At 51.6% G+C, this 118,442-nt stretch overlaps 2 protein-coding genes and 1 long non-coding RNA gene across 12 annotated transcripts; 2 read left to right on the top strand and 1 right to left on the bottom strand.

Moving 5' to 3' along the window:
* Positions 1-34,860: 34,860 nt before the first annotated feature.
* Meak7 (MTOR associated protein MEAK7) lies at positions 34,861-57,577 on the top strand. 5 transcript variants are annotated; one of them, XR_015643392.1, is made up of 10 exons: positions 35,519-35,567; positions 40,529-40,697; positions 43,389-43,619; positions 44,288-44,432; positions 47,403-47,831; positions 52,753-52,871; positions 54,400-54,579; positions 55,888-56,006; positions 56,153-56,247; positions 57,120-57,573. XR_015643392.1 is itself a non-coding variant. In XM_087594686.1 (8 exons), exons 1-8 carry the CDS (start codon positions 35,084-35,086, stop codon positions 56,002-56,004), a joined length of 1,404 nt encoding a protein of 467 aa, XP_087450812.1. In that variant the 5' UTR covers positions 34,861-35,083; the 3' UTR covers positions 56,005-57,573. The 5 variants fall into 5 exon arrangements, 2 of the variants coding, with proteins under 2 accessions (XP_087450812.1, NP_001387899.1); XR_015643390.1 differs by lacking the exon at positions 35,519-35,567 and adding an exon at positions 34,861-35,097 and having other exon boundaries at positions 55,888-56,247; XR_015643391.1 differs by having other exon boundaries at positions 55,888-56,247.
* Positions 57,578-60,106: 2,529 nt separating this feature from the next.
* Positions 60,107-117,375, bottom strand: Atp2c2 (ATPase secretory pathway Ca2+ transporting 2). 3 transcript variants are annotated; one of them, NM_134462.1, is given in 27 exon segments: positions 60,108-60,407; positions 61,903-62,044; positions 62,281-62,379; positions 63,629-63,776; positions 64,431-64,547; positions 64,690-64,758; positions 66,399-66,565; positions 67,666-67,716; positions 67,804-67,901; positions 68,492-68,662; positions 69,401-69,557; positions 69,991-70,092; positions 71,797-71,886; positions 72,893-72,994; positions 74,486-74,583; positions 74,717-74,841; positions 78,802-78,868; positions 81,651-81,726; positions 82,219-82,287; positions 82,363-82,512; positions 86,982-87,090; positions 90,502-90,563; positions 90,667-90,702; positions 92,110-92,199; positions 95,886-96,002; positions 98,135-98,245; positions 117,183-117,375. In NM_134462.1, coding segments are annotated over 27 exon segments (2,835 nt in total). In that variant the 5' UTR covers positions 117,276-117,375; the 3' UTR covers positions 60,108-60,288.
* LOC102549202 (uncharacterized) lies at positions 81,338-99,397 on the top strand. Of its 4 annotated transcripts, XR_015644203.1 has the most exons (5): positions 81,338-81,795; positions 92,724-92,953; positions 94,916-95,060; positions 95,776-96,077; positions 97,493-99,397. It is a non-coding gene; the product is annotated as an uncharacterized LOC102549202 (long non-coding RNA). The 4 variants fall into 4 exon arrangements; XR_015644206.1 differs by lacking the exons at positions 81,338-81,795; positions 97,493-99,397 and adding an exon at positions 92,043-92,348 and having other exon boundaries at positions 93,064-95,060; XR_015644205.1 differs by lacking the exons at positions 81,338-81,795; positions 97,493-99,397 and adding an exon at positions 92,403-92,476 and having other exon boundaries at positions 93,064-95,060.
* Positions 117,376-118,442: the final 1,067 nt, after the last annotated feature.

Raw genomic sequence — 118,442 nt, 5'->3', positions numbered from 1 at the left:
CTCTCAAGTAGTGAAGTTACAGGTGTGTACCGTCTTCTCCTGTCTCAGGAGCATTTTAACCCACCGGTCCCCCTACCCCTCATTGCAGGGGTGCCAGGTTCAGTTCCCAGCACCCACTCTGGGCAGCTCACAACTGCCTGTAACTCTAGCCCAGATGACCCAGGTTATCCCTCAACTCTCTCTGTTGTCATCCTCCTGCCTCCTCCCAGGTAGCTAGGCTCACAGGTCTGAGATGCACAGCCCTTTATATATGTATATAAATAAATATATATATACATATATATGTGTGTATATATACATATACATGTATATGTATATATATTTTATGTATATATACATATATGTGTGTGTATACATATATAAATATATATGTATATATATATATTATAGTGAGACAGGTCCTCATTCATGCCTAGACTGGCCTCGAGTTTGTGGCAATCCCCCTGCCATAGCATCCTGAATATTAGAATTACAGGCATGTGCCACCACTCCTGGCTTAGACTTTTATATTCTTAATCACAGAAGTAGATATTTATCTTCGTTTTAAAAAAAGCAAAACTAGAGACTAATCCCCCTCCCCTGTCACAAGGCCATGACCATGCTGCTGGGTGGCAGGTGCAAAGCCAGAAGTGACCCCCCTACATGGTAAGCTCAACAACCGGCTTGTAATGCCCGCTCTTCTGCTTGTAGCTGTGTCTTCAGGCAGGCTCATCTCTCCGAGCTTTGAATCCCTCACAGCAGAATGGGCAGCACAAACTGGTTATGATGGAAATCCCAGCACTTGAGAGGAGATAGGGGGGGTGGGTCAGAAAGTCAGAGTCATCCTTTGCTACACAGTGAGTTCACAAGGCTAGCCTGGGCTACATGAGACAAACCCCACCCCCTCCTGCCAAAGAGGTGGAGACCTGGTTACCTCTGCAAGCCTTCTCTGCCCTCCACCCTATCCTGCTCTTGCTTATGGGGTGGGTTGGAGTGGGGTGGGAAGGAAGGAGAGCTGAGGGAGGAGGCTAGCCTGTGGCTGTGGTGTATATATTTATTCTGTTGATTGGTCTCTGGGGGACTTATCTGTTTCACAACTTCACCCAGCCCTCCTGGCATTGCTTACACTCCAGGGGTTATCTGGGGCTAGAGGGGTGGGGAGGGGGAGTCCCCACCCTAGGTCCCCAGGCGCCACCCAGACTGGGGAAAAGGCCTCTTCCCTGAAGGCAGATGTCCTGGCTTTAGTCTGACTTAATCTCCTTGTTCCCCATTCCCAGAGAACCGCAGAAGAGATTAAAATGAACCTGAGGGAGGTTAGCTCCGGTGACCAGTTGAGGAGGAAGAGGTCTGGGTAGAATCTCTGGACAAAAGTCTGAGGTAGCCCAGGCTGGCCTTGGATTCAACACATAGCTGAGGATGACCCTAAATTCCTTATCCTCTTGCCTCGATTTCTTGAGTGCTAGGCCACACCACCACACCCAGCATCCTACCAACAGAGCTACTTCCCTAGGCCCATGGTTGGGCCACAATTCTTCTAGAATGTTCCCTGGACCCTGTGAAGTGGGCTAAGAAGGTGCCTGAACAGTAGCTCCCATAAGACATGTTCCAAACCGTCTTTAGAAACCGTCTTTAGTCTTTAGATGTCACTGGAGATAGGCTGGATTAAGGAACATAGTGGTGTCTGAGGAGATTTGAAGCCTAGAGAGAAGACAGGAGGCAGCTACAGTAAGGAGCCCCCGGGGTCTCAGGAGACACCATACACTCTGCTGCTATGGTAAACTTCAGTTTAAACCTTCCTTCCTGTTGCTCACCCGAGCCTCTCCAGGTTGGGACTGCGTCCCTGTGCCTGGACTGTCCTTGCACAAGGCAGGAGTTTGGGGAGTGGTTGGCAGTCTGGCTTGCCTGCCGTGCCCCTGGCTAAAACCGCCGTCCTGCTGGACTACCGGTTCACACAGACACCAGCTCTCAGACCTGGTGGGCGCCATGCCAGGTGGAACCAGGGACTTCCTGGTTGTCTTCTGAGTGCCTCTGCCCAAGTCCCACCTCAGGGAGGGAGCCATCTTGTTCACCTATCTGACCACCAAGCCGGCCCCTCTTCACCAGGGCCCTAAGCCCATCCAACCCCTGACTCCGTCTTAATGGTCCACAGGGAGCTGAGGGAATGTGAGGGAGCCCCGCCCCTGCGGTTTCTGTGCTCGACTCCCAGGTGGCAGATGTTGGCTGCTCTGGGTGGGACAAGAGACATAAATAAAGTTCACGGAGGGTCTGAGGTGAGAGCCCTGAGCCTGCAGAGCCTGAGGAACCCTTCCTGCCCTGTGTCAGGACTGGTCGGGGGTGTTGCCTGCCGGCAGGGGTTGGGGATCAAGAGAGAAAGGAGGTACCTGGGAATGAGGGGAAACAGTCCCTCCAGTTCTGGCAAACCCACTCAAGCAGATGCTAATGTGTTTCTTTGCTCCTTGGCTCATCTCCAGCAGTTCCCATGGCTGATGTCACTCTTGGTGATGTGCCAAGCCATGGTGGCACACATAGGGGAGGCACACAGGGAATCTTCCCAGAAATCCTCAGACACAAAGGTGGGCACCCCAGGAGATCCTCAGTGCCATTCAGGCACAGTAGTAACAAGATCCAGGGGTGTGTGTGTGTGTGTGTGTGTGTGTGTGTGTGTGTGTGTATCTAAGGGGATGAGTGTGCAGTGTATGTGTGTATATGTGTGTGTAAGGAGGTGAGTGTGCAGTATGTGTGTGTTTGTGTGTGTTTGCGTGTGTGTATGTATGTGTGTTATCTAAGGGGATGAGTGTGCAGTGTGTGTATGTGTGTGTGTGTAAGGAAGTGAGTGTGCAGTGTATGTGTGTGTTTGTGTGTGTATGTATGTGTGTGTATCTAAGGAGGTGAGTGTGTAGTGTATGTATATGTGTATATGTGTGTGTGTAAGGGGGTGAGTGTGCAGCATGTACGTGTATGTGTGTGTGTGCGCATGTGTGTATATATGTGTGTGTGTAAGGGGGTGAGTGTGCAGTGTGTGTGTGTGTGTGTGTGTGTGTACAGGTTAGAGGACAATGTTTAGCATCTTCCTCAGCCGATTGCCACGTAATATTTTAAATTAAATCAAACTTAGTTTTATTGTGTATGCGTGGATCATGGGGGTGGGTGATGGGTGTGCACACAGACACCACGGCACTTACATGGAGGTCAGAAGACACTGCTGAGGAGTGTGTTCTTTGACTATGGATTCCAGGCCTCCCACTCAGGTCACCGGACTCATACAAGCACCTCTGCCACGGAGCTCTCTCTCTGGCTCCCCTCCTGACTCTGTGACAGGCTCTCACCGAAACTTGTGCTGTCCAGAGAGTCCCACAAGTCTCCTATCTCTGCCTCCTGAACACTAGGATTTAGACTCGTAACCACAGGCTGGAGTTTTTACACCATGGGCGCAGGCCCTGGGGATCTGAGCTCAACCCTGGGGCAGCAAGTACAGCCAGCACTTAATGAGCAGAGCCATCTCCCCGGCCCCTAATTGTTCTTTTCCAAACAAACGTTCCCACGGGACACCCAGCAGACTGCGGGATTCACGTTGCCTTCAACAGGTGACTTGGTTCAAAGTCCCCCTGGAGGAAACCCCAGCAGGGAGCTGGAGAAGGGGGTGACTTACAGGGGTGCAGTGGGAACGACAGGGGTGGGGTGGGGTGTTTCCCAGGCTGAAGGTGAAGTTCAGTGTCTGAGCTGTTGCCTGGTGTGCACACAGAATGTTTGAAAGCCAGAACTGTTCAGAGACAAAAAAAAAAAAAAAAAAACACCAAACTAAAAGAAATTGTTCCAAATTGAGTCAGAAGCTTCCTGCCATCCCCAAATGAGGCTGGCTCTGTTGTGAGGTAAACTGTTGGTCTGCAGGACCTAAAAAGTTGTTCTCAACCTGTGAGTCCTGACTCCTTGAGGTTGCATATCAGATGCTCACCTTACGATTGGTGACAGTAGCAAAAGTTACAGTTATAAAGTAGCAACAAGATAGCAACAAGATAAGTGTTTGGTTAGCAGGTCTCGCCACAGCATGAGGAACTGTATTAAAGGGTTGCAACATCAGGAAGGCTAGAACCATTGATGTAGATGGCAAGTCTGTATGCAGGAATTTCGAGGACTGCTTAGATGGCCTCCAGGCTCCAGTGCCTCCTCCAGAGCCCTGCGCGTACGTCCTGCTTTGACTCGGGCACTGGGCTTCTTGATGCCCCTGCTTCCTCCAGCCTCCAGCCTCCAGCAACTCAGAGCCCGGTGACCACTGGGGGCCACTGATAACCACTCAGTCCTGTCAAGGAGAAAATACAGCTCTCACCTCAAAGGGAATAAGCGATGTTTATTCTGGAGTGACCACGGCCGGGGAAGCACAGATTTTGTCTACTCCAAATTCCATATTCTAACCTGGAATCAGTTTCATGAAGATTCTACAGCGAGAGAGCAAAGGAAGTCACAAAGCAAAACGGTTGCAATAAAAGGGAAGTTTCGGTGCTAGCCGAGACACCTTGTCGTTTAGTCAGTGGGAACATTATTAGCACACTCTGATTTTATCTGTTAGTTCAGTGTGGTAGCTTTGACAGAGGGAAGAATAGCTGTTTAGGGGGCTAAGGAGAGTCTAGGATAAATTGAAATCAGGCTCTGAACTTCCAACATTTCAGCCTCTCTGCAGGCGTTGAAGTTCACATCAATTATCCGGCCTTGTAGAAGGTTCCACTGAGTGTGTCTTTCTGGAACTTTTGTTCACAGCTCATAGTGGGTGCTACCTAGGTGGGTGAGCACACAGAGGCTGGTGGCTTTCAATTCCACTTACTTTCAGAGTAGTGGACCTGTGGGGACAGACGCCAGCCCTGTAGCCCTCCTGCCCCTGCCAGGTGAGACTCAGGTCCTTTAGTGGTCATTTGCTTAGTGACAGCAACAAGAGCCACACCTGGAGACGGACCTGCAAGGCAGAATCCACGGTCCATCCTACTACTGAGTCTGCCCACTGCCATGGGAGCGGGGGTCGCCTACAATTCCCAATGCAGCCCCCAGGCCCCACTGACCCAGTGTGAAGTCCAGCCTTGACCCATAGCCAGCCTCTCCCACTCCAAGCTGGAGAGGAAACTTGGGCTTTATTTCAGAGACTTTTTTTTTAATGGACTTAAATTTTCTTTAAAAAGTTTTTGGCTTGGCATGCTAAAAAGCATGGAGGTGACCAGGCTTGGTGGCACACACCTTTAATCCCAGTGTTGAGGTAGCCAAGGCAAGTGGATCTCTTTGGAGGTTGGGGTCAGCCTGGTCTACACAATGGGTTCCAGAGAAAAGCAGTGCAACAAATGAAGAAAAAAGTATAAATCCAATAAAAGTCATGCAAAAGTGAAGAAGCAGAACATTCATATGCTGCCTCCCGAGGGTTACCATCATCACATTTAGCGGTACAGCCCTGTAGACTCCTTAATATACTGTGAACACTCATGTCTTCAAATTGTGACCATGTTTGGTTATGTGTGTGTGAGCATGCACCTGTGTGCTTGTGTGTGTGTGTGCTTGTGAATGTGTACACCTGTGTGTGCTTGTGTGTGTGCTGTGTGTATGTGTGCTGTGTGTGTATGTGCTTGTGTGCATGTGTGTGTGTGCTTGTGAGTATACCTGTGTATGTGTGTGCTTGTGTGTGTGCTTGTGTATGTGCATGCTTGTGAGTACACCTGTGTGTGTGCTTGTGTCTGTGTGTGTTTTGTGTATGTGTGTGCATGTGCTTGTAAATGTGTACACCTGTGTGTGTGCTTGTGTATGTGTGTGCTTGTGTGTATGTGCTTGTGTGTGTGTGTGCTTGTGTGCATGTGTGTGTAGACTCTAGAAATCAATATTGAGATGTCTTTCTTTGATTGCTCCCCACCCACATTTTATCTCAGTGTTTGTTGTTTTGAGGGCCGCTGAGATGACTCCACGGGTAAAGGCACCTGCTCTCCAGCCTGGCAAACAGAGGTCGATTCCCCAGGACCCACAGGGTAGAAGGCAGGCACCAAGCCTACACCTGCAGGTTGTCTTCTGACCTCTATCTATGCAAACCCCAACCCTCCCTGCCAGGCACGCGCCACGTGCATGCAATGCTCATGGAGGCCAGAAGAGGGCGTCAGATCCCTCTGGAGCTACAGACACTTGTAAGTTACCATGTGGGTGCTGGGAATTGAACCTGGGTCCTCTGGAAGAGCAGCCAGTGCTATTAACTGCTGAGTCAGGTAGACTGGCTGTCTAATGGGCTTCAGGGGACATCCCTGTCGCTACCACCCCACCACCCACGGATTTTAGGTTACAAGCGTGAGACATGAGACACTGCACCGTTTGTTTTTCTGATGTGGGGGCTGAGAGTCTGAACTCGGGTCCTCTTGCCAAGCAGCAGGGGCTTTGCCACCTGAGCCACACCCCCTGCTCCGTCACTCTGCGAGGGGCTCTTTCCACATGTGTTCTGCAGGATTATTCTCTGAGCCAAACAACAGCCATCTTTATGAGTTCAGCTGTGCCTGCTTGCAAATCCCCACAGCTGCCTTGGTTAGGTATTGGCTTCCGGCGTACAGGGAGGGGCGGGGAGGGTCATGGGACTCTCGCCCAGTGCCCAGTTGCTCCTCCCAGCAAGGGGTATAGCAGGTGGCCTTAAGGAAGGCCTGGGAGGAGGTGGCTCCATCTGTGTGGCCATGAGGGAGTCACCTGCGCTGGGCGTAGACCTTCCAGTGGATGCTTTAAAGAACCCCTCACCCAATGCCCTATAAACCAGGGCAACAAGCTCGCTGTTTCCCCAGGGTGATCTGAAATGGGACGGTTCTTGGGGTGTCTCCCTGGAACTTAGGAGGAAGGTCAGGCGTTGGTTTTCTCCCCCCCCCCCCCGGGAAGGAATTCTATCAATAAATTGCACTACATCGTGAGCACTTTTTCACCACCACAGATACCGATGAGGTGTCACTATGTAGCCCAGGCTGGCCTTGATCTTGCAATCCCCCTGCCTTCCCCTCTCAGATGCTGGATGGCAGACGGGTGTCACTGCACTCGGCTCATGGATTTTCGGTAGCTTATGTTCAATGACGTACTCTGGCTCTATGTCTAGAGCTGGGAGGAGCAAGCCTCAGACCCACAAGTCAGACTCGGTCCCTGGGTGGACACCTCAGCCCACACACATGTAATATTGTACCTGACCCAACACAACCAAGTCCCCAGATTGTGTAGTGCACAGCGTGTAGGACACTACCCAGAAACCCCTCTTCAGAAGGTGAATCGGAGAGATTTCCCTTATCTAGGGCTAAAACTGAGTCAAGACTGCACTGGGTAGTTTTTAGGTTACCTCAACACAGCTGGGACCAGCTGGGAAGAAGGGATTTCTTTTTTCAAGAGAGGGTTTCTCTGTGTAACAGCCTCGCCTGGCTGTCCTGGACTCGCATTGGCCTCAAACTCACAAAGTTCCACCCGCTTCTGCCTCTCGAGTGCTGGGATCAAAGGCGTGTGCACCAGCATACCCAGAAGAAGGAATCTTTACTGAGAAAATGTCTCCATAGGGTTGGCCTGTAGGGAGTCTGAGGGGGCATTTTTCTGGATTGATGCTTGACATGGTGGGTCCAGCCCACTGGGGACAGTGCCACGTCTGGCCAGGTGGTTCTGAGCAATTCGAAACAGCAGACTGAGCGATCAATGAGGAGCAAGCCAGTAAGCAGCACTCCCCTGGGCCTCTGCATCCTCTCCTGCCTCAGGGTTCCTAGGAGTTCTCTAGATGATGGGCTACAGTCTATAAGCCGTAGGGTGTGCTCCCCTCCCCCACCCCATCTCTCTGTCATTCTCTCTTCACCTCCTTTGCCTTAGCCTCTGGGTGGCAGGAGTCTGCCCTGGCTGGCCCTGGCATTGTTGAATGACTGATGGAATCACTTTCTCAAGCCACAATAGTCGGAAGAGTCAGAAAGCAGTTAGTCACACTCGTTGTAAACAGCCCAGATGAGGGTTGCCATGGCAACTCCGGGACTATCTAGTAGACAGCTTCAGGGATGAAGGCAGAACATCCTCCAGGGAGCGGCACCCCTCCCCGGCACAGCCCAGATCCAGCTGGCACGGGGGCCATCGTCATCTTAGGCTGTCTTTATTTCCTCTCTGTGAACCTCGCCATTGTGCAATCACCTTAAATCGCAAACCTCTTTGGACCTCAGTTTCACACCCCTCACCCCTCCCTTTCAAGATTTCACCGTATAGCCCAGGCTAGCCTGGAACTCTCCATGTCCACCAGGCTGGCCTTGAACTCACAGAGATACATCTGCCTCTGCCTCTCTGGTGCTGTGTGTGACACCACGCTTGGTCCTCATGACTTTTTTTTTTTTTTTTTTTTTTTGGTTCTTTTTTTCGGAGCTGGGGACCGAACCCAGGGCCTTGCGCTTCCTAGGTAAGCGCTCTACCACTGAGCTAAATCCCCAGCCCCATGACTTTTAAAATAAGAATATAATGACAGACTTCATCTTATAGATTGCTATAAAACACACAGCGTATGGTCCATGAATGAATGAATGGCTCATCATGGTGCATGGTAAACTGTGGTCACTCAGTGCAGGACAGCCATTAAGGTTGTGATTGGCAAGCTGGCTGACATCAGTCTTTGGGAAGCTGAGGCCGAAGGATCAGGGGTTTAAGAGCAGCCTCTGGTTGGTTCCCGCAGTTATCCAGCAATGATGTGGTCACAATAGAAACGCTTAACCTCATCACGGGCTGTGTAAGGAACAGCAGAGGTTACCCAAGGAACCCGATGGGGGTGCCAAGGTCCTCCTTGTTATTGGGACTAAGAAGGTGTCCTGGGCTCTGGTGGCTCCTGCCCATCCCCCGAGCGTTCATGTCTTCCAGTGGTCTTCCTGATTCCTGACTTTGGTCTCCAGTTTTTGCTCTTTATTCCGTGTGTGTTGTGGTTTGCCTTGAAATTTTCTCTGAATTTGTTAAATAAAGGCAAGAGTGTGAGATTTGGACAGAGGGAAAAGTCAGGAGTGAGAGGGGGATTAGAATTAGAGAATAGGGTGAGAGTTGGCAGTTGGTGACAGTTGAGCCAGTAGAACCTGAGGAAGGGGGAGGGGATTGAAGAGTTGAGGGGAGAGAGAGTTGGGAGAGGAGTAAGGAAGATAGGTGGAAAAGGGACTGTTGAGCACACGATGGGGAACTGAGAAAAGTTAGATGAATCAGGGGAGGAGAAAGAGAAGAAGCGAGGAGAGAGTCGTCGTGGCAGAAGAAGAAGCTGGAGACTTGGCAAATAAAAGGTGCAAGGGATGAGAGATTTGGGAGCTAGGAATAGGACAGTGTGGGGTGGATCTGCCAAATCTAGACGCTGGATTGTTTTCACATTAATTGAGTTGCGTTTTCATTGTACGGGCCGATTCGGGTTGGAGAGGAAACTGCAACACGTGTGGCTCCTTGAGTACCGAGAGATGGCTTGGGCTGGGATGTAGTTCAGTGGGAGAATGCTTGCCTGGTGTCTGCAAAGCTCTGGGCTTGCCTCCAATACCAGGAAACCTAAGCAAAACCACCACCTTCGAGATGGAATCACATAAATGCTCTCAGATCTGGGTACGGCCGGATTTGGTTGCGCCAGGCCCATGCCTTCTTGGGAGCCTGGAAGCCAGGAGGGAGGCAGAAACCCTCACTGCTGTCTGTCAGGATGCTGTGTGGTGCCCCAGATTTGCCGGTGTCTAGGTGTTGAAGCTGGGTGCAGTGTCAGGGTGTGGTGCCAAGCCCCGGACCCCAGTCAGTGCCCGAGGCTGCTTGGTCAGTCCTCATTCCTCCGTTCTGTGCTCTCCGGGGGCCAGGGTGAGGGGTCTTTACACCTCTGAGCCCGGAGATGGCTCCCGTTTTTGTGGCCACCAATACCAGGATCAAACTATCCCATGCTTGAGTACTTACGCAGGGAATGGGGTGCTTTCTTCTTTCTTCTCCTTCAGGGGTCCTTGGCATGCCCCTCAGAGCCATGGAGAGGGGTTTGGGGTGGGAACGAGTGTTTTCACTAATGAAGCGTCTGAGAAGATGCAGATTCGAGAAACGGCTTTGTGTTTTGTGGGGACGGTGTGATGGCTTGTATACGCTTGGCCCAGGGAGTAGCACTATTGGGAGGTGTGGCCTTGTTGGAGTGGGTGTGGCCTTGTTTGGAGTGGGTGTGGTCTTGTTGGAGTGGGTGTGGCCTTGTTGGAGTGGGTGTGGTCTTGTTGGAGTGGGTGTGTCACTGTGGATGTGGGCTTTAAGACCCTCATCCTAGCTGTCTGGGAGCCAGTCTTCTAGCAGCCTTCAGATGAAGATGTAGAACTCTCAGCTCCTCCTGCACCATGCCTGCCTGGATGCTGCCAAGCTCCCACCTTGATGATAATGGACTGAACCTCTGACCTGTAAGCCAGCCCCAAGTAAATGTTGTCCTTATAGGAGTTGCCTTGGTCATGGTGTCTGTTCACAGCAATAAGACCCTAAGACAGGTGGCCATCCAACCCCCTTCTCCCCATTGCACGCTCAAGTGGCTGTGTGCACCTAGGTCTCCTGTCTGTCTGTCTGTCAATCTTTCCTCCCTCCTCCCTCCTCTCTCTCTCTCTCTCTCTCTCTCTCTCTCTCTCTCTCTCTCTTGTCTCCTATCTAGACAGGGTTTCTCTGTGTGGCCCTGGCCTTCTTGGAACTTACTCTGTAGACCAGGCTGTCCTCAAACTCACAGAGACCTGTCTGCCTCTGCCTCTCAAGTGCTGGGATTAAAGGCGCAGACCACCACCACCACCAGGCCTCTCCTAACTTTCAAAATAACCCCCAAACTGGGATATTTAAGTGATTGGCATTTCTCCCAAACACTCCAGGATTGTTTAGGCCAATGGGGAGGGCATGGGGAGCAGGCAACCAGTATTCTCACACTGTCCCATTGGACAGCGGGGCTCCAGGTTGTGGGAGCCCATTAAAGCTGGAGACAGATATGCCCAGCTTTGTCTCTGGGTCCCACATACTCCTGCCAGACCTTTCACAGATTCTAGAACATTCTCTTCAGCTGCCTGATTCCCTGGGCCTGTTTCCATGGCACTCCATGAAAGGGAGCAAGCCTGCATGTTGTTCTCCTCGGAGTGTCTGGAGCCCGCCCCCTTCAGCCCAGCCCCCCATCCCGTCTGACAGAGGAGAGCCCGGGGTTGTTCTTGTGCTTTTTATGAGGTCCTGAGCAGATGCTGCAGGAGGGTCCTGACCGTTCCTGCCTGGGATCTGTGCTGAGAGTGTTGGGGGCTGAGTAAGGCTAAGCCAAGAAGAAGGGAGGGAAGTAAAACGCCCGCCACACACAGAAAGTCCTGGCGGGAGAGGTTGGTGAGCCAGATGTCAGGGCAGCCACAGTGCCAGGGGCCTCAGGTGGAGGGAAGAGCTCACCCTAAGCAGCCTCTGGGGGTTTCAGATCTGGCCTGTGGATGTTGTTCCCAAAGTCAACTTGTCAATGCCATCGAGCACAAAGGTTGACAGCCCTGTGAACTCCAACCGTCGCTGACAGCTTGTAGGTGCCTGCCTCCCGCTGCCTGAGGTTTTCTGTGCCTGTGAGCTGCATCTGAAGAAGCAGATCGTGGCTAGATGAGGACAGCAAAAGCCTCCCCTGTCAGGGCCACCGGGCAATGTGAAGAGGAGGGACTTCCGCTTGATTCCGAGTGTCACGTGACAGCGTTGCCTCATGGGCTTAGTGGCAGAGGAGTCAGAGGGGAAGCATTGTACAGAAGAGGAGCCTGAGGCACGGAGAGGGGGACTTGCTAGTTTGAGGAGGTGGGAGTGGGGTTTGAACATGGATCTGCTGGATCAGCAAGTGTCCTGGTCCATTTCTCATCCCCACCCTTCCCTCTGTCTCCTCCTCCTGTGATTTCTGCAACCATCCATGGAGGCCTTTGGAACATTTCAGGAGGCCCCTTCGACAACTCTTTCAGCTCGACAGGTGGAGACGCTCAGGTCATTGTCATCTCCAGCGTGAGGTGCTTGCTGCCCATGTCAGAGTCCCCGCTTTCTCTGGCCAAGATCCTGTATGACTTCCAGGTGTCCAGTATAGAAAAAAATAAAGGTTCAGAGTGGTGATCTCTGCTCTCACCACCAGGACATCCCTGTCCCACCCCAGTCACCCTGTCACAGACAGGAGCCTTCTCAACAGGCCCTTCCTTGCACAGGGCAGCCCTGCTCTTGACTTCTTCACCTCTCCCTCGCCGCCTGGAGCAAAATGTTTATTATTTAGAGACCGTGTCTCACGTAACACAACTTGCTATGTTACCGAGGCTGACCCTCCTTTCTCTACCTTCCGAGAGCTAGGATTACAGGCATGTACCACCACCATACTTGACTTATGTGGCCTGATGGCCCATTTTGGTTACCTGCTTAATTGCATCTGGAATCAACAAAGGTGCCACCACTGGACACTCCTGTGAGGGATTTTCCTGATCAAATGATTTGAAGTGAGGAGGCCCTGTCCTGAGCGTTATTCCCAGCAGCCCAGATTGAAGGAGGATGGATGAAACTTTCCTTTTTGCCTGTTTGCCGTCACTCTTGCAGGCCAGTTCATCTACTTTATTGCTACTACGACTGCATCTCTACACTGATATTAAAACCAGCTCCTTCCAACATAGGCAGAAGCCCAGCAGTTCTTCAACAACTCCCCAGCCCTCCAGCACCAGATCGGAACTGAAGAGACCAGCACTGTGGACTGAGAAACAACTAGACAGTCGTTCTCTTGTTTCTCTGGTGTGAGACAACTGTTGTCAGAATATAGGACTATATCATGTCAGCCAATCTAATAAATCCCCCTTTCAATATATTGCCATGTTTAAAGGAGAACCCAGCTTTGTTGATTCCAGATGCAGCCCATCAGGTAGCCAAATTAGCCGTCACATCATATAAGCCAGGTGTGGTGGACGCTGCTGTAATTCTAGCACTTGGGAACTAGAGACAGGAGGATCAGCCTTGAGAGCATAGCAAGTTGTGCTGCATGAGACACAGTCTCAAAATAATACACACAGACATACGGACACACAGACATACAGACACGCAGGCAAATGGACACATACAGAGACATACAGACACACAGACATACATGGACACACACAGACAGACACAGTTACACAGACATGAAGTCACACAGACATACACTCACACAGACACACAGACACATACACAGACACAAACATAAGACACATGGACACACACAGATATACAGTTACACACAGACATACACACACAGACGCACAGACATGCAGACACACAGACACATACACAGAAATCACAGACATAGATATACAGACATAGACATAGATACAAACATACACACACAGACATGCAGATACATGGACACACACAGACACACAGTTACACACAGACATACACTCACACAGACACACAGACATGCAGACACACATCGACACATACACAGACATAGACATAGATACTTTCACAGACACACAGACATACAGACACACCACACACAGACACACATAGACACAGACATAGATACACACACAGACACACACACATATTCACACTGTCCGTTTGGCTCCATTAGAGAACCCTGAGTAATGCATGCAGTGCTCAGGTTTCAATCCGGGGCCCTATGCCCTTGAATTGTCAGAGCACCCATTCCCACTGAACACCCTGCTTTCTGCTTGCCAGCTTTTCCTGACACTCAGGCATGGGGTGAGAACTCCATGAAAACTTGTAGAATATGGAGGGATAGCTCTTTGTCTACCTCTCCCCCTTTTCTCTGTCTCTCTTTGCTCACCATATAAAGTGACCCACAGCTAAGGTGATGGCACACGCCCGTGGCCCCAACACTTGGGAAACTGAGGCAGGAAGATGGTGGCTTACGTGTCAGCTTGGGCTACACAGTGAGAACCTATTTTATGGTTCACTAGGTAAAGGTGCCATGTGAGCCTGGTGACCCGAGTTTGATCCCTGGAACCCATGGAAAGGTGGAAGGAGAGGACTGAGTCCACAAAGTAATCCTCTGACCTGTGTGCACGTCCTGAAAGATCCACGTATCCTCACCCAAGTATCATGTGTGCATGCAAATAATAAATAACAAAATGAACCAGGGGTCTGGATGCATTTGTGAGTGTCTGGCACTCCTGGTGTCTGGTGGGCATCTGTAGTGCACAAAGTGACCCCTGTCAGCTGTGCCAGCTCTGTCAACATCCTCTGTGACGGCAGCCCACTGAGTGAGTGTGTCACCTGCTTGCATTACCTGTGGGTGAACCTTCTCATCCTAGCACATTGTGGTCTGAGGAACAACTCTGCATACAGCTATGCCTCAGTGAACAGGGGCAGGGTGGCCCTTCTGACATGGAGAGAGAGCGAGGATCCTGTCAGATCACCCCAGATGGGTCATACCAGAGGCATAGACAAGTACAGGTTTCTCCCACCTGTGCTGGGCCAAGGCTGGGGTGGTCAGTAGGGTAGGGTAACCACCCAAGGAAGCATGGGGGCTTGTATTGAGAACAGCCCATAACCCTCTCCCAAATAACCCAGCCCAGAGGTTTGTGTGAGTTTCAATCCTTCTCTGCCCACCACCTGGTAACTCAGTGCCTGAACAATTAATTCCTTTGCCATCCTGTGCCCGCCTGTCTCCACGTCTCTGTCAGTGTGATAAAATTGACAATATCACTACACCTCAAAGACTCCTGGGAGAGTGGGCGAGCACCTGCCCAGTACTGTGGCCTGGACAAGTGAACACCACATGCCCAGCCCCAAGGCCTGCTGGGTACAGGCATGGGCTACTGCATAATATTTCTTTCCAGAGTCCTTCACTGGTTTATAGTGCTGAAAGCTGGAGCCCCGGGCAATCCTGTGGAGGGAACTTCTGGCTTTCCTCTTCCTCAGGGTGATGTTAACTGACTCCCCCATCTGGATCACTGCTCTGTCATAGGAGATAGGCAGGGAGGGGCGGTGGAGCCTGGAAGATGCTGTGCCAGAAGGACAATTGTCCTCAAGGGACTTGGGAGGCGTTTCCTCCCACCTGGAAAGCAGATGGCCTAGAGTGAAATCAGGTCTCTCTCTCTCCTCTCTCTCTCCTTTCTTTGTTATTTTGTTTCTTCATTTCTTTCTGTCTTCTTTTCTTTGTTTCTTTGTTCCTTCCTTCCTTCCTTCCTTTCTTTTTTCTTCTTCTTCCTTTCTTGTTTTCTTTCTGTGTTGGGAATGGAGTCCAGAACCTCAGGTATTCCAGGATACCATTTTGTGTTTGTCATTGTTTGGTTTTTGAGATGGGGGACAATCCAAGCCACCTGCTGATGAGACTTTTTGACATAAAAGCCAGGGTACCACGAATGGGTTGTGTTGGTTTCTGCAAAGGCTCACCTGATGTCACTCATTATTTATACAACACAAAACCAAAACCTGAAAGGGAAGGTGGTGGCAGGGCCAGCCTGTGAACTCGGGAGGAAACAGTTGCAGATGCTACTTGATTCAAACCATCCCCTTGGTGTGCTGGGTGCTGTCCCAAAGCACTGGCAGTGGGGACACTGGCAGCAGGGAAACAAAGCTCTAGGGACACTTGTAGGAAGTATTCACACCTGAGGGGAACCAGCAATGAGGTGCAGATTTTTTTTTAAAAGACATTTGTTTTTTACTTATATTTTTATTTATTTATTTTTTTAATTTTGGTTTTTCAAGACAGGGCTTCTCTGTTCTAGAGACAGGCTGTTCTTGAGACAGGCTGTTCTCTGACAGCCCTAGTGTTGGCATTCTGTCTAGGCTCCACCCCCACGGTTACCTGGCAACAGCCAGGTATGCTCCGCCCCACAGTTACCTGGCAGCAGCCAAGTATGCCTGACTCACTATAAAAGGGGCTACTTGCCCCCTTGTCTCTCTCTTCTCTTCTCTTGCCTCTTGCTCTTGCCCTCTTGCCCTCTTGCCCTCTTCCCCTTTGTCCCTTCTCTCCCCGTTCCCTCCACGTGCTCATGGCTGGCCTCTATTCCTCTCCTCTTCTACCCTTCTCTCATTAAACCTTTCCACGTGGAACCATGACCCATTGTGGTTTGTCCTGACGCGAGCCAAGATTTCTACCCCAACGCCCAGCTGTCCTTGAACTCACTCTGGAGACCAGGCTAGCCTCAAACTCAAAGGGATCTATCTGCTGTGGCAGCCAGAGTGCTGGGATCAAAGGCGTGCCTACCACTGCCCAGCTGAGGATCCAGCTCTTAAAGATAGTTGCAGGGGAGACCCATGCCTGGTCATCCCATGATATCTGGGGACCACCATAAGGAAGGACAAGATGGTGACTTCACGATTCTTAGTTTTCAAAGTGAGGCTAGTGGCCCAGATGCCTCAGATTTCACTCTGAGCTAAAACATCTGGGCCTGGGCTAGAGTTTCTGGTTTTCACCCTAGAGCTGACTTCATGGCCCCTTGACATTCTGGGTGCCAGGTGTTGGCTTGACCTCACGTTGGTCACTGAGGGATTATTTTTCCCTCAGGGTCACACATTGAGAGTGGCTAGCAGCTGAGGAGGCCACATCACCAATAGAACAGCTCTTGAAAAATGGGCGTGGCTGTAATCCCAGCATGTGGGGTCTCCTGGAAGGAGGATGAGGACTGTTTCTGGCTTCGGCTGCTAGTGAGTTTGAGGTCAGTTTGGGCTGCGTAGTGAGTTGCAGGGTTACAGGCAAAGGGTGTGTCTCAAAACAGAACTAGACCTGAGCAGATGTGGACTCTGACAACAGGGGATGAGTCCTCAGAGCAGCCACATTTGAGAGGGCACGGGAATCTGGGAGAAGCAGGGCTCCCAGCTCCACTAGAGGGACCTTAAAAAGCCTGGCGGTTTGATGACATTAAGGGAAATCTAAATCTGAGCTGGAGTTACCCACAGGCAGTCTGGGCTTTTTAGAAAGAGAGTGGTAAGATGACCAATGGCTCCTTAACCTAATCCCTTAACACAAGGGCTGCTGCATGTGGCCACGGGGGCATTGCAGGATTAGCCTGCTGGGTGCGGTAGCCACAGATGCCAGAGACCTAGGACATTAGGGAAGGGTGTGGGTGGTGGTTCAGCAAGGTCTCAGGAAAGGCATGAGGCTTTTTGTTCTTGTTGTTTTAAATAATTATTTATTTATTTTATTTATATGAGTCTACTGTAGCTGTCAGACACACCAGAAGAGGGCATCGGATCTCATTACAGATGGTTGTGAGCCACCATGTGGTTGCTGGGAATTGAACTCCGGACCTCTGGAAGAGCAGTCAGTGCTCTTAACCGCTGCGCCATCTCTCCAGCCCTGATATATATATATATATATTTGTTTGATGTGTCTGAGTGTTTCTTCTGTGTGTATGTGGTGCACACAGAAGTTAGAAGGAGGCATTGAATCTCTAGGAACTAGAGTTATAGATAGTTGTAAACCACCATTTGAGTGCTGGGACCCAAACCCTGGTCCTCTGCCAAAGCAAAAAAGCTTTAAACCACTGAGCCATTTCTCTAGCCTTCTGTTTCTACATCTACTATCTATCTATCTATCTATCTATCTATCTATCTATCTATCTATCTATCTATCTATCTATCTATCTATCTATCCATCTATCATCTATCTATCCATCCATCCATCATCTATCTATCTATCATCTATCTACCTACCCACCTCTATCTATTTATCTATCTATCTACTTATCTATCTACCTACCTCTATCTATCTATCTATCTATCTATCTATCTATCTATCTATCTATCTATCTATCTATCTATCTATCTATCTACTTATCTATCCATCCATCCATCTAATCTAGCTATCTATCTACTTATCTATCTATCTATCTATCTATCTATCTATCTATCTATCTATCTACTTACCTACCTTGCACACATGCCCCTGTGCGTTTTGGTGACCAAACTCAGGTCCTCGGGCTTGGCAGCAAGCTCCTTTGTACACTGAGCCATCTCACTGGTCCCAATGATTTTTATGAGCTCCAATATGTCAGAGAAGGAGGCTTGCAAGAAGTCTCAGTGTGTAAAGGTGATTGCCGCCAAGACCGTCAGCCTGAGTTTGAACCCTAAGACCCCATGAGAAAACTGACTCCCAGAAGTTTGTCCTCTGACCCCCCTTGCACACAATCATGTGCTTCCCATGCAGAAAATAAGTAAAATATAATAATAATTTGTAAACGGATAGAGAGATGGACTAGCCTGATGTGGACTTGGGGAATCCTGACACTCTCCTCTGGCTATCAACACAATGACAAAGCTTTGTGTTCCACTGAAACCTCTGCACCCTTTAACCAACATCTGAGGTCCCGCTGTGTCTGCTTGGGGACGCACACGCTGCATCCTTATATGTGTGCACCGGGCTCGTTAGCTCCCTGTCTTCGTGGGAGTTTGCTTATGTTACAGTGTAGCTGTAGACCATTTTCCTCCTGTGTGGTGTCTACCAACCACAGCTTTGGATCGATCCACTGTGGGTCCGTATAAATGTTTCCTAGAGGGTAGTGATTGTTCTAGAACTGCTAAGAAGGCTCTAGAACAAGTCCTTACACTTGTACGCGTCTCTGTTAGGAGGCTGGGGTGCTGGTGACAGCTCTTGGGTTCTCATAGGATCAGTGCGGATAACTGATTCCCCAACTTTGGTCAGCACTGACCGCTGGGCACTCTGTAGGATGCTCACTGGATCCTATACTTGGAAGGGCTTTGTTGAGGATTTGGGGCTCTGCTCACTTGCTTGCTAGCTTCCCCCTTCCCACTCACCTACCCACTCTTCTCTTCCTTCCTCCTCCTCCTCTTCCTCTTCTTCTTATGAGGCAGGGTTCATGGAGACCAGGCCAGCCTCAACCTTGTTGTGTAACCATGGAAACCCTTGACCTTCTGACCCTTCTGAGTCTCTCTCTCTCAAGTGCTTGGGTCACAGACATATTCTCCATTCTCCAGTCTGGGGGATTGCCTCCCGCCCAAAATTGCTTCCTAAATTCCATTCCTGGTCATTTAACCCTGGAGACAATAGAACACAGAGCCTGGTCCTTCCATACTTGCCTCGCATCCCTGTGACATCAACAGGAGGCCTGCCTAATGGGTGTTCCTGATGGGAAGCCTGGTGGTTAGTCCCCTGGGTCTGACATGCAGGGCTGGAGTAGAGGGGAGGACAGGGACAGTAGCCAGGAGGCTCGTCTCCGAGTGCCACCAAGGAGCAGGCTGTTCAGAACTGGAGCTTGTGAATTAATCACAAGGTCACCATTCATAACGCATGAGAAGGTCAGCGGGGGGCTGTGGACACAGGGCCTTTGTTTCTCACAAGGAAGACAAGATTTTTTTTTTCTTTGTGTGACGGAGGAAAGGGAGATAAGGATCTACTTTTGGGAGGAGCCTCAGTCTCTCAGATCAGAACTCTCCAAGCCTTAGAGAACGCCTTTCCCACAAGCTGCAAAGGGTCAGGCGAAACATGCAGCTTGCTTGTAGCATTTGAGAAACACCCAGAGGGGCGGCCTGTGTGAGCGAAGCTCAAAGCCCAGCTGTGTGCGGACTGGGCAGTTCTCCCCCTCCTGGCACCTTATGAAGAATTTGAGGTTATTTGCTCCAATTTGTTCTCCAACAGGAAGAGAGAGAGAGAGAGAGAGAGAGAGAGAGAGAGAGAGAGAGAGAGAGAGAGACAGACAGAGAGACAGAGAGAGAGACACAGAGAGAGAGACAGAGAGAGAGACAGAGAGAGAGGAGACAGGGCTACCACTAGCCCGCAGCACAGAGTAGCCCTGCTGGCCACAGTGAGAGGCCAGAGGTCAATCTGTCAGTCAAACCCACTCAGTTCAGCTCAGAGAGGGTGGGCAGCTGGGGGGTGGGTGGGATGGGATGGAGAGACTGGAGTAGGGGGCACTTGCCTGCGTCTGTGAACAGGCTTCCCAGTCGATGGCTGATTGCTTCCTGCTGCTATACAAGGGCCAAGCTTGTGCAGTGGATAACTGGGCCACATCCAACTGGCCAGGCTGAATACGGGCCCGAGCTGGACCAGTCAGATTCTCTGTTGGGTGATATTGCAGTAGAGCTGAGGTTTGGAATATCAGCAATGCAGAGGAAGTCTTGGGCCCATTGAGAGAGGAAGAGACATTAAAACTCAAGGGGTAGAGGTCCAGGAGACAGGAGGGAAGTAGGAGTCAGAGGAGGAAGAGGAGAGGGCTCTGTGAGGAGAGGGGAAAAGGGTTAGGAAGAAGGGAATGAGAGAGAGAGAGAGAGAGAGAGAGAGAGAGAGAGAGAGAGATCCCTTGTCTGCTGAAGTCACTTGCCTGTCCTCACACTTTTCATTTCGAGACAAAATCTCTCCAAGATGTCCAAGTTCACCTTGAACTTCTGGTTTTCATCTCCACATATTGCAGTGATTCTCAACCCGTGAGTCTCGAAGATCCCATGGTGGGGGTCAAATGACCGTTTAACAGGGGCCATCAAAGACCATAGAAAAACCCAGACTGGGGAGATGGCTCAGTGGTTAAGAGCACCAACTGCTCTTCCAAAGGTCCTGAGTTCAATTCCCAGCAACCACATGGTGGCTCACAACCATCTGTAATGGGATCTGATGCCCTCTTCTGCTGTGTCCGAAGACAGCTACAGTGTACTCATATGAATAAAATAAATAAATCTTTTTTTAAAAAAAGAGAAAAACCCAGACATATTACAGTTCATAACGGCCGTAAAGTAGCAACGAGAACCATTTTGTAGTTGGGGGTCACCACAGCATGAGGAAGCATATTAGAGGGTGGCAGCATTAGGAAGGGTGAAAAGCACTGCACTATTGCATTCTGGGATTGCATGTGTGCACTGCCGATTCAGTTCAGTGGATTGAGTCCAGGGTGTCCAGCAAGCGCTCTTATCAACTGAGCCCCGTCCCCAGCTGGTATTGCAGTGTTTTAAATATATAACAAATCCACAGTTCCCAAAGGACAGAATTTTCTTGGAAAATTCTTTAAACCACATCATGGAGTCGCCTGCTGATAACCTGATCCCAGCCGGGGTCAGGAGGCTCCAGCTGCAACCTTGACCTGCCCACCATCCCATACCCATGCTTAGGATTCATACAGGAGCTGTGTGCTGTGGTCAAGTTACTGGAGCCTAGTGAGGCTGATTTTTGCATGAAATGAGCTGTGGTTCCAGGCTGTTGGGGGAGGGGGGAATCCTGGTTCAAATACAAGTACCCGGAGCAGAGTCTTTGTAACCGACTGACCTAGATTCTCCCAAGCAAAGGAAACATCAGGATAGTAACCGTTCTCTGAGCTGAGCCACCTGCCACCTCTGGAAGTCCCAGAAGCCAAGGACCTCATGGTCTCAGAGTTTCAGTCACCTCTTGGGCTGATGACAGCAGGGTCAGGCCATTCTGCAGGGGGACTGGGAGTGGATGTTGTGCACAGATCAGCCAGGGAGTGGTGAGTGTGGCCAGCATTTTGTTGGTGCTAAGGCTGTTTGTTGCTCACACCCACATCTCTGAGGCACCACATTGACTTTCTGAGACAAGGTGTGAATCCCCTGGTCACTAGGGCAGAGCCCGTCTCCTGTGGGTCTGTGCTTCCTAATAGAGCTGTCCAGGATCTGACTGTCTGCTTGGCCCAGCAGAAGACAGAAGAGCAGCCAGTGGGGCTGTAGAGAGGTGAGGGAGAGGCTCAGACCCTTCTCTGAAGTCAAGACCGAGGGTGGCAGCTTGGTAACTCCCTCAGATTCTCAAGTTGGCTTGGGCAGGGTCAGACAGATCAATGCTGATCTCAGTCCACGGTTGACCTTAACGGGGAGCTCCTCAGGTCAGTCCCAAGGTGCACAGGAGGGACTCAAAGCTTAAATACTCCTGAGCTGGGGACAGTGAGTCCCTGACACGTAGCACAGGGCTGTGTCGGCTATGAACTAAACTAACTTTCTGACAGGGACAAAGATATTGACCCAAATGTGAGTCCACCTGTGTCCTCTAAGTCAGACAGACGGTTGGACACCTGGATGGGAAGTTCTAGGGTCCTGGTGGTTATGGACCTGGGTAGTAGTTTTTCGGTTTTGTTCAATGCAGAAAGGGCTCTGTGAAAAGATCAGGGAGAGCCGGCTTTCCCACATACCATAATCCCAGCACCCAGGAGGCTGAGGCAGGAGAATCACACAAACTTCAGGGCCAGCCTGGGCTGGTAGGGAGATCTTGCCTCAGCAAAAATGAGAAAAGATCCAGGAGGCAGGGCAGCTTAAGAGGGGGAAGCAGGTGGCAGAGGCAGAGCGGTCACTGCTTTGGGGGTGGGACTTGGGCTTGTGAAGACGGAAGACCGAAGACGCTGACACATTGTATTCCTTGAGTCTCGTTCTTATATGTGGAGACACAGCACGCAATAAGTCCTGAGTGGAGGACATGCTGCCTTCAGCGCCATTCCTGATCTCTGAGATGTGTGTTTGAATTCCTAGTTGGAGTTAGTGCTAGATGTAATTCCTGGGGTGGGTCAAGGGGAAGGCAGGCGGGAATGGGTGTTGAAGGTTTATAGGGCATCTCTAAGTCACCTAAGAAATCAAAGTGAGGCCAGGCAGTGGTGATGTATGCTTTTAATCCCAGCACTCTCCAGGCAGAGGCAGGCAGATCTCTGAGGTGGAGATCAGCCTGGTATATAGAGGGAGTTTCAGGACAGCGGGGCTACACAGAGAAACCCTGTCTGGACAAAAACAAGACAAAAATCAGAATGGGGATAGTCCTAGCTGCGTCAGGGGTTAATCCTAAGACAAAAATGACCCATGGGAGGTCCTCCCTGAGGTCACATGGCTGGTTCCAGAAACCCCTAATCCTTCTGTCATTGCTTCTGAGGAGGGACACCTCTGGATCTCTTAGGGAAAAATTGGATGAAGGATCCTGAGGAGATGTAGGAACCATAGACAGACCAAAGGAATTCCATGTGAGTCAAGCTTGGGTGAGTGGGAACCAGTGAGTTCTACTGCAGCCATTTTCATGGAGTGTGGGTGAAGGGTTACTCATACAACAGCCACACCAGCCTGTCGGTGGCAGCACACACCTTTAACCCTGGCACTCTGTGAGTTCAAGGCCAGCCTGGTCTACAGAATGAGTTCCAGGACAGCCAAGGCTACACAGAAAAACAGAACGACCAAACCCATAAAACAAAATTAAAACAGCTGTACCAGTGGAAAAGCCTACCCAGATGGACGATAACCTCCTGTTTACCTGCCATATACCCAACACCTCCCAAGATCACTTGCAGCTGAGGCAGGATCACAGCTGAAAGAGGGGCAGTGAGTGAGGTGCTGGAATCTCAGGTGAGGGTCTAAAGGGCTTCCCTAGCCCCCTCCTTCCATGAAGCAACATCAAAAGACCTCCCCACAAAACAGACAGATCCAATACTCAGATCTGAGGGTCTCTTGTGGGCACGCTGAATTGTCTAAGGATGACGGTGGTGGCCTCCAGGGGAGGGGTGAACATCTATGGCTACCACCACCGGAGTGCAGGCACATAGCAGCCTCAAAGCTGAGCTGTGGAGGTGACAAAAGCCTGTTGTAGGATCAAGGGTCGAAGGTGAAGGGGAACCTGGGAGGCTGCAGGGGCTCCAGAGGAGGTGGGGTTCCCTGTGATTTAAGCTGGTGACCTTGCATAGTCCCTTGTCCTGCCTGTTCATAAGATACCCTTTGGAGCAACGATGTCTCCCATTGCTTCTGCCTGAGTTGTGGTCCTCGCCACTGGTTTTTTAGTGCTATCCCAAGGCTCCAAAGTCAGCAACTCCACATGGAAGGCTATTCAGAGTCTGACTCTTTGAAAAGCCTTCTACTGGCTGGGTGGTGGTCGTGTTGGCCCTGCCTGCGGGCTCTGCTGAACCTGTGTTCCTCCAGCATGTGCATGTGTATGACCTGGTTAAAATGCAAACCGAGCTTGCCCAATGGTGGCAGGCTGCTGTCTTTGGACTTGTCACTGGTGAATGGAGGTTTGGGAACAAGAACCCACCTCTACATATGCGTGAGAGTTGGAGCACTACCCCCCACCAACCTCCCACCCCCACCCCGTCAGGGATGCAGGGAGGAGTCCACAGTAGGGGCACCCTTCTCCAGCTTCCAGACAGTTTAGCCTGGATAGCAGAGTGTGTGCCAGCCAGCTACAGAGAGATGACAAGGCTAGACCACAGGGGGTTGGTCCAGCCTTGGTGCAGTAAGCACTTGCTATTGGGTTTCTGTGAAAATGAAGCAGCTTCCTGGCCTCCCTGCCAGTGTCATTAGACAGCTGGTTGGTACCACCTCTTCTGCTGACCCACCTGAGGTCGGGGTAGCTCACTCTAAACTAGGAGAACCTGAAAATCAGGGCATGGTGAGTGGAAACAGGCAGGAGGGAGCCTGGGGGTCTCCTCGGACCAAGATGCCCAGGGACACCTGAGCTGGAGCCACAAGGTGAACATGTGCTCTGTCTCCCTCTGTCTGTCCCTCCCTCTGTCCCTCCGTCCCTCCCTCCCACCTACCCTTCCTCCCACCATCCATCCCAGAAATGACTGGTGGAAACCTGTGGTCAGAGAAGCCATCTTCTCTGTGATGAACCATCATCTGTGGTTCATCTGCATACAGGGACATATTGAATTGGTTGGGACTGGGCACTCCAATACAGGCTGGGTCCCTTGGTACAACAGAAACTGTCTCTCCGTTCAGGAAGCTGGGAGCCCAGCATTCAAGGTGTCCTGGTGTTTGTTTTGTGAATTTATTGCTATTTTGTGCACGTGGAGGTCAGAGAACAACCCGGTGGACTGGGGTCTCTTCTTTCACGTTTACGTGGGTTCCAGGGATCAACTCAGGTCACAAGGTTTGCACAGCACATGCCTCTACCCACTGAGCCATCCTGCCACTTTAAGACTTGGCTGTTTTTTAAAATTCTAAATTCTAGTCCTTCGTAAGGTTCAGGTGTGAAGATGATTTTTTTTTTTTTTTTATTTTGAGACAGGATCTCACTATGTAGTCCTAGCTGGCCTGACCCTTGCTGTGTAGTCCAGGCTGAGGTCAGACTCACAAAAGTCGGCCTGCTTCCTCATGCTGGGATTCAAGGTGCGCCCTACCATATCCCGAGTAAGAGTTGGGTAATGACAAATGACAAGTTGGCCTTGAACTTTCCAATCCTCCTGCCTCAGACTCCTTTTGTGATGACAGCTCTGAGACCTGAGATTTTTCTTTTTCTAATCTCATCCCAGACTTTTTGACAGTTTTGCTGTGCTTGTGTGTTGGGAAGAAAATACCTTTTTTCTTTTTTCTTTTTTTTTTTAATGTCCTGCATTTCAAAAATAAGAAAGCAGCTGCACAGTGCTTTGGGCATTGGCCCGTGAAGCCTACAGGTTCTAGCCTCTCTGTTTGAATAAAGATTTTAGACCCTCTGTATAAATCTGAACTCTGTATAAAGATACCTGGGCAAGGACTGTAGGTACAAGCCTGTGTGTAAAGCCATGGGCACAGTGACTGCTGCACCACAGGACCAGGTTGGTGAGACAGGACCACGCCCTCCACTCTGGGAAAGTGTAGGCTTGTGTGCGCTTACCAGGAGGGAGCGAGCAGGTGACACTGTGGTGGTGTCCAGCAAATAAGGGGAGCAGGTGGATGTGAACATGTGTTCACAGAAGTGTGGGAAACACCCACGGGGCCCCCAGTGGCAGCTGCTGTGGGAGCCCTGGGTAGAGATGAGATTATATTTCTTTGTCTTCCTTTTTTCTCCCTTCCTCCCTCCCCCTCCCTCTCTCTGTTTCTTTTTCTTTCATACACTGGGTATTCTGCAAACCAAACCTCCTTCAAGCCTTCTCCTACTGACCTATGTTCCCAGTGAGCTAGCTTGCGCTCTCTCTCTCTCTCTCTCTCTCTCTCTCTCTCTCTCTCTCTCTCTCGTTGTTTATTTTGAGTTTTCACTGAGTTGCTCAAATTGGCCTTGAACTTTCAATCCTCCTGCTTAGATTCCTGAACAACTCAGATGACAGCTCTGAGGCCTGACTGAAATTTCTTTTTCTAGTCTTCTCACAGACATTTTGACAGTTTACTGTGCTTGCGTGTTAGGAAGAAAATGCCTGGTATTGTGTGTGTCTGTGAGAGAGACTTTGTGTAGTATGTATGTTTTGTGTTTGTGTGAGAGAGTATATGTGTATGTATAGTGTGTATGTGGTGTGTGAGAGAGTATGTGTGTGAAAGAAAGGGTGTGTGCATGTGTGTGTCTGTGTGTGAGAGAGAGTGTATCTGTGTGGTGTGTGGCGTATGTGTGAGAAGGTGTGTGTGTGTGTGTGTGAGGTGTGCATGCACATGTGTGGTGTCTAGGATGTGTGTGTAGGGAGGTATATGTGTGGATCTGGGCTTCTCTTCACACTTCAGCCTGTCACTTTTACACTCTGGAGGGTCTGCAAGGATGGTCTGATGCCAGGTAGAGCCTTTCTCACAGATGAGGTGAGAGGTGGAGGCATCTTCCTCTCAAGCATCAGGAAGCTGTGCTGAGGTCTGCACTAGAAGGGCTTGCTGTTCCACTGGCGGGCTCCCCTCCCTGGCTAACTCTTGGCCCAGCTGGGACACTCAACCCACCAATTCCCTCAACATTCTCCATTAGCAGAGAAGGTAGTGAGGCTCGCTGGCTGCAGCCTGCAATATCTCATTTGTCTGAAGTACCCAGGCTGGCTGAGCACCACGCTCTCCCATCACACCAGCCTCTCATGGTGGGCTCAGCCAGCCCAAACAGCAGAGCTGAGTTTTGAGGACGGATCTGGGTGTTCGTTCCGTAGGGCTGTTGTAGAACAGAACCACAGACAGGCAGCCTGAAACATCAAAGTATATTCCCCCCCCCCCTCCTGTTCTGAAGTCTGATCAATGTGTGGGCAGGGCTGGTTCCTCCCTACGCTTCTCCCCAGGGCTGACAGATGGTGTCTTTATGTGTCTGCCACAGTCACCCGCTTCATCTGACCTGCCAATCCGTGCCCAGACACTGTCTGTGAGGCCGTGGGGATAATTCTGCATTCAGAGCAACACTCCTGCCTCAACTGTTTTGTGCGGTTGACCCCTCTGCTCACTTTTACCAAATTGTTATGGGGAGGGGGAGGCAGAGGGAAGGGGGAGGGGAAGGGAGAGGGGAAGGGAGAGGGGGAGGCAGAGGGGAGGGGGAGGGGAAGGGAGAGGGGAAGGGAGAGGGGGAGGCAGAGGGGAGGGGGAGGGGAAGGGAGAGGGAAAGGGGGAGGGGGAGATCTCCTCCCTTTCCGGCACACAGTGGGTACTCAAGAGTTGTGGGGATAGAGGGCCAATCATGCAATGACTTTACATGCCTGGTTGTCCCCAGGACAACCCCTAGGGAAGCTAGTAGCATCCGGGGTCTGAACTTGTGTGTATGTGTGTGTGTCGGTATCAATGCACGTGTGTTCACACACATGCAGAGTCCAGAGCACAGCCATGGTGTCGTTCCTCACTCACTGTTGACCTTTTGTTGAGATGTGTGCTGGTTTGTTTCTGCTCCACCCTCTGGAGTTGGAATTCTGGGCACACACTACCAGGCTGGCCTGGCTCTTTCTTTTAAACACAGGTCTGGGGATCAGAATCAAACTCTCGTGTTTGTGTGGTAAGAACCTGACCAACAGAGCTGTCTCCCCAGCTCCTGCCGAGGAGCCCTGCCAACATCTGAACTCTAGAGAGAAACAGCACACATATCTCATGTGGGAGCATGAATTCCCCCGTGTTTCCTACACTGTGTGGTTAATTTGAGAGGTGTATCTTCTAGAAAACCGTGCATCCAGGTACAGTTCCAGCAATGACTCCACATAGATAAAGCCATTGGGGGATGGGACAAGCAGGAAAGGCATTGGGGTGGGGGCAGGAGCGGTGCAAGCTGGTCTCTATGGCCAAAAGGATAGGTTTTTGTCTGTTTCAGCCAAGGCTGCCCCATCTACACTCTCAGGGCAATGACTGGACTAGCCCTGTGTGTCATATTTACTGTCCTGGTTTGGATACTACCTGTCTGATGGGGGAAATGGCATGAAGGTTGTGTAAGACCCTGCAAAATTATCTTCAAAAATTCCCAGGAAGTTGTTCTTATTTCAACTGGGTCTTAAAATCTAAGACATTTTAACCCCCCTCTCTCTGTGTGTATGTGTGTGTGTGAGTGTGTGTTTGTGTGTGTGTCTGTGTGTGTGTGTAGGTCAATTTGTAGGAGTCAGTACTCTCCTACTGTTTAGGTTCAGGGGATTGAACTGACATCATCGGGCTTGGTAGCAAGCCCCCTTTACTCACCAAGCCCTACCACTGACCGGGCATTTTAACACTAACACCAGTGTGTGTGTTTCACCTCCATCTCAGTTCTTCCCATAGCCAAGTTCAGCCCATGGCGACTGTGTTATCATCATCAGCTGTAGCCCTCAGGGTGTCTCTCTGGCATAGCTACCCTGGAGGCAGAGTTATTATACTTCCTTCCCCATTTGCTGATTGCTTGGTGGACCAGCTACTGATCTTCCAGCTAGGGCCCTTCTCTCCTGAGTAGGAGCAATGAGGCTTCCCAGCCCCCTACAGAGTTGTTTGAGGGATAAGCGCAAACTCTAGCCTCGGTGTGGTTCATTTTAACCACTGGGCCGGAAGTTAGACGACCTCATTTAACTCGAACACCTACCTGACTTTGGTGGTCCTAGGCACCCTGGCCCTTCTGTAGAGGGTTAGACAGAAGGGCCAACAGGACAGAGGTCTCACAAGCCTCTTTTGAAACTGAGCACTTCCTAGACTCTCCCAGGTCTTCGCTTGGTGGCTGGTGGGTGGCTGCTCTTGGCCGTATAAGGCAATCTCTCCTTTCAGTGACACAGGTGAATAGGCAGCCGTGGGCCTCTCAGCAAAGCCACAAACTCTCCCAGCTGTGCGCACACAGGGGACTTCAGCAACTGAGCCACTTCACTTTGTCGCCTTTTATGGCTTTGGAGGAAGACGAGACCCGGGCTTCACAAAACAGAAGCAGAGTCTCACCCTGTGAGATGTGTGGGCTGTATTCAGAGTGACACCACAAAGCCAGCCTTGGCCGGGTCACATGGTGACTGCACAGAGACAGAATAGGAGAGCTGGAGACCCTGTGGGGACAGCAGTGGGATGGAGGGCAGTAAGTCCTCCAGGGCTCTCTCCCCTGCTCCCTGTCAACTCTGGCCATGCCCTGGGTTTTCAGCACAGACATCTGCTGTTTCTCCATCTGAGGGCTGGGTGAGGGCTAGGACTGTAGTTTGGGGTGGGCATGAAGGTTCCGAGGGGACATTTAAGCCGAGGCTGGGGATGAGGGGGACAAGTGAGGAGCTCATTCTAGGCAGAAAGGAAGGTGCAGGGGGAGTGGACGTGGACAGATGTGGGGGATCCGATGGGGCGGGGCGCTGACCGGGTGGCAGGCAGCCACAGGCAGGTGTCAACCAGGTGAGAGGCAGGCTCCTGTTTGTGTGGTAGAACTGAACTGGATGGGGGCAGGGGGGGGTCATCAGCCAAGTGTCAGTCAATGGCCATTTTGAATCAGGGTCTCCTGTAGCCCAGGCTGGCTTCAAACTGACTATGTAGCTGAGATGCGCTTGCATTTCTTTTTTTTTTTTTTTCTTTTTTCTTTTTTTCCCCCCAAAGCTGGGGACCGAACCCAGGGCCTTGCGCTCGCTAGGCAAGCGCTCTACCACTGAGCTAAATCCCCAACCCGAGCTTGCATTTCTAATCCTCCTGCTTCCACCTCCAAGTGCTGGGACTATAGGCATGGACCACCATGGTCAGTCAGTTTATGTGGTGCTGGGGATGGAACCCAGGACTTGGTGCCTTGTACGGAAGAAAGAAAGTTTCATAGATATGAGAAACAAAGTTATAAAAACAAGGTTTTGAGAAATACATCTGGTGGTCAGGATGCCTATGACAAACTTGTGACCTTTCTGAGAGATCCATCTGACGTCAGGATGCCCAGTGATATGAAATAAGTTTTGGTGATCAAGGTTCTGACTAAGCTAATTAAGACAAAACAATAACATCTGTTCTCAGAAAGACCCTCCTACCCCTCCCTGTGGTAAATTCTGAGAACAATCGCAAGATGTCATCCTGTCCCTGCCTGACCACCCAGTTCACCCCCCTCTAAGGGACGTGTCAACTTAGCCCTTTCCCAGTGATTCACCAAGGCCAGGTGGAGGGCTGGGTGAGGAAAGTTACTAATTGAGCCAAGAACAACCCCTTGGGCAGGCCAGCCAATACCTGACTAGATCCTTTGTCCTGTGCACCACCAATGAGAATAGGCCAGCTAACCCTGTCGCTGAAGTCTGCCCTCTGTAACGAATAAAAGTTGTGTGCTTTTTGGGTTCGGGGTTGCCTCTCCCTGCGTGGATGAACAACCCTACGTACATGGATTTAAAAAAAACCTCATGCTATTGCAGCGGTCACTTTGTCAATCTGTGCTCTGTGGGTGGCGCCCCTGAGGAGGTAAGGCCACTATGGGGTCTTACAACAGTACCTCCCCTTCCTTGCCTCCCCCTCTCCTCCAGCCCCTGGGATAGATCGCATTCTGTAGCCCCCGAAGCCTAGAGGAGAGAGAAAAAAGCATAGAGAGGAAAGAGAGAGATCCCTGAGTAAAGTCAGGGGTCGGAGAGGGAGTGACATCATTGCTAGACTACTTCCTGATGTCTAGGGACATTGAGTTCCTCGGGGCAAGTTTGATCTTCGCTGTCAGGACATCTGATTTCTTCTTGTTGTTGCTTCTTTACACATGACTGCTTAAAAAACTGATACCAACAGCACTCACCACCATTACCAGCAACCAATCAACAATCCACCGTGTCTCTCGGGGCACGGGAGGAGGGGAATAGCATTTATATACCCTCTGAAAGGTCCCCAGAATTGCAAACGTCACATAATCACAGAAACTATCTGCAGCTGGCAAAACCAAGTTACCGGAGCACGAGGCAAATCAAAGTCAGCCGCTGTGGACAATCGGAAGCAGCCCCATATCCCACACCTGGGATTAAAATGACAACCTATCCGTATGCCTGTGTTTTTTCAAAGAAACCAAAAACTCCAAATATCATCACTACGCTGCCATGTGGATGCCAGGAATCAAACCCAGATCCCGTGGACAAGCCGATGCTTCAAACCCCACCTTCTGCAATCTTTTCTTTAAAAACTATCATCATGACGAGTTGAGACAGGGTTCACGTACCCGAGGCTGGCATCGAACCCTGGTCTACCTGTGTCATCTTCTGGGTGCTGGAATTACAGCGTGTGCCATCAGGCCCTGCAAAGCCAATTTTTTGTTTGTTTTAAAGACGGTGCTGTAGCAATTTATTTTGCGGCAAGCATGACTGCCATCTTGTGGACACAAGGCTGTATGGCATGACTGTACCCAGGAAGAACTCTCCTAAAGGTTTGCAGAAAGGGGGCGGGGCCTGTCTCCCGCCCTCTGGTGGCTCTCAGTTCCGGGGGAGGAAAACCCTGCAGAGCAAGGTCAGGACTCCTGAGCAGCATCCTGAGTTAGACACAGAGCTGACGCATCCCATTGTAACTGACTTTAGATAGCTTTGGGGGGATGGCTTCATTTCCTGCCGAGCCCCCTAGTCCAGTTTGGGGATGACTAGGATGAACTGCCTCTCCCTCAAAGAGTCCCTCACCCTTACCCCAATGTTCTTCCTATATATTTTTTTCTGTCAACCTGTAAACAGCCAGGTCCCAGAGTAGCAATTCCAGTCCATTAAGGTCTACAGCAGGACCCTTTACTGTTTGTTGTTGGGGTGTTTTGTGTGTGTGTGTGTGTGTGTGTGTGTGTGTGTTTGACCGGGTTTTTTGTTGTGTTCTCTCTCTCTCTCTCTCTCTCTCTCTCTCTCTCTCTCTGTCTCTCTCTCTTTGTGACAGGGTCTCTCTGTGTAGTCCTGGCTGTCCTGGAACTCACTTTGTAGACCAGGCTGGCCTCAAACTCAGAGATCTTGAACTTGTCACATAGGTAAGGATGACTTTGAACTTCTGACCATCTGGACTCTACCTCCTGAGATCAGGGCTTGCAGCTGTAAACCCTATGCTCACAGTATCATGAGTTGGGCTCTTCTGAGATGCTGGATCCATCTGAGAAGCTCTCTTCATCTCAGGGTCCCTGTCTTAGTCAGGGTTTACTGCTGTGAACAGACACCATGACCAAGGCAACTCCTATTAGGACAGCATTTAACTGGGGCTGGCTTACAGGTTCAGAGCTTCAGTCCATTATCATCAAGGCGGGAGCATGGCAGCATCCAGGCAGGCATGGTGCAGGAGGAGCTGAGAGTTCTACATCTTCATCTGAAGGTCACTAGGAGAAGACTGGCTTCCAGGCAGCTGGGGTGAGGGTCTTAAAGCCCACAGCCACAGTGACACAGCTACTCCAAGGCCATACTTCTCAATAGTGCCACTCCCAGGGCCAAGCATATACAAATTATCACAGCCCCGGACTCGCTCCCACCCACAGAAGCCATTGACTATGGGAGGCGACACGGGCACAGGGGCCAGGGATTAGGACAGGGCATCTTTGGGAGCATGCAGTGTTGCTGTGTCTGAGCCTGGCCCAGGCCTCCCTCTGCCTCTGACCTCATGGTCCCCTTTGGTCCCCTCCTACTGGCCTTATACTCCCAGATTACACATGGCTGGTGTCTTCCCAACCCCCTACTGAAGCCCATGGACTCTCACTGCTTGGTTCCTACTGCAAAGGTCACTTCGGTACTGACTCTAGGCAGCAGGCTTGCCTGCCTCACTGTGAGCGGTTGGTCACATCCTGATGGCTATGCTGGCCCCTGCTGAGGGGACTGTGGCAGGGCTGACTGATGTCTTTATGGGAAACACAGAAGAAATACATCCAGGTCAAACAGTAAAACGGAGGTAATGGAGATGGGGAAGATAGCTCAGGGGTCCCAGGATGGGAAGGTCTGATTGGGACAGTGTGGGGCTGTTTGGCTCAGGGGGAAGCCAGGCAAGGAATGCTCCAGGCAGAAGAGTTCCAGGCATTGGCAGTAGCTGAGGCTGGCTCTCATGAAGGGAGGAGAATAGCCCTGGCTAACATTAGAAATTTGGTGACAGATGAATTTGAATAAAAAAAAGGGGGGGTCTTGTGAACCGAAGCAGGATCCTTGAGAGTCTTCCAGGGAGGGGTGGCTGATGGCAGCTTCATTAGGATGGCTATGGCAACTGAGAAAACACAGTAAGGATGGCTGCCGGCCCAGGGTGGCCCAGGTGGGCAGAGCAGTAAGGCATGTGCAGGCAGCAACCAGGAACAAGGGTGTGGAGAGAGACGCCTTCCCACAGCTTTCACATCTGGTTGTGATACCTTAGGCTATGATCCTTGTCCTATGCAACAGGCATTTTCTGTGCAGAATTCTCCTTCCAGGGCTCTGCCCAGCAGAGGATGTCCGTGCTGGGTCACCTGCTTCGGAGTGCAGTAGAACCCTGGATGGAGACATTCTCAGATGCCCTTTTCAGAGGTTTCTGCTACTTCATTCGAGTCCCCTACCCACCTCGGGGAGATCTCACAAGGCCTCTAGAAACAAGGTTGGTCATACTTGTCATCCCAGCACCCGGGAGGCGGAGGCAGGACTGAAAGTTTGGAGACACCTGGTCTCAAAACAACAGCAAACACTGAAAAACCACAAGGTCATGCTCAACGGGGAAAGTAGCTTGCCACCAAGCCTGATGACATGAGTTCAATCCCAGGCATCCACACCGTGGAAGGTGAGAACAAAGTCCACACAAGTTGTCCTCTGACATGCATGTTGTGACATATGATGTCATGACAGTTACAAGCTCCAAAAATCCAAACCCACAGAGCAGTCTCTTCTCCGGAAATGACTGCTAAGCCACCATGCTAGGTTACAATGGAATGAGCCCTCAGTCTGGCACCAGGACTGCCCGAGTCCCGGCTGTGTGTCCCTGGGAAAGTCACTCACTGAACCCTGGCTCAGAATGGGGCCAAGGCTTCCGATTATGAAAGGCCTGGAATGAGCCACAACATAGGAATTAGCATGCTTGGTCGAACTCTCAACCCTAGACATCCAATTGGGATCTTCATAATCTTCCTGGTTTCTTGCTAGTAGCCCCTGAACCGCAGCTCCTTTCTGTCTCAGTTGCCCAACCCCCAGCTTCCACCCACAGCCACACCTCTGTCCCACCCTCTCCCTTTAGTTTATACACACAGGTGGGGACTGAATGAAGGAGGAGGGTGCTAAGGGGAGGGAAGGGGCCTGACACATTTCCATATGTCACAGAGTGATGACCCATGATGCCCTGGAGGACCCAAAGACTGTTCTGGCCACCTTAGCCTCACTCCCCCATGATGGCCCCGGTAGCCTGACCTCAGCTCGAGGCTCCGCCCACTGACTCTGGTCGTTTTCTCTGGGGCTCGCAGGAGGGTGGGGGTCAAGTAAATTCAAGAGGTCTCAAGCAAGGTCGGTTCTGAGCGCTTCATTCCCAAGGCCTTAAGATGGCTGTGGAATGCTGGGAACAAACGCTAGGTGGAGCTTGGCTGAACAAAAGGCAGATGGCTTCTGGTGGACATGTGACTTCAGTCCACTAGGAGGAGCACCCGCCCATTTTCTTTTTTCTTTTGCTCTCCCTTCAAAACTTCCAGTCTTTGTATCCCGGGCTTGCTGCAAACTTGCAGCAATCCCCCTGTCTAAGCCTCTTGGAGTGCTGAGATTACAAGTGTATGACACCACACTCAGCTGGCTGATGTCACAGTAGCAATAATAATAATAATAATAATAATAATAATAATAATAACAACAACAACAACAACGTGTGGTGTTCGATTATTGTGCACCATGTGTGCAATGCCTCTGGAGGCCAGAAGAGGGAGTCGGATCCCCTGCAACTAGAGTTATAAGCAGGCCTGAACTGAAGTGTGGATTCACCTGTGTCCTCCTTTAGAGCAGCAAGTGTTTGTTCTTTTCCACTCTGCCACCTCTCCAGCCTCTGGTGTCATTTTTCCAGCTACAATTTCAGACAGCAGTTTCTGTTACTGTGGGGGACTGGGAGGAGTCCCCCTGCGCCACTCGGACGGTGGAGTTCGCAGAAAGAGGCTTCCCAACAGTGGGGACGTCACTGCTGAGAATTCTGGAGCTTTCCTGTACCCCGCCTCCGTTGTGTGTCTCCAGAACCAGAAAAGACCTAGTAGGGCTGACAGCAAGCTATCCCACTCCTGGGGACAAGATTGGCTGACATCTGCTTCTGTGTGTCAAGTGCTCTTTTGGCCAGTGCAATGGACGTCAAGAGGTAAGGAGGTTAGATTTTCCACCCTATTTCTGGAGGTCTAGCCCCAGCTCAGGCCTTGCGTTCACAGTTCCCTTACTCCCGGCATCCCTACTCTGCTCCCAGCTCCCGCGTGGAAGCCCCCTTCTATCAGTTCCTCGCATTTAATCCCCCTGATCCGTTGCCAGCCTCTCAGCAGCTTCCCAGCAGCTCCTCAAGCCCCAGGCACCACCTTTGCAGAACCTGAGCCGCTGTCAGTCAGGAGTTCCGCGGTTCAGACTCCGGTTCTCGGATTCCAGGCTCCGCCCACTCCCTGTGAACTACAATGCCACTGGTTAAGCCCTTGCTTGGGGCTCCACCTCTAAATGGTCCTTCTCCAATTGGTGTTCATGACCGTCCGTCAGCGCTGTTGCTAGGGAATGGGCTGGGCGACCTGGGCAACCTTGCTGCCTTTTACGTACCGGAAGGAGCTCGGTCCCTGTAGGCCCAGGCTGGTGAGCTGGAGGGAGAATGCTGCGGGCGAGGCTGGGTATAGCTCAAGGAAGGAAGGGAGGAAGGCCTTCGGGGTGGCCTGAGCAGCCCCCAAGGAGTCTTCCCACAGTTAAGGCTACTGTCAGAGAAGCAGAGAGTGGCTGGGAAGGGTGAAGCTGGCCTCTGAAGGGTCCGTGGGTCTGCCTTGTTTTCCAAGACAAGCCCAGCAGTGTTCCTTCAGAAGCGAGCTCAAAACCAAGTTAAGGGGAGGCAAGGAAGGTGCCCTTGCCTGCACTCCTGCGGTGTGCTGGGACAGGTGGAGGGAGGGCAGCCGCAGGGGCCCCAGTAGGCTCCAGGATACAAAACATGGGTTTGGTGTGACTGTTTAGATGGGGTGGGCACCTTTGACCTCAGGAACGATCTCTTGGAGGCCCCATGGAAAGAGCCCGAGTCACACTCCAGCCTGCCTCTAGGAGCTTGGGGCTGCAAAGAGCTGGCTCTCCCGTTCTTGACAAACGCTGGGAGCTCTTTCTATTCTGTGTCTGTCTTTGGTTTCCGGGAAGCAGGACCAGGTGACCTGGAGAGCTTCCTTCAGTCTGATTGGCCTGATGCTAACCGGCTCACCCAAGTTTTTTAAGGCATTTGGACAAACTCCTTTTAAGGCCGTGGGGGTAGTGATTTGGTGACAGGATTTCACAGTTGGGGAGAGGCTGGGCTCTTCTGGGAGTGGATCACCTGGTTGGGGGAGGAAGTAGGGCCTGATTAGCTATCGGGATTGCTGAGACTGGAATGTTCAGGAAGCACTCAGGTGGGTTTAGGAGACTTCGATCTGGTTGGGCAAAGGCTTGCCCTTGACTGTACCCAGGTGGGAAAGCAGCTGGAAAAGGTGCTCCATGAGATTGCAATGTCCAGATTACCACTGCAGAGCTGAGGCTCTGTGTGGAGAATGGCCAGGGCTGTGGGTGACCTTTAAAGGGTCTCTCCTGTTTGGTCCTTGGCCTCTGTCCAGTGGATGTGAGCAGCAACACTCCCCACCCCCCTTTCTGATAAGAAAAATGGCTCTGATCCTTGGCAAATGTCTCTTTTGGGTCACAAGGCTGATACTCCCTGCTACAAGTGACCTTACAGTAACTGAGAGGTGTCTTCATCTAAGAAGCTGCCAGGAGATAGCTACCCCAAGGTGTCCCCATGGAGGTCCTGTACACCAGACAGAACCTGCCTCTGACACACCAAAGACCGTTCTCCAGGAAGCTGACAGATTTCTGGCTACATTACAGAGCTTGCAACCTGGAGGGAGAGCATGGGACCTGAGTTCTGTTCTGTTCTGTTCTGTTCTGTTCTGTTCTTTCTTTCTTTAAAAAGATTTATTTATTTATTATATATAAGTATACTGTAGCTGTCTTCAGACACAAAGAGAGCATCAGATCTCATTAACAGATGGTTATGATTTGAACTCAGGACCTCTGGAAGAGCCTAACCACTGAGCCATCTCTCCAGCCCCCAAGAATCATTCTTTTTTTTTTTTTTTTTTTTTTGGTTCTTTTTTTTCGGAGCTGGGGACCGAACCCAGGGCCTTGCGCTTCCTAGGCAAGCGCTCTACCACTGAGCTAAATCCCCAACCCCCCCAAGAATCATTCTTAAGGTCTCTCGCCTCAGTCCTCCCTGAGCTGTGGGTTCCAAACCTGCCCTTCCCCTCCCTCTGCCTTCCCCACGGAGCATCTGTGCTCTGGCTCTGTCCTGGCATCTGGTCCTGTCCTGTGCTGTCCCTAGCTTGTTTTCCGTTCAAGGCTTGGTGTTTAGCAATGACTTTTTCAGTAACCACCCCGTACCCCCGCCCACTGCTTAGTACTAGTAGGCCGTGGGTTATGCAGCTGATCTCGATGTACAAGGGCAGGTGGAGCATAGTGGAGCAAGTAGTGCTGACCATGGGATTCTCGTGGGGTCAGGGTGGGCTTGAGCCCTTGGGGGCTTCTTAGGGCCTGGTTGAGAATTAGCACTAGGGAACCCACAAAATGGAAAGAGAGAGTGACATCTACCTTTTCTGTCACTGTGACCAAACACCTGACAAAAGCTATTTAAGAGGGTAAAGATTAATTTAGGCTCACAGTTTGAGGAAACAGCCTATCCCAGAGGGGATAGAATGGAGGCAGGAGCGTGAGGCAGTTGCTCACGTGGCACCCACAGTCAGGAAGGTGAGAGAGTTGAACACTGGTGCTCAGCTGGCTTTCTCCCTTTCATTCAGTCCAGGCCCCAAGCCTAGGGAATGGTGCCGCCCATATTTGGGGGGGGGGTCTTCCTATGTCAATCAACCTAATCTCAAAAATCTTTCACAGACCCACCCAGAACTGTGTCTCCTGAGCAAACCACCTCCTGAGAGACTGCCAGGGAACACCACACATCAGTACACATGTCCTGTTACCTTGGGTCAAGGCACAGGAGGGTGGTCTTGGAGCAGAGTCCCTTTTCGTGGCCTTCAGATTGGAGTCAGGCCTGGCCTGAGGGGAGGGCTGTAGGTTCAGGTGTTGGAGATCCCCATAGGGGGACAGGGAAGGATAAGGAGAGAAAAGGGTTCACTCTGGGGTGGGAACTACCAGGGAGGTCCTCAGAAGATGAGAAGGAACCAGCTTGTGGCACTTGGCAGAGTCTCCTTAGAGTCGGAGGCCTCAGCAGCACCAAGCTCATGGTCCGGAGGGAGGGCAGGATGGCACAAGGTCTGTGCAGTCTCAGAGGTGAGGTAGGGGAGGGGGCTTTCCAGAAAAAGTTGTGAATGCCAAACAGTTGGGAACAAGAGCTGGAGAAGGATAGTGAGGAAGGAAGCCTCCCTGAGAAGGTATATCTCACATCTCACAGGTCCCGGGAGCTTGCTGGGGTAGGAGCAGCCACCAGCAGCCCTTGAGCCAATGTCCCTGTCAGGAGTCCGCAAACCATTCCTTTAGTAGACTTCTTACGTGAGGCACAACTGTCAGAAGCCCTCAGGCCTTCGGATACCTGCTTGCTTCTAGATTGATCGATTGAGACAGGGAAGACCTTACCATGTAGCACAGGCTGGGTCTTGAACTCACAGTCTCCCAGGTGCCTGGATTACAGGTGTCACCACCAGGGCAGGCTTCCTTCAGATTTTCTAGGAGGGGAAGAGGAGGATGCTTTGAGGCTTAAAGCCCAGCCTGAGAGTGAAATATCACATGCCTGGGGGTATTGTCACAGGTCTGTCATCTGCAGGAGGGTGCAGGGAGAAACAAAGGTTTTCGTGATTTGGTAAATCCACACATCTTTTGGAAAGGGAGAAGTAAAACTTGAGGCCTCTTGTAGCCACAGGTGATGCCCTGGAAAGGTCCTGGGCTCCCCGGTATGCTCTGCCTTGGGCCCTCAGTGAGTTGAGTGTGTCAGCTGATAGCCGCCCTGTACTGTGGCAGACAGCAGGTTCTCCTGAGGCACACAGACAGTCTGCGGCAGTGACATCATTAATCCCACAGCTGCCAGCCTTGTGCAGGGCAAGGCCAGGCTGCAGAGATGAGAGCAGGCACCATGTACGTACCCATGTACAAGACCCAGTATCTGTGTCTTCCCATCCCATGGCTGCCAACCCCTCTTCCTAATTATACCCTAGCTCTTCTGCACCCACTTGCTTCTTGGATGGAAATTAAGATACCAAGTCACTGCACCATCCCCTTCTGTGGAGTCCTCCCCACACCCCAGTCTGCATCTCTGACCCCAGGCCTGGTGCTACACTGACATTTTCCATTGTAATTGTCCCACACTGTTCCTGGTGGTCAGATAGTTTCAGTGTAATGTAGAATCAGCGCTCCCCCCCCCCACCCCCAAACACTGTGCTTCCAAGCCTGGGTGATCAGCATAGCTGTCACCCTGGACACTGGAAGTCTGCCCTTCTAGCTGCTTTAAAGCACCCTCATTATTTATCATGCCTCCCCCAGCAGCCCCTCCCACCTTTCCCTAAGCAGCCGCAACATTGTATCTGGTGATGCAATACCTGGAATCAGTGGCTGTTTAAAACTCAGCTGGGGCCACCTATAAGTCCCAGATGATAAGTCCCAGATGGCTGAGCAGCTGCTTAGGGTTGCAGTCCCTGGGGGTCTGCTCAGTGTAACCACACAGGCTATGTCCCTGGAGGGAAGGGGTTGAGCTGTGCTGCTGTCTGTCTGCTTTTAAGGTGAGGCCAGTCCGGTGTTCTTGTCTGTGGAGTGCAGTCTGGAGCTGCCGCTGAGAATCTTTAAAGCAGTTAGATTGAATGTTGTGTGCATGGGGTGCTGAGTGAGCCCCATTTCCAGCCAGCCCCTGTGATCAGTGCTTCAATAAGCCTTCTGGAGGGACGTGTCTTCAGGGAAAACTTGGTAGCATGGAAGCCTGTCAAGATACCCCAAAAGACAGCAAAGCACAAAGGTTGCCAAAGAGAGCCTGGTGGGAAGGTAAATTGGAGAACAAGATGGCAGCTCCTTAAGATATCAAAGTTCTACTGTCCCATGTCTGAGGCTTGAAGCCTGTGACCTAAAAAGAGGGGTTCAAACACACAGAATTGCAGCAGCACTATCTGTAACAGTCCCACAGTGGAAACAGCTTGGATGCCTGTCAATTAGTGATGGGTGAACAAAATGTGGTATGTCCATACAACGACATATTATACAGTCATGAAAAAGAGTGCTGAAACTTAACTATGTAGCTCAGACTGGCCTGAAGCTCACAGTCACCACCACCCCTGCTTCAGTTTCCCAAATGGTAGGATTATGGGTTGTGCCACCGCACCAACACCAAGGAGTGTGTTTATAGAAGGAATCCAGGATGCTTCAGTTGACTGAGGGGACTTCATACTTCATGTGTGCCTGCTGTTAATTTCCACCCCAGCAGATTAAAATTTCCATCAAAAGTATTTTAGCTGCATTTTGCAGTGAGCGGTCTGCCTCTGACCATGGGCCCTCAATACTGCTGTGACTCTCATGTTGTGGCTTTTCTCTTTCTTTCCTGTCTACAGAGAGTTCCGGAAAGCAGGCAAGATGGGGAATGCCAAGAGCCTGTCGGGCCAGAAGATGGGCTCAAGGTTCTTGCCCGAGGAGCAGGCTGAGGTGGATAAGCTGTTTGATGCCCTGTCATCTAGTGATGGTGGTGTGGCAACGGGGACATTCTCTCTGGAGGCGCTGAAGGCAAGAGCAATCACATGGTGGCAGGAGGTGGTGGTGGTGGTGGATTTAGGGTCTGCAGTTGTGGCAAGCACTAAACAGCTCATTTTGGTGAAGGACCTCTGTTTTTGGCATGGTTGGCTCCATGACTATGTCACAGCTACACTGCTCTGTCCTCATAGGGTGAAAAGTAGCTGTGAGCCATGCATAAAACAACACTCTTACCCTGTTTTTTGAGACAGAGTCTTGGTGTATTGCCAACATTGGTCTAGCCTGGAACTCACTGTATAGCCCAGGCTGGCCTTGATAAGTGGTTCTTCCCACTTAGCCCTACAAGTTGCAGGGACCATAGGTGGAAATGTATAGAGTCTTATGTGTACCAAAGGGAGGACCTGGTGTCAGGCATGGTTTCGCATGCCCGTGGTCCACACGCTCAGGAGGCTGACAAGGGAGGTCGCTGAGAGGTCAGTGCAGGGCTACATAGTGAGGCCTTGTCTCAGAAAACAGGAGGGCCAGAGGGGAGAGGAAGGGAAGGAGGGGCGGAGGGAGGGAGGGGAGGGGAGGGACAGAACTTGGAATGGAATGTGAAGGGACAGTGTTAGGGCATTTCTAACTTGACTCATGACATTGGAGATGGAGACCAGCTGCCTCCTTCAGGTGGTGGCCCAGACACTTGGTGTCTCCACCATCTGTCGCCTCTAGAACGTGGTCAGGGAATTTCACAGCGCTCCTCACTCAGCACCAGAGTCTCAGTTTAAGAAGGGGGAGCTGGCCATGTCCTCAGGGTGACTGACTGCTATGCTTCTGTGGACAGGGACACAAGCAAACATCACCTTATCTCCAGAGGATAAGGATGGATATGGAATGGAGAGCCATTCAAAAGCACTGGTTCTCAACCCGTGGGTCTCGACCCCTCTGGGGTCGGCCAACCCTTTCACAGGGGTTGCCTAAGACCACTAGAAAACACAGATATTCACGTTACAATTCATAACAGTAGCAAAATTACAGTTACAAAATAGCAGCAAAAGAATTCTACTCACAACATGAGGAACTGTATCAAAGGGATGCAGCCTTAGGAAGGCTGAGAACCCCTGTCCTAGAGCACACAGAAGGTGTCTGATGGGGGGTTTGGGGACCTACCACCACGTTCAGCCAACCAGTTGCTCCATAAGTTAAGGGACCCCCACATGTGGTATATGTGTATATGTGTGCACGTGGATGCATGTATGCAGGTGACTAAGGTGCAGCTGGGCACCTGGTCTTGCAGCTGGAGTAGACAGTTCAGTGAAGCCCACAGTATCAGTCGAGGTACATGGTGACCGGTTGCTATGTGGCTTGTGACTCTTTCTTGGGGGTGCAGTAGGCTTCTATGCCTTGGGATTTTGAGGAAGACCCTTTCCATATATCAGGGATCAGTCTGGCAGTAACCGCAGTAGGGACAGGCTATGGGGTGCTCTGAGTTGCTGGGAGGATCCGCATACAGACCCCGCTCCGCAGGACACACGTGACTTTGTGAGAAAAACTTTTTCCCACTTCTTTGTCAAATCTGATTCTCCAGCCATTCTGTTCGCAGGATGTTAAGGTCTTAAGAGTTGGCTGGTCTCATGCCCCTGCGGTAGCTCAGTGGGAGAGCACTTACCTGGCATGCATGAGGCTCTGGGTTCCGTCTGCAGCACTGCAAAGGGAAATAAAGAGCGAGAAGAGTTTAGACCACAGAAGGAGTAATAGCCAGCTAATACAGAGTGGCCGATGTGGAGGCCACACTACATCCGCACAGAACGGCCCACGGGTTCATGAACTCGGATAGGCAGTGTTGCAGCTAAAAGAATGGAGGCCCCAAGCAGTGTGGGCAGCAGAGGCAGGAAGGACGTACGTTCCTGCTTTGGGGAGACTGGAAAGCGAGGTGCAGGCAGCGACTAGACAGGAAGCATCTGACAGCCATGATGGGCTGGAGTGCCTTTGGTTCTATTTCTTTATTTTGGTTTTCTGAGGCAGGGTTTCTCTGTGTAGCCCTGGCTGTCCTGGAACTTGCTCTGTAGACCAGGCTGGCCTTGAACTCCAAGATCTGCCTGCCTCTGCTTCTGAGTGCTGGGTTTGAAGGTGTGAGCCACCCCTACCCAGCTGCTGCTGCTGCTGCTCCTCCTCCTCCTCCTTCCTTCCTTCTCTTGCTCCTCCTCCTCCTCTCTCCTCTTCCTCCCCTTCTTCCTCCTCCTCCTCTCTCCTCTTCCTCCTCCTCCTCTCTCTTCTTCCTCCTCCTTCTTTTCCTCTTCCTCCCCTTCTTCCTCCTCCTCTCTCCTCTTCCTCCTCCTTCTCTTTCTCTTCCTCCCCTTCTTCTTCCTCCTCTTTCCTCCTCTTCCTTCTTTCTCTTCTTCTTCCTCCTCCTCCTTCTCTTCCTCTTCCCTTCCTCCTCTTTCTTTTCCTTCTCTTCCTCCTTTCTCCTCCTCCATCTTCTCCTCTTCCTCCTCTGTCTCCTCCATTTCCTCCTCCACCTTCTTCTCCTCTTTCTATTCTTTCTTCTCCTCCATCATTTTCTTATTTTCACCACTATAGATCAAACTCTGGGCCTTTCCATATGGCAGTGAGCCCTCTAACCACTGACTACAGACTGTACACTTTGGGATCTTCTGGTTGGGGGCATCTGCAGAGCACCAGTCTTGTTCCCTGCTTATTTCCCAGTAAACCCTGCTTGATTCGCTCTCTGTTTGTCCCCAACAGAGCCATGTCAAGGAGGCTCTTCCCCCAGCCATGGTCGCCAGACTCTACAACGGCATGTGGAGGGTGAAGCCGACCGACAGGGCACACGGGAGCTGCAGGAGTGTTTCCAGGGAACAGTTCACAGTATTCCTGTCCCACCTGTTGAAAGGGAGCTGTGAGGAGAAGGGCCTTATGGTTATGAAAATGATCTCAGTTGCAGAGGGTCCTACGAAGACCAGAGATGTCCAGAAGGTAGACACTTGGTGTCCAGGGGTGGGGGAACTTGGGACAGTGTCTTAGGTAATGTTGCTGGCCAGCCTCAGGGAGCTGAGCCCACCTAACAGTTTAGTTGGTTCAGAACTCTTGAACTAGGGCTTCGACAAGCTTTCAGAAAGCTAAGTGTGTAATTAGAAAAATGAAATCCAGGCCTGGTGGTGCGGGCTGAACATCCCAACTACTCAAGAGGGTCAAAGGCCAGTCTAGACACCTTGGTAAAACATTGTGTCAAAATTTTATAAAAAGGGGAGGAGGGCTTAGGGATGTATTCTCACATGACGAAATGTTCACATGACATCTACAAAGCCCACAGTTCGCTCCCCGGCAGCCTCTGAGGCAGGTACACTGGCCCACATCTGTAATCCCAGAACTTGTCAACATCATTCTCAGCTCCATAGCAAGTTGGAGGCCAGTCTGAGCTACACGAAGTGCTCAAAAAAAAAAAAAAAAAAAAAAAAAAAAAAAAAAAAAAAAAAAAAGAAAGAAAAGAAAAAGAATCCATGAAAAGCTAAACAAGGTGGGCACCGATGCCCACGCTGTGGTCCACTATGGTCGTTACCAAAAGGTAAACATCACCATCTTCACTGTGATGTGCTAGGGCTGGGTCGGGGAGGGTTTGGCCTTAACAGTGAAGTATCTCCCAGTTCACAGAGGACCTGGTGGCCTCTGTGGTACACGTGCTGACCCACCGGCATGAGCTTCGAGGCTGGACCTGGAGGAAATCCACAGTGCCCCACGATAGTATGCAGGCCATGGTCGCCCAGCTGCTCTCAGAGATGAAGTTTCAAGGCAAGTGTGGGGCTGCGATTCTCTGTCCTGTGATTCAGACCTTGGCGTGCTGGAGTGCGTCAGTCGTCACGACTCAAACCTCCCAGGGAGGCTCTGCGGTGGCATGTGCCTGCCTCCCTTGCTCTGCGATTGCTGTGGGATATCCCCGTGTACTCCAGCTATGCAGAAGCCATTGCGTCATCAGGCTCCCTCCTCTGGTTTCAGTGTCTGAAATCCTTGGTCAGTTTTATAGAAATGGCCTCAGTATTTTTGTTGATTTTTAAAAAGATTTCTTTTTATATGTGTGTGTTGCATGTGTGTGGGAGTGTGTGTGTGCAGACGCCACCAGAAGAAGGTGTCAGATCCCCAAGAGCTGGAGTTAACAGGTGGTTGTGAGCTGCCTGACATGGTCCTCTTCTGAAGCAGCATTCGGCCTAACGCGCAGAGCCATCGCTCCAGCCCATTTAACTAAAAGCAAAGCTATTTTTACAAACAGTCTAGGTGATTCTTCTCGACTGCTTTTTTAGGCCACTTTACTTCTGTTTGCATTAGATTTGATTGTGTCTTTTTAGTTCCTGTGTTTATGTACAGGTATGTTTATGTGTGTGTATGTTTGTATATATGTATGTTTCTGTGTCTGCCTGTCTGTTTATGTGTATATGTGTATGTGTGTGTGCATGTATGTATCTCTGTGTGTATTGTGTGTGTTTATGTGTGTACATATGTATTTCTGTGTAGTGTATATGTGTGTGTGTATGTATGTATCTCTTGTGTGTACTGCGTGTGTATGTGTGTGGTCTATATGTATATATCTCTGTGTGTATTGTGTATGTATATGTATGTGTGTGGTGTGTATGTATGTTTGTGTGTGTGTATATGTGTATTGGGTGTATATGTGTGTATGTGTGTGGTGTGTATGTATGTATGTTTGTGTGTGTGTATGTGTATTGGGTGTATATGTGTGTATGTGTGTGATGTGTATGTATGTATGTTTGTGTGTGTGTATGTGTGTGGTGTGTATATATGTGTGTGTGTATGTGTGTGGTGTGTATGTATCTATGTTTGTGTGTGTATATATGTATTTTGTGTGGTGTATATGTATGTATATTTGTGTGTGCATGTGTATACATGTTCATGTTAAGTATCTTCTTCAGTTGCTCACTGTCTTATTTTTTGAGTCATGGTGTCCCACCATTGGATCTGGGACTTACCAGTCAGCTAGGCTGGCTGACCAGGGAGTCCAGGGATCCACCTGTCTGCCTCGCCTCCCCAGTGCTGAGGGTAGAGAGACACAGCCATAGGTCTGAACACATGTCTTCAGGTTTGCTTGGCAGGGACTTTACCAACTGAGCCATCCCTCAGCCCCATTTTCCTAGTTTCTTAATGTTCGGATGATTAGGTTGAGGTCGGCCTTCTTCAGGGTAGGTGTTTGTAGTTTCCCTCTAAATCGTCCTTTGGCCACGAGAGGTTCCCATGTGCGGCTCTGGCTTTCATCGCTCTTGGTGTTTTAACTCATCTATTTGGTTTTCTTTTTCTGTGTGTATATATGTGCACATGTGTGGGTGTCGGCAGAGTCCAGAAGAGGGTGTCAGGCCTTCTGGAGCTGGATTTACAGGCACTTAAGACACTAATGTGGGAAATCCAACCTCACCTTGGTGAAGGTGAGGCACATGCCTGTAACCCCAGCGCTCAGGAGAGAGGGGCAGGCAGATCTTTGAGTTCGGGGCCAGCCTGGTCTACAGAGTGAGTTCTAGGACAGCCAAGGCTACACAGAGAAACCCTGTCTCCAAAACCACCACCAACAAAAAGATCAACCTAACTGAGTTTACACTTGGTTTTCCACTCCCAGGGAAACAGTGTAAGTAGAGTCTTTGTCTCTTTCTGTGAATCTAACCATAATATGTTCCTCCTGCCTGCATAGCTCGCATTATGTCCACTTTATACCTGGGGAACTCAACTTGAAATTCTCAGGGTGTTCCTCAGGCTAACCTGTCACCCCAACTTCTTGGAGTTAGGTAGTGGGTGCCACACTGTGAATATTTTTGGAAAGAGGTTTGGTTAGCAGTTGGTGAAACCTGTCCTTGCCGGGAAGGTCAGAGGGTGCTCCAATGAGCCACATCCCGCCAGGACACCGTACAGGTCTCAAGCCATCTGTGGCCCCTGGCTGAGTGTGATCTCTGCAGACACTGGAGTTGAGGGGTTCCCAGGCTAGGTCTTCCTTGTAAAGTCCTCCCATAGTCACAGGCTTCCGAAGTGCAATTTGAGGAGAGGGAAAAGCTGAGGGGTACCAAAGTCAAACTGTTTAAATCAGTACCAGACGATGAAATAGGCCAGCCCATGAAGTTTCAAATTTTCTAGTGGTCAACGTTAAAATAGAACAAAGGTAGGCTTGGGGCATGGCTCTCACTTAGTAGTGCCTGGCATCCACGAGGCCTTGGTTTCAAGCCCCAGCACTGCATAAATCAGTTGTGGCACACACCACGTCTGTGACCTCAGCTCTTGGGAGGTGTAGCCAGGAGGATGAGCGTTCAAGGTCTCCCTCAGCTACATAGTGAGTTTGAGGCTAGCCTGAGCTACCTGACACCCTTCCTCCCATAAGAACAAAACTGTACAAAGAAACGAGAGTTTTACTAACGTATTCAAAATATGCTTCTACTCTGTATAATGTGAATATTGTGTTATTTTTACGGTAAATTGCCATAGTGGGCATTTAAAATAAGGGAGCGTTCGTTAGACTTGTGACATGACCCCAGCTCAGGCGAGCCGCCTCCCAGTGACTCATGGTTTTTAGATTAGTTTGGTTTTTTTTTTTTTTTTTTTTTTGTTCTTTTTTTCGGAGCTGGGGACCGAACCCAGGGCCTTGCGCTTCCTAGGCAAGCGCTCTACCACTGAGCTAAATCCCCAACCCCTTTAGATTAGTTTTTGAAGGCTCGGACAGTGACCGTAACGTGGCACGGTGCGCTCAGCAGTCCTGACTTTCTCTTTCCCTAGACGGGCAGAAGTTTCTGGGCCCTCAGTGCCTGGACCAGGTGTGCGACCAAGCCATGATCGAGGAGTGGGTGTTCCATGTCCCTCTCGTGGGCGTGTTTCTGAGCGTGGTCATCCACAGGGGCCTGTGCCTCCTGGCCTCATCCTTTGACCTCTCCACGCTGGTCCCCGAGTGCCACGTGGACGGAGGGAGGCCGTCTGAGAGCATCCTGGATGTGCTGTCCGTCATCTACCTCAGCTCCCACCTGGCAGTGGAACACCGGCAGTGCTGGCGCCTGCTGTTCTCCACGCAGCTCCACGGACAGAGCTTCTCCCAGCTCTGCAGCCTCATCACGAGCCAGGGGCCCAGCCTGATCGTCCTTGAGGACAGGGATGGCTACGTCTTCGGTGGCTTTGCCTCCTGCTCCTGGGAAGTCAAGCCTCAGTTCCAAGGTAAGACTTGAAGACAGCGGCGGGTACTATGCTGGGCCGCGTTAACTGTCAACCCGGCCACAAGCTAGAACCTAGGTAGAAGGGCGTCCTATGTCGCAGGTCACACTGTGACACCCTGACCCCAAGACTCTGGTATTTACTGAGAATACCTGTTTCTAGTTGTGCTGTGGCTCAGTACAATCCTTTAATCCCAAACAATGAAGGTAAAGTTACTTTGTAGAAGGAGGCAGCCATGTTTAAAAGGGATGTCTAATTGAGTGGCAGACAAAGTGATGAATCAGAGAAAGATTTGACAGAATGGGATCTGCCCAACTCTGGGGAAAAGAGAGTGGAAAGGGAAGCTACTTAAGGGAGAGAAGGTGAGAAGGAGGAGGTAGTTTAGCCAGGAGAGATTTACAGGTTGAAGAGAGAAAAAGCTAGACACAGGTGAGGACAGAGCCAGGGAATGAGAAGGAGATAGAAGATTAGAATAGATTGACAGAGTTAGTTGGATGGAGGATAGGCAGAGCAAATGTTCAGGAGAGGCAGAGAGAGAGAGAGAGAGAGAGAGAGAGAGAGAGAGAGAGAGAAACCAGATTGAATCAGTCAGTGTGGAGAAGTGTTTGAGTCAGAACAGCTGAGTAGAACTACCCAGCCAGAGCTCAGAAAGAGCTAGAAAGGGTGAGCTTGTTCAGCAGTAAGTCTCAGCGGCTGAAAACTTTCTAGGCCTAGACTAGATAATACGGAGGCTGGAAGCTTCCAGCACTAGGCCTAGGTTAGCAGACTGAGGGAGTCAAGCCTCAGAGACGACAATTACATCAGGGGAATAAAGATACTTTAACAGTCTCAGGCATTGTCTAGAGCAGGCTGTTAACTGATGTGGGAAGACCCCGTCTCTTGTCAGTGGCGCCATTTTTGTGGAGAAAGCTAGCTGAGAGCAAGCGAGCGTGTTGTGGGGGAGGTCCCTCTCTGCCACCACTGTGGTTATGGTGTGCCTGGCTGCTTGTGTTCTTGCCTCGGCTTCCCTAAGATGATAAGCTGTAATCTGGCATTATGAGCCAAACCACCCCCGGTCCTAGGCTGCTTGTTGTCCGGATCTTATCAGAGCAACAGACACGGAGCCAGAGCACTGATTTTTGTGGCTGTGATAACTACCTGACAAGAGGCTGTGTCATGGCTCACGGTTTTGAGGGGAACAGTTATTCTTTGCGGCCAAGCCGTGGTGGTGGAGCAGGTGACAGCCATAGTGGTGGGAGCAGGTGACATGGTGGTTGGGGGCAGGTGACAGCTGTGGTGGTGGGAGCAGGTGACAGCCATGGTGGTGGGAGCAGGTGACAGCCATGGTGGTGGGAGCAAGTGACAGCCGTGGTGGGAGCAGGTGACAGCCATGGTGGTGGGAGCAGGTGACATGGTGGTTGGGAGCAGGTGACAGCTGTGGTGGTGGGAGCAGGTGACATGGTGGTTGGGAGCAGGTGACAATCATGGTGATGGGAGCAGGTGACAGCTGACTGCCTACATCTTGGTGGCTTTAGAAGCACTGAAGCAGGGCTGGAGAGACAGCTCAGAGCTTAGAATGTTGGCTGCTCTTGCAGAGGAGCGTGGCCCTTACATGGTGGCTCACAACCGTTGTAACTCCAGTTCTAGGGGATCTGATACCCTCTTCTGGTCTCTGGGAGCACTAGGTACATATGTGATACATACAATGCAAAACACGCATGTGCACACATTTCTGTGGGGGCAGGGCAGAGGTAGCCCTGGGCTGTAACCTCTAAGACCAGTCTCTCCTGCGAAGCTCTTCTTCCTCCACTGACTAAAGGTTCCATAGGCTCCCTGACCAGCTCCATGTGTGAGCCTGTAGGGACATTTCACACTCACATCCTAGCAGGAGTCTAAAACCTGAGGGGTTGAAGAAGTGTGGCAAGGGTTGGTGAGATGGTCACTGCCTGGGCACAACCTGTGGCTTCCATACATGTTTGCACACACATGTGCACTCTGGTCCACTTGCGAGCACACACGTGCGCACACATATACGTACATGCACATGCATATGCATGCACACACGCATACACGTACACACACATGCAGTGCATGCAAATGCATGCACATATGCACACATACACTCACATGTACACACATACGTGCACACACACACACACACACACACACACACACACACACACACACACGGTTCCTGACCATCCAGTGGTTTCTCAACAGCAGTAGAAGTACCATGCTCCTGTCTGGCATCACAGACCCAATCTTTGGCTCTGGGGGTGGGTTAACCCTGCTTCCAGGGGACAACACAGATGTCACTATGAACACTTGCCCCATCTCCCTACCTTGTTGGCTGTGGAAGCTCTGTGTGTGACCACATCAGCTGTACCTTCTTCTCACTGCCCTTACAGGAGCTGTTCCCAGGTTCCTCCACGGGTGGCAGGCTGCTTCCTGTGCCCCCAGATGGCCAGCTGTCACCCAAGGTGCCAGCACTGGTGTCTCATGTTACAGTGTATCTCAGTGCTTCCTTATCTTCCTTCCGCATATACAGTTCTGGAGCCTGGGATAGGGTGGGCGGCATGGGCAGGTGGCATTGCCATTCCCCGGAAAGCTTCCGGTCAGGTTGGTGGCCATAGGTCTTGGACAGAAAAGAATGGTTTGTCCAGGGTGATTGCATTTATTGCACCTATGCTGTGTTGTCCTAGGAAGGGGTTGCCCTGCATCCCACTAGACAGCCCAGGGCAGGCTATACCTCACTGTGGCTGCGCAGGCTCCCCTCAAGGGTTGAATGAGATCAAGAAGAAGGAACCCCACTTCCTCCAGAGCCTTTGTGCTGACCTCCAGCAGAGCCATGGGTGTGGGTGGTTTTGAAACAGGCAGGCTTGACCCTAGTGAGGAACTGCTCCCAGACCTCATTTGCTCCAAGATGCGAGCCTAGAATTCCAGCAGAGGGCAGCCATGCCTGGCCGAGGAGTTGCCAGCTTAGAGTCGTGAGCCAGGGGCATTTGGTGGGGATTTCTTTTCCTTGCTGCTGGGGATCCCACACCAGGTTCGCACGTGCTGGCGTGTTAGACCATGTTCTCTCACTGTGCCCCAGCTCGGGCTTTGTCTCTGATGTGTCGGCGTCCCGAGGCTTTGGACTGAGCAGCCAGGACTTTGAGTCTTGGCTCTGGCCTGGGGCCTGTTCTCTGGCGTCCCTTCCCTGTGCGGTGACCAGCCGTGACACAGGCCCGTGTTTGCCATAGATAGAGGGAGCTTTGCTGTGCTGTGGTGATGGCTCCGGCAGGCTCAGAAGATCACGCAAGGGCTCTTGGGAGTGACCCCCAATGTGGCCTCCTCAGCCCAGGCTGTGGTCCCGTCCTTTGGCCTGGTGTCATGGGGCCCAGTAGCCCCTGAACGCACTGGACCTCGAGAAATGCCGCTTGGCTTTTCCATCCGAATGCAGAAGTCAGGCGAATGGAGGACCTTGTCCAAGCCAGGGCTTTGACCAGACTCCTCCAACCCCAGTACTCCCTCCTTCCTTCCCTCCCTCCTTCCCACCCCCTTAGATTTCCTTTTGTTTCTTTCTTTCTTTTTGAGACAGTATGTAGCCATGGCTCTTTTGGAATTCCATATGGAGACCAGGCAGAGCTCAAAGAGAGATTCTGAGTGCTAGGATGAAATGTGACACATTACCCATCCTGCCTGAAAGCTCGTGCTCTCTCTCTCCTCCCCCTCCCCTCCTTCCCTTCCCCCTTCTCCTCCCCCTCCCCTCCCTCCCCTTCTCCTCCCCCTCCTCCTCCCCCTCCCCTCCCTCCCCTTCTCCTCCCCCTCCCCTCCCTTCCCCCTCCCCTACTCCTCCCCCTCCTTCCCTTCCCCCTTCTCCTCCCCTCCCCTCCCTCCCCTTCTCCTCCCCCTCCCCTCCCTTCCCTCTCCCCTACTCCTCCCCCTCCTTCCCTTCCCCCTTCTCCTCCCCTCCCCTCCCTCCCCTTCTCCTCACCCTCCTCCTCCCTTGCCCCTCCCTTCCCCCTCCCCTCCCTCCCTTCCCCCTCCCCTACTCCTCCCCTCCTCTCCCTTCCCCCTCCCCTCCCTCCCCTCCCCTACTCCTCCCCCTCCCCTCCCTCCCCTTCCCTTTGCCCTCCCCTTCCCTTTGCCCTCCCCTTCTCCTCCCCCTCCCCTCCCTTCCCCCTCCCCTCCTCTCCCTTCCCCCTCCCCTACTCCTCCCCCTCCCCTCCCTTCCCCCTCCCCTCCCTCCCCTCCCCTACTCCTCCCCCTCCCCTCCCTCCCCTTCCCTTCCCCCCTTTCTCTTCTTTCCTTTTCCCTCCATCTTTCTCCCTCTTAAGAGGGGGTCATGCTATAGCTCAGGTTGATTTGGAACTCAGTAGCCCAGGCTAGCCTCAGACTCCAGGCAATCCCTCTGTCTCAGCTGCTCCTGTATTAGGACTATAGGAGTGCACTACCACACCTGACTCAGTGGCACCCTTTTTACATCCCGTGTACCCACCACCCCTGCATCCTGGGCTCTGTCTGTTCCCATCCTGGAGGCCCTGGAGGTGTGCTGTCTCTTTATGTGGGGGCAGCCCCGCACCACATTGCGCACTGGCTTGTGTAGGCTGTCCACACCTCTGTGGTGACCACCTGCCCTCAGCACACGCTGGTCTGGTCCATGCTGACACTGGGAAATGGTGGCAGGGCTCTGGTCTCAGCTCCTGTGGCCAGGTCTGAAGATGGCCAGGTTGTCTCTTCCCCGTCACCGGATCCTCGGGCCCTCACCTTCTCCATCTGGGTTCCTAGGCTTGTCTTGTGCGGGGTCTGAGGCCTTTCCCCCCTCCCCCGATTGCACCATCCCCTACCTGACGATGCACACGGTGTTTGTTGCTGGGTTCTGAGATGCAGCCTGTGGGTATCTGCAGTTCTCTGTGCCTGGTTCTGAGGCAGTGACTATTTCCTTGACTCCTGTCACTTCCAGGGGACAACAAGTGCTTCCTGTTCTCCATTGCCCCCAGAATGGCCACGTACACGCCCACCGGCTACAACAACCACTTCATGTACTTGAATTACGGGCAGCAGACCATGCCCAACGGACTGGTAAGTGGGTGGGGAGGGGGGTGTCCGAGTGTGAGTGCTCGCCCCGTGGTACGTGCTGAGAGCCAACACCAGGGCACACCTTCCTCAGTAGGGGCCGTACCTTTGCTGGGTTTCCCCATGGTTTGTGTGCAAACAGTCCAGCCCCCCAAATTATTGGTCTGTGTCCTGAGAGCGTGTTGGTGGCGGACACATCACGAGTCACTTGCTGCCCTGCCTCTCATTGAAACGACCACCTCATGTGCTCAGCCTGCACAACGAGCCTGTGGTGGTGGTGGAAGATCCCTGAGCTGAGGGCTCTGGGCAGTTAGTGGTAACTCATGAGACAGAAAATGGCTCTTCTTGTGGCAGCCATTTTCTTGCCTGTTGCTAGACCTAGGAATGAGAGAAGAAGAGAGGAGAGGGGAGGGGAGGGGAGGGGAGGGGAGAGGGGAAGGGAGGGGAGAGGAGAGGAGAGGAAAGGGGAAGGGAGGGGAGAGGAGAGGGGAGGGGAAGGGAGAGGAGAGGAGAGGAGAGGAGAGGAAAGGGGAAGGGAGGGAAGAGGGGAGGGGAGGGGAGGGGAGAGAAGAGAAGAGGAGAGGCCAGGCCAGGCCAGCAATGGCAGCTGGATGTAGTGGGACAGGTGCCTACAAGGATGTTTGGCATGGGTGAAAGCCACCCAACCTGCCTGGCTTTTTTCTTTTCTCTGCTTCTTGACAAATCTTCTCATCTGTATTTGGTGAGCCGAGAGCCAAGACTGCCCTCTAGAGAGGGTCAGGGGTTCCCTCCCAGGAAGCTACCACAGCTAGCAGGAGGGACATGGCCAGATCACCAGAACGTCAGAGTTTAGGCACAGGGCCCCTTGTCTGTCAGCCTCAGGAGCAGTCTGGACATCCACAGGGACCATTCATTAGTCTTTGGCCTGGGGACCAAAAGCAGCTTCTAGACACGTCATGTTCTCCAGGCCCACCAGGGACCAGAGGGTGTGTCATCTGGACAGAGCTGTCAGGGAGGCAGGGTAACAGCTGGCTTGAGCCCAGCAGTGGCAGTGGGAAGAGAAGCAGTTGAATTGCCTCTCCTAGCCTGCCACCTTCTGCAGGAGTCATTGGGTGGAGGTTGGTTTCCTGTGGGGACAGGACGCAGATGGGTCTCCGGGGGTCTCTGTGCTCACCCCCTCTCTGTGTACTGCCTGGGACATGCAGGGAGTCTGCAGGTTTTCTATCCTGATGTCCCCTGTGTGTAGCCTCGGGAGAGGGCTGTGGTCTGCTGATATCCATAACCGTTTAGCAACTCGGAACAAGATTATAATCACGGCCCAGGAAAAGAGAACGGGTCCTGGATTCTTCCTTCCCCATGCCGCTGGCTGGCTCCACTACCACCCCTCTTGTTGAGACAAGGTCTCTTAGACAGGCTAGCCTGGAACAGTCAGTAGCTCAGGCTAGTCAAGAACTCAGGATCTTCCTGGCTCTCTGGGGTGATCAAGCCTGTTGTTTCTGAGGCCCCCATGCCCAATGGCTGCTGACACTGTCATCTGTCCCCACTTGCTCTACAGGGCATGGGTGGGCAGCACCATTACTTTGGGCTTTGGGTGGCTGCTGATTTTGGGAAAGGACACAGCAAGGCCAAGCCGGCGTGTACCACCTACAGCAGCCCACAGCTGTCTGCCCAGGAGGACTTCCAGTTTGAGAAGATGGAGGTGTGGGGACTTGGCAACCTCTCAGAGAAAGATCAGGTGAGTCCTACATGCCGGTGACCTCATACAGAGCCACGGCCTTTCTGGTGTGTGTGTGCGTGTGTGTGCGTGTGTGTGCGTGTGTGTGTATGTGTGTGTGTATGTGTGCGTGTGTGTGTGTGTGTGCGTGTGTGCGTGTGCGTGTGTGTGTGTGTGTGCGTGTGTGCGTGTGTGCGTGCGTGTGCGTGTGTGTGTGTGCGTGTGTGCGTGTGTGTGTGCGTGTGTGTGAGTGTGTATGTATTTGTGTGTGTGTGAGTGTGTATGTATTTGTGTGTGTGTATGTGTGTGCGCATGTGTGCGCGTGTGTGTGCGTGTGTGCGTGTGTGTGTGTGCGTGTGTGCGTGTGTGTGTGTGTGCGTGTGTGTGTGTGCGTGTGTGTGTATGTATTTGTGTGTGTGTATGTGTGTGTGTTTGTGTGTGTGTGTGAGTGTATGTATATGTGTGTGTGTATGTGTGTGTGTATGTGTGTGTGAGTGTGTATGTATTTGTGTGTGTGAGTGTGTATGTATTTGTGTGTGTGTATGTGTATATGTGTGTATGTGTGTGTGTGTATGTATTTGTGTGTGTGTATGTGTGTATGTGTTTGTGTGTGTATGTGTATATGTGTGTATGTGTGTGTGTGTATGTATTTGTGTGTGTGTATGTGTGTATGTGTTTGTGTGTGTATGTGTATATGTGTGTATGTGTGTGTGTTTGTGTGTGTGAGTGTATGTATATGTGTGTGTATGTGTTTGTGTGTGTATGTGTTTGTATATGTGTGTGTGTATGTATTTGTGTGTGTATGTGTTTGTGTATATGTGTGTATGTGTGTGTGTATATGCGTTTGTGTATGTGTATATGTGTTTGTGTCTGTGTGTGAGTATGAGTGTGTGTGTGTGTGTGTGTGTGTGTGTGTGTGTGTGTGTGTGTCTGTGTCTGTGTCTGTGTCTGTGTCTGTGTCTGTGTCTGTGTCTGTGTCTCCTCTCCCTCTGGGGATAGTTTGGTTTTCCCAGCTATGGGCTGTGCCAGGATACATGCAGCAAACTGAAGTGTGGGTCTGCCTCGGGAGTGGGGCCTGCCTCGGATGCACACCTTAGATGGCCCTTTGCCCGCCTCTCTGTCTGCAGTACAGAGAGCTACAGTAGACTTCTGCATGACCCCGGCAATTGCATCCCAGCCAGGGAGGCTTCAGGGTACCATGCCACCTGGCTACTTTGTGGCTTCAGTCTAACACGCCAACCACTGGGAGGAAGTCAATGAGTGGTTTAAGCTGGTGGCCGCTACCTGCCTGTGTATGTCCTGAACACGGCCACTCCCTTTCTTCCCAAGGGCACGAACAAGAAGAGCATCCTGGACTCAAATCCTGACGCCCGGAGCCTGTTGGAGATCAGTGGACGGACTCGGCACAGCGAGGGACTTCGGGAAGTCCCCAAGGATGAGGACTGAAGGTCCTGGACAGTTTCCCGGGGCAGGGGCAGGGACTCCCCCAGGGATGCAGGGCAGACTCCTCACTGCTGGGTGAGCAGAGAGAACTCTTCTTACCCTCTGTCCTCACTCCTGCTTAGCCTTAACACAGCCATATGGTTACACCCAGGTCATCATGGACATAATCAAAACACAGCTATGCGAAGAAATGCCCCTCTGAAGCCATAACTGATGGGTGTTGCCTCCCAGGGGCCCTGAGTGCAGGTTAGAACCTTGGCCTTAAACGTTTGTCTTCTGCCTTTTGTCCATGGCATCCAAAGACAAAGAGGCTGGAAATCTTCCGGGGCTGGAGGTCTGCAGTTGGGGGGCACATTCTTGCCTTGTGAGGGGGCACCATGCCTGGCCTTTGCTCTGAGGTCCCTGTAAGTGCCCTGATGGCCCGTCATGAGCGGAAAGACAGGAGTGCTTAGATGAGCATCTTGGTACTCTGTGAGAATACCCCCACACACCCCCAGCATGGAATTTGTGGGTTTGTAGCTGAAGATCTGAGGGAAATGTCTCTGGGGCAGGTCCTCAGAGTGGGCTAGCCATGGGGTCCCATCTAGCTTTCTCAACACTTTTAAAGTGAATCTAATGAACAAGTGGGGAAACCCACTATTTACCCAGAGACCAAACCTTTACTGTGCTGCTAACCCAGATATGGGATCTGGGACCTTTGAGGGGACTTGAAGCCTGTGTGCTTGCCTAATGTGTGCATAAGAGCCACCCATCCCAGATGTCAGTGGTGGGTGATGTCCAGCCCTGGCTGGGAGTATCAGCCTCTAGGAGCCTTCTCTGAGGTCACAGCCCAGGGTTTCTCATGAGGAGGATGGGCCATAGGACAGCATAGGCTCACTTCAGACAGATAGGAGATGACTCAGGTGGCCAGGCTGCCCATCACACCGGGCGCCCAGCTCCACCCACCGAGAGGAGCTTGTGGGCCCCTGAGACTTCTACGTCTTGTTCATCTTTTGTTGCAAACTTCAACCTCTATGGATCTGACACAGTTTCACTTTTGCATACACAGTTTGCCTCAATCAAAAGCCACAGTAAAGTCGACTATGCACGCATTTTTCCCGTTCTGTATTTTTGCCCAGGAAGCTCCTGGAATTTTCCAGATAACAACCTTGAGCATGACGGAAAGTCTGAGGCAAGACTTTCCCACGAAAGTACCACTTCTGTGCACGGAGGGATTGGTGCGCGGTGCTGACGAGGCCTGGGCCACTTTGGTTTTCTTGGCAAGAAGACCGTTGTCAGTGGTATGTGGGATAGAGAGAGAAAACACTAGAATCTCCAGAGAACCCCTGTGTAATTTCACAGAATTGGGTCACCGTGCTATGGAGTGTTTTTTGTTTTGCCCCCCCCCCATCCCCCAGGAGACAGGGTTTCTTTGTGTAGCCCTGGCTCTCCTCCAACAAGCCAGCCTCCAACTCAGAGATGCACTTGCCCCTGCCTCCCAAGTGCAGGGATTAAAGGTGTGCACGACCACTGCCTGGGAAGTGGGAAGTGTTTTTCTGTTTGTTTTAAATAAAAATGCAGTCATGTCTTTCATTGGTAGCAGACTTGGCGTGATCCCTTGGGAGGTCACGACACTACGGCCCCCATTCTTTCTGACCTCTATGCTGGGATGGGATTCTGCTTAAGGCAGCGCCTGAAAGGCAGGAGGGCCTCAAAAGTGTTTGCTCACAGAGCACAACCCTCTTGCGAGTAGAGGTGACAGGCTTTGCTTCCCGAATGTCTAACACATTTCTCAGGGCACGAATGCTTGCAGGGTGTCAGACGGCCCAGAGGAACTTCTCTTATAAAGGAGGACGGTGGTCTTTTGTGAAAGGGGAGAAGAGTGAGTGAGGCTGTGAGAACCAGAGACCTTTCTGCAGGCAGAGGCTGAGCAGAGCCAGCCCAGAAGTGCTAGAAGGAAGAGGTAAAGAAACCCAGACCCTGCTATATACGCGGTTGTTAAAATGAGCACCTGAGTGAGGGGCTGGAAGGACGGAGAGGAGAGATGACCGCTATGGGAAGGTTTATCCCTCCTCCCCAAGCTCCTCTGGAGGCCATTCTTGGCACACCGGGGCACAGTCTTGTCTGTACGTGGTCTGTCCCTCTGTGGGAGTTGCTCAGTTTCTCTCCATCTTTCCCAATGCTTGTGTCAGCTGTGCAGATCCTGTCAGGCAAGTCAGCATCTGTTGGGAGGCTGACTGTTGCCATAGTGACCATCCTTCCTTGTCTCTGGGGTGAACCGATGACTTGTTGGTTTAAAAGATGCCATTTTTCTTTCTTCCTGGCAGTGCCACGGAATGCAACTGGGGGCTTGGTGTGTGCTAGGCAAGCGCTCCCTACGGGGCCATGTCCCCAGCCCTTGGGTTTTTGAGACAGAGTCTTTTATAGCCATGGTCTCACACTCCCCCTACTTCTGCCTCGAATGCTGTGCTATAGTTGCACCCCACCACGCCTGGCTGAGGTATGGAAGAGCTTTGAGTGCTCGCTCACCAAGGAGTGCTGGTGTACAGCTCCAGTTTTCAAAGTGTCCCTCTGGCTTTCTAGGGTGCCCTTCTCCACCGTGATTTATAAGGACTTTCTCTTTTTTTTTTTTTGAGGGTGGGAGAGATGGCTCAGGAGGTGAGAGCACTCCTGTAGCTGGGTTTTTAGGTAAGTCCCGGGTCTTAAACTCACGTTGTCAGACTTTCACGGCCCCACTTTACCCACTGAGCTGTCGTCTCCTCAGCCCCTGATACCCTTTGTGTTGAACTCCTCTACTTAAGTCACTTTAGAATTTTTACTCATATACTATAGATAAATGGGCATTTCTGTCTGCATGTATGTCTCTGTCTGCAGGTGCACATGTGTATGTGTGTGTGGGGACCTGTGCTTGTGTGCATGTTCATGGGACATATATGCCTGTGTACAGACGTACATTCTGTACACATGTTCATGTGTGTGGCCTATGCCTGTGTAAGTATGCCTGGGCACACATGAGCACACGTATGTGGGGTTTGTCCCTGATGCTTGCTGAATCCTTTCATATCGTGACCCCCGGCCATGAGGATCACAAGACCAGCCTCTTGACATACAAGAGTGTGGGCTTCCCCTGGTTTGGAAGGAAGTGTGAAGGGACCGGAGAGCCCAAGCTGCCAGCTAGCGATGCTACGCTGCAGGTCCCTGCCCCCCGACAGACACCTCCATGGTTTTTGCTCATCTATAGGTCGTCTTTGGAGTGTGCAGGCATGGTTCCTTCAGTGGCACTGCACATCTCCCCATGACTCATGTTTTCAGAGTGGCACTGAGCCCAGGGACTTGTCTGTGCCAGGTGGACGTTCATGCGCCAAGCCCAGCCCTTTTACCCGAAGGGGCACAGACAAGGGGTATCATGAGGGCTGGGGATTTAGCTCAGTGGTAGAGCGCTTGCCTAGGAAGCACAAGGCCCTGGGTTCGGTCCCCAGCTCCGAAAAAAAAGACCCAAGGGGTATCATGAGTCTTGCTGAGTTGCCCAGGCTGGCCTCGAGCTTGCAATCTTCTTGCTCTAGGTTCCCGAGTAGCTGTCGTGTCAGGTGAGCGCCCGGCTCGGTGACTCCTCCACCACCACCTCCTCCCTGACTCCCACAGAGATTCTCAGTTCCTTCCCCATGAGGTATGATGCTGACATGATGCCGTCACATGAGCTTGGAGATGTTTCTGGGGGGAGGGAGCTTCCGTTCATGTACTTATGAGGTATCCCTGTCAGGCATGGGTTTTGTTTTGGTGTCCTCAGAGTGAGAGTTTTGCAAACACTAGGCACCAGTGTTCTTCATCACAGCGGGTGTAAAGGTGTGCAGAATTTCAGGCTCTTACATTTTCAGCCCTCAGGAAATGCCCCATCTAGGCTCAGCGATGCCACTGTGTCTTTGCTTTGAATCTGATTTTACATAAATCATACTTTAATTCACACCCCTCCCCCACCCCCAGCACCGAGGATTGACCTCTAAAATCACGAGGCAAAGCTCTTTGTAGAACTACATCTTAGATGCAAGGCCTCAACTGGGACATCTGTGGCCGTGAAGTCCTGTGCCACCACGTGGGGCTGCATCACTCAAGCACAGAGAGAGACAGGTTAAATAAAAACCACGGTGGTTTAATAAATAGCGCCATGTTTCAGTATAAGCTCCACCCTGTCCTGTGCAGGATGCTGCACAGTCCTAAAATCTGCCTCTTGGAGCAGATAGTGCAGAAGGACGGGGCCAGGCCAGAGGCACCCAAGGACACAAGTCAGTCAGCCATGACACCCTGGTTCCTTTACACGGCCTCCGGGAGCATCTGATCAGCCTTGGCTCTGGAGCAGAACTTTTCACATAGCTTGAGCAGCTCGGACAAGATGAAGACGGACGAGGCCAGGCCAGTCAGCAGCAGCAGGTCTATGGGAAGATCGTCTCAGTCAGTAGTGCCCACCCACAGGCCACCCGCCATGTCCTCTGTCTTCCTCTTCAACCTAACAGACCTCATGGGGGCTGAGGGGAAGGGGCTTGCCACCCCTGAAGAGGCCAAGGTCCTTCTGTGACATTAGATGCCAAATAAGTCACCATAGCTTTGGCAAGCTGACTTTCTTCTCCACTGTGGAAAAGGCGCTTAGAGGGGCTGGAGAGATGGCTCAGCGGTTAAGAGCACTGTCTGCTCTTCCAGAGGTCCTGAGTTCAATTCCCAGCAACCACATGGTGGCTCACAGCCATCTGTAATGGGATCTGATGTCCTCTTCTGGTGTGTCTGAAGACAGCTACAACACACACACACACACACACACACACACACACGTTGCGTAGAAACTTGCTCATAGGTTTCCTGTCTTTCTGAGGTAATTCTCAGGTAGTTCAGGTTAGCCTCAAGCTTGTGCAGCTGAGGACTTCATACTCCTGATGCTCCTGCCTGCACCTCACCACACCCGTGTTGGGATTACAACAAGCCTGCCTTTTTCTTTGCATGCAAATGTTCAGGCAAAGGCCCGAGATGGACTCTGGGGCTCTGCTCTCCACCTTCCTTTTCTGAGACAGCGTCTCTCACTGAACCTAGAGGTCACCATTTTCAGTCAGCTTGGCTGGCTGGCCACTGAGCCCCTCAAGTCCTTCATGCCTCTGCCTCCCCAGCAGTAGTGTGGATTCTGGGGATCAAACCTGGGTCCTCATGCTGATCTGGGTCCCTCAACTCCTGGGTTCCTTTTCACTGCTCCCTCCCATAGAGCACTCACTGGGGCCCCACGGGAACTCAGGTTTCAGGTCACAGGGAGGGCCGCCCTTCCTGGCCTGCTCTGAGGTCTCAAGTACTTGTTCTATTTGCATATTTTCACACCCATGTGGCCATTTTTGGTCCTGTAGTGATCTGTGCTGGAGCAATGCCTGCTCTGTACTAGATCTGGGAGCTGACCCTCTGTCCCCTGCTCCTGGATGGAGGTAGCCAGTGACCAATGTGGGACAGAAGGAAAGGTAGGGACCTGCAAACCACTGTACTTGGGCTAGTTTTGCTGCAGGACCCATCCCTGCAGGATAGGAACACTGGACTGCATTGCCTTTGGGCATCTCTGACTGCTACATTATGTCCCTTCAGCAAGACCTGCAGGGCGGCCATCTCTGATGAGCACTGTAATCAGTCGAGCCCCAGTCAAAACCCCAGACCTGAGGTTTGTGTCCTGAGGTTCAGGATGCTGCTCCCCAGCCCCAGCCCCAGGACCCTTTCTCTGCAGAGGGGCCTCCTTTTGAGCTTCCTCTGTGTTCCCTGTGTCTGTATGTCACCTTCCTACCTTGTATGCCACAAGAAGCCGCCTGTGGACCAGCCTGTCTTTTGAGGGCGGCCCGGACTTCCACCCTGTGGGCCTCACAGCTTCACCCCAGTTGGCAGTCAGTCTCGGTTCCCGTCACTCACCGAGCGCGCTCAGGTTTTCGGTCTGGAAGACCTTCTGCAAGGGCGGGGCATAGATCACGGCCAGCTGCCCGAGGAGGGACCCAAGGATCGAGTACAGGAACATGCGGTTCCGGAAAAAGCCAATCTCAAATATCAGCTTGGTCTGCGGGGATGAGAGGCGTGAGTGGGCTGGTGTAAGCACACTGTGTGGATTCAGGAGCTGTGCCCGCTCCCTAAGTTGGCAGATGGACAGACAGAAGGGCAGGTGCTGGGTTGTTGTTGGAGCTGGAGCCCCCGGGGCATGGACGCAGAAACCTGTACCCCTCTCCCCAGTCCTCTGCCTGGAGTATAGACAGAGCTGCAGTGTCCGAGGGGGCGGGCAGGGTCAGCTCCGCTCACCTGAGAGCGGCAGCTTAGAGCATTGAAGAGGTCGAAAAACACGAAGCAGGTGAAGGCCATGGTGGTGGTGCGTGGGGTGCTGGTACGGTTCTCTGGGATCTGGAATGCAGTATTTAGGCATGCTCATGGCAGAGTAAGGGGGCTCCCTGCCTCAGAGCTGAGGGGTACAGTGTGCCGGGGTGGCCTGTGGGTGCTGTCTGAGGATCACTGGTCACCCAGCCCGAAAGGTATACACTAGAAGCATTGGGGACACAATCCGATCCTGTGCCATGTTTGTGCTGGCCTCAGGACTCCCACCCTAGGAGTGTCAGCTGCAGCCAAGAAGAGAAAGGCACCTTCTCCTGTGGGTCGTGACCCCTTTGGGGATAAATGACCCTTTCACAGGGGTCCTCTAAAACCATCAGATATTTACAACTCACAGCAGTAGCAAAATTACAGTCATGATGTACCCACAAAAATAATCATATGGTTGGGGGGGTCACCAGAACACGGGGAGCTGTATTAAAACAGCTCAGTATCGAGAAGGTTGAGGACCACCATCCTAGTGGGCAAGTGCCTTGCAGGTCATCCCACTACACAAACGAGCAGAACCCACATCCTGTGAGGAGTGTGGAACAGCTGACCTCAGGGAGAACGCATGGCCGAAGCAGCTAATGCAGCTAACTGTGTGTCCAGGCCGGCCAGAGCCCCGCTGAGGTGGATTTGTGGGTGCAAGTTTTCAGACGTTTTCGCCTCAAGTTTCCTCCAACCCGGAATCCTCTCCAGGCTGGAACAATCCCGGATATATCCCTCCACCCTGGGTGCCAGGCGGGCTTTCAGAACCAAGTTCCCGTCTGGATGGTCTGGATGCCCTGGAGGACGTGTCTGAACACAGCAGGGATTCCTCAGCTGGGGCTCAATGACCACTGCCTAATTCCTCATCTCCACCATATCCAGCCTTGCCAGAGGCTTCCCAGCCCAACGGGCCATGAAACTCACCTGTGCTAGAATGGGCACAGACTGTAAGCATCCCTGTAGCTTCCTGTGACAATAAAAATGGTGGGGTCCCCCAAAACCTGGTGTTTGTGCTCTGGCCCCAGCACTTGACCCCCATACTTCTCTCCACCCAGCACCTACTCTCTGGCCTCTGATAGCACCAAGCTCGCTCGCGCTCTCCGTCTCTCTCTGTCTCTGTCTCTGTCTCTGTCTCTGTCTCTGTCTCTCTCTCTCTCTCTCTCTCTCTCTCTGTGTGTGTGTGTGTGTGTGTGTACACACGCCTCGGAGAGAGCACCCGGTTCCCAGTGCCCAATCATGCACAAGGCTCCCCCCCTTCTTGTCTCTGTGTGAGTCAAGGCCATGCCTTGCTCACCTCTCTCCAGAAGATAAACAGGGTCCCCCCTAAGATAACAGCAGCCGACATGAGGATCTTCAGGATCAGGGCTCTGTTCAGGATCGTGTCCTTGACGCTCCGAGGAGGCCTCTTCAGGGCATCTCTGTCCACAGGTTCCACCCCTAGGCTGTGCAGAAAAGACAAGGGATGCTTTGAAATAGCGACAGTCACTCCAAAGCTGGCCCAGGTGGTGCACAGCCTGTAACCCCAGCTTTCGGGAGGCTGAGGCAGGAGGATCTCCGGGTTCAAGGCCAGCCTGGGTTACACGGTAAATCCCCAGGCCAGCCTGGACTACATACTGAGAGCTTTCCTCTTAAAAGAACGCCTGGCACGGCCTCAGACTTGCCCTCCAAATTATCGCCTGAGAGCAGGGCTGCTCTTGTCCTTGAACGACTGTCCCACAGGTAGCCATAGCTCGCTCTCTCATCTGTTTCCAAATATCCAGATGCAGAGAGACCCAGGACCTATCAAGGGCCAGCACTGGGCTTCCGCCTTGGCATGCCACGGCCTCCTAAGCCCCATGCGTTCCTATTACCATAAGGGGTCCTAAGTGGGGCCTGGAGGAACAGGGGCCACCACTGGTAGAGTGATCAGAGAGGAGGACTTCCTGGACATGGTGGCCTGACTTTACAGTAGGACCGAGCCATGGGCCCCAGGAGTGTAACTGAGGGAGCACAGGGCTCCAGTCTGCCCTTCCGGAAACTGTTCACACTTCAGCCCCTGCCCGGAGATTCCTTTGTGAGAGGGAGTTGCGTGGTCCTGCCTGAGCCCAGTGCCTCACCTCTGGGCCGGTGGTCCGTCCATGATGATGTTCACCCACAGGATCTGCATGGCATTGAGGGGGTTGGGCAGGTTGCACACGGTGGACAGGGTGATGAGGCTCAGGGCTGCGATGCTCCTGTTGGGCGCAGGCGACGGACATCCCGTCAGTGCATGCATGGGATGCAGCACCCAGTGAGTATGGAGGAAGGATATCCCGTCAGTGCATGCACGGGGATGCAGCACCCAGTGAGTATGGAGGGAGGATTGTCTCTGCTTACGTGCTCAGCTGGAAGCGGACAAAGTTCTTGATGTTGTAGAAGATGCCCTTGCCTTCCTCCACTGCGCTCCTGAAAGGGAAGCGAGAGCATTTGTAGGCAAGAGGTCTGGGGGCGGCTCAGCCACACAGAGTGGTCAGCCCAGGTGCAACAGGGCAGGTAACCCTTGCTGGCACACTTGGGACACACTGGTTAAGTGTGTCCCTTGTTGTGCAAATCCTGTGTGTGACCCCCTCTCAACTGGAGCCAGGGCCCCATCGGTCCTCGGGATGGTAAGAGTTCAGTGCAGCTTGACAGCAGATGAAAGAACCCAAGGTCCACACTGGAGGCACAGCCAGAGATCCATCACTGTCCATCTGTCTGTCTGGTGTGTATGCACCGGAACGTGTTTGGATGTCCTGCTGTCTCTCTGCCTTACTCCTGTGAATCAGTGCCTCATGAAACCTGAAGCAAAGCTATCAGCTAGCAAATCCCAGGGATCCAACTCCCTGCCCCTCACAGTGCCAGGATTACAGGGGCGCCCATGGCTATGTCTGTGAGCTACACAGACAGACAGACACACCCACATCCCTGCACAATCATGCTTGGAAGAGTATTTTTAAAACTTAAAAAAAAAAAAGGTGTATTAATTATATATAAGTACACTGTAGCTGTCTTCACACACACCAGAAGAGGGCATCAGATCCCATTACAGATGGTTGTGAGCCACCATGTGGTTGCTGGGATTTGAACTCAGGACCTCTGGAAGAGTAGTCAGTGTTCTTAACCACTGAACTATCTCTCCAGCCCAGAAGAGTATTTTTTTTTTTTTTTTTTTTTTTTTGGCAGAAGAGTATTTTTAATGGCGGAGAAACTTTGCTCCAGTGGTACTTTTGTTATTAAAAAATACCCTTCTAAGTGTTCTGTGCTCTAAGTATTGTGACTTAAGAGCAAAGTCTTAAAGCTGGCTAAAATTAAACCCACAGGAGGACAATGTCAATCCTCCTGCTTCCGCCTCCTGAATTGAGGTTGTAGAGCCTCCAACTGTGGCTTTTATTTATGCAAGTGCTGGTAAGTGTGGAGACCAGAGAAAAACCCTGAGTCTCATCCCCAGGAAGGCCACCCTTTCTGAGACAAGATCTCTGATTGGCCTGGAGCTCGTCAATCAGGCTGGCTGGTTAGTAAGCCCTGGGCCTCCCTGACAGCCTCTACCACCCTGCCTGCATTTTCATGTCGACTCAGGGTGCCAAATTCATGTCCCGTGCTTGCAGGCCAAGCACTTCGCTGACTGCACCATCCCTAAGCCCCCAAGCATGATTTCTAATGGCTGCTTCTGGTTACTGGTTAATCAAGTGGCTCTAGGCCTGTGGTTCCCAACCTGTGGGTCATGACCCCTTTGGCAAACCAATCTCCAAAAATAATTCACATTATGATTCAGAACTAGCAGAATTCTAGTTATGAAGTAGCAATGCAAAAACTTTATGGTTGCGGTCACCACAACCTGAGGAACTGTTCAAGGGTCTCAACCTGAGGAAGGTTGAGAACCACTAGCTTGGCTTCCTTTATATTCCAGTGACGGCAGGACAGGCAAGCCTTCCTTGAGAAACTCCACACATTTGGAGTAGGGGATGAGCCTAGGATGTAGCTTTCTCCCCAGGGGCTCCCCTGAACCCCACGAGAACCCCTTCATATCCACCACAGTACATTCTGGGGGTGCTGGTATGGAAACTCACATAATGGCCGAGAAGTCGTCGTCCACCAGAATCATGTCAGCGGCCTCTTTGCTGACGTCTGTTCCTGTCTGTCCCATGGCAATCCCGATGTCCGCAGACTTCAGGGCAACTGAGTCATTCACTCCATCCCCCGTCATGGCTACAATTGCCCCCGACTCCTGCAATGCCTGTGTGGAGAGCAGGTGGTGGAGGCTCGCACGCAGCCCTCCTTAGACCCTTTCTGATGCCCTCCCGGTTGTACCACAGGCAGTAGTCATCTATCGGCTAGAAGCTGGGGTCAACTGGCCTAGTCCCAGTAGCTCTACTGCAGGGGCATAGCCCTGAACCTCTCAGCTTAGTTTCTTCAGGGCAAATGACAGTCACCATGCTGGCCTCACAGGACACACGGCTAGGGCTCACATATGGCTTGTAAAAGGCACTCATAGTGAGCAATTAACCAAGCCAGTTCTTGGGGCTAGCAAGATGTCTCATCAAGTAAAGGAGCTTTGTCACCAATATTGATGCCCCGAGTGATTCCCATAGGAGAAACTGAATTCCCACAGGTTGTCACGTGACCTCCACACATGCCCTGGGGTATGTGTGTGCACCCACATTCATATATAAAATATATATATTATATATATATAATTCTCTCTCTCTCTCTCTCTCTCTCTCTCTCTCTCTCTCTGAATAGGATCTATAGCTCAGGCTGTCTTGTATCTCACGATCCTCCTGCCTCAGCCTCCTGGGTACTGGGATGTCAGTTGTGAGCCACCATGCATTAATTCTTCAGCGCTAAAAACTAAATATCCCAGAATCCCCTCAAACAGCCCCCAAAGAACAAAATACAGCAACCAAAGAACTGAGCAAACTTTAGGTACAGATGTGGGGAAAGGCCTGAAACTCTCGGGCTTCTGGTTGGCAAAGAGAAGAAGCCAGGGGCAGCTCCGTGCCAACACCTGAATATTTTCCCTGTGGTCAGTGGACCCCGGCTTTCCCACAACCACATTCATAGGGCCCACTCCAGCTTTAGCTGTGAACTACCTATCCCTCTAGAGGTGGCATTTCCCAGCATCCTTTACAGCTAAACGAGTGATGGCATTTTGCCCTGTAAATGGGGGTGGGTGCGTGGGATGCACTCGACTGCCTAAAACCTAGAGAAGGGAGCTACAGCCAAGGCCAGCTGAGCCGCTGTCCCCTTGGCACATTCCTGTCACTTGACCAGCTAAGAGCCTGCCACCCTGGACAGTTCCCACCCTGGATGGCCCCCGTCATTTGACCCAGTTACCTTTATGATTTTAACCTTGTGCTTTGGGCTGGTCCTGAAGAATACAGACACCTGGCACAGGGAGTCAAAGAGCCATCAGTGGACACGGGAGCCGGAGGACCCCCTGTCCCCGCCCTGTCTGCCCCCAGGACAACCCACCTGCCTCACTCGGGCTGCCAGTGCGTCCTGCTCCATGCCCTCCACCTCCTCCCCGGACATAGCTTTCAGCTTCTCGTCGCACAGGCCGATGGTTCTTCCTTTGAGAGAGTCTGGGCTGAGGAGTGGATCCTAGGCCTGAATGGTGGCCCTGACCCACCTGGCATTTGACACAACTGACTTTAGCCCATCTCAGTGTCCACATAACCACGGTGAACCGACATATACCCATATTAAGGAAACTATGCAAATCCTGAGGCCACGCTGCTGGGAAGTGGTATTACTGGCACCTGACATGAGAGCCCGGATACTCTGGCCTGTGACCTCCCAGCACTGGGCTTTAGTGGGACAGAGTCAACATGACCTCTCCTAACCATAGTGATGGGAGAAGGCAGCGGAGGCCGCTGGCCCACTGCTGATGGAGTCACTTGAGCATCAGAGTGGTCCTATGACTTGTCAAAGCTGCCCAGCCAATGGAGGAAGCCAGACTGAAGTCACCTGGTATGGGACGCCAGTTGTGTATGGACATCACAGCTGAAAAACCCTTAAACGCATAGTAGGTCCACCGTTTACATGTCGACTTTCCTCTTTTCGGACACGAGGCGGAGCAGGGGGTACTGGTCTACACAGCTCAGAGCCCTTTCAGCTGGGCATGAGGCCCCCTTCCCTCCCTTGTCCTCACCCTGGTTACCTATGGCCAAGGCAGTCTCCAGAGCATCCCCTGTCACCATCTTAACTGACACATCAGACTCCGAGAGGGCCTGGACCGCTTCCTTCACGCCAGCCCTTGGGGGGTCGATGATGCCCACCAGACCGAGGAATGTCAGCCTTCCCAGCTCAGGTCCAGACGCCAGGGCCAGCACTATGAGAGACAGACAGCTTGGTGGCAGCTGGGGACTATCTTCTGTCCCTAGCAAGCCCTGCTGTGGCTCTTGGGGAAGCACAGGCATGCTAGACGGGGAAGGGCAGGTGTGGGAGACAGCCTAGGTCACATAAGGTAGCAGCTGTCCAGCAGCAGCCCCTGGGAGCCTGCATACAGGCATCGGGGACAAACCCTTGCCTGCCACAGGCTCCGAGCACAGCCATCTATCCCCAGAGTAGGGAGGTCGAGGTAACGGGTGGGGTGAGTTTCGCCTCTCCTGTCCCATGGAGTACAAGCCCTCCAGAGTGTTCTCGGGTTATTTTCTCCAGAAAGGGACCGGGTGGCAAATGGCACGAGGGTTTTAAGATCAGCTTGATGGGGAAGACACTGTCACACGCAGCCGAGAAAACTTCAAAGTGGCCATGAGATGGCAGGTCTCCCTCAGAGCTCAAGGTTTTCGTGGCAGAAGGCAGGGAGCGAGCTAGTGCCTGAAATTAGTTCACGGCATAAACTTCGTCTGCCCTGGGGAATGTGATCCACCCCTGGATCAGCAGGGGTCGTGGGTGACTTGGGCAGCCTATCCTGACTGTGAAGTTTCACACTGAGCCTTGCTGTCAAGCCCACCCCTGCCTGCCATTCTGGATGGTGGCAGGTTTGCCCAGGGCCCTACTCTCAAGCATCCCAGCAACACTGCAGGCAAACTCCAAGGCCCAGCGAGCGGCAGAGGGAGACACCAACCCCGAAGGCCGAGCGACCCCATCTTCTTCTCTTCCTGCTGGCAATAGGACTTCTGCTGGGGTGTCAGAGGCAGTGGGATGCCCCCATTGTTATACGTGCTGCAGTGATGGATCACTTCCTCAAAGGCTCCCTTCATGAAGTAAACATCTTCCTCATCCTTAGAAAGAAAAGGAAAAGAATTCGCCGCCACCGGGTGCTTCCTCCTGCACAGACAGCTGCCCCACACTTGAGCCTTTACCAGAAGCCCCAAAACACACAGGTCTCCTGGGTCTACACCTGGACTTTCCAGTGCAGGTCAAGAAGAGCCTGAGACCCCCACATTATGGCTGGATCAGGGTCCCCACTGTGACCACCATGGGTCCGAATGCCCAGTTCATGGCTGTTCTGTTTGGAAGCTCCTGGAAGGTGTGGGGGCACACCACCCTCTCCCCCAGGTGTCTGTGCCTTCTTTTGGTTTGAGGGAAGGATGGCATCCCGGACACAGTGTATTCCTACCATGCCAGCTCTCGGATACTGAGGCAGGAGGTCCCCGAGTTCCAGGCTGCTCTGGGCCCCTTAGTGAGACTCATCTCAACAAAAGCCAAACTTACCTCATTCTTCAGGCTGCACCTCACTGCCATCCACTTCTGCTCCGAGCTGAAGGGAATTTCCTTCTTCCGTATGTAGGAATCTTTGATGCTGCCTAAGTTCATCTGGGGTGTAAGAGGGAATGCTTTCAGGGTGTCCTCCTGAGCCAGGCTGCAGTGCTAAGCCTTGCCTGTGTAAACCAACATTCTGACTCCAGAATGCCCAAGCGATGGCCGCGGGATGGAAGGCTGCCTGTTTTCAGAGGTCTCACCCAGGAAAACAATTTCTTTTCTCTGGTCCCAGAACCAAGCTTTTGCCTCAGCTCCTTTAGAAACTTCTGGGGGAACAAAGACATCTGGGAAGGTGCAGCCTGGGGCCTGCAGGGCCATCATTGTGTGACAGTCTTTGAAGACTTTGGGGCCTGTCGCTCACCAGGTCAAACTCAGTTTTCCAAAAGCAAACCAGTGTTAGCTGGGCAGCTCATGCACTAGAGATAGTGTTTGTGAGGGAAGGGAATTCCAAAATTCTAGTAACAGCAGGAGGAGTGGGAATGGCTTAGGGAAAAGGCAGCCATGAGGACCCTGGTACCCTGTTGACACAGGGTGTCACACTGTAGCTCTGACTGGCCTGGGATTTGCTATACACACCGAGCTGGCCTTTTACTCACAGAGATCCGCCCAGCTCTTCTTCCTCAGTGTTGTGATTAAAGGGCATGTGCCTGGAAAGCACTCCCCATCCCCTCGAAGCACAGATAAGCCTGTAGCCTCTCAGTAGTGAGGACTGCTGTCCTCTGAGAAAGGCGGCCATCAGTGTCTTCATCAGAGAAGTGTGACTCATCCCAAGAGACCCTCAAGATGAGGCCTGTTGACATTCCCTCAGGAGGAGGAGTAAGGTGTAACTCAGACCCTTAGCCCCTTGCCCAGGATTCTAGTTGCCTCATCAGGGGTTCTAGCTACCCCCTCAACCCCACCCCAGCTGCAGCAGGGACATGCTAGAGTATGTAAGGGGCAGAAGGTTCCCTGCAGGGGACACAGCAGATCAGGGGTGGGCTCTACTCTGCAGCTCAGGGGATGTTACACCCAAGCTGGGGTGGGCTTTGCAGGGGCGTGGCTGTTAGCGGTCACCATGCTACCTCCAAGCAAACCCAGTGAACTCAATTAGGGTCAGAGTGTGGCTCAGTCAGCCGCAATGCCCTGGGTTCTGTTCCCAATACCTAAAACTAAGTAACAGAGTTGTGGAAGTGATGCAAGAGAGGGGTGGGCAGATGTCTAGGTCCGGGGAGATGGCTTTGCAGGTAAGAGGCCTCGCTGTACAAACATGAGGACATGAGTTCAAATCCCCAGCGCCCACCCATGTGGGCAAGTCAGCGTCCTCTATGGGAGCAGAACTGACAGAATCAGTACAGTGATATGAAAGAGAAAAGAAAACCCAAATTTCTGCTTAATGTATGTGTATATAGGCACCCACACTCCTAACAAAGCAGGGCATGTCAATTATAGTCCTTGCTTCTGTAACTGGTCATGTGACCTTAGCTGCTATTTATAACTCCCTGCGACCCATTCTGTATTTCCTCCGCCCTCAGCAAGCACCCCAGCAGGTCTTGGCTCTTTGCCTGGAGGAGTGACCCATGGGAGTTTGTTCTACTTTAGAACCAAATTTCTAGGCCGGCAAGTGGTCTTGTGTGTTGTCACCTCTGTGCTGCTGGGGATGGGGAGGTAACAGGAAGATTTCTGGGGACTGCTCGCTGCCAACCTGGCTCTAAGTTCAGTGACAGATCCTGTCTCAAGGGAGCAAGTGGAGAGTCACAGAAGACACTAACGACCTCTTACCTTCATGGCCAGCACCACCAAGGCCCCTTCTGTGGGCTGCCCCATTACGGCGTTCTTCCTGACGACAGCGTTGTTGGCGACGCAGCCTGCCTGAAGGAGGGTTTGCAATATCTGCAGTCAGCACTGGGAACCAGCACCCGGGCCCTGGGCTCAGTCACACCATGAAACCGCAGGCATGGCCTTACCGCTGGGCCAGGCTATGAGAGTTTCCTTCAAATAAGTCAGCGACATACCTGTGTGCTTTCCTCCCCTCCCCCAGATCAGGCGTGGAACTTGGCACCTCTCACATGCTGGGCAAGTCTACTCCCACTGAACTGTACCCCAGCCTTAGGTTTTAGTTTTTCGTTTTACAATTTGAGCTCGGGCTTGCTAAGTTGCCCAGGCTGGCTTTGAACTTGCAGTTCTCTTGCCTTAGCCTCTTGAGTAGCTGGGACGCCAGGCCTGTACCACCAGGATAGAAAATGGCTTAGGAGCAAGGCTGGCTCCAGAAGCTGTCATAGGGGAGGCACCTGGCACAGGGGTCTGGGGACTGAGGTGGGGTGGCGGGGTGGCAGTGACCACTAGTAGGTCTCTACTCGGGGTCACACCGTGCTTGGCCTGTGACTACACATGGGAGGATGGACAGACATCACTAAGCCACAGGCCTATGGAAGTGTTCTGCAGCTGCTGGCTTAGGGGAAAATCTAGACACTGACAGAGCGTGAGCAATGGCAGCTTCTCTGCCACACTGGGGCTGAGCTCAATCCTCTGGTGGTGTCTCTGAGTTTATTTCTGAGTCTGTAGGGCTGGAGGAGGGGCCTGAGGGGAGGGAAGGCAACAGAGTAAGGCCCACGGGAGAGGAAGGACTGGGGAAGAGGGAGGTTCTGAATTCCTGGAGGCTGCCTGCCACTCAAGAGAGGGCAGATGACTGAGGTGGAGGAGGATCAGAAAATTCCCACCCATGAGCCCAGTCAGGCTCCAGCCTTCCTTTCCCCTCTGCCTTCTTACCCACTTAGGGGTGAGGTCCGAGCGGACCCCTGAGGTCAGTCAGTCAATCACCTCCCCCTCCATTTCAGGTAAGCCACACATTGTTCCACAATGGCCACCCACTTCTCACCTCCACCAGCTTCCCCACTGACACATTGCTGAATTCTTTGATTACTTCCTTGGAGGGCAGAAGACACACAGTCCCTTCGCCACTGTATCCAATGCCACTGACCTGGAAGGACATGGCAGGAGGGGTGTCATCAAGAGCCAACGCCCCCCCAAAACCCTGGATGACACAGGTTCCCTCCCCTAGGATCTACCCCAGAGCCATAAGGCTACACGTGAGGATGGCCCTGCAGACTGACGGCTCTGTCGGTCCAGGACCTCTCCCTGATAGTGGAGGCTGTGTGTGCTCTTGGTGGAGGCTGTGTCCACCCAAGGGCCACACAAGCTAAGGTGCACATAGAGCAGGCTTGGAAGAAACTGTACCCTAAGCCAAGAAGGAACACTGAGGCTTCTGCAGCTCATAAACCACTCTCAGTCAAGACAGTGGGGGCCGAAAAGCAAGCAGCCATGTAATGTTTACAGATCAGCATGACGGTGTGCCAAGACATCGTGGTTGAGAGAGTGCATGCTGGTCTTATAAGGGAACCTCGTTCAGTTCTGAGCACCACCACTAGATGGCGTCAAACTGTTTATAACACCAGCTCCAGGGGATCTATCGCCCTCTTCTGGCCTCCAAGGTCACTGCATTTATGTGCACACACATAAAACGAGGCAGGGAGGGGGGTGGGAGGGATGGGGAAGAAAACTTTATGGACCAGAGCAGGCCAGGGCCTGTGAACCCCTACTTGGTAATCCTTTGCTCTGGAAAGTTCCATAGAAAAATATGCATACCCCAAATTGCTGATTAAGAAAGTGTACAGCTGGGGTTGGGGATTTAGCTCAGTGGTAGAGCGCTTGCCTAGGAAGTGCAAGGCCCTGGGTTCGGTCCCCAGCTCCGAAAAAAAAAGAACAAAAAAAAAAAAAAAAAAAAAAAAAAGAAAGTGTACAGCTGTGCCATGGGAGAGGCAGAGGACAGTGACTCAGGGTCAGTTTGTCATGGGTGGTAACAGATACTTCTGTAGCTTTTAAATTTTGTAAAGAGCTGGGCGTGGTGACTCATGCCTGGAAACTCCGTCATATGGGAAGCTGAGACAAGAGATTTACTACGCAGTAAATCCTGGGCTACACAGAGAGTTCAGGCAACCCTCAGCGCCACAAAATCAGGCTGGGACGTTAATGAGGGGCTGGGACTGTGGTCAGTAGCACCGTGCTTCTCTAGCATGGAGGAGACCCTGGGTTCCGTCCTGCAAATATATGAAATGTAAAATTTGACAAGGAACAAAAGAGGAGCAGAGTGGGTGGTGGTCTGTGCTTTTAATCCCAGCACTTGGGAGGCAGAGGCAGGTGGACCTCTGAGTTGGAGGCCAGCCTGGTCTACAGAGAGAGTTCTAGGACAACCAGGGCTACACAGAGAAACCCTACAAAAATCAATCAATCAATCAATCAATCAATCAATCAGGTCATCTTAAATTGGTCACAATCCTTCCTTAGACCAACTTCCAAGGGACTTATTTCTTCCTTGCTGTTCTAGAGGACTCTGTCATTTCCCTGGGCAGGAGAGGGCTGGCAGGGCACGCATGCCCTGGTCTCCTGCCTTGTGAGAGAACACGAGGCTTACCTCGGCATGGAAGCCATCGGACGTGACAAGCTGGGTTGCTGTCATTTCGTTGGCTGTCAGAGTGCCAGTCTTGTCAGAGCAGATGACGTTACAGCAACCTGGCACCACAGAGGTTTAGAGAGGTGAGCTGTCACAGAGATTGGGTGACATACATGCTTGAAGCCCCAGGTTCATACAACCCAACCCCACATTGCCACCTGGCTCAGTCTGCATAGGAGGGGGAGCCCTCACCGAGAGTCTCTACAATGGGCAGCTTCTTCACGATGACCCGCTTCTTAGCCATCCGCAGCACCCCCAGGACCAGCGTCACCATGACAACGATGGGCAGCCCCTCTGGAATGGCCGCCACAGCTAGACTGGGGAGAAAAGTCGAACCAGACGTAACGCACCAAAGGGTGATATGAGTCTCAGCTGGCGCTGGTGATGACGATCTCATCTAGCAAAGTTTGTCTTTGCCCCCAGCGAACACTCATTTTCTAATCCCACAATGCACCGGTCTCCTTCACAGTTTCTGCCCTGACCGAATTCCTGCTAAACTACATCCCTGACATGGGAGGGGCCTCATCAGGCAGTCACGTGTTAGTGTGAATCTGTGTCTGCTGCGTCTTTTAGCATTTCAACCATTGTCATTTATGAGAATTGCGAGGTAGAGTTTTTGGGGAGGCACCTCAATCAGGACACTAGTGAAGGTGTCAGCTTTTGGCAGGCAGACTCTCCTCTGGGTCCCTTGAATTTCAGTGGTCACTAGCTCATTTAGTGGTTTACTATTTTTCCTGAGGCTACCAAAGAGACAAAAGCAGAGGGAGCCCCCTCGCCCACTGTGCGCACACCTTCATAAGAGTAGATCTGATGCCCACTCGCTTCCTTAATGTCCCCACCCAGCACTGTGACCCCCTGCCAAGCTGAGATCCCAAGAGTGGAGGAGAGTGGAGATGTTTGACTTGTAACCACAGTGAACTCTCAAGTGCTTTCATTAGAGGGCGCTGCCCGAAGTAATTTCCAGAAAGGGACGCCTTGGGTTGTGGGAGTGAGAGGGAAAGCTGTACCTGAGAAAAGCCATGCACAAGGTGAGAGAGGTCAGCCCATGCCATGCTGAGCATAGGAGCCCTAAGGCCAGGCCTGCCCAAAGCAAACTGTCACCCAGAGGTCAGGGACAAGCAAATTGCCAGATTGACTATCCTTCCCAAGAAACTGGAGGCCAGGTATTGTTTTAATACAGTTGCTATATTTGTGTTTTTTACAAGGAGCTCAGGCTGGCCTTGAACTCACTGTGTAGCTAAAGATAACGTTGATCTTACTTCCTCCAGCTCCAGAGTATGGGGATGAGACGTAAGCACAAGCACACCTGGTTTCCGTGGTGCTGGAGTGGAACCCGGGTCAGTCGTCAAGCATGCTAGGCAAGTGCCTTCCCAACTGAGCCCCAAGTCCAGCCTTACAAGGACTTAATTTTTAAGCATTAGTGACAGAAAATTTTAAATGTGACAGGGTTTTCATTAAAAGCCATTTCTGGCTACGTTGATGCAGGGGCAGTCACTTCTTCCCCTCTCTACACCTCTCAGGCTGACACGTGCTAAGGGGACAGGTGTGAGCTCATGAACATCTGCGAGGACTGGACCCTCACTGGCCTGGGGCAGGGTGAGCATTGGTCTCAGGCCGGTGAGTAGTCAGAAGAATTGACGGTGGCTCACAAGTCCTTCATCACCCCCGGCACCTCAGTGCATTCAATGGTGCTGAGCATCATGATTGGGTTGCCCGTGAAGAAAACAGAGGGAAGCCGGTGAAGTGACTCGGGTGGGAAAGATACTCTCCACCCAGCTCTCGTAGCCTGAGTTCTATCTCTGGGATCCACACGGTGGAAGAAGAGAACTGATCCCTGAAATCTGTGGTCTGCCTGCCCACCCTCAAATAGATAAATGGTTTTGTTTGTTTATTTGTTTTTTAAAAGCAGTGTGTGATGTAGTATGGGTTTTCTGGTCTAAACAGCCTGCTGGTCAAGCATGGTGGCTCAAATGTTCACACCTGCAATCCTAGCATTCAAGAGGTAGAGGCAGGGGGATCACTATGAGTGTGAGGACAGACTAAGCTATGGCATTAGACCCTCATCTTAAAAAAGCGCACAAATACACACACACACACACACACACACACAGAGAGAGAGAGAGAGAGAGAGAGAGAGAGAGAGAGAGAGAGAGAGAGAATGAGAGAGAATATGAATAGATGAATAGTGTGACCTTCCATCCGGAGACAATGAGCCATTCAGAGACAAGTTATATAAACCAGGATTACTGAATTTGGCTGGGGAGGGGGGGGTGTCAGTTTCCATGGTGACAGCAAAGCCAGTTTCCTTGGTTTTATGGCCTGGGCTGGATAGACTGGCTAAGCAAACATTTACTTTAGATTATGAGGGGGACGCCCCCATATGTCAAGAGATGGGTGTAGTGCACACACCTGGATATGCACATAGCATGAAAAACACCAATCCACAAACCAATAAAGATCAGGAGAGACCAGGAAGAGCAAGTTCCTAATTATCTTTAACACCGCTCTGGCCATGGGGGGCCTGAGGTAGAGTTCCGAGTCAGTGGTGCTCCCTCTCTGCTATTCTCTCCTTCCCGGTCCTCCCCTCCTGTTATTCTCTTAACTGACTCCCGACAAAACAACCCTGGGCACTTTTCCTAGTCCCAGGTCCCTTCCCAGTTCCCTCTCAGTCTCTGACAGCATTTCCCACGGGGGCCAGCATTTCCCACGGGGGCCAGCATTTCCCACAGGGGCCAGCATTTCCCATGGGGCATTAATACAGCGTGGATGCTGAATGGTGACTGCATTGTTTAAGACTTATTTATTTTTTTACGTGCATTGGTGGTTTGTCTGCATGTATGCCTGTGAAGGCGCCAGATCCCCTGGAATTGGAGCTACATAGAGCTGTGAGCTACTATGTGGGTGCTGGGAATGGAGCCCAGGTCCTCTAGAAGGGCAGCCAGTGCCCTAACCACTGAGCCATATCTGCATCCCCAGAACTGCATTGCTAACCCTCACTTAAAACTGTCCACATTTACTTTCTCCTCCAGCCTAAAAAGCCCACGAGGGCCCAAGGCACGAGGCTCGGTCAGTGCTTCGATGATGTAACAGCCAGCCATCGACACTCAGTCAATATTTGTAGGCCGATGGCGGCTGCCAGCTGCCGAGGGTGGGAACGGAAATTTAGCAAGTGAAGTGGTCCCATCCTGCACCAGGCGGGATGGTCCAGAGTCTTCTTCACTCCTGGGTTCTGTAGCTGTGGGCGGTTGTGGAGCCTGAGTCTCAGTGTCCCCACTTGTAAAATGGATCATGTGTCACCTCACGGGGCTGAGCAAGGACCAGCTAGGGTCACGTGTTCAGTTCCTGGTCCTAGTATCAGAAGATCCAGGTTCCCACTCTTGGGTACCCCGAACCCTGGGCTCAGTGCCCAGTAGGGAATATACCAGGTACATATCAGAAGTTCAAGGCTAGATAAGAAGTTTAGAGCCAGCCTGGTCTACACGAGATCCTGACAGAGACAGAGAGAGACAGAGACACAGAGACTGTTGGACTCATCCACGTCCTAACCCTGGATGTGTGGCTGACCTTATCTGAGGACAGGGTCTTGGCAGATAATCAAGCCAAGGGAAGATGTTGTTGTGCTAATCTTTTATGGTGCAGGGACGGAGCCCATGGCTTTGCATGTGCCAGTGATATCCTAACACTGAGCTCCGCCCTGGCCCATCTGAGTCTTTGGACTGTCAGCCTGATGGGACAGAGGAATCAACAAGAGATTAGCAAAGCACACCTCTGGGTGTTAGAGGATTGGCTGGGAATGTGTGGGGGCAGTGCCACCGCAAAGGGCCTAGATGGGATGAAAGAGGACAGCCAGGGGCACCTACACATCTCCCTGATTAGGGGCCTGCTATGCCTTCCACCATAGCACCCGGCTCACCACAGAAGCAGGGAACCCTTTGAAACCTTGAGCCAAAAGAAGTTGTTGTTCCCTTACTTCCTTCCCTCCTGGGTTTTGTCACAGTGACTAGAAACTGATAAACGAGGTCGTGCCCTGTCTGTGTTGGGGGCACACTCTTATCTAGACAGGCTACTGTGTGGCCCAGGCTCTCAGCTGGATAGACCCAAGTCCTCACCAAGAGGGATGAAAAGGGGTCCCCGCATTCTATACGGTGCATGCCCCCTCCCACGTGCCACTGGAGACCCGGTTTGGTAGGCCAAGAAGTATCTCCCCCATCCTTGCCTGCCCTGCGGGATACCGCCCGCTCTGCCGGGGAGGGGTCCTGGGAGCTTTGACCACATACCTGACCCCGATAGTGAACATGCTGAGAAGGGGTTTCCCCTGCACCCAGCCAACCAGCATCAGGAGACCTGCAAGAGACAGGACAGCATCAGTCTGGGCTCCTGTGTATCTCCAGTGTCTCCTTGTGCTTTCAGTGGCTCCCTGAGGGGCCCCCTCTGGGAACTCAAATCCTGGGAATAAGTAGTGACCTCAGGAGCTTGAAGCTACAGGGCTGGAAAGGAAGGAAGGCTTCACATTCCTGGCCCAATCTCCAGAACTGGGGGATTGGTGGTGGGGGGAGAGTAGTTCAAAAGGAATTAAGCTGGGTATGTAGGTGTAGTGAATCGTATTTATCCCAGTATTCTGGAGGCTGAGGCAGGAGGATAGCCATGGGTTTGAGGTCAGCATGGACCTTGTTTCAAATGAACAAAAACAAAGAGAAAAGAACCCATACCCACCCATCTTTTCTATTTAAAGAAAGCCCATTCTATTGGAAAATAAAATCCCATCTTAATCCTCTCCTCTCTCCCGCCCAAAAGATTCTGGCCAAGTTTAGGATGAAGACTCTAGTCTCAGGTTCACACTGGGTTGTCCTCATTTATATAGTTAGTCCTGTTAGTCTGTTGCTTTCTCTTGTTTTTGTTTCTCAGGGTTGGGGATGGATCCCAGAGCCACACACACACACACACACACACACACACACACACACACACACACACACACCAGCAAGCTCTCTACCACAGAGCCACGCCCCAACCCCTCGGGGTCACTGTTTTTTAAATACATCTTAAGTCCTGATTAAATTTCCTCTTTCTCCTTTGCTGGTCAGTTATCAAATGTTTGCTAAGCACTAGGCATTGTGCTGGGCCCTGGAGGTGTGGGGAAGAATTGGCCTGAGTCACCACTGGGAACCAAGAACAAATTCACAAGATGTTCCAGCAATAAAGAAAAGGACTGAGGGGTTGGGGATTTGGCTCAGTGGTAGAGCGCTTGCCTAGGAAGCGCAAGGCCCTGGGTTCGGTCCCCAGCTCCGAAAAAAAAGAACCAAAAAAAAAAAAAAAAGAAAAGGACTGAGAGATGTTGAGCCTGGACCCTGTTCTTTGTCTGTTGCTCTCTCACCCTCTCCATTGTCCAGCGTGCCTTTCTCTTCCTGAATAAGCTATCCCCACATCTCTCACCATTCACGAGCTTCTGGTCCAATTCTTAGTTCCAGGATATAAGAACCTGGAGCTCTCAATGGTTACCTTCCCCGATTGAAGTCTTTCCTCTAACAGTGTCATTATGGGATCGGAAGGGTCATGGAGGATGGGCCCCTTCCTAATGGCTCTGCCTGTAGCTCTTGGTAGAGACAGGGCATTCTGATCTGCTCCAAAGTTGAGACCATCACAGGCCCTTGTCTCTTCCCTTATGGGTTAATCCTGCTGGGGTCTGTCAATCACCAGCTAGAGACCAGAAGCCTTTCTAAGGAATAATTATCACCTTAAGGACATAATGCACGGTCCCTCCCTGGAAAATAACCGTACATCAATCCTCCACGGAGCCTCACCAGGCAACTCTGATGAGTTGGCCCCACTCCTGAGTCCTTGTAGGGATAATCTCTTGTGTATGTGTGAAGCATCATCTGTCAATAAAGAGCTGAATGGCCAATAAGCTGAGGCAGGATTAGTAGGTGGGACATTCTGCGGGGGTGGGGGTGGGGGTTGAGGAATCCTGGGAAATAGAGAAGCGTGAGAAGATTCCTCACTCAGACTCTGAGGGAGCAGACATTTGAAACTGAAGAGGCAGACATAGAATAGTATAAATGAGTTAATGTAAGTTTCAAGCTAGCAGGGCACAAGCCAAAATTATGGCCTAGGTATTTTTTCAATAACAATAATTCTCCCAGTTGTTATTTGGGAACTGGGGGTAGGTGGAAAAGCCCTAACTCAGAGAAGTAACATTTCCTTTCTATTCTTTTCTCTTTCTTTCGGGTACTGACCAAAGCCAGAACATTTTTCCCCTAGTGCTCTTGGCTTTCTTGTTCGCTTTCTGAAGCCCTGACCCTCTCTTTCTCCATGGAGGGACCTGTTGACCTCCATGGCAGGACATTCTGGTCTAACTCTAGAAAGACACGGGCATCTATCTTCCTCTCCCCTGACATGAGTCTCCCTGAAAGATGTTCCATTATTTTCTCTCAAATTCTAATAAAAACTGTCCTTGAGCTCTCTTCTAAACTCATTTAAAAATTATTTTACTGCTGGGTGGTGGGGACACACACCTTTAATCCCAGGACTTGGAAGGCAGAAGCAAGTGGATCTCTGTGAGTTTGAGGCCAGCCTGGTCTACAGAGTGAGTTCCAGGACACAGCCAGGGCTGCACAGAGAAACCCGGTCTTGAAAAAAAAAAAATCAATCAATCAATCAATAATTTTATTAATGAGACTAAGAACTCAAAGAGGGGACTTCAATTTCACTAGTATGGTGGTTTAAATATGGTTGGCCAAGGGAGTGGCACTATTAAGTGTGGCCTTGTTGGAGGAAGTGTGTCACTGTGAGGGTGGGCTCAGGGGCCCTCCTCCTAGCCACATGAGAGCCAGCGTTCCCCTGGCTGCCTTCCAGTCAAGACGTAGAACTCCCAGCTCCTCCTGCACCCTGCCTGTCTGGATGCTGCCGTGCTCCTACCTTGATGATAATGGACTGAACCTCTGAACCTGTAAGCCAGCCCCAATTAAATGCTGTCCTTATAAGAGTCGCCTTGGTCACGGTGTCTCTTCACAGCCATGGAAACCCTAAGACACCCAGAAATGTGTGGCACCCAACACAGAACCACTGAAGTTTCACCCGCACGGCCCTGCTGGGTCTGCAGAGCCCATCAGGAACCGAGTTCACTCACCGATGATGCCAAAGGAAAAGACGGTCAGTTGCTTGCCTAGCTTGTCCATGCTCTTCTGTAATGGAGTTTTAGGTGTCTGCAGGTCGAGGAGGAGGAAGCACTGTGAGTGATCTTGGGTACCATGCACATATGTTTGATAAACACAGTAAGTTTCTCTCTCTCTCTCTCTCTCTCTCTCTCTCTCTCTCTCTCTCTCTCTCTCTCTCTCTCTCTGGGGGGGTGTGGTGTGGTGTGGTGTGGTGTGGTGTGGTGTGTGTGTGGTCGAGTTCTAAGGATGACTTCCAGGAATTGGTTTTCTCTTTCCCGCGTGAGAGTCATAAGGTTTAGTGGGCTGTAAGTACCCCTACCCATTGAGCTATCCGGCCAGCACACGTGCTGAGTTTTAAGATTAAAAAACGAAAAAGTATGCTCCCAAATCCAATGTCCTCCGGCTTTCTGTAGGTGGGCAGGGCTGACTCTGGCTTAGAACAAGTCTGATGGAAGCGGTGGCTGGCTTTTCTCAGCCCTGCTTTTCTGCTTCCCTGAAGCCCTCCGCAGCCCCGCAGCCCCGCAGCCCCGCAGCCCCTACCTCTTCTGCCCGCATCATCTTAAAAACTTCTCCAAACTGAGACTGCTCCCCGGTTCCGATCACGACCCCCTGTGCGGAGGAGAGAGGGAGGTAAGGTAACGCGGGGCCTGGGGCCGCACTGGCAGGATCCGGGGCTCTGTTTACCTGACCCTTCCCGCACTGCACCAGCGTCCCCATGAAGACCACGTTGCTCAGGGTGCTGAGATCCCCGCCGCCCGCCAATGGGCTGTCTGTTTTGCTGCATGGCTCCACTTCTCCTGTGAAGCTGGATTCATCCACCAGGAGATCTGTGACCTGGGGGGGGGGGGGGGGGGAGTGAGATCTTCAGATCCCCTCTTGCCCTTCAGAGGCCTTGAGGATTGGAACAGTACCCAAAGCTTTGACAGACGTTAGACAGGGAAGGGGCCTTGGAAAGCCAGACTCAGAAAAGCTTGGCACTCTGGGCTTCTCCTTAAAGACATGCAAATCTCACACCCTGCTTAATGCTATTTGCAACGTCAGAATCGGCAGAAAATGTGGCTCGACTGCTCGCTGGAACAGTTCTTTGCCTCTCCAAGCCCCTGGGCCTGCCTCCCACCCAGCACCTTTCACCACTGTGAGAGCCGGGTGGTAACTGAAGGCTTCACTCTGGATGTGGAATGAGCTTCTCCAGGGGTCTGTGTGTTGTCACTGAGCTGTATAGGGGGGGGACAGGCCCAGTGAGGTAGCTCAGCAGGTAAAGACGCAGGGCAGAGAGAAAAGCTGCTGTGGAGGCCGGGCAGAAGGACAGACCTCAGCTGAGACCTCAGGATGGGAAGGGCCAATGGGAAACAGTCCCAACAACACCTAGGAGACAGCAGTGTCTCTGGGTGGAGTCAGGCCTGGCTTGTAGCTGGGATCTTTCCTGTTTAAAACAGCTAATTCCTGTCCATTTAACCTTCAAGGTCAGCCCCAAAGCGGTTGTCTCCAAGGAGCCCTTCCTGCCCTCCGCAGTCGGGGCTGGGTTCTTGGGTCCCAGGTCTTTCCGTAAGACGCTTCCAACAGCCATTAAACAACCATCCCCAAGGACGGGCTCAGGCCTGTTCTTCCAGGCTGTAACCCAGGAGCCCAGGGTCATGTCTGTTCTCTGCTGTATTCTTGGTACTCAGTATAGAGCCCTGCACATAGAAACACAGGTCAACTGGGGCTGGCAGTGCTGGAATGCCATCCAGAACTTGGGCCCTTGAGGCAAGAGGACCAAAAGTTCAAAGCCAGCCTGGACAGTTTAGTGAAACCTGTCTCAAACTAAAATGCAAAGGCTAGAGGTGTCACTCAGTGGTTGTGTCACTCAGCGGTTGTCGTGGGCTTAGCATGCACAAGGCTCTGGGTCCCCACCTCAGTGTTGGAGGGCAGTGGGTGCAAGGGAGGGGCTCTGGAATGGATCCTCCCAAGACACTGACACCACCATCTTCAGAACATATAGATGTGTTCCCCAGTTTTGCAGAGGGTACTTGGCAGGTGCGACAGGCCCTCTGAAATGGGGAGCTGATACTGACTGTAAGGGTAATGGAATCCCAAGATCCTTGGGGAGGACAAGTGATCAGAGAGGGGCTAAGGGTTAGAAGGAGCCATAAGAATGCAGGGAACTGGCACCTCTGGTCACTGGGAAGCTCCTGGTCTCCAGAGCTGGGGGAGAAGGGAAGAGGGAGGAAGGAAAAGGGAGGAGGGGAGAGGGAGGAGCATGCTTTGCCTATACTTGGACCCTGGGCTCGTTACAGCAGCTGCTGGCACCTGGTAGGCAGAAGGGACATAGAAAGACAGCGGGACAAGAGTTGGGCAAGAAGAGCAGCTCAGGTTCAAAGCTACCCCAAGTGCCACCTTGGGAGGCTGTACAGCCCTATAGGCTATAAGGAGGTTCCAAGAGAGACTCCCACAGGGTCAATAGGCTCCTTAAATACAAGCATAACCACACGTGTTAATGCCAGGGAAACGCTGTAACAAATGTGTCTTTACGCAGCTTCAATTTGAAGGAATATCCAGGGTGTGCAGACAAAGCCAAGATGGCAGTAACATCACTAGGGGGGCCAAGCTGGTAGGGCTACACCACAGCTCACATGACTCTGGTGGCCTAGAGTGCAGTTTGCAGTCTATGATCATAGATAAAACACTGGTCTCCTCCCAGGAGCTTCTGACAGAGCCTCTGAACGAGAAGCAGCAGGTAGTTGTGGTGCAGAGGACACAGTCTCAGGGGATGAGGCAGGGGTTGGAAGAGACGTGAGTGAGTCCAAGACAGAACTGAGGACATACCCACATAGTGTAGTGTGACCAAGGCGGCTGTGCTGGAGGATGGAGCCCACAAAGGCTCTCTCCTTTCCTGGGCCACATGTGTGCTTCTGCTCACTCCCCTACAATCCTGCCCCTAGTAAGACCTCTCCATAAAGCTTACTTGGAGTTGTCTTCGCTTTAGACTCCACAGCCAGAAAGAATAGCCAAAGAACTTTTGCCTCTGTTCCCACTCAGGGGAGCAGAAGATAAGGCTTTGTGACACCATACAACTGTGCACAGGCTATTGTAGGTCCTGTCTTGAAGCTTCTGAACCTCCTGTTCCCGGAACTCACTGGTCAGGGCTGAGCACTCCCACGTCTCAGAGCTTAATGGCTGATAAAGGTTTTCTGCCTCGAATAAACAAAGCTATTGATTGTCCCAGGGAGCTGCAAAATGCCAACAGGGAGATGTGCGGGGCACGATGGTGTCATCTTTGAGTTCCCAATACGTGCAGGTGTTGCTGAAATAAACACGAGGCTGCGAGAGCAGGTAGCAGCAGTCCGGGTGATACTTAAACTGACCTGGAAGCCTGAAGTCTACTCAGGGATACGTAAGCTTAAATCACCCACCAATACCTGGGCTATTACAGGCAGCGGATTATCTGGTACTCTGAGCAGTCTGGACAAATGTCTGTTAGGTAGTGAGACGCTGGGCCAGCCCAAGGCTCTCCTGTTCCTCACACAGACTAAGTTTATGAGCCAGCCAGTGTCCCCACAGTTCTCTATCTACGAAGCTACTTAATCCTCCTACACTTTTTTTATTTATTTATTTTTTGGTTCTTTTTTTCGGAGCTGGGGACTGAACCCAGGGCCTTGTGCTTCCTAGGTAAGCGCTCTACCACTGAGCTAAATCCCCAGCCCCTACTTAATCCTCCTAACAGCTCCAGGCTGTTACCACCTCCTGTGATACATTTAAAGAAACTGAGGCATGAAGCGGGTAAGCAGAGAGCTCCAGGTTACTTCACACTTGGCATTTTAGGTGTTGAGTTCAAAACCAGCCTCATGTGCAGCCCCTCTCATGGCTGTGCCTCTTCGCCTTCCAAGAACACTTACAGCAGAAAGGGCTCAGAACTCCATGGATAAACCTCGGTTACTTTCCATTCATCTCACTGAGAGCCTAAGCAGTACTCGTTTGTTCTTGGGAGAATCTGTCGCTCGTGTGACTGCTGCCCAGTCCTTTCTCCAGAACGTAGCATCATCTTACACTGCCCCATGCATGGTACTAGAACAGACTAGAGGAGACAGCTTCACCAGGGTCACCAAACCAGACCTCTGCTGCACTTGATGGCTCTCTGCCTCAGTTTCCCTCTTTGCTATGAAGCAGCCCATAGCCCACCCAGTCCTGCCCTGGATGGTTTTAACATTGTCATCTGCTTAGTAAACCACATTCCCTGGTTGGGGAGATAGTTTAGTCAGTAAAATGCTTGCCTTGCTAGTACAGGGACCTGATCTGAATCCCAGACCCATGTAGGAAGAAAAGAGAGAAGACAATGACAAGGAGGAAGATGAGGAAGGGGAGAGGGAGGAAAAAAAAGGAGGAGGAGGAAGGGGAGGAGAAGCAGGGAGGGGAGGAGGAGGAAAAGGAGGAAGGGAAGAGGAAGAGGAAGGGAGGAGGAAAAGGAGGAGGAAGGGAAGAGGAGAAGGAAGGGGAAGAGGAGGGAGGGGAAGAAGGAGAAAAGGAGGGAGGGGAAGAAGAGGGAGGGGAGGAGGAGGAAGCAAAGGAGGAAGGGAGGAGGAAAAGGAGGAGGAAGGGAAGAGGAGGAGGGAGGGGAAGAGGAGGGAGGGGAGGAAGGGGAAGAGGAGGGGGAGGAGGAGGAAGAAGAGGGGGAGCAGGAGGGAGGGGAGGAGGATGCAAAGGAGCAAGGAAGTAGGAGGAGGAGGAGGAGGGGGTGGAGGAGGAGGAAGAAGGTAGTGGTGGTGGCCCGCAGCTGCTGGCACGGCAGTAGCACATAATGGTAATCCCAGAGCTAGGGAGACAGAGACAGGCAGGTCTGCGGGGCTAACTGTTCAGCCAGTTGAGGCTATTTAGCGAGCCCTGGGCTCAAGGAACACAGTGTCTGAGAAATGACACCCAAGATGGTTCTGCAGCCTCCAGGCTCGCATGCACACACACAAGCTTGCACACATAATGCACAAACCCCCACATACCCAAGATGTGTTAGGCCAGTGTTGGCTGCCCCCCCCCATGCCATGCAGCTGTGTTTCCAGCTCCCTAGAGGATACTCAGCTAAAAGAACAGATTATAATAAATGGTCTCTCAGTCTCTATCTGTCTCTCTGTCTTTCTCAAGAGAGAAGACAATTACTAATATTTTTGGACCAGTGTTGACTATGAGTAACCCATCTGGAATGGAAGCCACACAGCCAGGGGAACCTCAGTTCTAGAAGAAAAAGCTGTTGGGTAATGGTAGATTTGGGGGTCTTGTCCCTGCCACTGCCTGTACACCAGGGCCAGCAGGCTACAGAGTCGAGTGGCGCTCACCTCAGTGAGTCGGATATCGGCAGGGATCCGGTCTCCCATGGACAAGGACACAACGTCTCCTGGAACCAGGTCTCGGGCGAGCATGTGCCGGAGCTTGCCGTCTCTCAGGCTGTGTGGGAGAGGAGGCAGCATGGTGACCCCCCATTTCATGCCCTCTGACAACTAGATGAACAGATCGACTTGGCATTTTTATTGAAGGCAAACTCTCGAGACCTTTCAGTCCCACTTTTTAAACTCTTGTATCTCAGAATACTTTGGGAAGACATATGACTACTGAGAGGCCCTGGGTCTCCTGAGAAACAAGGCTACTGGCTCTGGAAGGTTCAGTGGGCAGAGGCCATCTAGTTATGGCCTTCAAATGGCACCTGGGAAAACACACTTGATGCTGAGATGTCCTGGCTTGGAGGCCAGGAAGGAAGGATGCCGTCAGGGCGGTAGCTTCAATGCCTGGGACGCCTGGCCCTCCTCAGTGCATAACTCCACACCTATGACTGTATGGGGGAGGTTTCTACTGCAAATGTCCTCCTTCTAGTTCTCCTAGCTCAGCAGCTAAGGAGAGCTAGGACAAGGTCTCTGCCCAAACCCTCCACTCAGGCCTTAAGCACACCTGTTTCCGTGGTCTTTGTAGACCTTGACAGATGGAGTAGGAAACCCCTTCCTCCTGGCAGGAGACTTGATTTTGCTTAGGCCTTCTCCCTCCTCTACAGCCACCCATCTATTTAGCTAGTGGGCCATACCTGGGTATGATCATCAGAGTGGTTCCCTCTTTGCCTGTGACAGGCTTAGACATGAGCACATCACAGAGCCCCTGACTGGTGAGACACGAGGCATTGGCTGGAACTTGTGAGAAAAGTTTCCTTGCCCTGTACACACAGTCTCTTCGGTGGGACCTTAATATGTTTGTGACCGTGATGGCTGGAGCTGTGGCAGCCACCTTGGACCCTCTAGGGAAGCCAGTCAGAATGAGGAGGCAAGGCCAAGCCCATGGCACCGTGTCAATCAACCCCCACTCTGATCCCTTGCTATGACATGATATCGTTTCCTTGTGTTCTGCACAATAAAATTTTCCATTCTTTGTAGCCAAGAACACCAGGTTCACTCCTGCTGTTCCACAGGTTCTTCCTTCAGTGTCCTCCCTGCCTTCAGTGTCCTGTCAGGGTTGCCTGGTAAGAATCAGAGCTGTCCTTGTCCCCCCACACCCCTGCCATCCCCCTGTGGGTTATGTTGGTTTGATGGTTTGGGATTTGGAAGTGGTGAGCACCGGCTGCTTCCCATTTATCCCGTCTCTTGCCTCACAACACTGTCTTTACTCATGAGGAGGACGCCGAGTTCTCGGAGGCCTGCAGTTACCCCCACTCCTCTCACCAGTGTGGTCTCCTTGCCGAGCACCTCATCGGGTCCTTGGCCCTGCTTTGAAAGGGAAACGATCTCTGAACTGGTCTCAGGGCTCTCGCTAACGCACCAAACTATGGAAAGGTCAAGACTTGGTATTTAAGCTTAAAGTCCGGTCATCATCATAGATCACTCATTTCTGGATGCTCAGCAGATAATGTCACCTGTCTGGGTTTCTAACAGCCTCGCTTTTCAACAGTGAGTAAAACCAGATAGTAATTGTCCCTTACAACTCCTGGGATGTTCATCCTGCCTATGGGTCATATTTCCCTCACCATCCCAACTGTGCCCCTCTTCCTCAGTCTTGCATTTGTCTGTCACTGTGTCTGTCTGTCTGTTACATGCAACCCATAACTGCTGGCACCTTGGAAGAACAGATAGACCCATGACCCATGAGGCTTTCTTCTCATCTAAAGCCCCAACTCATGCCGTGAGTGTTCCTGAAAACCTCTGGGCAGGCTCAGATCTGAGCTGACTGTCTTGAGTCTCCTAACATCTGAGGCCATATGGAACCTCTAGTCCTCCATTATGATCAGCACAGGTACTGAGGAGACCCAGCCACATGTGGGGCCCTCAGTCAGGTCTGTGGGTGAGCTACTTCAGTTCTCAGGGTAGCTTGTGAATTCTACATGATGCCCTTAAAAGCTGGCCCCAGAGCCAGAAGATGGCTCAGTAAGGTCAAACCTGACTACCTGAGTTTGACCCCTAGAAGCCCATGGCAAGAGAGAACTGGCTCTCCCAAGTTGACCTTACACATACCACGGCATGCAACACTGATTCAAATACACACAAATAAGTAAATGTTTAAAGAAACGTAGTTGGCCCCTAATGTATTCAGACTCCTCTCTATCCAAGCACCTCATCTGGTCTACATGCTTACTTTAATAAAATCAAAGGACAGATAATAAGGACTCTGCCTCCCCAGTCAGCCACACTTGGGGCTCTTCTTAGAAACCATGGCTAGAGACCCCACATTGTTCAGAGCCGGTTAGACGATACTTCCAGAAGTTTCTACTGATGCATGTTGCCCTAGGTCGAAGGGCTGTGAAGGACAGATGGGTGCTTTTGTTGTTTTTAAAAATTTTCCTTTTTAAACATCATTGATGGGAGCTGGGGACAGAAATAGTAGAGGAGTTGCATGTGGGCTGGCCAGAGGCCATCACCTGCCCAGAGTTCTGATCCAATTAAAGAGAGAACACCTTTGTGGTGGTTCAAATGAGAATGGCTCCCACAGTCTCATACGTTTGAATGCTTGGTCCCAGTTTATGGATCTGTTTGGGAACGATTAGGAGGTGTGGCCTGGTTGGAGGAGGTGTGGCCTGGTTGGAGGAGGTGTGGCCTGGTTGGAGGAGGTGTGGCCTGGTTGGAGGAGGTGTGGCCTGGTTGGAGGAGGTGTGGCCTGGTTGGAGGAGGTGTGGCCTGGTTGGAGGAGGTGTGGTCTTGGAGGAGGAGGTGTGGCCTGGTTGGAGGAGGTGTGTCACTGGGGGGATTTTAAAAGCTCATGCTATCCTTCTCAGCTGGCTGGCACTCTTGGGCTTGCTCTCTCTCTGTACCTCCCTCCCTCCCCCGCCCCATGGTCGTTGACTCTGTGTCTCAAATGTAAGCTCTCAGTCACCTCCGGTGCCACGCCTATCTGCCTGCTGCCATGCTCCCTGCCACTGTGATTATGAACCCCCCTTCTGAAACAGTGACCCCTAGTAATCTCCTCCTTTATGAGTTGCCTTGGTCATGGTGTCTCTTCACAACAATACAACAGTGACTAGGACTGCCCTCCACATGCAGCCACACCAGTCAGCCCCGGGCTCTGTGGCTGGGCGAGTTACTGCCCCAGCTTAACTTCGGCATTCTTGGCTCCTCTCCTCAGGCAAGACTCAGGTTTCTGCTTTATTTTCCAAGCTCTTCCCCCCAATCCCTGCCAAGTCAAGCTAGGCCCAATGCCAGAGCAGAGGTTCAGAGAGGTGGAGCCTCCTGTCTGTGGTCACACAGCAAACAACCACCAAGGCAGACACCAGGTCTCCTCACCCGCAGTGAGACCAAGACAGCTCTCCCTACGTCACACCACGAAGGTGACAGCATTGGCCAGGCATTTGTCAAACACATCAGCTCCTTCCGTGGAGCCCTGACTTACCAGTTGCACTCTGGAGGTACTAGCTTGGTGAGCTCTTCCAGAGACTTCTCCGACCTGTACTCCTGGCAGGAAGCACATCAGATGTGCTGTTCAAGGGTGGGACCCCCGACAAATGCCCACCACGTCCCAGCTACTCCTCCCAGATGGGACTCGGGATGTACGCACCTGGATGAAGCCAACAGTCACCACGATGAGGACGGCCTAGAAGACAGGATGCCGGGAGGGGGGTATGAGCCCGACTTACAGTGAGGCTCTGGCTGCACTGCTGGGCACAGGGGCTCTGAATACGCACTGTGCTCCAAGCCCAGTGCTGCAGACCTGTGGTCCAAGGCCTATGTGTAACATATATTTATATATATATATATGTATATATTATATATTTATAGGCTGATTTTGTGTGTCAACTTGTCACAAGCTGGAGTTATCATAGAGAAAGGAGCCTCCCTTGAGGGGTCCCATGAGACCCAGCTGTAAGGCATTTTCTCAACTAGTGATCAAGGGGGAAGGGCCCAGCCCTCTGTGGGTGGTGCCATCCCTGGGCTGATAGTCTTGGGTTCTATAAAAAAGCAAGCTGAGCAAGCCAGGGGAAGCAAGCCAGTAAGTAACATCCCTTCATCCCTTCATGGCCTCTGCATCAGCTCCTGCTTCCTGACCTGCTTGAGTTCCAGTCCTGACTTCCTTTGGTGATGAACAGCAATGTGGAAGTGTGAGCTGAATAAACCCTTTCCTCCCCAAATTGCTTCTTGGTCATGATGTTTGTGCAGGAACACAAACTCAGAGAGAGAGAGAGAGAGAGAGAGAGAGAGAGAGAGAGAGAGAGAGAGAGAGAGAGAGAGAATGTGTGTGTGTGTGTGTGTGTGTGTGTGTGTGTATTCATTCCAATACCACAACCTGGCCTTCACCACCAGCTGGACTCTCCCCTTTTAAAACTAGAGCCCAAACAACCTCTTCAGAGATGTTTCTTTTTGGCATTTGGTTGCAGCAAACTAAGGGGGAGCGACTGCATTTATAACACAAACACTCAGACCTCACAGGGAGGGGAGAGGACGGCAAACAGCCTGCCCCAAATAGACCCCTTCAGGCTGTGTGGCTGCCTATGCCACACAGACCCCTCAATGCTGGCAGAAAGGCAAGTGGTGGACTTGCTTGTTTTTATCTGTCCCTTTCTTACTTTGCTCACAGTGAACTCCCACCCCCTTTTATCTTGTGGAATAGCTGGGCTAGGGAGATGGCTCCATTGGTCACATGCTTGCCTTGTGGATATGAAGGGCTTAGTTTGATCCCCGGAACCCAAGTAAAAAGCCAGGCGCAGGGGTGCATCCCTGCAGCCCCAGCACTGGGGAGGCAGAGACAGGTGGAATCCTGGGACTTGATAGCTAGACAGCCTAGCCTACTTGGTGAGCTTCGGGCCAGTGAGAGACCTTGTCTCAGAGAACAAGATGAATGGTGCCTGAGGAATGAGGTCGGCCTACGGGTGCACACGTGTGTTCCCACACGCATGCATTCATACATATGCAAACCATGATCATTTTTTTGGAAAGATGGATGCAGCAGGCACGGCCAGCCCTGAGCATCCCAGTCCAGGAGTGGAGGCCACCAGTCACTCACCAGGGCAATGCTGATGGCGTCTTCATACTCTTTGGTGAGGACGCTCACCACGGATGAGCCCAGCAGCAGCAGGATCAGGGGGTTCCTGAACTGAAAGATGAACCACAGAACCTTCATGCCACAGAAGCCAGCGGAGGTTTCTACCTGCAGCTGTTGGGCAGCTCAGACCTTCCCGTGAGGCCAGGCTTCCAATCCTCCCTACACAGGGGGCTGCTCAACCCATTATTCCTCCTCTGTAGGTAGGTCTACCATTGACAGACCTGTGGGCTAATCCTGACTCTGTCCTCACCCAGACCTGGTCCTGACTTTGGGTTCTTTGTCTCGTCTGGGTACACATCTCCCTTCAAGGCTGTCTTTGGGATACACGGTAAATGCCCATCCTGGCTACCACCAGCAAACACTCCTCTCTTGCTGCAACAGACCCCCCCCCAACCCTGTGTACCACAATCACCCCGTCCTGTGATAACATCTGGGGACTCTAGTGATGTTCCTCTTAGCCCCCACACGTGTCACCCCATGCTACTTAGGCACTGAAGTCCCAAAGATCTCTCCAAAGAACTTTCCACTGGTGGTTTGCCTGTCGATCTCTCATGCTGTGACAACTTATGTTACAGAGAATCGAACGGAAGTACGAACACACTAAAGACCAGACAGCAGAGCCGAGGAGATCAGGGGGATCTTAAGCAGATCTCTGCCTCTGAGCTTCCCAGCGGCCAAGGCACAAAAGGAAATATGGCTCGGTGCATGGGTCCCACAGCCCGTGAGGAGCACTGCAGTGTGTGTTGGTGTGACACATGACGGGGCTAACCCCACCATCACCTCTGGAGCTGTCACGTTTATCCAGGTGAGTTGAGGTAGTTCACACAGCAGCCCTGAGTTGGCCCTAGCAGATGCCTCTTCCACACCAGAGGCACAAAGACACTTTGATCCTACCACCCCATCTATACTTGACAGCTGGGAGATGACAGTCCTGAGATCACAGGCCTCGCCTACCCTGGTGATGTCACAGTGTTTTCATGATCCAGCACGGGCTCCAGTGGTGTGACAAGAACTCAGGAATCTTGGTTTTCCCTGCCTGTTTCCACCATCGACTCACAATGTGGACCTACCTCCGACTTCTTCCAGCCTCCAGCTTCCAGTTCCTAGTGCATAGGAACTCTGTCTTTTTCTCCTCTCCCTTTCCCTCTCCGCTCCCTTTCCCTCCCCTTCCCTTGTTTCTCTTTCATTTTCATTTTTTGAGATGGGGTCACCTTAGCTCAGTTTCCCCTCAGACTTGCCACATGGTCAAGAATAGGCTTGAATTCTTGGTCCTTTTCATGTTCAAGTGTCTGTGCCATGCCTGGTTACTTTAAGTTCTCTGGGTCAGCATCTCACTCTCTAGCGTAGGCTGACCTAGAACTCACAGCAATCCTTCTGCCTCAGCCTCTTGAGTGTTAGGATTCCATGAAAGAGTCTCCATGCCCAGTTGCTGCTGGCTCTTTGGAGCCATGGTACTGAGAGTAGCCTGCCCAGGGCTCAGTAAGTGGCCAAGGCCGGTGAAACCAGGAGGATATGGTAGGATTTGGTACTGGTGGAATGGACAAACATTGGCTGTGCAACTCCAGGAACGGCTCCTGACCCAGCAGGAAGTTCCTCCTCCTCCTCCCTAGGGCTGCAGGGAGGAGGAATGGGAAGGGATAGGAGTAGTTGGTCCTTGGGATGCTTTCAAGTTCTGGAATTGGGTGTGAGACACATAGGGTGGGGTCTGCTGGCAAGGAGAAGGGACCTGATCTCCACAAAGCCCAAGACCTACTCCAAAGCACACAGATCCATCCAGTGTGCTCCACAAGAACAATGTCATAGGATACTGATGTCTCCTTCCCAGAGCCCACCACGTTCCAAAGATTATCACAAGCCACATAAAGGGACCAGCCACCCAAAGCTATGAGTGGGTCTTGTTCATAGCCTTTCTGAGACTCAGCAGCCAGTCCTCTGGTCACAGAGGACATAAAGGAGGTTTCCCCCGTGGCTGCCTCATAGCAGTTTAGTGGCTGTAAGGAAGGGGTGAATGTATGCAGGGTGCACAGAGAGAAGCTGTGTGCCCATAGGACCATGGACTCCAGTCACTTAACATAGGTATGTCCTTGAATTTATAGAGGACGGAGATACGTGAGCCAGCCCTTAGCCCACGAAAGAGACGGAGAGAGAGTCTTTGGCACGGGTGTGGGGGGGAGGGTCCTGAGAAGTGTTGCAGGGAGCCTTCAGTGTGTAAGCAGAGGGCTCCAGAGGAAAAAACAGGGTGAGCATCTAGTAGAAAGCCAATGGGGCAGAGCTGTTTTAGTTCCGTCTGGTCTGCGCCTCCCTCCTTGGGCTCTAACTTCCGGCAGCCTCCACCGTCTGGACAATGACTCTTCTGGGTTTGGCCAGATCCACCCCAAAACCTATAAACCAATTTTGGTGCCAAAAGCGTCAATGCAGGGCACTAAGAACTGGGAAGCCTTCTAGGTAAAGCCCACTTGAAAAGGTGCTTCCCGAACTGTGATTGGACCTTGGACCAATCAATCAAGAAAGCTTTAAACAGAACCAATCAGAGGCCAGCTGCAGCTTAAGGGCAGCCCTGAAGTCTACAAACAGGAAGTGGGGAGGCCTAGCCTGTATGAGAAATGAAGAAGGGAGCGCCACTACCTGGAGGCCTCCGGTGTTGGAGTACTCTGCCTGGTCGCTGGGATTGAGAATTGGCACTGGGTTGGGGGGAAAATACAGACTTCTAAACCAGAACTGGCAGCTGTGGTCATACCCTAATGGTGGCTACGCATTTGACTTGTAGATCATCGGTCAGCACCAGACCAGCTCGGACCTCATCAGCTAAGATGGGCTAGTACCCAGGGACAGACAGGCTGCAGGGTATGAATGCCCTCAGCATCGCAGCCTAATGCTGTGGGACTTTGAGTTTCTGTACCCAAGATGATCAGGTAAACTTGAAGTTCAGAACCACAGGGGTGTGTCTGTGCCTCTGTCTCTGCCTGACCCCCTCCCCCGTATGTGTGTGTGTGTGTGTGTGTGTGTGTGTGTGTGTGTGTGTGTGTGTATGCGTGATCTTTTACTAGCCTAGAGCTCACTAAGTAGGCTAAGCTGGCTGGATCCACCTGTCTCCACCTCCCTGGTACTAGGATTTCAACCACACAGCACCATATTCAGCTTTGAACTGAGTAGGTTCTAGAAGCCAAATGCCATGTGCTCGTGTGGCAAAACCACTTTACCGGCCGAGCTGTCTCTCCAGCCTGACAGTACCTTCTTCACTTTTATAGTCTCTTGAGGAACACTCCTTCTTAATTCTTTCTTGGCCTTCTGAAATGCTCTTTTGCCAGGAGATCCCATGTGTCTCTCTTTGCTTCCTCTGGCAAATCCGTGTGCCATGGGGAAAGGTTTCCTGCTCCCCGGCCAAGCTCCCCCGCCCCTTTGCAAATGGCTTTAGGGGAATGATAAAATAAAATGACACAATTTATTTACTCACCATTCAGCATGCAAGTGTCCCTAGTGTCTTTGGTTTCTAGTAAGGGTTATAATCACCTATGTGTTATGGCCACCTACGTCTTATGGTCACTTAGGCAAGGTTCCTCCTGGAGGCTCTGGGCATCCAAAAGGACAAAACTGTTTATCTTGAAACTTATTCATTCGACACCCTAGGTGCAACCCATCCAAGGACACCCAGGATCAATATTTAAAGAATGAATGCTTGGCCCGCCCTTCCTGGCCAGTGCCCCGGGTGACCACAGAGAAGGATGTCTTGTCCCTACCTGATCCAGGTATTTCTTCCACACAGGCTCAGTGTTATCAGTGACAAACTCGTTCCAGCCATGGACCAGCCTACGCTGGGCTACTGCAAATTCTGACAGGCCGCTGTCCAGGTCCACCTAGAAGGAGATAGGAATGTAGGGTGAGCAGTGCCAGCTCCAGCGAGGACCAAAGAGTGAAGTCACAGGTGCCTGGTGAGAGCCAGCATCTTCTGGGGCCGGGAGGGGACTAGGAAAGTGGGCTTGTCCCTGGAGGAGAAGACACTTGAAAGGGGAGGGAGGGCCTCTCCCCTGCACACCAGCACATAAGGTCCCATAACCCTTTGCCAGGTCTCATATCTGAGAGAAATGCCCTCACTGACCAGGTTGTCCCCATAGGAGTGTTCACGAGTTCTCTTAAACAATCGGACCAATTCTATCCACACACACATGCACAGGCACATGCACACGCACACACTAGGGCTTCACACCCATTTCCCCGACCTTCCTCTTGCTCGGAGGATACCAAAAACACATTCCTCTTCCGCATGTCTACACACCATGGACCCCACCAAAGCCAATACCCTCTGGCAAATTGATGTCACCCACATTCCCCAAATCGGCTGACCCAAAATACATCTTCATTACTGTTGACACATACTTTCATTTCATCTGGGACTACAGCCGAATGGGAGGCGAAAATCACTGCCAGTCAGGTTCTGACTCAACATCAAACCATTCCCAACATAGACATTGACTATGACGACACTGTTCCTTTATAAAACAAAAGGGAGGGGCTGTGAGACCCCAGTGGCCTAGGGCTACAGAGGAAGGGTTGAGAGAGCTTCAACCCTGCATACCTCAAACTCGAGGATGCCAGGAATTGGCAACCTGGCAACCTCCCAACCTGGCCCCATAAAGCCAGCTCCCCAACCGTCAACCATCCTAAGAATTTATTACCCCACCAGTTTGACCTTATGAGCTTCCCCTCCCCACCACCTACAAGTCCCTGAGAAGCATCTTCATCTACAGCCTTACCCTGGCCAACGGTACAGGACCACACAAACCTTGCCTCAGAGACCCTGGCCACCGTTCCATGGGCATAAATACCACCCCTCAATAAAGGAACCAGTTCTCTAAGCTGTTCCCAGGTGTCGTCATTGTCTACACGCTCAGTATTTACCACGATCCTCATTGCACTCACCCACACCCAGCTAAGCTTCCCTCCCTCCACTCCAGCTCGGTGTGCCATGGCCTGGTTACCCCAAAGAGGAAGCAGACACTGGGCGCCTATACACACAAATCCCCCTACATGTACACTGACGTACATCCCAATACCTATGCACAGGTACACATCTGCGCATGTAATACATATAATATGCACACATAAACACCCCTACCCACACATGTGATTCATGCATATGTGCATGCACACAACATACCAATACATACATGTACACATACAAACATGCATGCACACATGTGTACACGCATGTAACCAGTCTGCTTAGTGTTCCAAGTAACATAAGCTAAAGATAGGATGTTGGCATCATCCTGTGGCCCCAGGGGTTGGACTCCTAGGCCAGGGTTGGTGCCTCTCCTACACTGCTCACAAATTCTAATTCCCTCAGGCACTCGTGAGAATGTGTCTGTAGCTGGCATCTCCACACCATAAAAGATGAAGAGTGAGAGACAGGCGTGGCAAAGAAGTTGAGCCCCAATGAGAAGAGGCTGGAGAGAGCCAGGCTGAGCAGTTTCCTCACAGTTTCCGTTCTCATCATTGACAAAGGAGCATCGGATGGAAGGACTCTAGCAGGGGCTGAAGCGGGTGGCTCCTGGGACAGGGGCACCGCTGACTGAGATTTTGTGCAGAAATCCAAATTACTCCACACCCATAGCTTTGTGGTGCTTTCTCTCAATCCACAAACTACCTCACGATGGTATCGGAGACGTGCTGGCTCACCTTGTTGACTTGACAGGACTTAAAGTGCCTGTGAAATCAATTCGGGATATGTCTTATGAGGGCATTTCCAGAGAGATCTAACTGAGGTAGGACCCACCCTGAATGTACATAGCTCCATCCTGAGTGGGAGGCCCAGGTAAGCATCAGCATCCGACTCTCTCTGCTTCCTGGCTCAGAGGCAGTGAGACCGGCTGCCTCACGCTCTGTCTCTATGTCTGCACTGTACCTGGAAGTCAGTATAGCCCTCACCCCATAAGCTGCACTGTCTTTCACGACAGATATAAAATAGACACCGTGACAAAGTTCTTACGTGGAAGGTTCTGGCCAACTCCTCCTTGCTGCATTTGCACGCTTCCCTGGGTGGCAGGGCTGCGACTGCCTTTTCTCTTTCGATAGCTTTCAGCTCGTACTGTTCATCAATCTGTGGAGAGAGCAGCGCAGCGGGTGAGCACAGGATATCTCGCTAGGGGGCCTCGGGTAAAGCGGGGCACACATATGCAAGATAAACATTCATCAAGTACATGAGCCAACCCTTGAGATCTGCTTCTACATCAGGAGACAGGTGGCTTCAGTCCCCAAGCTCCCTCGCCAACCAAAGTGATTTTCCCAGTGTGAACTCTCCAGAGACAGTCATATGCCCAGCACCGGCCATCTGTGCTTTCTCTCCGTGTCAGTGACGGTGCAGGATGCCACACTGCTCTTTCCACAGGTGCTCAGGTCTCCTCAGCACAGTTAGATTCAGCTCCCAGCCATCCTGCTAGGGGCCTGTGGGGTTTCCTTATAGCCATTGGCTAATACTGACACATCTGTCTGGAAATAACCTTTTATGTCATTGTTATTATTATGTTCTTGTTTGTGTGTGTGTGGTGGTGGTGCTGTATGAATATGTGTGTTATTGTATGTGTGTATGGTATATGTATGGTATGTTTTTATTATTATATTCTAGTGTATGTATTGGTATATGTGTGGTGATGTATGAGTATGAATGTCGTATGTGTGTATAATATGTGTATGGTGTGTTTTATTATATTTTGGTGTGTATATGGTATATGTGTGATGTGTGTATGTGTAGTGTACACATACACATGGTCAACATGTGTGTGTAGCATGCATCATACATGTAGTCAACATGCATTATAGTATGCACATACACATGATCAACGTACTTGTGTAGTGTGTGCATACATGTGGTCAACATATGTATGTAGTGTGCACACACATGTAATCAACGTGTATGTATAGTATGCACATACACATGGTCAACATGCATGTGTAGTATGCACATACATGTGGTCAGCATGTGTGGGTAGTATGCTCATGCATATAGTCAACATGCATGTATAGTGTGCACATACATGTGACATGGTCAACATGGTATTTTCCATCACTGTGTTCACTGTTTTTTAGGAGACAGGGCTCTCACTGAAGCAAGGATTCACATATTGGTGAGTCTGGTTGGCCGCTGAGCCCTGAGGCTCCACCTGGTTCTGCATTCCTCTGCCTGGGGTTAGGTTACAGGCGTATTACACATGTGTACCACCCTACTCATGCCTGTGTGGAACATGGTCTGTATATCAAAGCACTTTGCTGTCTCAATGATCTGTCCAGCGTACGAAACAACTTCTTTAACAAGATTAGGGTGACATTTTACATGTTCAAAACCCTGAAGCCTCACCACAGGAATTCTGGTTAAACATAAACTGAAGAGAGTGCCTCTGGTGGCAATATGTGGTATCACACCCTAGTTCTACAAGCTTTTATAAATAATTCCAGGAAAGGGGTAGAGGCCATCTGTTAGGTTCTCCAGGCCTGAGGTCCATGCACAGAACCCAAGGCACAACAAATGCCCAGAGGCCTGGGACACTGTGACAATAGACAGACCTCAGTGCCAGGGCAAATCAAGATGTTTACAGTGTTCTTCCCAGAATTCTGACACCAGGACATGATAACATCTTTTCCTTCTCAGGCCATCACTGAGAACTGGGAAGGAGGAAGGAAAGAGGTGGTGACATCTTCCTTCAGCTGAGGTAGAGTCCAAGTTCCTCTTCCTTTCTCACCGAGGCAGTACCCCACCAAGAGTTAGTGCCCAATAGCCCATTTGTTACAGTGACCAGCAACCACATTCGCCTCTGGGATTCTGCTTCTGGTATCAAGAACCAGAGACTATAAGGCAGTAAGGACACAGCTCCTTGGTCGCCTGAATGCCCCCATGCCAAAAATGAGCTTGCTGCGAACTCTCTTCACAGAGAAATATGCACCACTGGATTGTTGGGCTCTTACTCCTGCTGCATGGAAAGACGCCCTGGGTGTGAGCACACCTGTACCTCTCCCTCTGGCTACACCACACTCCCTTCCCAAATTCAGTGACCTTGACACATGACACAGGTGTTCACACACGCATACATACATGCATACACATATATGTATAGACAGATGCAGACACCATTCATGCATGTGTACACAAATACATATATACACATACTCCCAGGCATACACCCAAAGGCATACATAGACATATATACATGCACACACATGAATACACACACATATCTCACATATACAGACACACAGACACACACACATTCAGATCCTGGCTGCTATCAGACACACCCATGTCTCATGACCTGGCTATTGTGACTGACACCCCCTTAGGTGTCTGTCCCCCATTCCATGTGCTGCCCCCTAACATTCCCAACTGGTGACTCCCCTTCCCCCCACATCCCCAATCTCTACAGCCACAGCCTCATTTTCTCTGAGGTTTGACCTCTGTGGGTTTGGTACAATAGAATCCCGTACTAGCTGACCTTCTCTGCCCCATGCCTCCTTTGTGACCCCAGAGTGTTGTTTGCCTGCAGCAAACAGCCTGCTGCTCCCATGTGGAGCCCTGAGGCAACAGAGACTTCTCAGAGAAGCTTCCTCCAGCAGCAGGCTCAGGCTGGAACCCACAAAGGACAGCACAGTCTCCCATGGAAGACACAGGCTCAACAGACAGCCCTGGAGTTCAGTGTAGAGGGGTCATTTGGGCAGCAGGGCACAGCCTTCCTCAGCCCTGTCCCGTCCTCTCTGCCTCCACATCCATCTGTCCAGAGCCTCCCTGTCTGCCCAGCGCACTCCTCTGTCTCCCTGTCCATCTGTCTAGTGCACTCCTCTGCCTCCTTGTCTGTCCAGTGCACACTGCCTCCCTGTCCATCTGTCCATCCTCCCTGCCTCCCATCTGTCCAGCACAGGGGCCCAACTCATTTCACTTAGACCCCAGGAATCTCTGTCTTGTTTCACGTGAGTTCCTCCAACATTTGTGAAAACACTGACCCCACCTCAGTTTCTTTCTCCGAGTAGTAGGGGCTATCACAGCAGGGGAATCACAGATATGCAGCAGGCTACTGAACAAAAGGAGAGGGAAGGCCTACATGCACTTCCAGGAACCAAGACACTCCAAACCTACGCAGTGAGGGGACAGCAGGGTTCCTTTCAGAAACTAGGGTCCTGAAGAAAGCACCAGACTTAATAAACGAGAGTCCAGGGACCCTGCCACCTCTGATATCCAGATGGGCAGTCAGGAATTCCTTCGCGCGTATGAAACTGAGACACACACCTGCTGAAAACATTACTCAAACTGAGCTTCTGTGTGCCTTCTCTGCACTTGGAAGACTGAGGCAGGAGGATTGCTGAGACTTCAAGGCCAGTGTGAGTTACATAGTAAAGTCCTATTTAAAAAAAAAAAACAAAAAACCGATGATTTTTTTTTTTAAAGCTATAGGTCTCCTGTTGTGTATGTGGTATGTGTGTGTGTGTGTGCAAGAGAAGGGGGGGCGGGTTGGGGATTTAGCTCAGTGGTAGAGCGCTTGCCTAGCAAGCTCAAGACCCTGGGTTCGGTTCTCAGCTCTGGAAAAAAAAAAGAAAAAAGAAAGGGCCACAACAGCTGCAGGCACAGCCATGCACAGGGAGGCAGCCAGACGATACAGGCACAGGAGCAGGAAGGGAGTGGCATTCACAGCACAGGATGTCCCTTATGGTAGCACTGCCCTCCTTCCTACAGAAGCCAACGTCTGCCTGTGCCATGGCCACTGCAGCCGACCAAGTCTACCCTCACGGTGCTTCATTGCGTTGCTCCCTTATTCCCTGGCTTCTTAACGAATGCAGAGAACCCTTGCCCGCTGCCTGGGAGACCGCGGTCCCTGTACCATGCCAAAAAATTACGCAAGCGCCTTCACTTGAATCAACAAGTAACAACACAAGGACAAAGCTAAGCCATCCAAGTGCAAGAGGAAACCCAGGCCTGCCTTTTCTTAGGATCGAAGGGTGAGGAAGGACTTTCTATGTACAAGATAAAATTCAGATAAGAAATGCACTCAAATCCAGGATACAAAGGGGACTGGGCTGCCTAACACACAAGCTGAGAAGCATCCAGATATAAGACTGCTGCAGGGAAGATGTGAGTCTCTGGCCCGTGAAAGGAGAAACCAACAGTCCATTGGGCTTTTTTATGAAAACTGGAGAGAGGATGTGGACTGAGGCTGCTGATCCCATGATAAAGCTGAGGGCGTCCACACACTAGTTCTGGTGCCAGGGAGAGCTTGTCTCATACATACAGCCATGGGGCAGGAACCAGGAGAGTCCCCACTGCGGGGCATGTGTCACCATCCATGTTGGAAATGCTCTGCTCACTTCTTGTTCAGACAGATGTTCTTACAGAAGGGTTCTCTCAGAGCCTCACTGTTTATAACAGTTCCGGGTCAGCGCCAACCCACACAACCCACTGATTGGGCTAGCTGGTCAACCAGGAGACCACCACGACCCATGGCCCAGTGCTGCCCTTGAAAGAAGACCAGAGACCTCTCTGAGTTCCCTGAATGAAAGTGTTAATTGTATATTGAGGAACAAACACCCAGGCGTGCAAATCACACACAGCTGTCTGGACACCCACATGCATGTATACACCTGGGTGAGTACCACCCAGAAGCAGGTTGGAACTTACAGGTCCCATAATCCCCCTGGCGCAGGGTTTTCTCCCCTATACTGCCTTCTAGAAATATTAAACACTGTGACCGCTTTATACGGGGATCTGCTGTGCCTGCTTCAGAAACCCAGAGAATGGTCACACCCAGAGACACCAGCCCTCCTGTTATCTTTGTGAGAGTGGCTGCTTATCTACCAGCCACTGCAGGTCATGCTCTGTCGCTTTGCGGGACCATAGGCATTTTATTCCATCCATATAGAGCAGCCTGGTACCGTGATTTATTAGCTGACTGGAGGGGTAGGCTGTGTCTAGTTTGGGCTGTTACATCATAGGCACACGAAAGTGTTCGTTGCCACAGTAGGTGATTAACGTAATGGATATTTCCGCAGAGCCTTCCCCAAATGGTGGCACCATTAACGAGAGATGGAGAAGAGGATGAAAAAGACAGGGGTGGAGGAAGAGAAGACACTTCTGGCAGAATCCACCCTACAACGGGGACTCGGGTGGCCTTTGAGTTTGGGAACCTGGTAGCTAAAGGCAGGGACAATGGGGAGTGGTTTTGTGCCTTTGTGAGTCTTGGACTATGGGTAAGAAGTAGTGGTTCAAAGGGGGGCGGGAGGGTTGGGGATGTAGCTCAGCGGTAGAGCGCTTGCCTAGCAAGCGCAAAGCCCTGGGTTCGGTCCCCAGCTCCGGAAAAAAAAAAAAAGAAAAAAAAGAAAAAACTTCAAAGGCGGGCGGGAGCCAGTCCTACCTTGCCTGGGGCAGAGATAGAGAGAGAAGGGCAGTAGCTTCCCCAGAAATCAATGCTGAGAGAGCTTAAGACCCAGCACTCTAGAGAAAGGGGACTTATGAGAAAAAGATTCCATTTTCCTCCAGCAGGCCCAGAGAGTACGCTGCAGGGCAGAGAGCAGCTCTGGAGGAGACTCAGGTCCTACACACCCTGAGAGGCAGGTTTCCTGGCATAGTGAAAGTGCCATAGAGAAAGGAAAGCATAGAGTTTGCAAGTGAGCCCAGTAGGGTCCGGTGCTTTTTAATATCAAGTGGGAAAATCCCTCAATGCAACAGGATTCGAATTCTGATTCCCCTACCTGCCCACTGGGCCTCCTTCAGCAAAAACTGTGGTTTTCCTAAATCTTGGTGTGTCATCCTGTGATATGAACTCAGCAAGAGTGTACAGTCAAGACCGCCAAGAGACAGTCCCAGCTGCAGCCTCGGGTCAAGCCAGGGCAATGGGTTCCTGTCTGGGCTGCAATGGTGTCTAGAGTGTGCATGTGCATGTATTTGCATGCATGCATGCATATATGTGTGCATGTATGCATGTGTGTGCATGAGAGTGTGTATATGGGTGCATAGGCACATGTATGCAAGTGGTGCGTGTATGTGTGTATAAAGTAAGGCCTAAAGATGTATCCAGCTCTCAGAAAGACACATCATGACTACCATGTGTACTGTTCAAGAGAGACGGCATTGTCAGGGACTAGGGGATACAGCTGGGTCAAGTGGCAGCCAATGTAATTGGAAATCAACACGTAGCTGACAAGGGGAGGAGACTGTTCACACATAGGTAAACTGCATGGTTCAGAAATAGCCCGATTACTATAGACTGCACATGGGCTATTTGGGACTTATTGGGTTGAAATGTACGGGTGCATATATGCACAGACACAAGGCTGAGTATAGACAAGCAGTGTACGCCTACGAATGCCCCTCATCCCGTTAGCAAAGACAAACAGAGAGGGTTTTCTCAACACAGTGGCCCAAGCAAAATGCACATCCAGGATCCCAGAGGCAAAGCTGCTTCCTGGAGGGAAGCCTAGTGTTTCTTCTCATTTCAACAGACTCTCCTGCTTCTCGGGGAGGCTAGAAGGACAAGGAGGCCTTATGAAGAAGGGTCTCGCAAGCCAGATCTGGGACATCTAGAACAAGCTACAATGAATACTGACAGCAGCAGACATTAATAGTCAAACTGGAGGCTGGAGAGATGGCTCAGTGGTTAAGAGCACTGACTGCTCTTCCAGAGGTCCTGAGTTCAAATACCAGCAACCACATGGTGGCTCACAACCATCTGTAATGAGATCTGATGCCCTCTTCTGGTGTGTCTGAAGACAGCTACAGTTACTTATCTTTTTTTTTTAAAGAGTCAAACTGGAAGGCACGTGCTCACACGTGTGTGGATGACTCAAGGGGGTGGGGAGAAGAGGGAACACAGAAGTGGCTGAATAGTGGAATTAGGACATCACTCCGTCAAGCTTTTAGTCAGGAGACCACCACCCATGCAGGCCAGAGAGAGACACGTGAGTCCTGGCTCAGGCTACAAGCTGCCACCACCAGCAATGGGACACTCGGTATCACAAGGGTACTGGGGACATGGCTCAGTTGGTAAAGTGCAGGCCACACAACCATGAGGATCAGAGTTCAGTGCCCAGCAGCACCCATGAAAAAGTCATGCACTGTATGCAGTCTCAGTGCTGGGGGACGCAGAGGCAGACAATGTAGCGGAACCAGCAAGCTCCACGTTCAGTGAGAAACTCAGTTTCAAAGAGTGGAGTGGAGAACAGAGGAAAACACCCAACTCAAGGCCGACCTCAGCACACAGTGGGCACTTCAGCACGCAGTGGGCGCACACACACACACACACACACACACACACACACACTTCCACAAGGCCTTTCAGAGAGTGGATCATGTATACATGAGGAAACACTGGACGAACCCAAATGGGGGAACATTCCATAAAGTTATGAGTTTGGGATCTTTAGGAATGGCAGACCTCAGATGGGCGTGGTGGCACACTCTGTTAATGCCAGCACTTGGGAGGCAGAGGCAAGTGGATCTCTGTGAGTTGGAGGCCAGCCTGGTCTACCAAGAAAGTCCAGAACAGCCAGGGCTACACAGAGAAAACTTGACTGGAAAAACTAAAAAGTTCTATTGATCTTGGAAGAATGCCAGGGACCTCGAAGATCAGGAAAACCAAGGAACCATTACATATAGCAGGGGACAAGGGGACACTGGACTTCAGAAGGTTCCAGATCCCATGCAGAAGGTGTGAGTCCACGGACCACTTGAGTGTGCCCGTGACTGAGTGAGGTATAGAGGGGACTGTAAAGCCTTTACTGCAATTACAAACGAATGTCTTCAAGTGTTTAGAGCAATGGATCACTGTGTAATTTGTATCCAATAGAGGTGGCAAAGGTAAGGGTCAGGTGGTCAGCAGAGACATGTATTAACTATAATGGTCTGGACAAAGGACATTCAGTGCCTGTCTCATGGTCTTCTAACAGGTCCCCTTCGTAGCTGCAGACCCAGTTTGCATATTCACCGAGCACAACTGGCCCAACACAGCTGCTAAGTCGACTTGTAGCGGCTTCTAAGTCTGTCCAAAAGGTTGGAGATTCGCCGTGACCACTTTGTTGAAGGGGCAAGTGGTGTCCCAGGCTCAAAAGACTTCACCCTGGGGTTGGGGATTTGGCTCAGTGGCAGAGCGCTTGCCTAGGAAGCGCAAGGCCCTGGGTTCGGTCCCCAGCTCCGAAAAAAAAAAAAAAAAAAAAAAAAAAAAGAACCAAAAAGACTTCACCCAAGGCCACAGTAGGCCTGAGCACTGAGCCTACCTCTTGTTGGGCAGTGGTCCCAGCAGTCTACCTCCTCCCTGCCTCACAGACACCCACTCCATGTCACCCACTCATTCTGGGATCAGTTGTGCAAGGCAGGTTTTCTTACGACCTGCTGTGGCCTGTACAGCAGGAAGTAGCAGGGCCTCAGCTGAGTCCAGGATGATAGGTAAGGTGACTCCAGAAGTACCACACCTGTGTTCCTGGAAATGGAGTCCCGCCCCTGGTGTCAGCTTCAGGCTTTGCTGGCCCGTCTAGAGACCAGCTGATAAAGGTGGTTTTCCTCCAGCCCTGGGGATGCCAAGGGCCTCCCTGTGGGCAGCATCAGACCCCTAACCTCAGTGATGTTGGGTCTCTGACCCCTGGTCCTGGGAGCATTTGGTCCCTGGCTGGAACAGTGTTGGGGGCCTAGGATCCACCTGGCCAGGAAGAGACAGGAAGGATGATTGGTTCACTCACTTGACACTCAGTCCAGGTACCAGGGGCTTCCTGCATTAAGTATTTTGACAGAGGCTGAGGTGCCTGAGAGAAAATTAGCCACCAGCACAGCGAAGTAAAACTTACGAGTCAGAGGACCAGCCTTCAAATTCCCAGGCAAGTTGTCTAACTACAGACTTGAAATTTCCGAACCTCTGGGACTCCCTCTAAGGGCTCAAAATGGGAAAGGGAACTAGCGGGTATGGACACCATCCAAGGTGAATACACCAGCCTGCTAATGGCACAGGACTCAGGGGAGGTGGGGGAGCTGAGGGGCAGTGGAACTGGGATGGCTCACTGAAGGTGCAGAAAAGACAGTGATGTGTGATAGCACCTCCCTGGAACGATGGGGACTGAGCCTTCCAAGCCTAAGGATCCAAGTTTAAGTTCCAAAAACCATATTAAATTAAACAAAACACCAAGCAGCCCCGGGAAGGAGACAGGTTAGAGGCAGAGACAGACGAACCACTCTCCAGCCAGCTGGCCTAGCCTACCTGGCAATTTTCACGCCAGTGGAAGAGAAAAGGACTCAAGGTTCTGGCCTGACGTCCCATGCAGGCGTGTGACACGCTTGACGCTCCACTCCCTATTTAATAGTTAATCACTATTTAATGGTCTAGATATTTAATCCTATATTTAATCACTCTTTTTCCCAGGAGGCGCCATCGCACGGAGGGTAGATACAGGCTTGGGACCCGGTGGAGCAATAGAGTCTACAGGAGAGCAGTCTGGGCCAGAGAAGCTTGCAACATAACCCACAGCCTTTAGATCGGCTCCGAGGAAGAACCAGAATGCCCACGCACATCATAGCCTGGCTGTCACACAGCGACAAGCTCACAGTGTCCCGGAGGAAAATGGAGCTGGAATACGTGGTGGGGACAAAGGTGTGGAATTGTGGCCCTTGAGATTTGCTGTGGGTTTGTGAGGAAAAAAAATATAGGACAGGTATAGAAAGGGGAAAATGAAAAGACAAAGGGAAGGGTCCCGCCCAGTCCCGGGTACCCCAGAGACAACAGTTAATAACCATGGGCATAGGCAGAATTTAATGAAAAGAAAAGGCAGGGCACACGGAAATTTCACTCCCTCCATGCTCGGGGTGGGGGTGGGGAGATTAGGAAAGAGCAGCTAAGCTGGAAGTCTTCAGAAACCAGAGGGAAAGTGACTCAGAGAGACACCGGCCCTCAGGGCTTCCTGGGGCACAGCCACCTCCCAGATCACAAAGGAGGAAGATGGATTTCTTTTCCCAGGAGTCAGGGCTCTGTGGCCTGTGCGTGGTGCCACCCAGGAGCGTCTCAGTCAAATGCAAGTCTGGTTCCCCGAGTCCCACCCCTTCCTCCAGCGAGTACCCTGTGTCACAGCAGAAGCAACAGGCTTTGTCTGTTATGTCATGCTCCGCCCTCCCTCACCTCAAGATACTCCACAGTGGGGCAGGCCTTCTGCTCACTTGCCCCAGAGAGGGACCACAAGGAGGACGTCTAACCAATGAGATGCTGCCAATCCATCAAGTGGGTCTCACGGTCCTGAGAGCACCAGAACCTCCAAGACCAGCTGAAGCCCAGAATACCAGAGTCACCCTAGGTGCCAGTGTCTGAGGTGTGGAGCAGGCCCAATGCTCTGCTCACACGCTCCCTGGGGCTGCTAGGAGTCAGTCTAACTTCTTGGTCATTTCATTAACTCTCCATAGGTGCCGAGGGGAGGGCCTGTGGATGAGCAAGGACCATGGAGACTCTGCTAATGCCACCTAAAAGCTAGGAGGATCCCATGGACAGAGCAAAGGGGGAACCCAGCAGTCTGGGAACAAACCCGACTCTCACTGATTCTTATGACCGAGCGTCTTCTTACACAGCAGAACACGGGGAAATAACCATGTGAGTCACCTCGGCCTCCTTCATACACCAGGAAGGGGTGGACCTGCCAGACGCTCGCTGCAGCCGGAACTCTGGGCCAGGGGTGATCTCATATCAGAGCCCCAGTACCCACAAGACCCCCCACATTTGATCTGCCTACAAGCAAAGACTTATAAACCCTGGGAATACATGAGTGGTCTTGTGGGTGACACACAAACTAACCAGGCCTTACCTCATGCCCATGGCTGTTCAGAGAGGTCACGTGCAACACTGACCTTGGTCATGGAAGTTTCCAGAATCACAAGTCTCGGGCACATCTTCCCTGTCTACACTTGATCGTGCTTTGTTGGGTTCTCTTCCCTCCAGTAGGTCAACAGAAGGTTCTAGAAGAGGCCTTGTAGCAGAACGGCTTCTGCCTAGATGTGGGGACTGACGGGTGCTTAACCTAACTTTAAGTACTGTACAACCTCCATGGCTTCTCCACAGTGGCTGCAGCTCCTGGGAGGACGGTGACTCCTCAGGAGATTGTTCCATAAGGAACTTGGGACTATCTATGTGCTGCCTCCCCTCTCATGACCACCACCAATCCAGCCTCGGGATAAGGCTTCTCTGCAGTCAGGGCTTTAAAAGAAGCCACTGGGATGAGGCAGGGCCACCAAGGGTGGTCCTTCAGGCTGGAGTTCTTAGTAGCTCAGGACACAAGACGCCCTCAGAGGATGATCAGGGTGGGGAGAGATGGTGTTCTCCAGCTCAGGAGGACTCAGAACCTAGCACCTCCATCCCAGGCCTCCAGCATGAACCATAGCAAGCTGCAGGGTTACAGCACCTCCTCCAAGGGCAGGCTGACTCACCTGGAGCCTCGGCACCCATGAGCAACACAGCTGAACCTCCACCCCCAGTTAGGTCCTCTAGGCAGGAAGTAGGCAGGAAGCTGAGGAAGAGCCCAGCCCTCTAGCTCTGGAGGCCATAGTGACCACAGGCCCTACTGAATGGTGCTGTGCTCCCTGTCTGCTGTCACTCCCAAGGTTTCACAGGTTGAAAGCCCTCCAAGGAGACGGGTGGGATGGCTCAGTGAGGAAAGAATGATCCTTGTTGTCAAGCCGGAGGACCTGAGCTTGAGTTCTGAGACTCATATGGCCGGAAGAGAGAACAGATTCCCACAAGTCTTCCTCTGGCCTCCACATGCACGAAATAATTTTTTAAAGTGTAATTAAAACCATCTCAGGAACTGCTCAGTATAGCCTGAGACACACAGTCACAGCCATGCATCAGAGTTAATCTTCCCCTTCCTCTCTGCACAGACACAATCGTGCTTCAGTGTAAATCTTCCCCTTCCCCTCTGCACAGACCATGACTGTGCTTCACTGTAAATCTTCCCCTTCCCTTTCAATGAGAACCCAAGACACGTCCTTCAACGATAATCTTCCCCTTCCCCTCTGTACAGACCATGACTGTGTTTCACTGTAAATCTTCCCTTTCCCCTTCCCCTTCCCCTCTGCACAGACCATGACTGTGCTTCACTGTAAATCTTCCCCTTCCCCTCTGCACAGACCATGACTGTGCTTCACTGTAAATCTTCCCCTTCCCCTTCCCCTCTGCACAGACCATGACTGTGCTTCACTGTAAATCTTCCCCTTCCCCTCTGCACAGACCATGACTGTGTTTCACTGTAAATCTTCCCCTTCCCCTTCCCCTCTGCACAGACCATGACTGTGTTTCACTGTACATCTTCCCTTCTCCTTCCCCTCTGCACAGACCATGACTGTGTTTCACTGTAAATCTTCCCCTTCCCCTCTGCACAGACCATGACTGTGCTTCACTGTAAAACTTCCCCTTCCCTTTCAATGAGAACCCAAGACACGTCCTTCAACGATAATCTTCCCCTTCCCCTCTGTACAGACCATGACTGTGTTTCAGTGTAACTCTTCCCCTTCTCTTTCAACGAGAACCCAAGACATGTCCGCTTTGAGGCTTCCTGGGTGTGAGATCACAGATGCAGAGATCTCCCATCCCACCTAAGGGACGGGAGAAGTGGTACCTAGAGCTTCTGTTCCATGCTCATCTCCTTGATCTTATCTTTACATTTGCGCCACACAGAAGAAGTTCAAGGGAACAAACATAGATGCTTAGCATGGGGCTGGGTGGCTCTGTTCATGCAGGGCTTCCCTTCCCTTCCCACTATTCCAGTGGCTTTGACCTCCCTCCCTCTGGGGTTTCTGCACATGCCCAGTAGTCATCCTAAAGAACAATCCTAAGGAGTCAAAACCCAAGACAAGGCCATTGGGGTGGCTCAGTGGCTCTGTCACTAAGCCTGGTGACCAGAGTTCAAACCCCAGATCCACATGGTGAAATGAGAGAATCAACTGGGTTGTCCTCTGATCTTCCTACATGTGCCGTGGCATGCACTCCCCTACCCTCTAACCATGTGTTTTGAGAACCTGAGGCTGGCAAGATGGCTCAGCAGGCAAAGGAGCCCATATAAAAAAAAAATGGAACCAACGTCACAAAGTCGTCCTCCGACCTCCACATATGTGCTGTGCCCAACACGCACCTTATACACATATACACAGCAATCAGTAAAATAAACTTTGTAAAAGCCATGACGATGGGAGACAGAAACACACTCTCCTCCTTTTTGCACAGGGATGCATTTTCCTCTCACACCAAATCCCAGGAATTAGGCAGCCAGCTCTGATCTCATACCAGCCATAACCACCTTGAGCCAAGCCCCCTTCCTAAGCCACTCACTCTATGGTACTGACGCAAAGCAACTCTGTCAGGCACTAGTGGGAGTGGGGAAGCCCAAGAATGACAGCCTGCGTCCATCCCTCCCTGCCTTCCAACTGGCACCTCATGTGACAGCTAGGGTCTCACCTGATAAAAGCTGCTTCCACTCACACCAGACACTACAAAGCCCTAGCTCTTGACTCTGCCAGGGTCCCTGGCCAAGGCCCAGTGTGTCCCAGTGAGGAGGTCCCCGATGCACTTTCTGCCAGCTCTCATTTCAATGGGTCATCAGCAGGGTGGGAGGAGAGGTCCAACACTTAGGTCCTCTATAAGCCAGACTGCTTTGAGCATGAGACAAACAAGTTCCTACTCTATTAAGGAGGGACACTGACCCATCTGGTAGATAGCCTTGTGCTCACTCACGATCGCTCAGGAGCCCCAGACCCCAGCTCTAGCCCCTCCCCCACCACGCACAGACACACACCTAACACTTCAGCTGTGTAGATCCTGGCTTCAGAGCTGACTCTAGGTTTCAGGACAAGGCTCATGACCTTAGGACTAAACAGACACCATGGTGTCTTCTTTGTGTTGATTCTCTGGGACCTTCAGGCTTCCTGAGAACTTACTAAGTTGAATCTCTTTCCTCGGCCTGATAAGTACAGACCTGGGAGCACTGATGACAAGATTCTCCACACACAGGAGAATGGAGTCATCCCAGATCTCAGCTGTAGACTCTCCAATGTAAGCTACAGTGGTTAGAGGGGCAGAGAGGGGCAGCCAGTCACAGGCAGGTGCCTGACGTGAATCCTGGCTTTGTTCGCAGCTCCCTGCCTGCCACCACCAAGGAGCCCTGAAGGGAGTTATTATACACAACAGGGCGAAGTGAAGAAACACCATCCTGCCATCCAGATGTTCCTTATCTGCGAGCAGCCAAGCCAGTTCTGCAACTATTGGTCACAGCCAGCTTGCCGCCGGGTGTCACAGGCCCGAGACTGATCACCTTAAACTAGCCAGCTCCTGGGTATCAACATCCCATTTGACACACGCGTGTGGACGTTGGCCATTCTTGGCACAATCATGCTCACAACTCCAAACTCTGAGCCCAGGGGAAAAAATAGCATCAAAGGAGACATTACAAAACTAGGGACTTGTGAGCAAGCTGTGTGTATCTGTGTATCTGTGTCTGTGTGTGTCTGTGTGCATGTGTGCGTGTGCATGTGTATGTGTATCTGTGTGTGTGTGTGTGTGTGTGTGTATCTGGGGGTGTGTGTGCACTCATGCATGTTTATGTAGCGTTTTTTTATATGATTCATGTCAGTTAAAGAAATCTCTCTTTTCTGCTCTTTCTTTGGGGGAGGAGGGTCTCATGTAGCCCAGGCTCTCCCTGAATTATCTATGGAGCCAGGGCGTGACCCTGATTGTAGATCCTCCTGTCTCCACTTTTAGAATGCTGTGATGATGGAAGAGACACAGATCTGGTTGGAAGTCTTCCTACTACTGCGGGAAGGCAGCCTGAGGGAGCTCCTAATTACCCCGCCGTTCCCTAGTGTTCACTCAAGCAGTGTCTCACCCCTCTCCTTTGGAGGGGACTAAGCCTCTTGCAAAGAGGTGCAGCAGAAGCTGTAAGTCCCTCGTGAGGTTCGCTGCGGCTATTCTAGGCCTACGATTACTCCTCCCCACTGTGCCATCCATCTGCTAGGCCACAGTGAGCCCCGTGGAAGGCACAGCCATTGTGCTTAGAATTGGATGGCTCCAGGCGAGACCACCACCTTGAGCCACAGAGCACTCAGCTGCACAATCACAAGTATCTGCCCCAAGCTTGGGGGGCAAAGTGTTCTTCAGCCAGGGATGGAGACTGGAACCAGCCATTGCACATCATGGGTTGGGTCTCGGTCATTTATGGTCTCGTCACAGCTGCTTTGAATCTTAGGAGCCTGTGCCCACAGCTGAGCTGTAAGCCTGTGGCTCCTAGATTGGCAAGTTGAATGTTAATGTGGACTGAAGTCACACCTAAGTGTATAAATTGTTAAGATGACAAGGGAAAGAGGGTGTGATCCTATTCTCTAAGATCCTTGTGTATTGGCGAATTATATTCTGATGCTTGTGAGTCAGTCTCAGGCTAAAAATATATATGTATAAATTCTATGATATAGAGAATATGTATACATACATGCATTCATACATACATGTGATATATACATATCATTTCTTTATGTGCAGTGGACACCCTGTCATTCAACCCAGACTCCACGACTGTTGTGTGTTGAGTTGGGCTGAGAAAAATGCCCATACTCTCTGCCAATTTCTTTAGCTGACATGATTCATATCAAAAAGGTTACACACACATGCACATACTCACACATACACACACATGCATGTACATGCACAATACAGCATCCTCAGTATATACCAAGTTTTATATATATATATATGTTATATACATATACACACATATATATGTATAATATATATATATTAGAATCTAGGGCCTTGCATATGCTAGACAAGGGTCAGGTCTTTGTTTTTAAATTAATCTTTATTTTTTTAATGTATATGGGTGTTTGTCTGTGTGTGTGTGACCACACGTATGCAGTGATCCCAGACATTGAAAGAGTACATGGATCTCCTAGAACTGGAATTACAGATGGCTGGGAGCTGCCATGTGGGTCTGGGAATTGAACCTGGGTCCTCTGGAAAAGCAACCACCACTTTAACTGAGAAGCCATCTCTCCCTCCTGAGCGTGGGTCTTAAACATACGAATCTGTGATTGCTTTCTTCACTGAGTCTTTAAAGTCTGACACGTTTATGAATATGTGACCAACTGCCAAGTCCTGATTTAAAACCAGTAGAAGGTCCTCACGACTGTAAGAAGAAAGGCCAGATTCTTTCTGATGAGGCTCCTAGGGTCAGCCGTGGAGCCTGACCTTCTCCCACCAGCCCCTGCACTTCCCTTCTCCTGGCTGGCCCTCTGCCTGGCGCATGCACTCGTCTTTCTACTCCTGTAAATCTCACACATTGTTCTCTCCCAGCTCCACACGCCACAGTCAAGGTCGACTATGACCTGCTTCCACCCACTGGGATGGATGCCTGAGGGCAGAGAGTGTGGGCATTTTCCTCAGCCCAATCTAACACTCCACAGTTGCTGGAGCCCGGGTTGTCATCGAATGACTAGGTGCCCATTGCACACATGCTCATCCAGACACCCAGGCCTGGATCTGGAGAGCCCAGAAGGGTGACAAGGTCAATAGTCAGGATGGTAGGACAGGTGGGAGTCACGCCCACCTCAGGAGCAGCCTCCAGGGCAGAGTCAAGGTCCCAGGAGCAGGAATTTCTAATCTCGTGTCCTCCTACCGTGCAGGACATCAGAGAGAGCTTTGTCCAGCATCAAAACCGAAGAGTCTCGCAAACCCCTGTCCATTTGTCACTCTGGAAACACGACAAAAAGGAGCTACCTCGCCAGCCTAGGGGCTGAACCTCAAATCTGCCTCGACCCCTGTAACTTGGGGGTTTCTCCATCTCTGTCAGCCTCAGGTTCCCTTCCGGTCCCTTTGGCTTTCTTCCTCAGCACATCTGAATCAGTAGGACCACTGACGAAACATCTCCCACTCCCTTCCCCTCCCCGTGAGCTGATTCGTGAATACTGTGCGCTGTATTATCCCCTGTGTCGCCCAAGATTGTCCAGTCCATATGCAGCGAGAACCAAATGATGCCCAACGGAACCTTGGTGCTCTTCTCTGTGCCAAAATTGCCATAAAGTTCATCTGGAGGTCAGAGGCCTCGGAGGGGACCCAGCCAGTCTCAGGACACCTGTGTGTGCTGTGAGGCCGACCAGCGCCTGGGACACAGCACCCACCAAATGGACATAAAGCCAAGTCATGACATTTGCAGAAGTGATCCCAGAGTGAACCCGGTTCCTCCCCAAAGCCTCTTGGGGGCCACAGGGTTCCAGCCCCAGCAGGGTGCAGTGTGTCCCCTGACCTTTTTGCTTCACCTCATTCCCGGGGACTGGTTTATTAGTATGGTTGTTTTGTGGTATGATATCAGGGATGGAAGCCAAGGAATTATGCATTGATCCACCATTGAATTCCACTCTTCCCAGACCCTGACTATGCACCCTGACGGTGCACCCTGACTGCATGCCTTGGGTTTATAAGGCCAGCTTTGAAGACAGCTCGCCTGACACATCTCCCCTTTTCTGAGGACTGCATGCATTGCTGACCTCCCCCATAAGTCTACAGTCCTGGTCACCATATGCCCGAGGCACCCTCATTTTTCAGTTGCTACAGGGAGTAGTCAGCTGGGAAATACACCTGCAGACTGGCCGGCCGCCTTTGAACACCTCAGGGGAACGAAGTCCACCTGGCTTAAGCATTTGCAGATGGGCTTCACCAAGCTCGCACCTGCACACTCTCAGAATCCCTGATGACAACCGGCTACACATCAGGGGCACTTAGGGACGCCCAGCCTTGCCCAAAACATCAAAAGACAGAGGAAGAAAATAGAACAGAAAAAGGTGGGAAGGAAGCCATCAGTGTCAACAAATACACTTTCAACTCCTGCTAACCACACATTATAAATGTGTAAGGACACACCTGGCATTAGCAAAGGATTATGGTACACCGCTAACCCGTGAGGCTGCTGAGAAACATGGATGGCTTGGGGTCCTGCGGTTCACAGCCCCAACACAAGAATTCTTACATCAACACCTATACGGAAAGGTTAAATGAATGCCTAGATGTCTAAGAACTACACCATCAAGTGTTTTGACTGTAGCATTCTTGGGGAGAAAATAAAATCAAAATGTTACAAAACATCTTCTTTTGTTTTGTTTCGAATTTAACCTAGACCCTCCTTCATCTTGGCATGAAAAGACCTGACATGGGGGGTGGGGGGGGGTTGTGCACAGGAGTTCTAGGTGTGCTGTGGGTTTCCACTCTTGGACTTTACAAAGCCGGTGGGGATGGGTCCCTCCTGGCTGGACCCCAACTGCTCCATCCACAGACACAGAAACAACCTTATGGTTGTTAAGAGAAACTTCTTGTACTGAAGTTCTGTAAGGTTATTTTAGGGGTTTCCCTTGAGGTTCACAGACACAGTTCAGAATGGGTGGGTGTTTGTTTTGTTTTTTAAGAAAGGGTTTTTCTGGGTAGCTTGTACTGAAACTCACTATATAGATCTCAGAGATCCACCTGTCCCTGCCTCCCAAGTGCTGGGATGAGAGGCATGTGCCACCATGCCTGGCTCAGAGCAACATTTTTAAAAACCACGGTGTTGTAGAGGAAAACCCTCTAGAGGAGCCCTACTGAGCCACTGCAGTTCTCACTCTTAAACTTGAGCGGGATTTTGTGCGGCTTTTTTTCCCCCCATCCCTTTGAATCCCAGCCTCCTTTAAAAGTCTACGCGGCTGTCTGTGTGTGCAGAGGCATTTAAATTCTCTGGACTCGAAGGAAACTACGTTAACTCCCTGGCTAGGTGGCCTGCCAGCTCCATGACCTTACAGAGCACAGGCCTCAGTTTCTCATTACCAAAATGGGCTGGCCTACTCAGGTTAACTGCTGAGTACTCTGCTTTGAGCCAGGTCGAGCGCTTTCTTCGCAGCTAGCTTCTTTTCAGCGTCAGAGGAGGCGCTGATTAGAATCTCAGTGTCTAGTGACCCATGGGGTCCCGGGGGCCAGATATAGCTTCCCAGGGGACAGATATGGGGTCGATTCCATGCTTCATACCAAATCGCCCAGACTCACCAGGGTGTCCACCTCGTCCCTTTCTAGCGCCTTGTACCGGTGGTTCTGGCCCAAGAAGGCCAGTTTCTGCAGAAACTTGAAGCGTCTCCCCATGGTGAGCTGGTGTCCAGGCTGCTCCACAGCCGGGCGTGGGGCAGGTCGTAGTCCCAGCCCGCTTCCCTGGGGCCCTAGCGAGGCCGCGGCTGGTGCTGCGCGCCCAGGCTTCCCGGGCGGCCAGGTTGCCGGGGAGCTGCCTACCTGGTCCCCAGGTAAGCTCCGCCCCTGGGCGGGGCTCAGCAGCGCCGCCCTCTGCACGCCTGGCCTGGCCCGCCCCGCTGGCGCCAGGACCCCGAACTCCCAGGGTCAGCCGCAGTGACTCCGGAAGGATCAGGAGGCTACTGTGTGGTCTCAGAGCTATGATTCTTGTCCAAACCTGCCAGAGCATAAGAATCACCTGAAAGGGGCAAAGTCCTGAGCCAAAAGCCTTACTTGGGATAGAGCAGCTCTGGGCCAGTCAATTATTTGGGCTCTCCGAGCCACCTGGCCACATCTGTAATTGAAATATGGCAGAAAGTTGGGACCTTACCTACAGGAGCCTTACCTACACCTATGTAGATGCGCCCTTGGGAGTAGGGAAACTGGGGGTACTACAGCCACCTGTGGAAGACCTCCGACCTTTATGTTCACCTGTAGAGCTCACTCCTCTCTTTCTAATGATCAGGACAGCACCCACCACCCCCGTCCCAGGAAAATTGGGAATCCTGCAGGGCTCAGCACCGAGCGTATTGCATTGGCAGCACGCTGGTACCCTGGTGGCGGGGAGATGGGTATCACACACTTTGGGCTGCCCAGTGTGTGCTTGTGCACTCTGGGAAGCCACAAGGCTTTAGGGTGGACCAGGGTCCCTAACTTCACGGAGCAGAGGTGGCCCCGGAGAAGGTTGGGTCCTGCCCCATCCTGGGTTTACTTTTGACCTCAGGCAGTTGATCAACTGACTGCATATTTGTTTGTGTGACTAACCTGTCCCCCGACTTTGAGCAAATAGTTGCCACCTTTCTCACTAGCTCCCCCAAGCGGTGGCCACTGCAGTCCTAGTCAACCTGATGGGACGCTTTAGTGGGCTCCACCTCTCCCTTGCTTCTTCCCTCTTAACAAAACCGAAGCACCTCCGCCATCCTGCCCATCCCCCACCACGATGCCTGCTCCCGCTGTGAGGCCCCTCCCCCAGCATGAGACGTCACCCCACCCCCACCCCAGTTCTGCCACGTCCTTCCAGATGTG

This window comes from Rattus norvegicus, chromosome 19 (genome assembly GCF_021556685.1).
Source record: "Rattus norvegicus strain SHRSP/BbbUtx chromosome 19, alternate assembly SHRSP_T2T, whole genome shotgun sequence".
NCBI classification, from domain to species: Eukaryota; Metazoa; Chordata; class Mammalia; order Rodentia; family Muridae; genus Rattus; species Rattus norvegicus.
The sequence above is the reverse complement of the archived record's forward strand: the minus strand, read 5'-3'. Positions and strand labels throughout refer to the sequence as shown.

Excerpts from the sequence above, each read along its gene's own strand:
- Meak7 (XM_087594686.1), top strand. Across the intron at positions 43,620-44,287 it reads AGACCAGAGATGTCCAGAAG|TTCACAGAGGACCTGGTGGC; the intron begins GTAGACACTTGG and ends AGTATCTCCCAG. Across the intron at positions 47,832-52,752 it reads AGTCAAGCCTCAGTTCCAAG|GGGACAACAAGTGCTTCCTG; the intron begins GTAAGACTTGAA and ends TGTCACTTCCAG.
- Atp2c2 (XM_087593845.1), bottom strand. The coding sequence starts at position 87,065 with ATGCTCGCCCGAGACCTGGTTCCAGGAGACGTTGTGTCCTTGTCCATG. Across the intron at positions 82,288-82,362 it reads TGCAGTGCGGGAAGGGTCAG|GGGGTCGTGATCGGAACCGG; the intron begins GTAAACAGAGCC and ends TCCTCCGCACAG. Across the intron at positions 74,584-74,716 it reads GCCCATTGTAGAGACTCTCG|GTTGCTGTAACGTCATCTGC; the intron begins GTGAGGGCTCCC and ends CTGTGGTGCCAG.